General features: G+C 33.9%; 1 pseudogene; it reads right to left on the reverse strand.

Moving 5' to 3' along the window:
* Positions 1 to 1,534: 1,534 nt before the first annotated feature.
* LOC149564156 (uncharacterized) lies at positions 1,535 to 95,492 on the reverse strand (annotated as a pseudogene).
* Positions 95,493 to 144,179: the final 48,687 nt, after the last annotated feature.

Genomic DNA, 144,179 nt, shown 5'->3' on the forward strand with positions numbered 1-144,179 from the left:
GTGAAAAGGAATCATACAGTAATGGTTTAAGTTCCTCCACAAGAATGAAATGGAGCCATATACCAGCTATGCCTAGATATCTTAGATCTATAATAGACAAGATAATAAATTAAGGTAAATAATGTTTTTTATCAGTAAATTGAGGATTTTGTTTAGGCCCTCATCAACAATATAAAAGAAAACTTTACGATAAAAAATTGGTTATCCTAGAAACCCATGCAAAGTTTTCAATACTAACAATTTTTCAATTACCAATACAAAATCGTATTCCAATGCTACACGGTAAGGTTACCCTAGAATCAACCTACTTTAGACAAGAAAGTTAAAACTATAATGCCAGTGAATCCTTCCACTTTAAGGAACCCATGCACACATGTAGCCAAACACAGTCAAAATAACTAACAAACTAAAAAAATCTAAAGAGTTATGCTCTGCACACACAATTGTTGCAACCTTGTAACCATACTCCAACCTGCTCTAGACACTCGGCTCCATTAAGGTCTAGTTCTCAGCATATATGGGTAACTTTATTCCTAGAGGAAGCTGAAAAGCTGAAAAAGGCTCCCCACTTCCAAGAATCCCTTCCTTAAGATACTCTTTAAACTCTCAAGCTATCAATCTTCTTGGCCAGATCATGGAAATAGAGTCAAGCTCCTCATTTTTGGAGCATATGATCGAAACTCCCTACATAGAGTTGCCAACTGAAAACCTCAAACTAGGAATTCAATTGCACCACTAAAGCTTCCTCATACTTAATAGGAAGGAACACATTTTCCACTCCTAGCAATACCCCAATTACAATTCTAAATATTCTCATTCATATTTGCATCTAGAACCCTAGCCTCCAATTGAGTAGAAGCTCTAGTCTAGCACAATCCCACACTACCAAATCCATCTTGTCCAAGGACTAGCTTAACCAAATTTGTGAATGTGTTGATTGGGGATGAAAAAGTATTCATAGATGGTGATTGCAAATAGGACATCCATTATGTGGGGATCAACATTCTAAAAGGGCCAAATCATCAAAGCACAAAAATGTAGCTTGAACATTCTAGAGAAAGAGAGAAGCCTTAACTCCAAAAAAGCCACTCGCACACTCCAAGCTAAAGTAGCCACCTATCACACACACTAAAGAAACTTTAATATAAATGTGACATGAGAAACAAAGCCATTTAGAAACTCTGTAATAATTATGAAATCCTCCAACTTGCCCAAAAGAATTTTTGGATCATTGTAAATTATTGGTGGATGAATATGAGGGAAGAGCAAAAATTAGGGGTATAATTTTTGACATGGGGTAAATAATCTGCCAAGAGATTGGAAGAGAGGAACTCTCATTCATTCAAATTATTAGTGATCCTTGTGGATTTAATCCTCATGAAGAAGGGAAACAAGGTAATTTTCATATTTGTGAAATGATTTACTGCTTTATTAGATTCCCAATTCTAGTGAAGAGAAGTAATTTCTTCAAAAAATTTACCCACAAGACAAGCCTCAAACATGATATCATGTAACTTCCAATCTTATAGCCTAACTATGTTTTCATCTTAAGAACCTCTAACACCACCTGAAGCTCCCCTTCATTGTTAAACCTAGTCCTAAGGAAGAAAGAACTGCCTTTGGCATACTGCATTTAGCACAATAAAACAAAAGCTCCATCAAGACTAACAATGGTTTTGCTGCATCAAAATTTAACTTCAGTAACTCTCCAAAGATAGCCTCCAGGATGTCCCTAATCATTTAATTCAAGAAGACCACAGTTTAGTTTTGTAGAATGTCAAAGAAGCCACTAGAGTTTTACTTAAACAAGAAATTAGAAAACCTTGAGGAAAGATTTTACATGAATGAGTCTAATGATCAGGAAAGGCATGCTTAAATGTCAAATTTAATATCATATGATGAAGACCTCTGACCTATAGATTGTAACAAACACTTCAAGAATGGTTCTAGCAAATGAGCCAATTATGTATGGACTATACTTGACATTTATAGCAACACTAGCATAGTTAAAAATAATGTAAGGAAATGGTGAGATTCTCAAAAGAGCAATAGCTCAGAACTGGTGGAACAAATTTCCTTATCCTGCTATCCTGATTAGTGCAGATTTTTGAGGCCACCTTTCAAACAATTTCTGTGTTAGAAAAGAGATATTGACCATTATAAGATATCTTACAAATTCAATTAGCTGAATTTTATCAACATGGAACCACAAGATGATGGGCATAAATTTACATGTATTTAACTGTGAAAAGTAGACGAAATGAAGTAAGGCATGGACATGCCAATACTAGTTCCTATCATTATTATTAGGAATCCATTGTTGCATCCAAATGTCATTCTAGCTAGCCACATTGAAGGTGTAGAAGCTAGCAAAAAATAGGAAACAAACCAATTGACCCAATAAGCACAAATACAAGTGCTTTCACACTAAAAGTTGCTACTTCCCAATCCAGTATTGGTATAATCACCTACCACATGGAACAACATAAGACTTTAATGAAAATAAGTTTTCTTTTTTAGAGCAAAGAAAGGCAACATCCATGTAATTTTTCTTCCAAAACTAATGCAAGAACAAAATTAATTCTAGTTTGGCTAGTCACAAACAAATCATCATACAACTTAACAAAAGATATCTTGCTCCTCCATCTACTTCTCCAACACTTTCAAATATATACAGACCACATAGAAAATGATAGTGACTCACAATCATTTTTAGCCAAACAGGTAGAAACAACTACAACCATACATGAATGTGCATTTGCATTAACACACATAGAGAAACGTAAATGTTTCCCTCCCTCTAGCTTATTCTCATATTATTTTCCATATAAAACTAAATTATGTCAAGAAAAATTGTCAATTGCAGTGAATAAGTCAAAAACCTATCATAACACGTACTCGAAAAATAATGCCATCTCAATTAAGGTATATGGTATACCAAATTTATCAATGATGAAAAGAAAATGAAAATTAATTTTATATCTCCAAAGAAAAGCACAAGGAGTTAAAACATTTCAAAACCTGGTCAAGTAGAATTGGCATTCCCCAGATGATGAAAGTAGCTACAAGTGGCAACAGAGAAAAGCATAATAAAACCACCTTAATCCTCCAACATATGCAATACTTGTCCTCTTTTTTCAGAACTTGTAACCTCCCAAATTCCTGGGGCTCTAGTTCATCTAAAAAACCTAATTAAACATAATCAATTTTTTCCTAACATGCCACTTGCCTAACATTTTGAATGACTTCCCTCATTGATTCAATGAAATCAATGGACAACTTCTTGTTCTTGTCTTTATTATGAAAAGGCCAATCTAGTTACATGTATCTATACACATAGATCACAAAAGGAAAGGTTAATGAGAATGATTTATATGACCATAATTGTATGTAAAATAGCTTAGTTTAACTTATTTCAATAGATCAAAATGTTATAAAAATAGCACATCATGATCTTACAAGAGAATTTAGAATAATTACACTCAAATTGAATGCCTACTACTATATAGATTTCTTTTTTTGGTTACCACTGCATGTCACCAGTATAACACCCTCCAAAAAGTTCATGTGTGGAACGATGGGGTCTTGATCTAGATATTTTGACATAAAAAACCAAAATATTCAAGTTAATACAATTCAAAGATCTTTGCCACCTTATCACAACTTGTAATTAACAACTTGCTAAAAGAAAAGCCAGGCCAGATGGAATGCTCATATCAAGAAGAACCACAAGAGTCTAAAAGACATTGTGAATTTTTTAATCAAGTAATGTTTCTTACTTGTAAGAAAACCTCAAAAACACAAAAGTTGATAATCTGAAAAGTTCTCCACAATTGTACATTAAATAAATAGCAACACATCTACAAAACAATAAAAAGGAAACTTGACACCAACTTGTATCAAGAATAATAGACGACAAGTTTAATAGCTCCTTTTAATTGTTGAAACTTGACATACATTATTGCCTTCTTTATAGATCTTATCTCAATGTTTTCAATAATCCAAAAAGCCATCTTCCATTTAAACTAAGCTAAAATTTCAAATAATAGTAACTATGATGTGGCTCTCTCACAAATGATACTATTGAGAGGCCTTAGAGAACACAGAAAGTGTTTCTGCACCATGAAACTAACTTCAGGGTTGGATACACAAAACATAATGTAGCTATTTGTGTAAAACAATACATTTCAAATGCTTTAGGAAATTTTAAAGGTGTCTTTGTAACATGAAAGTTGAAAATAATTTACTTAGGTTGGACACCTTAGATAAAATCTCTACAAATTCCTTCATATGATTTTAAATTTTCTTTTGTGCCATCGTGTGAAGTTAGGAATTTAATTTAAATCCATCTTCAATAAACATGAAGATATAAATCCTGGTACATAGCAATTCCTCAATTGAGTTGTATAAATAGAAAGTAAAATCTTGTGTGTTGTGATTAATCTCGAGAACATCAAACCTAGAGTCCCTCTTGCGGATGTACATTCATCATCAAATAAGTGTATCAAAGACGTGCAAATTAGATAGTGATCTTAAGATATATGTTACACCAATGAGAGTCTAACACTCTCTAAGACTGAGAAAACTAATCTTTTCTAGTTACCTTTGAAACTGACACAACACCAAACCCAAAACAAGAAAAAAAGTAGTGCTTGATAAATGAGATTATTATTGAGCTTACAATAATCTTGTATTCCTTTCAAAAGCTTGAATGAAACATCTCTCACTTTTACTATCAACCATTTGTACAAGATTATTGCATGAGAAAATCTGAAAGTGTCAAAACAAGTGGATAAGAAAATACTTAACTAGTAAAACACACAACTTTGAAGTTGATGAATTCCAACAAAATCAAAACTCCATTATCAGTAATTTAGAGAAAAGCAGTTACCAGTCTCTTCTTAGTGACAACAAATTGCACCTGAGCAGCAACCCTTTTGCATGTATCATTTTTGTTGTATTAAAAAATGAGCACAATTTGAGGACAATTAAATGTTTCCATGACAAACCCTAAGGTCAAATTCACAGTTTTTTTACACCTAATGCACACAAAATACTTTAGCTTAGCTTACCTAATAGAGCAAAAACCATAAAAACCTACACAAGAGAAATGAAAAACATGGGATCTTAACAAAAAAGAAAGAAGATTCAAACACTAAATTTTTTGGGAGTTGCAAACACATTTCCCAATTTCCTTGCAAATTCATTTCCCCAAAAAATAAATGTTGTGAAAAACTAAACCATCAACTATGTGAGTGATGCAGATGCAACTAAAATTTTTGGGGTCAAAGCCACCAATTAATATAAGGTTTTAAATCTCCACGAGGTCCACAAGGAATAACATATATATATTTACAACTGTAATTTCAATGCCACAATGGAATATAATGAATCTAACAAGGTTGTGACTACAATAGACCCTAGCAGTTTGAATAATTATATGTGATTGTCTCTGACTTAGATATTATGGAATATGCAAGTACCCTACAAACTGTCTTTGATAGGTATAGAAATGCATCTAATTGCTACAAAAAAAAATGGTACCCTAATAGAACCAAAACATTTACAACACCTTAGAATCACAAGGAAACACAAATGTTGATATGAGAATTGGTAACAATCATCAATGCATTTAGCATTGAGATTAAATATATTTAAAATATACATAATGAATTTCAACTTACTTGAATAAATTTCTAAATTTCCTTGTGCTAGCTGTTTGCTACACTCTCCTAGATTAGGTCAATTTTGTTCTATAGAATAATAATATGTTGAAGATGCATTATTTCTATAGTAGCAAGGTGCTCTGAAGTTTAGGGTTGAGGATAGATCTCATTACTTGCAATCAAAAGAAATGCACCATCCATAATAGCAACACCATTTAGCATGGTAGCCATAAGAATAGCATGACCCTACAATAAAGTAATTCAAAAGATGTAAAAAAATTCATTATTGAAAAGGCATCATTTATTATCTAAGCTGAAAAACTATAATTGACTAAAAAAAATGGCATATCGTAAAAGCTTCATGCGTGCATTTTCAAATCTAGGGACATCACATAAAGGACTATCTTCTTTTTCACTACAATATGCCATGCAATGTGAATGGTATGACATTAGTTATTTACCTTGCTGCAAACCAAAGAGAAATCATCTTTCCACTTTCATAAAACTTTCAATCATCCGTTATGAATAAGAAATATTACTTATCCAAACCATCCTTGTTCACAATGTCCTCTATACATATGCACGAGTGCTTAAAGATTTAGCAAATTTATATAGAACCCAAGTTGGAAACAATAACTTATTAGAACAAAAAGATGTGTCAAGTTTAGCATATGGTCGACTTACCTCAAACAAGCTTCACCCTCAGAGCCAATTGAAGATGAAGATGATAATTTCTATTTCATACAAAATTAAGAAAACTTGTATACTCACGATGTCACATTACATAGAAATTAAAGTTGTATACTACATGGAAAAAAGCTTCACTATAGCACAGGGAGCAACATATTTACATAGAAAGTTTAGAATGAAGAGTATGGATACAAAGATAACACACCAGACAAATGACACAAGAAATTCGGTCTCATGCAAAAAAATGGGAGAAAATGGGAGATTTTGAATAGATTTCAAACATCTATTCAAAGATGATAAATTTTGTTACATGTTTTATGTGCATCTACCTTATGAGACTTATATGCAAGCTATTGAAGAAAGGAGCAAGCATGATGGGGAAGGAAAAAATTAGTTCAAAGGAAATGTATTGCACGAGATGAGGGGAAAATTACAGAAAGAGCAGATTAGAGTAGAAAGTAATTAAAATGAAATTTAAAAGAAATCTAAAATAATTGAAAAATAGTTATTTAGAAATAAATTTTCAGGCATGTGGGTAACAAATTTTTGACGAAAATTTGTAAAATTGGAAAGCAAAGCTCCCACATAAGCTATATGTAGGCCTATCTAACTAACAACCAACTTTTTCTTAGAGTGTTGAGATTGAAGATCAATGTAGGGCACATTTTCTTCATTTCAACTTGGCAATGCCTTATTCTCATATCAATGAACTCACCTTGATCCCTGAAACACATACAATGAATCTTCGCTCAGAAATGTTTTATCAAATTATTCAATTTCATCTAAATATTAGCACCTATTTAGTAATAAAGAGCGACAAATAAAAGTGTTCCTATTTCAGGTCACCACTATATTATGAAGGAAATCATTCTAAACTTTAAAGTGACAATGAAAATCAGCCCTGTAACCTTGTTTTTATGTTTCATTTGACTAAGCTGATAAAAAGGAGAAATGGGCCACTTCAATACTGTATAGGAAAAACTGATAACCAACATTTTATTGACTGAAAAATGTATGAAAAACAAAAAACATTGAAATTTCTTCATGTTTACATAATATTGTCATTTTAAAGCAAATTTTTATCTTTGTACTAAGAGTTGCCTCCGAAAATTTCTATAATATGTGGGTATAAAATGATCAAAAAGAACTTACAAAATGTTTAGTCATGGAGTAAACTGATAATATGTGGATATAAAATGATTGATCAGTTTAGACTACTTCTAAAGGAAAATCAAATGATGAGTTAATCATTCACCTAGATGAAATCAACTACAATGTGTACATACTTTCTTAAACAATTGACAAAGTAATTTGTGAGTCAAATCTATATATGGATTCAATGGAAGTTTTTCTCTTGGTAATTTCTAGGTTAGCTCAAATCTTGTGTTGACTCTACTAAGATATCTAGATCATAAGAACCATTTCTTTCTATTTGAAATTCCATCTCCTTCATAGAATTAGTAGAATAGTCTTCAATATTATTCTTAGTGTAAGATGATTCTTTTTCTCTTATCTGGAAAATAATTGATGAATTATTGGATGTATGATTGTTCTAATCAATGCCCATTTGAATTTGTTTCTTCTTCACACAAGAATTCCAAATCATTTATCCAATCTTACTATCTATTCTACTAGGAAGTAGCTTGACTTTCATGGACCACCTATTTAATTAATATATAAAATGTATTACATTTCACATAAACTTGAATACATGTATGGAATTGAGATTTCAAGAACACTAAAAAAACTACCTATTTTTAGCTGTTGAGGATGCTTTAAAGATGTGGTTTTGCTAAGGAAGGGAGTTGGCACCTCATTTTAGGCATGGTTTAAAGTAGTTCCTACAATTTTTTCCACATTTTTGAAGCTCTAAATAGGAAGAAAACTCTCAAGTTCACACAAGGTTTTCAAAAAATAAATTTTATGTCTGTTAACTGATCAAGGTAAATAAGACTAGAATAGAACAATTGAGAGAAACCTCTCCAATTATGAAAGAAAAAACATTGGTAGTATGAAATTCTATAATATTATTATGCTAAGATTTCTAGATTCTGATTCTATAATATTTATAGATATCAAGATTTTGTTATATTTTTTCTAGCTCCATTTTATTCTTATAATACAGTATGAAACTTCATTTGAGGTATTGATTATTGAGATAATAAATGTTATATAATGTCTCTCACAAAATAGATTAACATAAAACTTCAAAATTTTATTAGAAATTTTTCAAGAAGAATTATGTTTAGGATCAATTATTTTCTTCGGCTTAATCTCAATCAGATGATACATTATAAAATTTGATTCTTTGGCCTTACTCAAACTCACATGATAACATATTATGAAGTATGAGCTAATATTTTTCAAATGTAAGAGTCGTAACATTATAAGAACTAAAAATTAAGTAAAATGTTTGAGACCATTCTATTTTATAACTCGATATTATTCTAATGATAGATTATGGATTCTAAACCTCTTCTCTAATAAATATTAATAAATGTTAAATCCAAGAATCTTAACATACAAAGTGCTAAAAACGAAGTGAAATATTTACCACATAAATGAAATAGCATAAAAGAAGAAATATGAAAACCATAACTATTAATAACCTTATACAGAGACCATACAAAATGGGTGAAATTTATGTTTGACAAAAGATAGTTTTACTTACCAACCAAGCTAGGATGAGCAATTGCTCTCCAACATCCATAGCCAGAGCACCAAAGATCCTTCCTATGGTAGCAACATGACCTAAAACCCATTACAAGATCCCAAGCATAACTATTCTAATGATTTTAGAGAAACTATGTTTTAACAACCCATTAAAACTTATTTAAAGTGAAACAAATGATCTTCTTACTTATATAGCTAGAAGAAGATATGAAGTGGGCATCAAAGAATTGTTGGACTAAAGATAAAAACTTGTGTTAAACAAGTTGGATGTTTATGGTGGGTTCTTTCTCCTCATGTTCAACATGAGTCATAGTAGACATGCATGCAAAATTAACAATATTAGATTTCCACAATCCATTTGTAATGCAAGTTCATTTTGGATTTGAAAGAAAACTTCAAAGATAAGCAATATACAACTTTAGAATGAAGAGTATAGTAGTATACAAAACTTCAAAGATAAGCAGTAAACAAAACTAAGAAAACTTGTAAACTCACGATGTTGCATTACATAGTATTCTTGATAGGAATACTAGAGAATTAATTCATCTCATTTCAATAATTCTTAGGAAAAGAAAATCAAAATAGTACCTAAGGGGCATATTCTAATAGAGATCACTCTGCATGATTTTTAGAATAATATGTTGAATTTTTAATTTTCTAAAATCACAAAATAGTAATTACATGTATACATAATCTATATAACTTTCATTGACATTACTATAGGCACTTGATTATGAAGACAAACCTATAGATTATAAACCAAAAAGCCAAAATAGTTATGATTCGATAGTTTTGTGATTTGAGAGACAAAGAAGCCAAATATTTAGAAAATGACAAGTGAAAATGGAAAAATCTCTATAGTTTTAATACTAGAAGATCTTCACGGATGGGGAGAAAAAATTTCACCATTTAGGGTGTGGTAAATGTAGGGAAAAATTAGACTCGTACCATGCTAGGATTCAAATTAAACAAATTGAAATAAAATGTGAAGGGGCTTACCTCAAAAGTCTTAAGAGATTGTATGCGTTGGGGAAAAAGTTAGAGCTCACGGGCGTCAAAGAATTTTTTTTTGACATGTATCACTTCAATAAGAATAGATGGCACTTGTTTGTACATCTCATTCACCAACATGAGTTCTGCTACGGATGTAGGAAAACCCATGTCATTCAAACTTGTTCATAGAGTTAGGGATTGTGCCTCCAATTTAAAATGTATTACAATGAGATTAGACATCGGTAAAAAATAAATAATAAACCCTTGATTTAAAACTGCTAATAAGCACATCAACCCACATATTGCCTTTGCAGGTATGGATACAAACTCACAATTTTGTCTATAACAAGTTGTTCGGATTGGATAAGTCTGCACTTACCTAGATAGTAGAAAACACATATGCAGCAACAATCTCCATTCCCTCAATGCCTGCTGCGATCAAAACCAAAAAAATGCAAATGAACCTATGTGCATGGAAATATTTTTGTTTTATACATCTAAGCCCCCTGTTGGTCCAAATTTTTTTAACAAAATGGGGCTTAGATGTTAAAAAAAAGAGGAAATTTTTGCCTTCTGCATTCTGACCAACCTAAAAAAATTTAGTTGATGGTTGAAAATTTTGGTAGAAAAATGAGATTAAATGTAGTAGTAAGTGCATTTAGTACAATAGTGCACCTTGATAGGTGTGCATGTGTTCAAGGTGTGCTAGTGCACTTCTTTACTCATAAATCACCTTTATTTTCAATTTCCTCAAAATCTGACACATGGGTTTTCTAGACAGAGAACTAGGTAGGACCTAGACTCTAGGTAGAGCCGTAAAAATGAGTTAGACCTTGGACTAGGGGGTCCCCATTTTTGGAAGAAATGGGCATGCATTGTGAAACCACAACACTTCCAAATGGACTAAAATTTTATCCCAGAGAATTTGGTAGGCTTCCCTACTACAAGAAGTTACAAATTGTACATTTGTTTGATACTATGCATATTGGAAAGAATGCAATAGAGACACTATTGAAAATATTGGATGGAAGGTGTGACAAAAAGAAATTGCCAAAATTTGTAACTTAATATTCATGATTCCAATCATGCAATGAAAAATATGATTGAATCAAATAGCAATGGATACCAGATTAATACAAGTGTTCTTCTTTGGTTATTAATAGAGCAAAAAAGTAATTCCATAAAAGAAGTCATATGAAAAAATCAATTTTCTACATGGTTTGCTACAAATATAAGCAGTCTCATGTATCAAAGAAAAGTAAATTTGGTCCAAGGCTGAAAATGCATGATTGGCATACCTTCATCTAGATAAGTCACAGTCTTTTGTATTTAAAATATATTTTTGAATGTACATTCAATTTTCATTGTATTATGCTAGAAAAGAATGAAATGATTAGTTGACAATTATTTTATCATATGTTACCCCTATCTCTCCTAGACAATTTCAACAATAATATCAAACAAGTGATATATGATCTTGGAAAATACATGAGCTAAGTAGTGATATTTGTTCAATATATCAAACAAGTAATATATTGTATAGTCTCGTATTTATATGTTTATGTATCTTGAATCCCTTGTAGGTGGTTTTCATCTTAAAAAAATCCATAAAGAAGATGTAAAATAAGAAGAAAAGAATTCATCTACTAATGTGTAAAATGCAAAATTGTTTACCTTCAACTTTTTTCAATGCACAAGAACACTACCTCATACACCAAGTTGAGGAGATTGAATTGTGTGGACCTGTACAACCTAGGTTAATATGGATGGTTGAGAGACACTTGAAATTTGTGAAGGGTTTGGTTTGACAAAGAGAATGTCCTGACGGTTCTATGGTTGAGGGATATATGGTAACCAAATGATGGTGTACATTACTTGATATCTTCCTAATCTTGCAAAAAAGACCCATATAGATTGTATTAGGGATCTTGACTCCATTAAAAAATTCAAAGGGGAGTACTTGGTGGGGAATGGTAGATTTAGGAAAGTGAAAGGTAATAAATTATGATATGTTATTGTAGTTAATTAATTCTTAATCTTCAAAATAAATATGTTCTAAGTTATCTATTTATTTTTTTACAGTTGCTAAAGAGTGGGATGCAATACATTTTTTTATTGTAAACAATCAAAGATTGGATTACAGTATGGATTGAATGATGTCAACATTCTAGTCATAGATTCAAATGGGAATCCATGTCTTCATTGGTTATACAAGCTCATTGTAATGGAGATCCCAATGTTACACAAAAAGAAATAGATTTAGTATATAGTTTAAGAGATCTCTAGGTACTTATAAGTTTCTTAATCAACCACATTTTTTTGAACTTGTGATGCAATAATTTATTCATTTTTTACATTATTGTATGTGAAACACCACAAGGATATTTGATACAATGGTTATAAATTTTAAATTAAAAATTTTGATGACACAAAGAGAACTTGTGATTCAAGGATAAGTGCAATCTTCTAGGTGACCAATATTTCATCTAGGGTGGATATAATTTATTGTGACTTTAATCCCTTCAAATTAGTTCTCTTCATTGTCAAATGGTATAGACTAAAAATCAACCAAAATGATCTCAATAGAACTATTATTTAGCATGAGAATGGATTTCCATTGATTAATACAAGGTTGTTTGAGCTAGTTGGGGATGAGCCCTATGTTCTTCCAAGAAAATGTGAGGATATATTTTACTCAGAGGTTCCATATAAATTTGGTTGGTTATTTTTTGTTAGAAATGATCCAAGAGGAAGAACGATAAAGTATAATGTGATGGAAGAAGAAGATACCAAGGAATAGGAAGATGCAGATTATGATCAAGAGTTAGTTGATGATGCAAATGCTATTGCTACTAATCATGATGATGATGACGATGAGGAGAAGGAGGATGATGAAAATGACCAAAACAACCATGACAGTAGTGGAGATGATATCGACGATGATGGTGATCCTGCTAATGAGATGGATGAACAATAATATCAATGAAAAGGGGTTTTGATTATCAATGACAAGAATGAGTTCAATATTGAGTTCTTGATATATCAATGATTAATCTGATTAACTTTTAATGTACCTTTTACTATTTATAATTCACTCACACACACACACACACACACACACACACACACATATGTATGTATCATTAATTTTTTAGCTAACATAAGACAATTGATTTACATATGAAAAAACCCAAAGACCTTTAATGAGAATCTCACATGGTCTCATGGATCATTAGGTATAAGTCAATACACCCCATAGAGATTAATGTCTTTAATCATTTGTAAAAGTCCCTCTCATTGCAAACTATCTCTCTTATTCTGTGGAGTACAAGTACAAGGAAATAGGTATTTGTTAGATTTATCTTCCTCGAGTGAGGAAAATATAGGAATGGAAGAATAAAGTGAAACATTTAGTATGTCTAAATCAAGGAGATCAACTCAGGGTCAAAATATTAGTAAGAAATTCAATAAGCACATGAAATTTTTCCTTTCTCAAGGAGATATAGAAAAATTGGGTCCTTGATGAAACTCCTCCAATAAACAATTTTTTTTTCTTAGAGAGAGGATATATCGCATAGCACCATCCTCATTACATGGTTTGGGCCTATTTCCCATTTATGGCATATAGGTCTCTTACAACAAAGTTTTTGAATTGATGGAGTATGTCGAACCTTGCTATGATTACAGTAGTTGGATTTATATTGTTAGATATAAAAAAAGTATGTGTAGGCATGCACTCGCAGCAAATTAGATACAACAAAAAGTTAGTGAACAAAGTAAAATAGTAGCTATATACATTGACAAAATAAATAGTACATGAAATGCATCAACTAAGAAGTGACCTAATAGCATATTTGAGGTGGTGAGGTAAATCACATATTTATATGTCCAATAAAATCAATACGTAGAGGCAAAGAGCTTCTTATTGATTACAATTTGAATCGTATAGATACAAAAAAAGCCACTATCATGGGAAAGGTGGTACACACTATGCACATTTAAATTTAACTTCAATCAATGAATCCAACACACAAACAATTTAATTTAATTTTTTTTCTAACTTAGAATAATAACACGTGTTTTAACATGTGTCAATAATTTTTTTTTGAAATACAGGGCTATAGTATGGATGAAAAATCATAGGATACACACGATAGCGATGGTTCCCATGGGACTTATTCTTCCTGATAGGTAAAACTAATTATTTTTTTACAAATTAGGTACCTTTAAATATGTCAATGTGTATTTGTTATTATGTTCTACTTATCACTACTATTTTGGATGGATCATGAAAACAGGAAGGAATTTGTAGTCCATGAGGAGCCACATGATAATCAGGATGAATTCATGATCAATTTTACATCAGCCATTGATCCTATGGTTGTAGTGTAAAAGGTGCTTCATTATTTATAAAGAAGGTTAAAACAATTGGGATCAATTTGACCTCAGACTCTTGAAATACAATAGAGTGAGGATGAGTTGATGCATGTAGTTGAGACATATACAATAAGTATTAATGTAGTTTTTAATTATAATAAAAGTTCAATAAATTTTTTTATAGTATACTCTTTTATTTATATCATTAAATAAAATTCATATGTGTTATTTTTACAAAGAATGTCGAAGAGGTTCAAGGGCAATTCCCTACAGGATGATACTTTAGGTGGTTCAATTATATCGCATGTTGGATTATATACTTTTGTTTTTCTCGGACAATATTGTTTTTTATTAGCTCTAACAATATTGATTTATTGTGCTTTAACAATCTCATTTTTTAGCTCCTACCATTGATCCTATGTTCACAACATCACATGCTACTAGAAAAAGACATAAGAGGTAATGCCCACTATAATGTTGAAAACATGTAGCATGGCCACAAATGTAATGTCAATGCCTATTGTTAAGTAGATTTCTCTTTAAATGTCTCTCATTTTTTATGTGTTTTTTTTGCAATTGAAGTATTATTTCCTAGGGGACATTTTGTAATATTGAGTTCATTTTATGTAGGAGGTGATGAGGATATTCATGGGTGTACCCATGTTAGATTTATGAGAACACTAAAGATTTGTGATCAATTTATCGTGAACAATGAAGATGGACTTCCTCTAAGGGTAGCCCAACTTCTAGGTACTTTAAAGATTGATAATTTATTTTACTATACAATCTTATACTCATAACCAAATGCACTAACCTCCCATGCAATTCCTTCCAATAACTACTAATCCCATTATTATTTTGTAGGGAATAATCTATTTTATGAAAAACTTAATGATGAAATATGTTTCTACATATTTGAGCTAGACATATGCATAGGGTATCATATTTTGATTCCATTGCTAGACCATTTTTCCTTTGATCAATTTCTTCAAGTAAATTAAAAGGTAGCTTCAATTCATTTATGAATCTAATATGTTTTTTCTGTTTTTAAAAGGTGGAATTTAAAAACTAAAGAGTTAAAGGATAGATGTGTTGATTCCATGACAACACTTTTTGGACCCCAAATCTTTCAAGGTCTTAGGCTCCTTGAGAAAGTGAGACAAGATTTGAAGTATATCATGTAAAACTATAGGACCCAAATGCAAACCAACTCTTATTATGAATGACCCCCTATATTCCTCTTATTGAGTGGGATTCAAGATATGTGATTCTTGTCTTGTAATTTTGCTTTGCAAAAGTTAATAGCACAGGAGGTAAACATTAACTCTATGCAATTTTTGAGTTTTGATATGTCAACATAGATTCCCAACTATATATATTATAAACTAACGATTTAATAGAAAAAAGATGAGGAAGAGTTTACCAAGTTGTTAAGGACTGCAGAGAAAACACATGGCTTGTACTTTTCATATGATGCAGATTTAACTCTAAAGTAAGGCCATAGTTTTCTCACATTAATTGTTGGATAATAATTTGGGTGCATGCCAATTATTTGAGCATTGCGTTGATATGGTTTTGTTATTAAAAAGTATCGCTATCTTACTTAATGTTTGTAGATTTGGTTGTGTGATTATTTTTGTATCAATGTTCTAGGTCATACTTTGTGATCTATCATCACCATGTGATTTAAATTAGATTACTTGCACTTTGTTATTTTTTATGCATGTAATTAAGTAAGATATTCTTATCTTAAATTTGTAGTTAAAAAATTAGCTAAAGAGTTTATTTATGGATGTGATAGATATTAAATTTGAATTCTAGTATGCGTGAAAGGGAGGAATACAAATTATATAAATAAAATCCATGTCAGTTATATGAATTAACTGAAATCATATACTATGCAAGTTGTATATACTAATTTTTACACTATATATGTGTTTCTTTTATGCAACCTCTAAATTTTTTGTTTACGTTGCCATTGTTATTATATTTCTCATTTCTTGTTTCTCATTTTTGGTTGGTTTCTAATAGCTATAAGACTCAACTTCAAAACAATTTTATATATTTGATATGATATTGATATATATTCTTTGAAAATTAAGAATTAAAATATACCATCATATCAAATTTGTGTAAGAAGTATATTCTCTTCAACCATGAAAACCATAATCACCTCATCTTGAATGCATGTAGAAAATAAGCCCAAGGAGACGAAGCTAAATGTTCATAAAACTTTAGTTCTGTACACAGTGGAAGAGGAGAATCTTAAATATATTAAAGATGGCATTATTGATAAGTTTGGAAGACCTATTCTCAAAGCTTAGATAGGTGGTTGAAAATATACAATTTTGATATTAGGTACTCTAAACTTTGTTTCTTGTTTTTGTACAGAAATATCATATGAATGATGATAAAATTTATAAGATAATTTGATAATAGGCCAAGTTATATGACACTTCAAAAGAATATAATATTGATAAGAAAAAGAATATTTTTACAATTCATATGAAACTATCAAATTTTATGCTTTTAGATTCGATAGTGTGATTATTTTTGCATCAACTTTTCTGATCACACTCTATGATATATCATGAGAATAAGAGAAAGAGAGCATCATGAGAAAGTGATGGATCATAGAATGTGATCCAAAAGATTGATGCAAAAATAATTGGACAATCAAATTCAGAAGCATAAATTTTGATTAATTGATCTTTTACATGATGTAAGTTAGTAATAAACTAGTGGTTGGGGTTCTCTCACATGCCATATGTACACAAATTTGTAATTTATTTGCTCATGCCAGTTATGACACTTGCACACCATGATAAACTAATTCATTGTAATTGTACATGATTTTTACTTGTAACCCAAGGATTTACAACACTAGCAGTCTTTGGAGTAGGTGTAAATCTAGTTTTTTTCTTGACAAGAGCACTTAAGTAGATAAATGCATCAGTTGAAAATAATGTGAGTAAATGGACTACAACATTTTATATGTTTTCTCTTGTTGGAAAATTTCTAGGTGATTTATACATGGGATGCTTTAGGCAATGCACTAGCTTTCTTTGTATTTTTGTTGGGGTAAGTTAAAGCCATTAAATTTAGCTCATTTTTTTCCTTGTGTTTTGGATGATGGTTATAGGATTCCTTGATATATTTTACGCACGCACCTGATGGACTTCATAGGGCATGTGCTTTTTTTCCTACACCTATTGATATCTTTAGTAAGAAAAGCTGCCAAGTCATCCATGCTAGAAAAATATGTAGATTTATGGGCATTTTCTTTACTAAGTATTAGCATTTTCCAAATGAATATTGTCTATGTTAGAAAGATATAATTTGTGGAGCTAGGATATAAAATTTCTTATTTCTAGATTCCCTATCCTGATACATAGATACATAAATAATTATCTCATCATATCATAATAGGTAGTTTTGGTCTATTTAAAATAAGTATTGTTGACAAATTTTATTTGTAGATTCGATTGTGTATGTTTTTTAGCATCAAAGTTTTAGATATATCCTATGATCCATCATCACATCCTTTTTTATTTATTATCATTCTCTCATTTTGATGATGGATCATGGATGTATCTAAGACATTGATGCTAAAAGACATACACAATTGAATCTAGAAACAATATAGAATTTAAGAGTTTCATTACACTGAAATTTGTCAACATTTGGATTAGACTTCAAAATCAATATTGAAGTGCTTTTGTGATTAATAACTAACAAAGAACCATCTCTTGCTCTTATTTTTCCCTTGTCATTAATATTTAAATTGAAGTTATGATTTTTTTGAAACTGTGGATGAGTTAACTTTTTCTTAAATTAATAGAATTGGGCATGTGAATTTTAGTATCACATTCTCATTACAACTTTTTATGCCAAGAAAAATGGTTATTCACAAGGATTAATGATTTTGGATATTTATTTTTATGGTTTCAAATGTACAAACCATTTATCCCAACATCTTTATTTGGAATCTAGTTTCTTCAAATATGACTTAATAATTTTAGCTTCTTCCTTAAGAATGACCAAATTCCCAAAGTATGATCATCATCTTGCCAAACCCATACGATGTTGAGATAATGGGTGTTGCACGCATTGCATAATATTGTTATTTTATTATTTTATTTTTTATTGTGTAATGTTGTACCTATATGGACGTCCAACATGTAAAGATTCCCATGGAATATTCTTGATGAGTTGTATTGTAACATTGTGGAAATATTTCATGTAATTATTTAATATTGGGGAAAAAAGAATTAAATGCCCAATATTAAATGTGGGGTCAGTGGGTTAGGTAGCACATGGTTTTAGCACATGGTTTGTGTAATACCACTTGGTGGTTTTGTGGGACTTGCTACTATATAAGAAGCCACAAGGGTAGTTGTTGTATAGAGTGACAAGGAGAAGACAAAAGGCAAGAGTCGAGCGGGACAAGGCTTGACAGGTTAGCCAAGGGAGTATTTGTGAAGGTTGAAAGCATGGCATGGGATGTGTGGATTCATGCTTGTTCACATAGTTTGCTCGGTTGTGGCTATGGCCATGAAGGCTTCCATGGTTGTATGGCAATGGTATTTTTTGCTGAATAATACATGATGATGGATTCTTTTGGAGGTTGGGTTTTTCCCTCAATGAGGGTTTCTTAGGGTATATCTTGTGTCACAATTTTGTGGGTATGTTGTCTATTATCTTGCATGTGGATTTTAATTCCATGTTTATTCCAGATTTATTATGGGTTATGTGGAAATGGTTATATTCTTTCTTGCCAAGTTTCCTTACAAGTGGTATCAGAGCTATGGTTTTATTATTGTAACCCTAGATTGAATCCATGGGAATGCATGAGAGGATAAAAGGAAAGGGCAAGATATATGAATGATTTATTGCAGATCTGATGACTTTCAATTTGCTGTTATGATGGGATGTTAAAAGATTTAGGCATGTGAAATTGTTGGACAAAAAGATTTTTTCGGATGTTTCATTTAAAATAAGGGTTTTGGGGGGTAGCATATAGAAATGACTTCCTGGGTAAAAATAGACCTCACCATTGGATTCGGGTCAACATTTTCATAAATTTTAATATATAATATGCCCTAGTTTGGCCATGTTCAGAGGAAATGAAAGAGTTTTTTGGTTTCAGCCCATGATGGCCGTCAAATTTAATCCCGTCAAAATTTTCATCACTAAAAAAAAATTAAAAATGAAAAATCGTACTAAAAATGGTAAAAAGACTGTCTTAGTAAAACAGCCATAACTTTCTCTCAGAATATTAAATTTCAGAGTTCTTACAGGCGTTGGAAAGCTAATTCAGAGCACTACAGCATGGTATAGGTTTGGTTCTATAATTTTGAGATTTTTTTAGGTTTTAAGAGCCCTAAATTTAGATGTTATTTATTTTGAGCACGGATTAGGGCATAACTTGGGCATATGGAGTTGGATTTTGGACTTCAAGTAGTCAATGAAAAGCTCTTGGAGAGCTCTACACATTGGTTTAGATTAGGTGCAAGTTTGGCATGATTTATTTGTTGATACATTTATCTAAATAGTTTATGGTATATATTTTAACTATGGTAACTTGTGAGTTTATGGCATTGGAGATTTAAGTATTGATGTCATTGTATACTCAAGTTTGGTCTCATGATGATATGGTTATCAGTGTTTGGTTTGGATATGCATGATGACTTGTTGGATCTACAAGTTGTGCAGTGTTGTAAGCGGTCTATACTTACAGGTTGCATTTATAGCTTGGTTATGGGTTGTCTTTGCCCATTGATCTTTCATTATTGATGCATATTCAGATTGGTGGCTTGGATTTGGGTTGTCTATGCCCTAAGTCACATGATTTTATCTTCATATAGAAGGGATGAGATGTTGTTACTAGGTACAGTCATGGTGGAGGATTGTGGTTGACTATGCTAACAGGTTGGACACCTTGAGAGACAGATGCTCGGTTCACCGATTTGATCATGGTGTCATGAATTTTGGCATGACATGATTGGATATACAGGTAGATCCTTGATGTTCATTAGCTTAGATTTTTCGATTTAGTTATGGTGGTATATCTTCTTGGTTGAGGATCATGGTTATTTGGTTTCTTTTGAGGAGCTCATGATGTGTATTTTGAGTTCTTTGATAGTTTGATGCCTTGGTTGATTCTCATGGTTAGAGGATGGTTATTTTTCATCATGATGTCATGGATAGCTTTGATACACGATTTAGTGGGAGCTTGTGACAGTGATGGGGTGACAGTGCATGATTAGTTCCTAGTTTGGTTTGGATCTTCAAGTAGGAGATGGATGTTATGATGCCATAGGTGACTTGGTACCACAGTTGAGTGGGAGTTTTTGGCATTGATATATTTATTGAGTGTTTGTAGATGTTGGAGGTTTGTCTTAGATCCTGTTGCTGCAGAAGCATCTTTGACATTTGCATGGTGCACTTGTTATCTTCATGGTGTGTGAAGATGGTTAGATATTAAGGACTTATGTAGTTCTTGGTTATCTTCATGGTGTGTGGAGATGGTTCTTCATAGTATGTGGAGATGGTTTTCTTTATGGTGTGTGGAGATGGTTGCATCTTGAGGACTCACAGGGTTCTTGGCAAAGGTGTGGTTTATGCTTTTATTTGGCATGTTATCCTTGGTGTGAGGATGGTTTTATTATTATGTCATGGTATACTCTTGATATGCATTTAGAGTTGTGACATGTTATAGTATGTTCATGTGGAGCATGTTATCTCTTTAGTTGAGATGGTTAGATCATGTTGTCATGTCTATGTTCCTGAGGCCATGGTTGGAACTTTGACATTGATCTTGGTTTAGTTTCTTTGTATTGAGTACACTAATCATAAGTTGGATACTTCATGATACTGCTATGTTGCATTTAGAATTGGCATGGATTGATTGGTTACAGGTGCTCATGGATACTTAGAGACGGTGGTGACACTGATTTCTCTTGGATTAGAGAAGTATTTGTTGGGATGGTTGATGGGTTCAACAGGAAGTCCGAAGGGAAGTCACTTGATATGGACTTGAGAGGAGATTGTTCTTAGATGAGTCTTGGTTGGAGACTTGGGTATCTTGATGAACATTCTCATTCCCCACTCTTGGTCTACTCGACGGTTTGCTACTTGAGAGGTATAGCCCATTGTTTCTCTCAATTGCATTGTATTTATGCTTGTCTTTCATGGATATAGATCTTGAGCTATGGCACATGAGTTAGTTCTAGAGGGTTCATTTGAGAGATGGTTTAGCATTGGTTATCTCCATGTGCATATGTTATTATGTTGGTTGAGTTTGGGAGATGGTTTTATATTGGGCATTTTCCTTGGATTAGGAATGGTTATTCCTTGAGTTTGATCTTCTTGTGAGAGGCTTACATCCATGATTAGTGATATGGTATGGTTTGGGTGTTGTTGAGGCTTCTTGTTGGGGTTTGATGGAGGAGATCATACTTGCACAATTTACATCTAAAGGTGTGTGTGGAAGGACATGATACAAGTTATGATTTGCATGGTTTCTCTAGTCTTGGTTATCTTCCTGGATGTTCATTTTTGCTTACATTGGATTTGAGATTGGTCGGAGATTGTGATCACTAGTTTGTGCTCATATATGTCATGTGAGAGATGACATGGTTATTTCTTTATCTCTTTCCTTTGTTGGTTGTGGAGAATTTGGGAGACTATTGGAGACTTGTTATGAGAGTTGTTCTTGCAGGATATTAGTTTATGTATTGTGGATGTCCTTGATACTACATGGATTCACTTCTTTGAGATGTGTTGAGTGGATTTGTTATAGATTTGACATTATCTTTTCCAGTGGGAGCTTCTTGGTATAAATGTGGTAGGTATTACTCTTGAGGCTTGTGATTGCAAGTTATAGATTGGATATGTCGGTGATATGAGATTCACTTGTTATACTTTTGAGGTATGGATAGTTGGATGGGTTTGGCACTTGTTGTGGGTGCTATTTCAGCTATGGATATTTTGACAACTATGGATACATCTGATTACCTTTGGATCAAGTTTTTTTTGCTTGGAATTTTAGTTGGTACAGGATTTTATGATCTTCTAATGTGACAAGTTGGGTGGTTTTCTCTTTGGATGGCTTCTATGTATGTCCAATGGCAGTGGCATAATAGGAGGTGAGATCATTCATGTTCGAGATGTTGGATACTTTGATTTTGTTGCGGGTACCAGGATGGAGCACTTGGTGTATTTTGATCCATGATGGTGGATGTGCTGGTAGGGATTGTTCCCTTGTTCATTTATGTGGCTACAGATTGACCTTATGCAATGTATACAACAAGTGGGAGATTGTTGAGATAATGGGTGTTGCACACATTGCATAATATTGTTATTTTATTATTTTATTTTTTATTATGTAATGTTGTACCTAGATGGACATGCAACATGTAAAGATTCCCATAGAATATTCTTGATGAGTTGTATTGTAACATTGTGGACATATTTCATGTAATTATTTAATATTGGGGAAAAATAATTAAATGCCCAATATTAAATGTGGGGTCAGTGGGTTAGGTAGCACATGGTTTATGTAATACCACTTGGTGGTTTTGTGGGACTTGCTACTATATAAGCAGCCACAAGGGTAGTTGTTGTATAGAGTGACAAGGAGAAGACAAAAGGAAAGAGTCGAGCGAGACAAGGCTTGACATGTTAGCCAAGGGAGCATTTGTGAAGGTTGAAAGCATGGCATGGGATGTGTGGATTCATGCTTGTTCACATAGTTTGCTCGGTTGTGGCTATGGCCATCAAGGCTTCCATGGTTGTATGGCAATGGTATTTTTTGCTGAATAATACATAATGATGGATGCTTTTGGAGGCTAGGTTTTTCCCTCAATGAGGGTTTCCCAGGGTATATCTTGTGTCACAATTTTGTGGGTATGTTGTCTATTCTCTTGCATGTGGATTTTAATTCCGTGTTTATTTCAGATTTATTATGGGTTATGTGGAAATGGTTATATTCTTTCTTGCCAAGTTTCCTTACATACGATATCTTTGAGAGCAAGTTTAAGCTACTAATTACATAATTTTTCATATTATATTGTTTCCTCTATTGGATTTTCTCAACTCCACAGAAAAGAATGAAGGTGTCACCTCAAAAATCTTTGCAAAGGATACAAAGCTATCTTTTCTTCCATTCTTATCTCCTTGCATTTTGATTATGCAATCTATTTTCTTCAAATTGAAGTTCAAAAGTTTAGTTGCTTCCTCAAGCTTTGTGAATATAATAGAAAATGATTGAATAAATTTAAAGGGCTTCTTACTTTTTTCTATTTTTTTCTCTTCAAGTAGGTGTAATAGATGAACCCATGAGAAAAATAAATGACATCAAATACATTTTAAGCTTGATAACCTATTTGCATGGGTGTTATAAGGGGATGAATTATGACTCATCTTGAAGCTCGCATTGTCAAATTTTTTGCTAACATGGTCATATCCTCTATCTCAAAATGTAAAGACTTGCATTGATGCAGGAGCATCTTGGGTTCGCTTGTAGTCCTGCATGTTTGAGAGGGATTTTGGTTAATGGTTATGGAGCTTGCTTACTCGGCATGGTCTAGAAATTTGGTACCTATTTCAAGTCGTGTAACTAATCTTCTACAATGATTTAGAGGATTAAAGTTTCAAGGATGAAAGAGGGCCTAGATTTATAACTATGGTTCGAAGCTTGAGTTCTAATTCATTTGGAGCTAAGAGATATTGCAATTTTACTAAGACATCAATTTTGGGAATTTAATTGTTGTAGGAGGCTGACTTTGGCATTTAATTTATGTATTTGTATTTAATATGTGTTCTAGGCTGACCTATGGCTTAGATTGGTATAAGTAGGGGCTGTGGGAGAGTCTTTAGGCATTATTCATCTATGAAGGAGAGGTAGAGGAGCTTGGAAGAGCGAATTTTTAGAAGGGCTAGTAGCCATGGCTTGGAAAACAAGGAGATTGCTTGGTGGGCTTGTGAGCACAAGTTGAGATCTTCCTTGGAGGTTTCTACTAGAGTGTGGGTCTAGACTAGCTAGGGTTTGGGATTGGATCTTGAGGAATCTTGCAGAACTATTACTTGCTTTGTATTTGGCCATAACCAGGAAGGCCTTACAACCTGGCACATTGCATGTAATCAGTTATATTTTATGAATATATTATTATGATTTGGTATAAGATCTTTCATTATTGCTCCTTGTCCTTGCATTGTTGCTTCTTATTATTATCTTTCTACTACATGGTTGTATAGCTGGGGGCTAGGACATCTCCTTTGGGGATTCTCCTACCTTGCACTGCATCAGGTGGCATCAGAGCGAAGGTTGTTCTTGAGTGTGTGGACAGATAGCCAAAGTTGAGGCAATTTGCACTAGGACTTGGGTTGAAGAGGTAGATTTTGGTCGTGGATTTGTTGCTTAGGTTTTTCTAATAATTTGGAAGATGCCTCCAAAAAGGTTAGACCCTAAGGAGATTGATGATGTTGTGGAAGAAAGGCTCTTAGAGAAGATTAAAGAAGATTTCAGATTTGAAATAGAGGAGGTTAGGGAAGAGTTTAGATCTCAGATAGCATTGATGAAGAGTAAGATGATTGCTGAAATTGTGAGTGCTTTAGGTGGTGTACCTAGACATGTGGGTACTGAAGGCAGTTATGAGGAAGTTGCACAGAACTTTGAAGTTGCTAGATCTAGTGGTGAGGATAGAACTAATCATGTGGAGAGACCTATTGGAACTAGGGTTGGTTAGTTTGCTAGACCTGGATCTCAGTTGAAGCTGAAGCATAAGATGGAGGTTTCTAATTTCTCAGGTAATTTGAATCCTGAAGACTTGATTGATTGGATTGGTGAATTGGAAGACTACTTTGAGCTTGAGGATATTGAGAATCCACTCAGAGTGAGGTTGGCACAAACAAAGTTGAAGGGACATGCTGCTCTTTGGTGGAAGGAACTACAAAGAGACAGAGAAAAGGAAGGTGAAATGAAAATCACTAGATGGAGGTTAATGGTGACTAAGTTGAAGGCTAAGTTCATTCCTACTGATTATGAACTTGACTTCTTCAAAAGATTTCAGAATTTGAAGCAGAAAGATATGTCTGTGAAGGATTATACAAAGGAGTTCTACAAGTTGACTATTTGGTCTGGTCATAGAGAATTGTCAAAAGAGAAGGTAGCTCGATACATTAATGGTTTGAGATTCAATATTCAAGATGAGGTTGGTATGCTAAATATTTCTTCAGTTGAGAATTCTTATCAATATGCTTTGAGAGCAGAGGAGAAGCTAAAGAGGAAGAATCAAGGTGGTTTCTGAGGGAAGGAGAAGCAGGATAGTTCAGCACAAGCTAAACCAAAAGCAGAAGGTGAACCAAAACCTGTTGAACAAAAAAGAAGGGCAGGTGGAGGTGGATTCAGAGGTAATTTTTTCAAGTGTGGTCAAGAAGGGCATAGATATTTTGAATGTCCAATTGGTAGGATAGCTACAGTTGTGAATGAGGTTGAAGTCCAAGAGAGTTAGCCTGAGCAAGGAGAGAGTTTGTTGGCTCGACGAGTATTGGTTGGTGGGAGGACATTGGATTCTTGTCAGAGGACTAGTTTGTTCAAAACTCATTGTAAGTCTGGTGGTAAATTCTGTAAAGTGATTGTGGATGGTGGTAGTACTGATAACCTTGTTTCTAAAGAGATGGTTCAGAAACTTGGTTTGAAGAGAATGAGGCATCCTTATCCTTATAGGATTGGTTGGTTGCAGGGTGAGCATGCTTTGGAAGTGAGGGAGCAATGCCTTGTTGATTTCTAGATTGGGCAGTATAAGGATCAAGTGTTGTGTGATATTGTGGATATGAACAGTTGTCATGTGTTGCTTGATAGACCTTTGCAGTATGATTGCAGGGCTACACATGATTGTGTCAAGAATGTGTTTACAATTGAAAAAGGTGGTAGGAAGTTTTTCCTAATTCTTTTGCAGAATGAAGACCTTAGTAGGAGGAACTTGAGTATTGGCAGTCAAGTTGAGTTGGAAAATTTTGACAAAGTCAGGGATCAGCATGGAAATCAGACCTGTGGAACACCTATGGTGGATGTGCAGAAGAAAAACAAGGGAAAGAGTGTACAAGTTAAAGACTCAAAGGATATGTATGTGAAGAACCATTTTGGGATTTATGTGTTGAATCCCAAAAGATGTTCTTCTAGTTACTAGAACATCTTTTTGAACCTGGGGTGTTTGATGCAGGAGCAACTTGGGTTCGCTTGCAGTCCTGCATGTTTGAGAGGGATTTTGGTTAATGGTTATGGAGCTTGGTTACTCGGCATGGTCTGGAAATTTGGTTCCTATTTCAAGTGGTGTAACTAATTTTCTATAATGAGTTAGAGGATGAAAATTTTAGGGCTGAAAGAGGGCCTAGATTTCTACCTATGGTTCAGAGCTCGAGTTATAATTCATTTGGAACTAGGAGATATTGCAATTTTACTAAGACATCAATTTTGGGAATTTAATTATTGTAGGAGGCCGACTTTGGAATTTAATTTATGTATTTGTATTTAATTTTTGTTCTAGGCCGACCTGTGGCTTAGATTGGTATAAGTAGGGGTTGTGGGAAATTCTCCAGGAATTATTCATCTATGAAGGAGAGGTAGAGGAGCTTGGAAGAGAAAATTTTGAGAAGGACTAGTAGTTGTGGCTTGGAAAACAAGGAGATTGCTTAGTGGGCTTGCGAGCACAAGTTGAGATCTTCCTTGGAGGTTTCTACCAGAGTGTGGGTCTAGACTAGGTAGGGTTTGGGATTAGATCTTAAGGGATCTAGCAGAACTATTACTTGCTTTGTATTTGGCCGTAACCGAGAAGGCCTTACAGCCCGGCACATTGCATGTAATCAGTTATATTTTATGAATATATTATTATGATTTGGTATTAGATCTTGCATTATTTCTCCTTGTTCTTGCATTGTTGCTTCTTGTTATTATCTTTCTACTGCACGGTTTTATAGCTAGAGGCTAGGACATCTCCTTTGGGGATTCTCCTTCCTTGCACTGCATCATGCATTGTGTTTTGAAAAATTGAACTTCCATAAACTAGGAAATAATGAATTAGGTTCTAGGATGGGGATCTAATAACATGTTCATTATCCTTCTAACATCGTATATATGAAAACCAAGATGGACATTTAATTTATCAATTGTGTATCTTATTGTACATGACCATCAGATTGGGATCTTGAAAATGTAGACAACTAGCCATCAAAAAAAACAAAATAGCCCCTCATGACCATACATCTACCTTAGCACCATCATCATAGCCTTTTCTTGAAATCATCACTAGTGAAACATATGTAGGAGTACAAAAAGTTGTATACTATAGATCATCATGCTTGAGTTGTTGAGTCATTGAACTTAATCCAAAGTCTAAGATATTTAGAATGGGGCTCTAATCTAGACTTAATTTTTACAACTTCAAATTTTTGTAATAAACTTGCTTGCTGTCACAAAAGTCAACTACATTGATAACTTGTTGGAAGTATTTACTTGCTACATCCTCCTTTGTCTTTCCTTTGGAAACTTTTTTGAAGAGTTCTCCTATAATAAATTTCATATCAAAATATATTTTGGTATTTATTTACATGGCTTAAAATAGTTATAAAATATTGGGATGCTTGACTAGTCTAATCTTATTGTATAATTTTTCATTTTTCTTGTAAGTACATTTAAAAGAGTTGTTTATATGACTAGTAGATGGTAAAATTAAGTGTTAAAATTAATAGTGATAATTTTGTTATCATACTCATGATTCATCAAAGACTATGAGGAGCAATGGAGAAGGACATCCAAATAATGAGAAAAATATTAATTTCCCTAGTTATAAAACAAAGTGACAGTGTAAAAAAAACTGAAAATGGTGATAAGTCATTTTCACATGACATCAGTATCACATGAAGTTCAAAGCTAAATGAGAAAATGATTTCAAATAAGGACATGTAAGTGAGTCAAACAAATCCCTATTACACTAAGAGAAGTCAAAAAATAATGGAAAAGATGTTTTGTTCAATACATTGAAAACAATGAATGCATATGATAAAACACAAACTATTTTCTCAGAATCTAATAAGAATTTACCTTTTATAATTGATGCCACTACCTGTTTCTATTAAATCAATGGAACACATGATTTCACTTCTTGGTTTTTGACTTTTCCTTGGTAAAATCTAGCTTGCAAAGCTACTACTAGTTCTTACATTGGGTGTTTTTGAATCCTTCTTTTTGACTCATGAACCATATTTTTTTTTAACTCACTTAGATTTTCCTTTACACAAGCCTACCCTCCAAGATTTTTTGATTTTAATTTGTGGATCACCAAAGCTTTTCTTTTTAACAAAACTAGTTTTTCTTATATGGAGCTAGTGACGATCCTTTTAAATAAACTTCCAGTTGGAGGAGTAGCTATGGGTGAATTATGTTTTGCTAAGTTTGTCAGAATATTCTTGTTACTGAGAACATTTTTCTTAGTCAATGAGCTAAATCATTTTCAAGTTGTTTTCGTTGTAGTATGATAATCCATATTTCCCTCCTTAATTAGGCTTTCCTACTCAATAGGAAAATATCCATTATGCTCTTGAACCTACTTTGCAAACAAGTTGGATTTTGTGTCCAAGGAATTTGTGAATATTCCACCTACAAGGGTCAATGAATCTGAATAATCAATCTCTAGTGGATATCCTTTCCTCCAACATTTGATGGAATTTTCTGAGTGATCACTAGAGTTTGAGGAAAGATAAGTCCATCATGCATGTGGTGGTGTGTAATTTCTACACTTCAACATTTGATTTACTAGAGTGAATGAGTGAAGAGAATTGTGAAAAATTGTAGCTTCCTTTTCCCTATTCATAAGATTTTCCATTTCTTGGCATTCTATAGGATTTCCTACTATTGTGTAAGTCTTCCCCATTTTGAATCCTTCTGATATTTCTATTTAATTTAGGGATCCTAATCTTGTGCTTGGAAAATATTGTCATGACTAGTTAAATCAACAACATTTCTTGTTGAGGAAAACCTAGTGTAAGATTCCATCATTTGCAACTTCACATGGACAATCTACTCCCAAACTAGACTACAGTCCCAATTGATTGAAAGGATTCTTATTAACTGCAACATACTCACTTAAACCCCACTAGCATAGTTTTGTAACCACATTTATTTTCATTGAAGGTGTCCTTTCAATGTCACATTTGTCCATGATACCTAGCCCCTTCTAGAAAGAGAAATCTAATGCATAGGTCCATGTGAGATAGATATTGGAGCTTCTCTAATAGAAAAAAGTAGCCTATACATTACAAGAAACATTTTTTCTAAAATAATTCAACTAGCCATCGCAATTGCAACACTTTGTTATGATGGTTAGCCATCACTTGCATAGCACAGCTATCACAAGAGTTTCATAATAACAAGAACTAGTCCAGATGGATGAATGTCACTTCCATAGTACAACAATCATATAGACATCACAATTTTGATGATAGATTGGAGGTTTAAGACATTGTAATTATGATGACATACTATCACAATTTCAACATCATGAACATGAACTCTTGTCCCTTCCTTCTTTCAAGTTATGACAATTTTATCTATCACTACTATGATGGACACTCTCTTCATCATAATTTGTGATAGAAAAATTTAGATACCCATCAGACAAGAGCCAATTTTTGGTTCTATCACTTGGTCGATGGGTAGCCATTGCAATTTGGGTCCAAATGTAGTAGTGACAATATGGCTAGAGTTCCTTGCTATGCCCTTAATATTGGTGTGTATAGGGTTATGAATAGTCAACTTGTGGCTATCTTAATCCTTAATTAAGTCATGTTATCATTATAATATTATTATATAGGTAGGTAGGTCAGACTAGGTGTTATGTAGGGTTGTGTCTATTCAACATAAGCATAATTAAGTATATAGGATGTTGTGAGTCTTATTTCATCATCATATTATCAAGTGTGTTCTCATTGAAGATATTTGGAGGTTGCCCCCTGAAAGTGGCCTATTACTCTTAGTTATTAACAATTAATTATATAATATTTCATATTATTTCTTCTATTGTGCAAGTTATTTCATTACAAGTGGTATCAGAGCATGGTCTTGGCACCATCGAGGCAAGATTTTTTCTCAACATTGGGGCAATTTTGGGAAGAGCATAACTTTCAAATTTTAGCAAAATTTTCAAAGATTTTTAAAGGGTTTTTGAAGAACATATTAAAGAAGCTATAGTCCAAAATTTATAGGAATTGGAGCAACTTTGAGCTAATGCAAAATTACTATTTCTACATATTTTATTGAGAACTTCATATCTCTCACATCCAACCAAATTGTAGTATAACTTGTATTAGGTTTTTGAATACATATAAGAGGAACCTAAATTTCAAAGCTTATAGAAATTGAAGAAAAAATAAGCAAGATATTGCAAAATTATAAAAAATTCTCTTTCAAGGGAACAAAATTGCTATAAAAGATTTTGGATTTTTTTTCAGAGTAAGGGTATCTTGGCCCTAGTAAGTTACAGTAATAGATAAATAAATAAATCAAAGAATTTACATTTCATTTGTGTGAAATATTGGTTTCCATCATGACAGGACATTTAACAAGAAGCAAAAAATATGCTACCACATTGGGGAAATTCTCTAATCAAGATTGGGAAGCAATAGAAGATAGTAATCCCAATGAGGAACTTAGTAAGTTCAAGGAAGAGGTTAAGAGGGATATGTGTGACCTATGAGGAGGCATATTATATATACAAAGCATGTTAAGAACCTATATGAATGAAACAAGGAAGGGGATCTCAAGTAATCAAGGTGAAACCTTCAAGTCGACTAATAATGACTCAAATTTTATTAATCCTACGGGATCTAGAAATTTTTTCCAAAGGTTGATATGCGCAAATTTGATGGAAAGGATCCTCTAACATGGATAAATCAAATGGAGAAATTTTTTGAAGTACATCAAATCCCATATGGACAAAAGGTCACAATGGCTTCCTTATATCTAGAATCAGATCAATTCATTTGGTATAGTTGGCTTTGTACTCATAGGAGGAAAAAGAGTCTCACTATATCATGGTCAATTTTTATAGAAGAACTCCAAGCACAATATAGAAATCAGTTAAGGATTATATTCAAAAATTCCAAAATCTATCCTTAAGAGTGGATATAATTAGAGAGGAGAACTTTAATGATTTATTCTTGGGTGGTCTCAAGGATCACATTCAACATGAGGTATGCATGTTTTTTCCCAGCTTAGTAAATGAGTCTTTTATATTGGTACACAGAGTAGAGGAGAATTTCTTGATTCCTAGAAAGCAAGGGGCTAATGTGACAAGAGAAAAATGATATTCAACACCTTCTCTTTCTCAACCTATTAGGTTGACTCTACAAAAAGTTGAGGAGAAAAGAGAAATAGGGTTTTGTTTCAATTGTGATAGAAAATATAGTCAAGGACATAAATGTAGTAAAAATAAATTGTTCTCTATTGAAGGTCTAAGTGAGGAAGAAGATGATGAGCCCATATTAGAGGAGGATAGGGAGTTAGGTGAGGAATCACATGATTCTCAATCAATCATTTCTTGTCATGTAGTTTCAAGTTTGAGTGCACCACAAACTCTCAAGGTAGTGGGTTTCTTAAAGAAATAGAGAGTAACAGTGTTGATCAACTCGGGTAGTACTCATAATTTTATCAACGAAAAGTTGGCAACTCTTCTAATTTTTTTTATATATCCAACCCCAGAGTTTAAGTTTTTTATTGTAGATGGTGGCACAGCTAGTTGTTCAGGGATGTTCCATAGCATCAAATTATCCATGGGAGATTATCAACTTTATACCCCAATGTATGTTATATCCATGGGTGCAATGCATATTTTTTTGGGAGTAGAATGGCTTACTACATTGGGAACAATTGAGATGAACTTCCAGGAACTATTCATGCGATTTCAATCAAAAGGAAAGGTAGTGGAGCTAAGGGGGTTGAAGACAAAATCTCCATAGATGGTAAGCTCTCATCGAATAAAAAAGTTTCTTAAGAAAGGTGTAGATGGATTTGTGGCCCAACTATGTTCATTAGAAGTCTCTCAATCTAATTCTCTTACTCATCTAGATTTACAAGCAATAATTGATCATCACTCAGTGATTGTTGGAGATATGCCTAAAGGAATTCCTCCTAAGAGGGATCATGACCATGCCATACAACTAGTTCTAGGGAGCTAGCCACCAAACATCAGGCCTTATAGTTACCCACACATACAAAAAAGTGAGATGGGAAAATATGTTGAGGAAATGCTAGAGGCAAGAATTATCAGGCATACCCAAAGTGCTTACTCCTCACCTGTTGTGATGGTGCATAAGAAGGATGAAACTTGGTGCATGTGTCTAGATTATAGAGTACTCAACAAGTACACCATTAAAGATAAGTTTCCTATTCCAATCATTGATGATCTTCTAGATGAATTAAATGGAGCTATGTATTTTACCAAGTTAGATCTTAGATTGGGTTCTCACCAAATTTGGATTGAGGAGGAAGATATTTGTAAGATAACATTTTGAATTCATGAGGGTCATTTTGAATTTTTGGTGATGCCATTCAATCTTACGAATGCACTATCTACATTCCAAAGTTCGATGAATTTTATTTTTGAGAAGTTCTTGAGAAAGTTTGTGTTAGTGTTTTTTGATGATATAATAATTTATCGAAAGATTTGGGAAGAACATCTGTAGCATGTAGATCAAGCATTACAATTACTTAAAGATCATCTAGTCTATGTTAAGTCATCCAAGTGTTCTTTTGGTCTCAAGGAGGTGGAGTATGTGGAACACATAGTTTCACATGAAGGAGTAAAGATGGACCCTAACAAAATTAAGCCTATCATGAAATGGCCTATTCCAAAAAGCATTAAAAGATGAAGGGTTTCTTGGGATTGACAAGACACTATAGAAGATTTGTGAATAATTATGGTCATATAGAAACACCCCTTACCACTCTATTGAAGAAGGATTCTTTTCATTGGAATGAATCTACTAATGTATCATTTGAGTAATTGAAGAAGGATATGTGTACAACTCTAGTGCTTGCCACTCCAAACTTCACAAAGGAATTCATTGTGGAATATGATTCTTTTGGAAATGGGATAGGAGCAATTCTCATGCAAGAAGGTTGACCAATTTCTTTTAAGAGTCATCAATTAAAAGGTAAAAATCAACTCAAACCTATTTACGAGAATGAAATACTAGCAATCCTTCATGCAGTTAAAAAATGGAGGCCTTATTTAATGGGTTGACACTTCAAGGTTAAGATAGATCATGATAGCATAAAATATTTTTTGGAACAAAGACTATCATCAAAAGAGGAACAAAATGGGTCACTAAGACGTTGGGATATGACTTTGAAATTGTATACAAGAAAGGGAAGTAAAATATTGTGGTAGATGCACTTTCCAAGAAGGATGAAAAGGATGAATCCTTATTGTGTGGAAAAAGCAAAAGAAGAGTGGCAAAATGATGTTGCATAAGTAATCTCATCCAACAAATAAAAAGTGACCCTAGTAGTTTAGACAAGTTTTTTTTAAAGGGGGATATTCTTTGGTATAAAGAGCACTTGTATCTCTATAAGAATAACACTCTTAAACACAAGATTCTCAAAGAGCTACATGAGTCCCCAATTGATGGTCATTTAGGATTTTTGAAGACATATCATCATGTCAAGAAAGATTTTACAAGAAAATTGGGTGGCAGGAACCAAAGAAGAGTGGCAAAATGATGTTGCAAAAAGTAATCTCATCCAGCAAATAAAAAGTGACCCTAGTAGTTTAGATAATTTTCGTTTGAAGGGGGATATTATTTGGTATAAAGATCACTTGTATATCTATAAGAATTCCACTCTTAAACACAAGATTCTCAAAGAACCACATGAGTCCCTAATTGGTGGTCATTTAGGTTTTTTGAAGACATATCATTGTGTCGAGAAAGAATTTTTTTGGGAAGGGCTAAAAGGTCATCAAAAATTTGTTGTAGAATGTTTGATTTGCAAAAGAAATAAAGGGGAAACAATTAAGACACCAGGTCTCTTGCAGCCTTCATCTATTCCTAGCCAATGTTGGGAAGAGGTACCCATGGACTTCATCACAGGGCTTCCCAAATCTAAAGGTTATAATGTTATCATGGTAGTAGTTGATCACCTCACTAAATATGCACATTTCATTGCATTATCACATCCTTTTACAACAATTATTGTGGTAAAATTTTTCTTGGAGAATATCCAAAAGCTACATGGTTCACCTAAGGTTATTGTTGGTGATCATGATCCTATCTTTACTAGTCACTTTTGGAAAAAAAATATTTTCATGTTTGGGTACTCAATTGGCTCATAGTTCTTCATGCCATCCTCAATCAAATGGGTAAACTGGGGTTGTTAATAAATGTTTGGAAGGATATCTATGTTGTTTCACTTTAGAAAAATAATCGCAATGGGTAGATTGGCTGCTTCATGCAGAATGGTGGTACAATAATTCTTTTCATAGCTCATCAAAAATGTCTCCATTTTTGTCACTTTATGGATATCATCCTCCTTCCATCACATCACCATTGAAGGTGTCACCAAGAGTTCATGCAGTAGAGGACCACTTGCTTCATCAACAAGAAGTACTTTCAGGACTCAAGGAGAGTTTAGCTATGGCACAAAATTGAATGAAACAACAAGTAGACCAACATTGTAGTGAAAGAAATTTTTAAGTTCAATACTAGATCTTCTTGAGGTTGTAGCATTATAAAAAAATCTCAATGAAGCAACAAAAAATAATAATAAGTTGTCTCCAAGATATTATGGACCATACCAAATCATGCAAAAATTGGTAGTGTTTCCTACAAGCTTGAGTTGCCACCAACAACAAAGATACATCCAATGTTTCATGTTTCTTATTTGAAGAAGGTAATTGGGTAGAATATTCCTACTCAAACAGTAATACTAGAACTTGATGAAGAAGGAAGAATATTTTTGGAACTAGAGTGCATTCTTCAAACACACATGAAGAAGATGAGGAATAGAACCCTGACCCAATATCTCATCCAATGGAAGAAATTACTAGTTGAAGAGGCCACATGGGAGGATAAAGAGTTCATTCAAAAGAATCCACACTTGGTTAGCATTGAGGACAACGATTCTTTCAAGAGAGGGAGCATGCTACACCCTTAATATTGGTGTATATAGGGTTATGTATAGTCAACTTGTGGCTATCTTAATCCTTAATTAAATCATGTTATCACTATTATATTATTATTTAGGTAGGTAGGTTGCCCTAGGTGTTATGTAGGGTTGTGTCTATTCAACCTAAGCATAATTAGGTATATATAGGACATTGTGAGTCTTATTTCATCATCATATTGTGAAGTGTTTTCTCATTAGAGATATTTGGAGGTTGCCCCTTCGAAGTGGTCTATTACTCTCAGTTATTATCAAGTATTTATATAATATTTCATATTATAAATTCTTATATTGTGCAAGTTATTTCATCACATTCCTAATGTTGAAACTTGGGCTCTTGTACTAGATGTAATGCCCCACTCCGAAACCCAAAATAAATAAACCTAATATGTTACAAAGTTTACTGAACTATTTTTTGTTTCTAAATTTTATACAACAAAAAAGTAACAATGCAAAAGTAATATACACAAACATAACATTTACACATGCAATTACAATATATATTTCATTCCTCAAGGTTTCCTTCACATTGAGTCACGTTTAAGATTTTTATTATTAATTGTTTAAGTATATTGTCTATAATCATAAAAAACATAACATATTGTTAAAATTTTAGTCAATTTGGATACTTTTATCTTGATTATGTGTGTGTTGATTATATGAAAATAATATATATAACTATAGTTATATTTATATTTATTATAATAATATAATAATAATATTATAACTATGTTATAATATTAATCATTAATTATCAAATAGACATGTCTATTCATGGCTTATGCTTATTTATATGAAGAGAGATGCTTTGAGATAGATATACAAAATACAGTGGCAGTGTTTAGTACAATTGTAATGATTGTCCATGAAAAATTACATGATATCAGAACAGATGGAAACGATTTCATGACAATAATATATTCTATTTTGGGCATTGTAGATCATATATATATTGCGATCAATACTATGTATTGCAGATATAATAGTAATCTAGAGCCATTGTGGATTGTTAGTTGAAGGTAAAATCCGAGCCGTGTCATTTCAAATGGGAGATAATGGAGACAATAGATAGATTGTAATTCATCCTTTATTGCTGGCATTGCCCATTTGAAGTGGATGACTGCATTGAAGTTGTTGAAAAACTTACGTGTGAATTAGGAGACTTTGGTGTGTATCTAGTTAAAGTGACTCGAGCGTCCTCCGTATTGAAGGTGAAGATTTTCACGCTATGGATTTGAAGTGTTATAAATTCCAAAATCTGACAGATAATAGTTGCATTCGTTAGTGTCTTATTGGTATATGATTATTGTGGGCACAAAGAATAGATACGACAAATCAAGCACGAGAGCCAAATGAGCAATATGAAAATGTAAAGAATACCTTTCTCTTGACTATGGTAAAAGTGATTCCATGTTGGATCTCTCACAACTCATATCGATGGGAAGCTGAGTCAGATGAATTGATCGTACGTCGATAGGGGAAGAGCTCAAGACTACTCGCGCCATAGGAAAAGTAGCATTGGTCAGCTCTCATACTTCCATACCCCTCGACCCTATGCAAGGCACACTGAATTGGATATCAATTTAGTACGGTGTTAAGTTTGATTATTTAACACTTTTGTGTGCAAGAAATTAAGCTTATTGAATATCAACTTAGTACGGTGTTAAGTTTGACTATTTAACACTTTTGTGGGTAAGAAATTAAAATTAGTGTGATGTTTAAGTGAACTGAACATTGCAAACAGTAATGTGCATTAATTGATATCATTTGTACCAATCACATAAAAGATATATTCTCTCCAAAATGTTGACTCACTTTGGCACGTCGAGAACTTTTCGACAATCACAACTACACAACATCAATCTTCCATGTCATCACCTCAGAACCAGCAATGTTCTCTCGGATTGAAATTTTAGAACAAAGATTGCAAATTTAGGATGGCTAAATTTGGTGTAGGGGTTGCTGCCCTAACCAACCCTATAATCGGTATAATCAAAACTCACGGTATAATTATAACCGTGAGTTTCTGATTATAATAGAACAACTTTTTGCAAATTCTATTGGAAGGCGTGGAGAAGAAGCTCCATGAGCTGCTGGCTGCATTACATTTCCTAGAGACGAATATAAGACACCATTAACATTCTCTGATGGTCACACGGATCTATCTCCCCTCGTTAGCCGACACACAATTTGGTATCAATCAATCAATTGGAAAGCATAAGCCTTAATGGTGATCTTCTAGATTGGATGCGTATAGAAGAGTGTGGGAAGCTGAGGAAAATAGAAGGGTTAGAAGAGTGCAGGTGGTTGGAGATATCGAATCCACAAGCTCGCAGCCGGATGCCTCTCTTACAAAGTCCAGAGGGTTGTAAACTCTAGTACCCAGAGCATCGTGTGACATCTCAGCATTTGAAGCTCTTCTTCAGACTTTAAACAGACAGAAATGGCCAAAGGAATGTGGAATATGTCCAAGTATATACAAGTCAATAGACCACACCATATAAGATGCACTTTATATATAACTGGATAATAATGATGTCAGCTGAGATGAGGGGGTGAGAGGGATCAATCTCCCCTAATCGGTGTTATTTAAATTCAATATTCCTCTCTTGACAAACATGTAATGGTCATCGGCGGTATAGATAATTACTCCAGATAGAGTAAAGTGTGAAGCATTTAAGTTCAATTATATCAATTGGAGACATTAATGAGAGCGAGGTCATAATGTTAATGAGAATATCTCGTTTCTCAAGTTCCATGCGAAGAGGCATATTGGAAGCAGACAATGACGATGGTGTTGAAGGGTTCAATCATAAAATTGAGTTCAATCACTGAATCAAATTGTCTATACATGTTTTGATCTCCATCTTCACGGGATCCTATTATAGAGTTGACATTTTCTGAAATTAATTTGAAAGTAACGAAGTGTACGCAGGTGGTAGTTTGTGGTGTTACCGGAGTTGGAAACTCGAGCCTTCTATGATATATATTGGGAGTACAACACATGCCGTACAGTCTGCATGGATTCAAACTCAGCAAATTGACTATAACACCGGAGAATGCCAATTGTAAGGATCAGACGCGTGGGACAAGACCTCCAAATTATAATAGGTGCCAAGTACATTGTGGTTGAATGCAATATGAGATTGAGAAAGTACTTGGTTCAATAGCAGAAAGGGAATGCAGTTTCGGGCACCGATTGGTAATAAAGTGATTTAGACTCTTGAAAAGAAGACATCATTAACAAAGCTAGATGCTAGATCTGTCACTCAAACCTCATAGGGGGTCTGTGAGTGCAAGAAACCACAACTTAGCAATTATCCCTACCTATGTTATGTACAAGAGATCTCGCCAACTTGATAGACTAAGTGCAAGTCACCCATGCGACATTGTTTTCTAACTTTTCAAAAAAAAATCTAAGTCGTCTCCTTCGTAAGGAAGTGCATTATCGTGGCTGTATAGACGTTGCCGTTTTATTCCACGTAGAAATCTATGAGAAAATCGAGTCTACCCTACACGTTTATGACCCTTGGACCCGTCAATGCTTTGTCCTGCGGTCAATCCTTTTTTCTCACATCAAAACTCTTTCTACGGCTTTGTTCACACCTCGCTTTTAAAAGATTATTTGTAATTCAGTTTCAATAAATAATTGTTAATAAATCTGGTTGACATCCATTTCTGTATAGATTAGAGAAGAAAATTGATACTTTGAGCCATAGTTGTAAGGCACTTATTACACTTCTATATTATGACATCAAAAACTCATCTAAAACTATAGTTTTGAAGGAATTTTTGTAATCAATATGATATCAAAAATGTAAATTACTTTTTTTTTTGCTATTAGTTGATGCTATTTATCGTGACAGTTTTTCTCTTTTTCCTCTCAAAATATTAGAACAAATATTTATTCGTCACTCATTTTTCTTAAGTAGTTTGCTTGCATCATGTAAGGTTTTGTTGACATCATGCATGTATTATTATTGACATGTCTTTTGCACATCATTTTAAAGCTCAAATCCCAGAACCATATGCTTCCACATGTACTTTTGCATGTTAATTTTTTACCCATGCAATTTGAGTTGCTACTGTTAATCTCCTCTCCTCTCTTAGAACTGAAATTTGATTTCAAAACCCAAACTCAAACACCACATGCAAAGACAAACTTGCAAGTTGAAAAGGCGTAGAGAGTTAGATACAAGTCCTCGTTGCAAGACAAGTGTTTAAGCAATGTTGGGACTAGACATGATCATTATCTTCCCATTCTTAGAATTGATTTATTGTGATAGGGCACACTCATCCTGGCAATACAAGGAAGTTGATGCTTGGTACTTGTAACGTGCATAAAAGATGAGCATGTACATATGTATATATCTAGAACTAAACTAGAAAGACAATGACAGGAAGTGGTACATCATGTAGATCCCAACTACTAGGTGACTATGACTCCCTTAACCACATCAGACACATCATCTATAAAAGTAAAATAGACATGCACACCATACACATGCAAGTATGGGGTAAGTACCATAATGAATCATGAGTCAACTCATCAAATTCACATATATAACAATGCATTACACCAAAATATTTGGAAATATTAGGAAACCACCCTCCACAACCGCATTGCAACTTTGTTGTCCTCGACCTCCTCCCTGCCTCCATACCTTCTCAGCCTTGGGAGGGAGCAATCCCCACTCCACCTCTCTCCCCTACTGGAACCAACCCCTATTTGCCTATATTTTGAGCTGGTTGTGAAATCCCAGAATAGTCACTTCCTTCTTTATGAGGATGCTTCTCTTCTGATAGAGCCTAGTGTCATTCCTAACGACTATGCTTGTTTGGGCCCTGAGCACTTGGGTGGTCCCACAAAAATGATGACCCCAAAGTCAAAATGGTTGGGGTCTATTGTTGGATCCAAGAGTCCTGTAGATTTTGGTGCTAAACCCATGTTTTCTTTAGGACCCACTAGACCCCTAATCCCCCTACCTGATTCTTTGGTGGACTCAATTTCCTCAGGGTTGACCCCGTGCTTCATAGGAAAGTTTATCTCTTTCCAACCTATGGTGGTTATGGTCAGAAATGGTTGTTGACAAAGTGGAAGATTATGGACTCTCTTTCGATCTCTATGATGACTGGGGCTCTCTTCCTATTTAGTTTCATGGCTAAAATAGAGAGGGATGTGATCATGGATGGATCTTGGAACTTTTGTAAACATTACTTGATGCTGGAAAAATGGAAATTGAGTTTTAACCTAGAGAATGACCTTTACAAATCCACCCCAATCTAGATCCACTTACCTAGGCTCCCCTTGGAATTCTAGGATGAGTGTGTTTTTAGATGGATTGGCAGCTCCTTTGGGCAATTCATAAAAATGAATTTGATGACTGGTTCAAAGATCAAACTAGGTTTTGCTAGGATTTGTGTGAATATGGGAATAAAAAAACCCCTACCAACCATGGTGGACCTAAAGTTTAAATGGTGAACTTGGTTGCAACTGTTGGTTTATGAGAATGTTGCTCCTTTCTTCCAAAAATGTAACATCTTTGGGCATCTTTTTATGGAATGCCCAAAGAGTGAGAAAATCAATAATAAGGTCTAATCCCTAGGTGTGGAGGTGGTTAAAAGCTCAAAAATAGCTAAAAGGATTGTTGTACCCAAAAGCTAGGAAAACACAAAACTAGGTGGTTCCATCAACACTTTTGTGGGGAGCCTCAGTTGAATGGAATCCCTTGCATGGGTGAGAGTACAAGAACCCCAACAAAAGATATGTTAGTTGTGCAAGGTGAGGAGATGAATGTTGATGCTCATGAAGAGGGGGAGATTATGGACATGTAGACCATGGAACAATTGCATCTAGGTGAGGGTTTTCTAGACAAAGAAATGGTTGTTGAGGGAGTTGGGAGCTACTACAGCCCACCCCTCAACTTGGGGCATGTCCACCACTTTCTAATTGAACCCTTTGGTTTCCCTTCCTAGTATTATGAAAGTCTTTTCCCTTACTTCTTAGGGCCCAAGCCTTGATTTCCTAAACAATGAAGTTGAATGAACAATCTTGAAGAGAAATCTTAGAGGGGGGAATAGGGTAGATTTTGGATCAAGTATGAGGATAGGGAGAGCTCTGACAAGGAATATCCATCAAAAGAAAACAAAAAAGGGTATTGCATAAGAGAAATAAAAAAACCCTGAAGGAAACCTAGAACCACAAAAGATGAAGATCATATCCTAGAATGTGAGAGGGTTGAATATCCCCAGAAAGTAGTATGAAATCAAACAAAAGATCATTGAACTTAACACTGTTATGATCCTTTTACAAGAAGTTAAAATGACTGCACAAGTCTTTTTGAGAGTCACTAATTTGGCTAGGCACTAAATATACCTAAAGTGATGCTAATGGAGCTTCTAATGAAATTGCTACGATGTGGAATCATGATAGGGTTGCGGGCATGGATATTTCCTTCAACACCCATTTCATTGCCACAAATTTCACTACCCAATCTAGCTATTGAACTACTTTTGTTTTATATGCCCCTAACACTCATAATGGCAGCCCTGCTATTTGGAATGAGGATACCATTATGGCTGATTCCATGAGACAAGGAAAATATTTTTGTATGGGAGCCCTTAACACCCTGTGTTCCCCTTCAAAGAAATTTGGGGGATTAGAGCATTTTTTAGAGAGCACGTAGGACTTGAAGGATTTTTTGCAAAGAAAACATCTAATTAATATTGATTTGTAGGGTTTTAATTTTACCTCGTCTAATAATAGACTAGGGAAAAAATTGACTCAAGTTAGACTAGACAGGGTTCTAATCTCCTCTCGATGGGACATTCTCTAGAACACCTCCTTGAAGGTGTGTCTGAGGACCATCTCAGATCATTCAATGCTGCTTCTCTCCTAGACACAAAAGGCTACTAGATGAAGGCCTTTTAGGTATGAGATCATGTGGCACTTGCATAATAAATTCATAGACTATATTCAATAGAGGTGGAAGTTTCTAGTGGAAGGTATGGTCATGTTTTGTATTGCCATAAAACCTAACAAAATCAGAAAGGAGGTGAGAGATAAGAGAAAATCCTTGTTTTGGATTTTATCCATGGAAAAGAAGGCTATTAAAAATAATTTGGAAGCTCTCCAAATGCAACTTGTGCAAAGAAATGCATAGATGGAGCAGCAACAAGATGAGAGGAAGTGTAGAGATGAATTGGAAACTATCGTAAGGAAAGACGAAGTATTTTGGAAACAAAGATCTAGGGTTCAATGGTTGAAGGATGGAGACAAAAAAATAATTTTTTTCATAGATCAGCCTCGAAAAGAAGAAAGAGAAATGCTATCAACAATTTGATGGATGATAATGACCACGAGGTCACTAAAATGGAATAAATAGAGGATAATGTCAATTTATATTTCTAGGGAATAGACAAGCCCCCGACAACCTAGGGTAATAGAAACATACAAAGTGATATCCTAAGGTCATTTCAACCAATTATTAATCATTAGATGAATGAGAAGATGACTTACAAGGTCAAAGAGGAGGAAGTCAAAAATATAATTCCCCTGGTCCTGATGGGTTTCCTCCTGCTTTCTTCCAAGAATTCTAGAGCATTGTCAAGTATGATGTTATCCATGTTGCTCGTGACTTTTTCAGGATGGGAAATTTGTTGAAGTAACTTAAATAAACCATCATTGTTCTCATTCCTAATATAGAGGACCCTCAGAGATTGGAAGACTTTAGACCCATCAACTTTTTTCAAAACTTACAAGGTTCTTGCTAAAATTATGGTGAATCACACCAAGCCTCTCCTAGACAAATTCATTGGCCCCTTTTAGAATGGCTTCATGCCTAGGAGGAAGATTCTTGACATGGTTATTACCATCCATGAGGTAATAAACTCTATGGGAAGGTCTAAGAAACCAAGTATGGCACTTAAACTAGACATTTAATGAGAAAGTTAATAGTGTTATAAAAAATGTTGTTACCTTTATTACTTTCTTTGTGATCATTAATGGAGCCCCTAGAATTTTTTTCACTTCCTTCAAAGGTCTTTGCCAAGGTGACCTCCTATCTCCCTACCTTTTAATTATTGTAATCAAACTACTAAGCAAAAGTTTAGTTTCTTTGACTAACACTGACAAAATCAAGGGCATTAAACCTACCTCCTAATGCCCCCCAACAAATGATACAACACTTTATGGATGATACCTTCTTATTTAGCATCTCCTCCATCAATGAAGCCAAAAAATGGAAATACAACCTGAAACAAGATGCATTGGTCTCTAGTCAATGAATAAATTACCAAAAAAGAAAATTCTTTTTCATTAACATCATTGCCAATTTGAGAGAAAAGGTGGTAGGCATTCTTGGCTTTCAAGAGGCATCTCTCCCTTATACTTATCTTGTTCTACCACTTACAATAAAGGAAGTCTCCAATCAATTTTGGAATGATCTAGTTGAACACTTCCCAAAATGGCTGGCAAGCTAGAAATGAAAAATCATGAGTAATGTTGGGAAACTTTGGCTTCCCTTTGCCTCCTTGTAGGACATCCTAGTGTATTTCCTCTCCATTTTCAAAATCTTGGGTAGGCTCAAAGATACTATTAACAAAATCCAATGAAACTTCTTGTGGTCCAGTACTAAAGAGAAGTCAAGAATGAATTTGATTAGCTATGAGAAAGTTTTTCATCTAGAAGCTCTTGGTGGTTTAAATTTAAGACGAGAATAGGACACTTGAATAAGGCCCTATCAACCATAATCGATTGGAAATTGGTGAGTTCTCATGGTAGTTAGTGTAGCATTGTCAAGGCTAAATATCTTGGAGCATTGTCTCCCCACCAATTCCCTTAGGCACATGTTCTCCCCTAGGGCTCCAAGATTTGGAAAAATGTGGTCAAAAGCAGAAAAATCCTTTAAAAAGGGTGTCATTGGATTATGGGGAATGGTAATTCTATTGACTTCTAGGAGGATCAATGGTTTCATGATAACCCATTCATGCATACTAGGTTCTCACCTCTGTGTGAGAAGTGTACTAGATTGTATGTCCCTTAGATTTGAAACTACATCGCCCCTTAAAGATAATGGGTTACTTTCCAGAACCTTGACCCTATGGAGTTGGGGCTTTTCCAGGTGCTACAGGACCTTCTCCATAGCTACAGGATCCCCCTTGACCCACTTGAGGACTCCTTGGTGTTGAAACTTACACCCTTGGGGGAGTTTATAGTTAAGTCAACTTATCTCTATTGTATGGGGGAGGTGACCTAGGCTGATTGGCAAAAATCCTAGCACCCTTGGATCCTACCAAAGCTAAACTTTTTTTGGTGGAAAAATTTGCATGGGTCGATCCTCACTATTGGTAATCTCCAACGTAGATGGTATTAACTTCCTAACTATTGTGTTTTATGTCTCCAAGATGTGGTATTCATTGCACACGTGCTTATCCATTACCTCTTTACCATAGTTGTGTGAAGGGAAGTACTTGCCCTAGGGGAGTCCAATGGTGTATGGAGAGTGAATCGAAGCAATTTATTCATTGGAATGGTCTAATTGCTCATCCATATCTTAGAAACTTGTGGTTGATTATCCCCCCACATGTTACTTGACATATCTGGAAAGAAAGGAACAATAGGATTTTTAGGGAACAAGCCACTATTATTTTGGGGGTGGTCCAATAGATTATCAAGCTCATAAAATAATGTAGCAGGATCTAGTGTTCAAAGCCCCCATGAACCCCCAAGGTGGACTAGACATGAAATGTGGTTTGACTAGGAACATTGACTTAATCATGGCACAATTTGACAATTCAAAAGTCTTGGCAAGGAAAAAGACGGTGTGGCACCCACCCCCTCTATCATGGTTTAAGCTAAACTTTGATGGTTCATCCATGATGGGTAACACCATAGTGGGAGCTGTACTTTGTAACAACATGGGAAATATGGTGGTCTCCTATACTGGAAACTATAGAGGAGGATCTAAAAATAAAGCTAAAGCTCTGACACTCTTATGGGGGTTGAGAATTGTGAGAGCTTGGGGAATCAATAAGCTAGCCATTGAGGGGGACTCTATGCTTATCATTAAAGAGGGTCAGAGAAACTAGTCAATTAAAATCATAATCAATTAAATCTGAAGGTTGATGGAAGATTACCATGAGATCCACACACAAATATTGGGAAGGGAATGGCATGGTGGATGATCTTGCTAAATTTAGCCATGGTGTCATGCTATTAGTGAAATGGCAAGATGTTAGATTGTTTCGATCATCAATAGAGGTGGTGATGAAAAGGGAGTGTGCTTTCAATAATTTCATATGAATAATCCAAATAGGTGGCAAGCTTTTATTTTTCCATGCGGGTGTGAGGACAAGATACTCCATAAAGGGCTTCTTTGGAAAGATTGTATGGTGATATACATCAATGTTTCAACTGTTGTACATATTGTTTACTACCAAAAAAGGATACATGGAGGAATTTAGCGAGATATAGAGAATGTGCTACAAATAACCAAAATGACAAGTTGTTGAATTCTCGCACAAACTACACCTGACATTGGTCAGTTATGGATGGAAAGAGATAGCTCACACATGTTGTAGAGGGTGGATTTTTGTCTTTTGGGAAACTTTAAAGAGTTATGATGAGTATGCAATACCTTTTGATTTTTATCATTAAGCCTTTTTATATTCGGTAACTACCATACCTGCAATAGGGCTATGTCATCTCAAAAATTAGTGGTCAAACTATGAGAAGGCATGGGTGTTAGTGATCACATTGAATTGGTGAGTGTGGAGGATAGTATCCATAGAAATGAAGTGGTGATGGTCTACTTGCAGGAAGGTAGCCTCTTACAATATATGGAGGGTATGATGAAGCACGACAAGATTGTCTCAATGAAATTTTTCTAGACATGGAAGGATAGAAAGGTAATTGTTAATCGTATGGGATTTGATATTTCCAAGGAAACCACTACAAGGGTTAGAGAATTTACTATGGAAGGAAAGAAATGGTGGAGATAGGCTAAGGTCAATGATGAAGCTAGTTTGCAAAAAAAAATCAAACTCAGGGAGGAATTGATATGAATGTGAAAAGGGTTTTCATGGGAAGCCCTCTCTAAGCCTTGGGATGCCATCTACTATACAATCATGCCATATATCACCTTGGAGGACCACTTTTAGGTAATCTATTATTACCACTTCCCTATTTTGAATCACTTTAGGAATCTTGACAATAATTCCTTCCCATTTATGTTATTGCATTCATTGAAAGATTATATTTATAAGGCTAGGAGGAAACATGAGGATGGTAAAACTTTCTACCTTATCCATCAGAGGATTATAAACAAACTGTATATCTATTACCTATCCCAAAACCCACCTCTTTTAGTTAACCCTCTATCACTATCACCCCTCAAGTCTCCTTGGACCTAGGACTTGGCCCTAGCCATAAGAAGTTCAAGAAAACCCCTTGTCTGAAAGCCAAAATGACCCTAAGGTTAAAATTGGCCTCATAGAGTAAGATTTGAATTCTAAGAAGTGTTTTTACGGAGCACTAAGAGGACTAGTCAATGTCTGTAGTTAGAAAAATTAAATCCCCCTTAGTGAGATTCCACCTCTAAGTCTTCCAATAGTGATGTCAAACTTGCAAGAAAGAAGAGACTGCCTCAGGTCAACAAGCCACCCCCAAGCCCTCTTAGCCCATCCCATATCTCTAGCAACCTAGAGGCTACCTTAGCTAGGAGTGGGGAGGAGGATATCACTTCTCCTAGGAAAGAAACCAACAAAGATACTAGGAAGAAAGAGAAGCACAACCACAATAAGGCTAGACTGGAAAGGCTGGAATAGTCTACGAAGGACCTAACTGACAATCAAACTAGTATCTTTGAGAGATTCAATACTTTGGTGGATTTTTTTACCAAGGTCATTCACTCTATGGCCACAACCTTATACTTCTCATAGGGTAATAAGGAGGAGAAAGACCTGGGAAAATCTACTCAGACCACTCGATCGATCTATGTGTTTCTACCAGAGGACTAGCTAAAGACCATGCTAGATGAACTAATTAAGGTGAAGGGGGAGGATGTAGACATGGATGTTCCTAAGGAAAAAAGGAGGACTAGCAAGGGAAGGAAGAGGGTAGCTAGCCCTAGTTTTGGTATTTTTTTTCTTTGAGGCTTTTTATACTCATTACTATGAACTTGGTACCCAATAAGGGTTTAGTTTTTATGTTTATGTCAATTAATAGAAACATTTTGTTTTAGAGCTGCTAGTCTATTTTACATTTTGTTATGAATATTAGATTAATGACTAATAGTGCCATCAATTATGCTATGGAGATTTATTTATTTTTTGAAGTTTAAAGATGGCCTAGGGTAGATAACTGGGAGGTTACCTTCAGCCAATTCTTCAGCCTTTCTGTTACTTGGTTACTATCTAATACTTCAAAACAATGCATTACTATGAGCATAAAATATTCACCACTAAAGACATATCGATTGACATCATTATGAAAGTGTAAGAATTTTCCTTATGGAAAAATTCACCCAAGATCAAAGAAATTTAACACAAGCACAATTGTGGACCAAAAAAAGAGTATGATCAGTATATCAGAGTATGTCATCATACATTGCTCTATATTGTAAGTAAAAACACACTAGGAGTGCCTGTATATGAAGGCCTCTTAGGAAGCATATCGAATATCTCTAGAAAGAACCAAGAGATAATATAAACATGGCAACTAAGCACATGTCTTATCCACCATTTAGATGAGAGGATAAGAATGATAAGGTGTATCTCAAGTGGAGATGTTGTAGACACCGTGTGCTTAATTAGCGTGCTAACTCCTATATTGTAGACAACATGTGCATAAAAGAGGTGTGAACTCCTGTGTTGTCAACATGACAACTCACAAGAGTATGCATACTCCTAGGTGGCTAATAAATAATAAAAAGATGCATTAACCTAAGTAAACTTATGTAAGTGTAAATAGTGAATACTTATTTACATCAACACCCCCCCAAAGTGCAACTTAGGGGAATACACTTAAGCTCAGAAAAACTAGGATGAAATGCAAGATGGGTCCCAGCTACTAGGCCATGTTTGGTACCCATGTACATAATGAAAATTCAATCTCTCATAAAGTGGAGAAAGAGGGAAAACGTCATGGGAAAAACCCTCCCCCAAAAAGAGAGATGAAAAGAAAAGATGCATGGATGGATGGAGCAATCAAGACCCCACCCCCCTCCCCACGCACAATTATGACATATAATCTAGTATATACAAGAGAGAAATGGGAGAAGAACAAAACACCCTAAGAGGAAAAAGTCCCACCCAAAAAGGACAAAAAGGAGACAAGGTAGTCCCCCCCCCCTGCCCTAAAGGTAGTGTGTCGACTAGTGAGAAATGCTCCAATATAGAAGCTGATCCATGATCATTGAATGATGTTCCTCCCCTTTGGCAGAAAAAAATGGAAGGGTACTTGTGAGATGCTTCCTCTATGTGTGGAAAGAATCTGGATGATGAAAGGTGTCTTTGAAACTTGTTCAAGTGTCCCTGTGTCAATATTGATGGTGGTTTCTTCCAAAACTACTAAGAAGAAGTGCAGATCTCGCAAGGAATGATGTAGAACCTATTTCAAGGAACCAATAGTCTCCTCAAATGATAAAGAGACCTCCGACAATTGTTGTACATAAGTATCCATAATCACATCAGCTTGTAAAGTCTGATCATGTAGAGAATGGACATGAGGATCAAAGTGGGCCCTCGCAACAACTATAGAAGGATCGTCCTCTTTAAAGAGAAGCAGCATATCATCAAAGAAGTACTCCAAATCTATTGTTTGTGACTCCACAAACAACCCTAAAATGTTAGTTAAGAAGTCATCACCAGAGGCTAGAACTGGAAGACAAAGTGTACCCTATTGTGTGAATCTATCACTATAGCAATGGATGAAAATTTTGCCTCAAAAAGAAGACGAACATCATCTAGGATGTCTCCTACATCTTCAATGTGAGACTTCATGAATAGGCCTACAATGGTGGGAAGGAAGTTGTCACATGAAGGTAAAGTAGGAAGACATGAAGGGTCCTGCTAGACTGAAATTGAAGCATCTGTGACTGAAATAGGATCAATAGGAGCAACAAGAGCATCTAGAGGTGTGATCCCATCTGGAGAGGATGTAACTGCAACTAGAGGTAAAAGATCTTTGGGGAATGGAGGAATGTGAGGATCTCCATATGTCTCCCAAAGATGCATCTAATGAACATATAGATCAGTTGCCTTAAGGTCAATAAGTGAATCCAAAACCTCCATATACATATGTAGAAAGAGAACACTACTAATGAAGGAAAAAGTCTCAATATCATATGTAAGTCCTCTCACATATGGTAGTGCATTGTGCTGACTGAGATATTTGATAGCCAATTGACTCCATTCTTGATGGTTTTCTGGTGTCAAGATAATCAAATCTTCCTCTTCCATGATGGACTAATCAATGTAACCCCTAGAGATGCAAGGCAAAGCAAAGAACCCCTCGCCCCCCCACCAATGAATGATTTGGTGCTTTAGAATTGGTGCATGTACAATAGGCCACTTGTCAAAATGAACAAGATGGACTTTTGATTATGTTGGTTACAACTGCCTTCTGAGGCCTAAATCTAGAACTAAGCACTGTAGCACAGATATACAATATTTTAAATAGAAAAACAATGTAGAAAAGTACATAATTCTTAAATTGATATTTCTATCCACACAACCCTATTATCTAAATGCAGATCTAGAAAGTAGATGAAAAATAATGCACTTTCAAAAAAGATAACATAAAAAGGAGTCTAGATGAGCTCATACAAAGCGTTTCAAGTTGCAAAATGCAAGATTGAATAGGTATAGTCACCAAAACATGCATTTTTTTGACAAATCTATGCACCAATACAAAAAAGGAATAGCACCAATGAAGAGTTTAGGAAATTCTACCCAAAAAAAAAGAAACATTGCACTTGAATTGGAGTCTAGGTTCTGGCCTCTCAAAGTTGGGTTGCCAATTCAAAATTGAATCTGGAGAGGGGTCTAGAAGGAAAATTGTGAGCTTAAATTTGATGGTCAAATGACCATTGCTATAGTTAGAAATTGCTTGGGAATGATGGTTAGATGACCATCAAATTCAAATTCAAAAAATGTTGATGTAAGCGAAAAATAGCCCGCCTAGTGACATGGCAGTATGGCTTGGTTGAGTCAGTTGTACAAATATATAAACACAACATGTGGCAGAATAAAAAATGTTGATGTGGCTATATAGTTGATGACATGGCCAAATCCACATGGAGGTCTACATGGAACAAGGTACTGCCTACATGCTGATGTGTCAAAGGTTGGGGTCCACTGATGAGGCACTCAAAACATGTCATGATTTGGATAGGTTTGCATGGCTAAATGCACGGGCACCTATGTGGACAATTTTGTAAATGTTGCATGGCAGATGTTGGAGCTGCTAGGTTTTAAAATAACAGCTAAAAATATAAAACATGATCTTCAAGAAAGTCCTACATTAAATGCTAATGTAGGACAAGCAATCATGGGAGCTACAATCTACTATCATCAATGAAAGGTCAACACTGAGGGCCAGGAATGGACTATCATTCACTGGAATGTACACTATAGGTGATCAAAATTATGTGGGGTTTATCCACATTCATGTGGGGATAAACCTTGTGCTAGTTTAAAAGAAGGCCCGCATGATTTGAAGACCAAATGCGATGGTTGGGAATGTGTTGAGGCATTTTCTAGTGGAATGTTTAGTCCCAGAAATTGAGTTGTCTACCATGTATTGCCAGGCTAGTCGGTGGATTGGGAGGGGCCAAAACTAATGTAGTCTAGTCTAGATTTGGTGAAGCTCGCTAATTTAGCTAGAATTAGTATAGTCCGATGCCAAAAAATATTCCTCTGAATTGTAGGGTTAGGGCATCACTGCTTGGTTTTGCAAAACAAAATTCTCTACCAAAGTTGCAAATTGGGGCCTCCAAGTGTTGATTTGTTAAAAAAAATTGCCTCATGATTGACTTTGGCCTAGGGTAGTCAAATTTATAGCTGATTTGAACCAAATCGATGTTCCAGATCCAATGACAAGGTCCATTTAGGCTCTAGAAACTCCCAATTTTTGTGGTACTCTAGATTTGAGCCGAGATACTAAAGCAAAAATGGTCTTGAACAGCTATGTGAAGAGAGATTCTCCAAGAGCTCTAATACCATGTAAGAATTTTCCTTAGGGAAAAATCCACCCAAGATTGAAGAACTTGAACACAAGCACAACTGTAGACCAAAATAAGAGTATGATCGATATATCAGAGTGCCTGTATATGAGGGCTTCTCAAGAACCACCTAAAATGTCTCTAAAAAGAACCAGGAGATAAGATAAGCATGACAACTAAGCACATGTCTTATCCATCATTCTACACGAGAGGATAAGAATGACAAGGTGTATCTCAAGTGGAGATTTTGTAGACACCATGTGCTTAATTAGTGTGCTAACTCCTATGTTGTAGACACCATGTGCACAAAAGAGGTGTGAAGTCCTCTGTTGTCAACATGACAACTCACAAGAGTATGCATACTCCTAGGTGAATAAATAATTTAAAAAGATGCATTAACCTAAGTAAACTTAAGTATAAATAGTGAATACTTATTTACACCAACATAAAGTAATCGCATTTATTAACTATGACTAATTAAAGAAATATTAACACATAAGTAATCATGATCATTAGACAACACATGAAATATTTATAATATAAAGAAAACTTTGGGTGGGTATTATAATTTATGGGATTGAAGTGATAGTCCACCCCGTTAATGACTTACTAAAGAAAGGAGTAAAAATTGATTAGGTTTCTAAAATCAACAAGTTTTTTGAAAAAATTGAACTAGTCATTTCCAATACCCCAATACTCACAAGTCTTGATTATGAGTTATCTTTGAAAATCTATTCTTTTGCTTCAGAACCCTCCTGTGGAAGAATCATCACACTAAAGAAAGATTAATAGGATGACAGACCCATCACATTCATGAGTTTCCCATTGAAGGATGTTCAATTGAACTATCCCAATGTTAACAAACAATCATTTGTTATGATAAAGGAAGTCAAGAAATTTTATAACTACATGCTTAGGAGTAAAGTATATTCTGTTGTGTTGGATCCTATAGTCAAATCATTGTGGATGTCAAATGATTTAGGTTAAAGAAGACGAAAATTGATGGCCATACTACAAGAGTTTGATTTAGAAATTCAACTAATGAAGCTGGTGAGAGGGAAGGGATTAACCAAGATGACAACTAATAATGAAAAAAAACTTAGTGTTTGAAGTATACAATAATGAAGGAATAAAAATAAATGTTCATTACTAAGATATTGTATTTTGACTCTTGTAAAATTAATAACCTCAATGGATAAATAGTTCCCAATGCAGATTACTAAAAATGAAATGTGAATCGTACGTATTTCAAGATAGGAAACTCTACAAGAAAAAGTATGAGGTAATTTATTTGTAATTTTTAGGACATGAAGAAGCACGAGAATTACTAGAATAATACCATGACAAGTATGACACTAGACATAGATTAGCAAAAGTTGCGACTGGTCATATTTTGAGATCAAGATAATTTTAGCCTACTATTTTCAAAGGCATGTTTGACAATGTATATTCCTATCAAACATTCCATACAAGTGTCAACAAAGAAAGAAACCTAGCTATGCCATTACAACCAATATTTAAGATGTGCCCCTTTATCAAGGGGGGGCTAGATTTAATTGGGCCTATAAATCCACCATCCTCAATAGGACATATGTTTCACCTTGTAGCTACATATTATTGCACATGGTGGACTGAAGCTTGAACTTTCATAAATTGTATAGCAAAAGCGGTCACTAACTTCCTCAAAGAACATATTGTGATTAGGTTTGGAATGTTATTCTTCCTAGTCTATAACAATAGGTCATCTTTTCCTTCAACTTTTCTTACTTAGTGGGCATTGCACAATCAAGTCATAATAAAATTCTCATCCAACTATTATCCTCTAGTGAATGGCATGGCTGAGTCCACCACTAAGAATTTAACTACAGTCATAAAATACTTCTCATAGAGAATCAAAAATATTGACATACGTAACTAAAATATGCATTATTGGTAGACATGATAAGAATAATGAATACTTTGGGAACATTGCTATATCTATTAGTCTATGGCTAAGAACCAATATTCTCACTCAATCTCAAGATTCCAATGTTGAAATTCATGAGAGGATATGCATTGGATGTTGATTGGGTCCAAATCAGGTCAATGAATCTTTTGGAATTGGATGAGAAATGGACATCATCTTTAAAACATATGTCAAAACATCAGACAGTCATAAAACATTGGTTCAACAAGTAGGCCATGATTAAATCTTTCAGAATCTCATACCTTGTTCTTCTCTGGGATAAGGCAAAGGAAAAATCAAGTAGTCATATCAAGTTTCAATGCTTGTGGATTGGTCCTTATCAAATTGTAGAGATTATATGGGAAAATAGTTTTAGGCTAAGTGCTTTACAAGGGAAATTGGACCCATTACCAATTAATGGCCAATTTTTTAAGCATTATGTTGAATCCTAACACAAAAAAATTCTTAAAATGTAAAAAATAAAATGTTGATTGTTTTCTATTAGTTGTGTGTTGTTGGCACCCATGTAGACACCAGTAATGAAACTTTCAATGCAGGGTCTTGAACCTCTTTGAACTAAGTTCAAAGCAGTTCAAAGTGGTTCAATTTGTTGAAGCTAGTTTAAATGTTTTATTCTAAGCCATCCTAGTTCAATGGTTCAAATTTTTAGTGGTTCAATATGCATTTCAAACATGTTTATTGTTTCGATATGGTGCAACAAGTGTATTTAGATGATTATTTCAAGAGTGTGCAAAACCATTGTCAAACCTTTATGTGAAATGATAAAAAGGTTTATAAGTGTAGGTGTGCAATTCAAATTCCTACCTATATTAGATTTCACTAGTTTAGCAAAGTTCAGATTGCTTCAAAAATGATTCACAAGTCAAAGATCATAAGTTCAAAGTTCAAAGATTTACTCATCAATTTAGAGGAATATTTTCATGATTCAAATTGATTCATTCAAGTTTATGCAAGTACAAAAATGTTTAGAATGAGTTGAAAGTTCCAACAGCTTTTCAATTCAACAAGTTTTATGTGGTTCAACAATTCAGTCAAGTTCATTGGTCCAAGAACATGATATGGTTATAGTAAATAAAAGTTGCAAAAAAATAAATTCTAGAAACACAAGAATGAGAATATGCCTAGTAAAAACCATAAATCTATCAAATGGATGGAAGGAAAGGGAAATGCAAGGTTGATGCTAGTAACATTATCATAACAATTATAATTTGTGACAATTTTGTTATAATTCTTTAGAATAACTGAGAAGGGGGAGGTGAATCAGTTAATGATTTCCAATGCAACTTATTCTACAAATCCTTAATGGTGTATAACTGAAATTATCATGCATGCAATTGAACATTAAACAATCATGAAAAGTAAACATGCATCACATCATAACACTAAGAATTTGATAACCCAGAAACCCTCTACGAATAAGAAGGTAAAACTGGAGTGGGGATGATACCCACAAAATAACTGTGCAATTGATTTCAACCACTTCTGATGGTCTGCCCTGTTAAAGGCCTGACCTATTAAAAGCTACATAACATTGTTAAATGTGACCCTATTAGAGGATTTCACCATACTATTAGGAATGGGCTTGGTTAAAGGACTTTGGAACATTCACTTGGAATGTCACCCTATTAAAGGATTTACAATATGGCTATTAAACCAACCTAAGTCCATAGGATTTATTTTAACTGTTACAATTGCTAGAGAATAAAAATAATGGCTTTTGATCTAATACAACTTACAACATATCTTGCAGATTATAGATCACACTTCAGTTCAATCCTTTGCTTGGCTTTAATCATTACATCTCTGATAGCTTGTCATCGCAAGCTTCATCACCTTGAGTCTTCTTACTCATCATACCAATGCAATCATATCTATGGTTACCTATCGAAGCAAAGTATCTATGCCTCTTCCACCTTAGCACCTTCTTTAGCACTTCATGCTTTCATGCTTGACCGACTCTTTGCTTTGTGACCTTATGACTCCTTAAATAGAAATCTAGGATACATTTCCTGCTCAATTTTTCCTCTGCAAATTGAGGGTTTTAATAGATTGGTAGGATACAATGTATCTATCCCATATCTTGCTCTTATCTAGAAACTTCGTCTACAATCCAATTGTATTTGCCAAAAATGTTTTACATAGTGTTTTGTGCCACCAACTCATCATTCTTATCTTCTATTTGATTCATAGAATTCTAGATAACTACCATGTTGGCTCAGATTTGGTGAATCTTTGATTTTCAAAATAATGCAGCAACTCGGCATTATTGATTTACTAATGCTTGGCTTCTTTTGTGTTACTCAGCACTTGTATCTTCACTCGGCACCTATTTCTTGCTCGGCACCTAAAGACTTCTTGGCACTTGAAGATCACTTGGCACTTGATCTTCACTTGGCACCTGAAGATCACTCGGCACACACTAAAATTGAACTTTCTTAGCTTCAACTGATAATTTGTTTGGTACTAACTAGAACTTAGATAATCCTTACATCATGTGTGTTAGTGTGTCCATCCTCTGTATCTTAAAGTATGTCATCAATACACTATTTCATCAATGGCTTAGCTAATCCTTATACTTCATTACAACATCATAACTTCAATCTTTCTCTAGGTACTCTAGTTACATCTTATTGATTTCCACCTCCTTGTCAATCAAGCAACTTATAGTATTTTGGATCACTAAAGCAGTTGTCATTCCTACAAGTAACATGTTTGACATCAATGATAAAAAAATGATTGAAAACATTCTTTACTAGTTCCATTACTCTTCATTCATGAGTTTTTCAATCATTTCCAACAATCTACCTCTTTGGCATTGATGGCAAACCAAGCTGATCAATTGATCAACTTAGTTACCACCAAAATAATATACGTTTTCTGCTACTTTCTGCTTCCTTCTTGACTGCTACATCCTTTATTATTGATCTCATATATCTCCATATCTTTTCATATATAAGTCTCCCTCTTACTCTCTATTGATCAGTTTTCTGCATATATCTCCCTCTTTGACATAAATGTCAAAGATGTAGCATCTTTAACATGCGAAGTATAAGCTTTTTATCTCATGTATTCTCCCTCTGTCACCATGCTTGTGACTGGTTTGGAGTTCCTACTCCTACTGTCATCCTCTACATCATTCTTCTGATATTTCAATAATTTGTTCCTATTGATGCAGGGCAACTTCTTTATTGCTTTAAACTGCTTGAGTTAGGGGCATTACCCCCAACTTGCCTCTAAGATATTCATAAGAATCCTTGGGCAATGGTTTGGTGAAGATATCTATAGTTTTTTCCTTTGTGTGAATGTACTCCATCTTCACTTGTTTGTCTTCTACCAATTCTCTGACATAGTGATACTTGATTGCAATATGCCTGGTTTTTGCATGCATTACTGGATTCTTGGATATGTTTATAGCACTTGTATATCACAATACAATATCATAGGTTTGGTTACCTCTTCTTTCATTCCTTTGAATACATATGTGAGCCACACAATGTTTGTGCAATTGACTGCTACTACCACATATTCTGTTTCTGCAGTGAACTGAGATGTGCATGTTTGTTTCATGCTAGTCTAAGTAACTAGTCTTTTACCTAAAAATAATGCTCCTCCACTTGCTCTTTTCCTATCATCAATGTTGCCTCCCCAATTTGGATTTGTGTATGCATTGAGCTCAAAATTTTCATTCTTTTTAGAATATAGGCCAAAATCATCAGTTCCTTTGAGATACCTCATTATTCTTTTTACTGCTATGAGATGATTCTCTTTATGATTAGCAAAGAATCTAGCCACTATTCCAACTACTAATGCTATGTCTGGTCTGCTATGTACAACATATTGTAGTTTTCCAATCATGGATCTATAAATTTTTTGATTAACTTCAGCTGATACATCATTTTTGGATAGCTTATAACCTATTGCCATTGGTGTGCTGATTGGTTTGGAGTCTTCCAATCCAAACATTTTAAGTGTCTCTTCGATGTACTTTGATTGTGTCATAAATATACCATATTTTAGTTGATGTACTTGCAATCCAACAAAAAAATTGATTTTTCCAAACATAGACATCTCAAACTCATGTTTCATTTTGTTAGCAAAACTTTTGCAAAGCACTTCCTTTCCTCCAAAAACTATGTCATCCACAAAGATTTCAAATACAATAATATCCTTACCTTCTTCTGATTTGATGTACATTTTGATGTTATCATCAATTCTTTCAAATCTTATTTGCACTAGATACTTGTGAAGTCTCTCATACCATGCTCTAGGTGCTTGTTTTAGACCATAGAGTGCTTTATGTAGTTTACAAACCATATCGCTGTTGTTCTCATCAACAAATCCCTCTAGTTGTTCAATATAGACTTCCTCTTCCAATTTACCATTCAGAAAAGTAGACTTTACATTCATCTGATAGACTTTAAAACCTTTATATGTAGCATATGCAAGTAAAGTTCTTACTCCTTCCATTCTTGCAATAGGGGCAAATTTTTCTCCATAGTCTAATCCTTCTTCTTGAGAATAACCCTTACATACTATTCTGGCTTTGTTTCTAGTAATCTCGCCATTCTCATCTAGCTTGTTTTTGAATACCCACTTGGTGCCAATCACATTCTTGTCAACTAGTCTGGGAACCAAACTCCAAGTTTTGTTCTTCTTTATTTGATCAATCTCTTCTTCCATAGCTTTATACCAGTCACCATCTTGCAATGCATCATACACTATTTTAGGTTCAAATTTTCTTAACAAAAATGATTCATTTATTAGTCTATTCCTTGTCATTGGTCTTGCATCTTTGTCACCAATTATCTATTCAGCAGGGTGATGTCTCTTCACATATTTGGATAATCTTGGTTTTGCCCTTGTTTCCATGTTTGATCTTTCAGATTCAGGGTCACTATGCACTTCGTTGTCAGGTAGTTCTTCATCTCTTTCATGTGTACTAACTTCAGAATCAAAATGTGCATTTCCTTCATTCTGCAACTCGGCTCTTGAATGCAGCTCGGCATTTGCTAGTTGTGACTCAGCTGAAATTTTAAATTGTTGTTGAATTCCAATTTGATTGATAACATTCTTGTCAACAAGCTTTCCTTTATAAGAATACACAAAGGTTCTGTAGTCATCCATTCTCTTTGATTTTTCAACTTGGACATCTATATGCTCATCAAAGTTTACGTTTGCACTTTCCACAATTTTTTTAGTGTTAGTATTTAAACACCTATATACTTTATTTCTAGTGGAGTAACCAAGGAATATACCTTCATCACTTTTTGCATCAAATTTTCCATTTCTAGCATCTTTAAGGATAAAGCATTTGCAACCAAATACTTTGAAATTCTTTACATTGGGTGAGTGACCATACCATAATTCAAACGGTGTTGCACTTGTACCTTTCTTGATTTGTACTCAATTCAATGTATGAATAGCCACACTTACAACTTCTCTCTAATATTTTAGAGAAACAGTCTTTTCCATCATTAATGTTCTAGCACAGTCAATCATAGATCTATTTCTTCTCTCAGCAATTCCATTTTGTGGGGGAGTTCTAGGAGCTGATGTTTGTCTCTTGATTCCTTTGTCTTTGAAAAATGTCTCAAATTCATTTAATGTGAATTCGCCACATCTACCTAATCTCAGGCATTTCAAACTCTTTCCTATTTCTTTTTCAACTCTAGCCACATACCACTTAAACATTTGAAAAGCATCAAATTTTTGCTTTAAGAACATAATAGTCATCATCCTGGAATAGTCATCAACAAACAACATTATATATTTATCTCCTTTATAGCTTTGTACTTCTATTGGACCACATAAATTAGTATGGACTAACTCAAGTACTTCTTTAGATTTGTAGTTTTTACTCTTGAAACTTGACTTAGTCATGTTTCTTAGCTGACATTGTTTGCACATGATGTTGTTAGGCTTCTTCAGTTTAGGTAAACCTCTGACTTTCTTCATTTTACTAATGTTGACCAGATTATCAAAGTTGACATGACATAGCCTTCTATTCTATAACCACACGTCATCAAATTTTGCAACAAGACAAGAAGCATTTTCCATATCAAGATAAAATAGATTACTTTTTGTTTGATCTCCCTTTCCTATCAATTTACCATCAGTATCATAGATTTTTGCAGTTTTATTTTGAAATTCTACTTTGCACCCTACATTGCCTAACTTTGAGACACTTAGCAAATTGTAGTTTAGTCCTTCAACATAGTATGCATTATCACATGAAATTTTCTCTGTAAACTTAATGGAGTCTTTTCTTTTTATTTGACATGGAGCATCATTACCAAATCTAACACTATTTCCATCATACTGAGTAAAGTTAACAAACTTACTTTTGTCTCCTGTCATGTGATGTGAGCATCCACTGTCTATGATCCATCTGTCATTCTTGTTCATACATGTTACTAGTTCCATAGGTTCTTCTTCATCAAACTGGTCCTTCATGGCCACATAAACAACTTCATCATCATTATCATCAAAATCCTCTTCAGCAATATAGCACTTCTTGCCTTTGTCTTTGTAATCTCTCTTATCATCTTCTCTTCTATGTTTGTACTTGTTTCCTTCCTTGTGTTCTTTTTTTTGCGTACACCTTGTAGTAGTATGTCCTACTTCATTGCAATTGAAACAAATGATAGGCAACTTACCTTTGAATTTTCCTTTGCCTCTATGAAATCTTCTAGCTAGTAATGCTTCTAATTGTTCCACATCTTCCTCATCAGTGCTATTGTCGCTAGATACATATTTCATCTTTCTTCCCTTCTTTGATTTCACTTGTTTAGCATCTTTCAGTGATAGCTTGGTGTTGAAGAAAAATTCAACATTCTCAGGCCTGTAGTTGTCAAAGTTAGATAACTCAAATGCAGTGAGTCTACCCACTATACCTTCAAAACTTAGATTGTTTCCTGGCACACATCTTAGCTCTTGTATAGTTGATACTCTAATAGCATAGATATGGAGCAAGGTTCTTAAAAAATTACTATTAATAGTATCATCATCTAATTGACCACTCAAACATCTTATTGCACTTACCACTTCCTTTATTCTAGAGGCATACTGAGCAGCATTCTCACTTTCTTCCATTTTCATATCATCAAAATTTCCTCTGAGGCTTTCTCTTTTTGCTCTTTGGGCATTCTAATCTCCTCCATAAATTTCTGATAGGGCTTTCCACATCTTGAACACAGTGTCACATCCTTTGATATCATCGAATTCAACATAGTTGAGTGCAGAAGCAATTTCTAGCATTGTCTGATTGTGTTCCTATTTGTTTTTCAAATCTTCTATAGTAAGAGTACCAGTTGGATCAACATGTTCAGTAACAATTGAATTTCGGGCTTAATCTCCTATAGATCCAAGATGTAGCTTCATCAAGATTTTCCATGCAACAAAGTTGTCTTTGTTGAGCTTGGGAACTTCTCTCTTAGGCATTTTGATCTTTTCTGCTTCTAGTCCCTTTAAGCTAAGTCAATAGCAAAGCTTTGATACCAATTGTTATAATTCTTTAGAATAACTGAGTGGTGGGGGGGGGGGGGGGGGCGCGTGGGGGGGTGAATCAATTATTCAAGGTCCAGTGATATCCAATGCAACTTACTCTACAAATCCTTAATGGTGTATAACTAAAATTATCATGCATGCAATTGAACATTAAACAATCATGAAAAGTAAACATGCATCACATCATACACTAGGTACTTGATAACCTAGAAACCCTCCAAGAATAAGAAGGTACGACTGGAGTGGGGATGATACCCACAAAATAACTGTGCAATTGATTTCAACCACTTCTAATGGTCTTCCTTGTTAAATGCTACAACACATTGTTAAATGTGACCCTGTTAGAGGGTTTCACCATACTGTTAGGAATGGGCCTGGTTAAAGGACTTTGGAACATTCACTTGGAATGTCACCCTGTTAAAGGATTTACAATATGGCTATTAAACCAACCTAAGTCCATAGGATTTATTTTAACTTTTACAATTGCTAGAGAATAACAATAATGGCTTTTGATCTGATACAACTTACAACATATCTTGCAAATTACAAATCACACTTCAGTTCAATCCTTTGCTTGGCTTTAATCACTACATCTCTGATAGTTTGTCATCTCAAGCTTAGTCACCTTGATTCTTCTTACTCATCATACCAATGCAATCATATCTATGGTCACCTATTGAAGCAGAGTATCTATGCTCTCTTCCACCTTAGCACCTTCTTCAGCACTTCATGCTTTCATGCTTGACCATCTCTTTGCTTCGTGACCTTATGACTCCTTAAATAGAAATTTGGGATACCTTTCCTGCTTGATTTTTCCTCTCCAACTTTAGGGTTTCAATAGATTAGGTAGGATACAATGTATCTGTCCCATATCTTGCTGTTATCTAGAAACTTCATCTAGAATCCAATTGTATTTGCCAAAATGTTGTACATAGTGTTTTGTGCCACCAGCTCATCATTATTATCTTCTATCTAATTCATAGAATTCTAGATAACTACCATGTCGGCTAAGATCTAGTGAATCTTTGATTTTCAAAATAATGCAGCAACTCGACATTATTGATTTACTGATGCTCGGCTTCTTTTGTGTTACTCGGCACTTGTATCTAGCTCAGCATCTATATCTTCACTCAGCACCTGTTTCTTGCTCGGCACTTGAAGATCACTCGACACTTGATCTTCACTCGCCACCTAAAGAACACTCAGCACACACTAAAATTAAACTTTCTTGGCTTCAACTAAGAATCAATTCGCTACTAACTAGAACTTAGTTAATCCTTACATCATGTGTCTTAGTGTGTCCATCCTTTGTGTCTTAGAGTATATCATCAATACACTATTTCATCAATGGCTTAGCTGATCCATATACTTCATTTCAACATCATAACTTCAACCTTTCTCTAGGTACTCTAGTTACATCTTATTGATTGCCACCTCCTTGTCAATCAACCAACTTATAGTATTTTGGATCACTAAAGCAATTGTCATTCCTACAAGTAACAAGTTTGACATCAATGACAAAATAATGATTGAAAACATTCGTTACTAGTTCTATTACTCTTCATTCATGAGTTTTTCAATCATTTCCAACAAATTTGATAGACCTTTAAACAATAGTGAATAACTTTTGACTCAAATATTATTTTCAAAATCACTTCGTTGAGAATGTGTATAACTAGGATTTTGACAAAATATCTTGAAATCAGCAAGATCCAATGGTGGGATAAAAAATGCATGCCCCCCGCACTAAGACCTATTTTTCTTGTCAAATTTTTTTAATCCACCCAACATCAAAAATATTTTTATTTTAGGTTAATACATTTATATGTCACATATCCAAGATATCATTTAAAATATTGAAGTATATCCTTTTAAAATTTGCATAAATTATTTATGAAGATATCAGATTAAAAAGATGAGGAATGTTATCGCAAGGATGGGAAAAGATTAAAGAGTCTAATTGGAGATAGTTTCAAGAATCAATTATAATAACTAATAAGCATCATCAAGTGAGGAAGATAAATATGCAAAAGAAACCTAAGAAAAAGGTTTCATTTTCCTAAATTCAAACTGTGTGCTACAAAAGGGAAAGGAATTTTGATTTAAAGGGGCAAATTCATAAGGAAGAGGGAGATTTTGTAATTAGATTTTTCATTTTGGACTTTGAGCCTAATGGAAAACACACACACACACACACACACACACATCAATGTGCTTAAACTTTGATGCAATTCTCACCTTGTAGATTGTTATGTCAATTTCTTAGTGATATTGGTTACTATTCATTTCATATTATCATTCTTTCGTAGTATTTACTTTGGTTTCCTTTGATTTCTTTTTATTTCAAGTTTGAAGAATTCAAAAAAAATTGTGTTTCTTGATTCACCTTAATTTCTACTATGATCTCTGAAAGCATTCTTCCATACCTAATAGTATGTTGAGAGAACCTTAAGTACTTTCTAGTAAAAGTACGCATATGTGTATCTTATTTAAGTGAAAATTCATTGTAAATCACTCATGGGGAGTTGTACCTAGATAAATTTAGAGGGCGCTTACGCTTTTTCAATAGTAAAGTGACCCAACTATTAGCATTGATCTAGTTTTCTTGTCTAGATATTTTAGAGTTAATTTGTATGTACTTCTTTGGAAGAAAATATGTTCACTAAGATGTGTTTTCTTTTAGCTATGTGTTTTCTATAAGTTTGATGTCTTTGTTTTATTTGTTCTATCTCAAGCTTAGGTGTAATCAAAATTCCTTCTTGATGCATAATCAAGAGCATAATCAAGAGCTTCCTATTTGGCTTCAATATTAGGGAAGAGGTATTTCTCTTTTTAAAAACAAATAAAACCAATTTATTTTTTAAGAAAGGAAATACATAAAAATAATTTCTCCTTTCTTTTAATATTAAATAAATATAATTTTTTTAATTCATTTACTTTCTTTCAAAAAAATAGATTTATCTTTTTTATAATAAAATAAATAAATATCTTTTCTTTTAAATTAAATAACTTATTCTCCACTCAAAAAATTTCTTTTAATTTTATTAACTAATGTGCAAATAAATTGCATATAATTAGTTTAACAATTAATAATAATTAAAGCCCATTAATTATGTGCAGCTCTAATTTTATTATCATTGATTAAATATTCATAAATAATCAATATTTAGTCATTAATATTTTAATTTATTCTTTTCCTAACTTTCACATTTAGGCTTTTTAAATCAAGTAAAAAAATATTTAACCAATTTAATATCCCTATTAATTAAATATCCTGATATTATAACTCTTCCTTTTATTTAAATAATACTTAATAATTCTAATGTCATGTGATTGATCTAAATATTATAATTAAACCTTTTAGAAAATTAATAACATACTCAAATTCACATAAGAAAAACCATTCAAGACCCAAACTCAAACAACACGCACAAATAAAACTTGTGTGTTTAAAAGGGGTAGAGAGTCAAATACAAGACCTCATTGTAAGAAAAGTGTTTAGGCTATGGTTGGGATTGGACTTGGTCACTATTTTTCCATTCTTATGATTAAGTTGTTTTGATAGGGCACACTCATCCTAGAATTTCATGGAAGTTGATGTTCGATACCTGTAACCTACATAAAAGATGAGCATGTACATATCAATATATAATTAAACTAGATAGAAAATGATAAGGAGTGGTATATCATGTAGATTCTAACTACCAAGTGGTGACGTAATTCCCTCCCTTAACGACATCAGACACATCAAAAACAAAAGTAAATTAGACACACACACCATACACATGTGATGCAAGAGCATCCTAGGCTTTCCTGTAATCCTACATGTTTGGAGGAATTTTGGTTATGTTTTGAGGAGCATCGGACTTGGATTTTGGTGGAGTTATGTTTTCATGGTTAGGGATGTGTTGGAGACACATTGGGGAACCTTTCCTCATGATTTCATAGAGATTGGATGGATTGAGTTGAAGTTTGAACTATTTTTACCTTACTGCTAGAACTATGTTTTCTTCTAGTTTTTGGGCGCCTATTGTAGACCATATAACTAGTTATCCTTAATGATAAAACAAATATGCACTTTAGGTATACAAGAGGGCCTAGATTGATATCTTTTTTTAAGAACACAAGTCCTAATTCATTATAGGTTGTAAAATATGGCAATTTTGCACAACAATTTCATGTGAATGAATTTTGGGATGGATGCACACTTATCCTTAAGGTATAAGACTTTGCACATTTAAGGGGTTGTAGAGGACCTAAATTTATACCTAAAGTTCAAAGTATGAGTTCTAATTCAATTAGAGCTATGATATATCGTGATTTTACTCAGATATTAATTTTTGGACATTTAATTGCTGTTGCATGCCAACTTGTGGCATTTAATTTGTGTATGGGTATTTAATTTGTGTTATGGGCCAACTTGTAGCTTAGATTAGTATAAGTAGGGATCTTGGGGTGTCTTTTAGTCATTGAGTTGGGATGGAAGGAAGGATAGATGCAAATTTGAAGACTTAGAGATGCAACTTAGAAACTAGAGGATCTCTTGATGGACCTAAGGGTACAAGTGTGGATTCTTCTTGGTGTTCTTATACAATTGTGTATCTGGACTATCTGAGATTGGCTCTATAAGTTGGATCTTGTTGGATCTTGTAGAACTAATTTTGTAAAAAAAATTATATTTTTCCCTAACCCAAAAGGCCTTATAGTTGGGCATATTGCATGTACTCAGTTATATTCTACGAATGAATTATTATAATTTGCTATCAGATCTTGCATTATTGTTTGTTGTTGTTATGTTTCTACTATGTTGTTATATTTTAGGGGGCTAGGACATCTCCTATGGGAATACTCTTACCTTGTATTACATCAGGTGGTATCAAAGTGAAGGTTGTTCCTGAGTGTGTAGACAGATTGTCAAAGTTGTGGCAGTTTGCACTAGGACTTGGGTTGGAGAAGTAGATTTGATTTGATCTTGATCTAGTGGTGGATTTTCTTTCTAGAGTCCTAAATATATTGGTTGTGAGGTGGTAGATCATGGTTTTGACTTGTAATTGTAGATGGCTTAGAAATTGATCAATGGATGCAAAGATGGAAGACTAATCTTGTTGAGGCATGATTGTAGAGATTTTCTAGATTGTAAATCTATGGTCTTGGACTTGTGTAGTTCCTAATTATTCATGTAAGGTAGCAGGTTGTGATCTGACTTGCAAACAATTCAAGGTTTTCACAAGGAGCATGGGAATTATTTTTTGAAGATGGTTTATGAAGATCTTGGGAGATGGGTCCAAGAGGATTGGACCCTGAGATGATTGTGAATATCCATGATGTGGTGGACAATATTTTTTCTAAGATATCTACTCAATTTGAAGCTAGTTTCGCTAATCAAACTAAGAAGGTGGTTGCTTAGTTTGAAACTAGTTCAAATGATTGAGATAAGGATAGGTGGAAGTGGGTTCAGAGGTAATTATTTCAAGTTTGGTTAAGAAGGGAATAGATCTTTTGAATGTATGATTGGGAGGATAACTACTATTGTGAATGAGGTTGCAATCTAGGATAGTCAATCTAAGCAAGGAAAAATTTTGCTAGCTCAGTGAGTATTGGATAGTGAGAGGACATTAGATTCTTTTTAGAGAACTAGTTTGTTTAGGACTTGTTGTAAGTTTGGTAGTAAAGTCTATAAGGTGATTATGGATGGTGGTAGTAGTAATAACCTTGTTGTAGAGAAGATGGTTCAAAAACTTGGTTTGAAGAGAATGAGACATCCTTATCCTTATAAGATTGGCTAATTGCAAGGTGAGCATGCTTTGGAAGTGAGAGAACAATGCCTTTTTGGTTTCTAGATTAGGCAGTATAATGATGAAGTGTTGTGTGATGTTGTGGATATGAATAGTTTTCATGTGTTGCTTGGTAGACCTTGGTAGTATGATTGCAAGGTTGTGCAAGATTGTGTTTGGAATGTGTTTACTATTGAGAAAGGTGATAGGAATTTTTCCCTAATTCCTTTGTAGAATGAAGAGATCATTAGAAGGAATTTGAGTATTGGTAGTGGAGTTGAGTTGAAAATTTCTAAGAAGGTTGGAGATCAGCATGGAAAGTAGACTTATGGAATACCTATGGTGGATGTGAAGAAGAAGAAGAAAAATAAGGGAAAGAGTGTACAAGTCGAAGACTTGGAGGATGTGTATGTGAAGAACTAGTTTGGGATTTAGGTGTTGAATCATAGAAGATTTTTTTCTAGTTACTAGAACATCTTTATGAACCTGGGTTGTCTAATGCAGGAGCATCCTAGGCTTTCTTGCAATCCTACATGTTTGGAGGGATTTTGGTTAAGTTTTGAGGAGCATCAAGCTTGGATTTTGGTGGAGTTATGTTTTCATAGTTAGGTATGTCTTGAAGACACATTGGGGAACCTTTGCTCATGATTTCATAGAGATTGGATGGATTGAGTTGAAGTTTGAACTATTTTTACCTTGCTGTTGGAACTATGTTTTTTTTGGCTTTTGGGTGCTTACTACAGACCATATAACTAATTATTATTAATGAATGAGAAACTACAAAATTTAGATATTGAAGAGGTCCTAGATTAATATGTCTGGTTAAGAGCACAAGTCCTAATTCATTATAGGTTGGGAGATATGGCAATTCTCCTGGAGTATCAACTTTTGGTAGTTTTGTGCGACAGTTTCCTATGCATGACTTTCGAGATGGATGCAAACTTATCCTTAAGGAATAAAACTTTGTGCATTTAAGGAGTTATAGAGGACCTAAATTCTACCTATAGTTTGAAGCATTAGTTCTAATTCAATTGGAGCTAGGAGATATCATGATTTTACTCGAATATCAATTTTTGGATATCTAATTGTTGTTACAGGCTAACTTGTGGCATTTAATTTATGTATGGGTATTTAATTTGTGTTTTAGGATTAATTGTGGCTTAAATTAGTATAATTAGGGGTATTGGGGAGTCTTTTAGTAATTAAGTTGGGATATAAGGAAGGATAGATGCAAATTTGAAGAGCTAGTGCTGTGACTTAGGAACTAGATGATCTCTTGGTGGACCTGAGGGTAAAAGTGTGGATTCTTCTTGGTGTTCTCATCCAGTTGTGTATCTGGACTAGCTGAGATTGGTTTTGTAAGTTGGATCTTATTGGATCTTATAGAACTGATTTTTTAATTTGTTGTTTGTATTTGGCCCTAACTCGAAAGGCCTTATAGCTAGGCATATTGCATGTAATTAGTTATATTCTATGAATGAATTATTGTAATTTCATATCAAATCTTGCATTATTATTTCTTGTTGTTTTGTTTCCACTATGTGGTTATATTTTTGGGGGCTAGGACATCTCCTTTGGGATTATTCCTACCTTGTGTTGCATCAACATGCAAGTATGGGGTAAGTACCATAATGAATCATGAGTCAACTAATCAAATGCTCATGTATAACAATGTATTACTATGAATGTAAAATACTCACCGCTAAAGACATATCACCTAAAATCATTATGTAAGAAATCACATTTATTAACTAAGAGTCAATAAAAAAATATTAACACACAAGTGATCATAATCATCTAACAACATATGAAACATAATCAACTATGTCATCATAAATGAAATTTAACGTCATAAAATAACATCATGCCACATTTCTCTAAAACTAACACTTGTATAAGATATGCATAAAAGAGTTTAACATTTACAATATAAAGAAAACTATTGGTGTGCATTACACTTAGTGGTTTTGATGAGATAGTCCACCCCCTTAATGACTTTGTAAAGAAATTGTATGGAAACTCAGGTGCAGAAATAGCTTTCTACACTAATCTCATAAGGAAAGTATGATGAAAATCCTATTAAAATCTTCTACACTTATAGATTCAATATCATGTAAACAACGATATTGCAGCCAACCATGCATACAGAATGTAGACAGAGAAAGGAACACATAACACAAGGATTTTTCGATGGGCAAAAACCTTTTGGTAAAACAACCCCACCCCTTCAAAACCTGCACAATGTATTAGCTTCAACATGAGGTTACAATACACTTGCAATGCAAGTTCAAAACCAACAACAGAAGACTCTAGAAGCTACTTGCAGTACCAACAATACACCTTTTTTGCATCACATCTCTTCACAACCCTAAAAATGCTTATAACATGCACTTCACTTTAGGGCTACTTCCAAAGGTAAACTATATTGGGATAGAGTGTACAACACTCAAATATCTTAGTTGCCACATGTCTTGACCTGTCATTGAATCTTCCTAACATAGCTCTTACGTGTCATAGGAATTCGTCATAACCATTTTAGTCATGATCTCCTTACACACAATTCAAGATGTTGACACATCAACATTATTTGCAAGAAATACAATTTACAAAACAAATAATAAGAATAGGAATTATACAAGGTTGATACACCTTATTCCTAACATTCTCCCACTTGTCAAACATCTTATAAGAGCAATAGGAACATAACAAGAACTAACCGCTATAGGCCGAAAGGCCCATAGACTCCGAACACCATCTGAACTTATCAGTGACCACTGGTTTCATTAATGCATCTACAACATTCTTCACAGTATCTACCTTTTCAAAATTTACCTTTCCATCTTCCACCATATCTCTCACAAAGTGATATTGCACATCAATGTGCTTCATTCTGGCATGGAAAGTTGGATTCTTTACAAGGAAAATAGCACTCTGACTGTCACACCAAATAGTAATCTATTCTACATCAACACCAACATCAGAACACAATCTCTTAAGCCAAATGGCCTCCTTACAAGCATGAGTAGCAGCCATGTACTCAGCTTTTGTAGTGGACAAAGCAACCACAGGTTGTCGCTTGTTCATCCAACTGATGGCACCACCAAACATAGTGAACACATAAGCACTGGTGGATCTCCTGCGATCAATATCACCTGCCCAATCTAAATCCACAAACCCATGAATACAAACTAAATTTGAAAATTTGGAAGAGTTACCATGATAACATATGGAGTAATCTAATGTACCCCTCAAATATCTAAATACTCGCTTAACTACATCCCAATGTATCCATCCACGATTAGCCATAAATTGACTCAGGACTCCCACTACTTGGGCAATGTCTAGTCTAGTACAGACCATAGCATACATAAGACTGCCAACTACACTAGCATAAGGTACTCTACTCATGCCCTCCACCTCACTAGGAGATTTTGGACAATCATCTACAGATAACTTGTTTCCCACAGGAATAGGAACACATACTAGTCTACAATCTACCATGCTGAACCTGTCCAACACAGACTTCACACACTTACTCTGACTCAACCAAAGTTTTCTGTTAGACCTGTCTCTACTGATTTCCATACCCAAGATGTACTTAGCTGCCCCAAGATCTTTCATCTAAAACTGTGCTAACAACTGAGTTTTAAAATCAGAAATCATACCCTTACCCTTCCCAAATAGAAACATATCATCAACATATAATGCAACAATAAGAAGGCGATCATTTTCAATTCTGAAATAAGCACAATGATCTGATTTCAATCTTATAAATCCAATTGACAACACAAAGGCATCAAACTTAAGGTACCACATCCTAGGAGATTGCTTCAAACCATATAGAAATTTCTTTAATCTGCAAACTAAGGATTCTTTACCTTTAACAATGTAGTGCTCAGGCTATGACATATAAATCTCTTCCTCCAAATCACCATGAAGGAAAGTAGTTTTCACATCCATTTGTTCTATCTCTAAATCATATGATGCAGCAAGAGATAACAGAAATCTAATGGATGTCAAATTTTCAATAGGAGAGAATATTTCACCATAATCTATTCCCTCTACCTATGAATACCCCTTTACAACCAATCTAGCTTTGTACCTTTCAACACTGCCATCTGCATAAAATTTCTTCTTGAACACCCATTTATAGCCAACAGATTTTCTCCCTTTAGGCAAAGGTACAAGGTCCCATGTTTTGTTTTTCTCTAAAGAAGCCATCTCATCATCCATAGCCTCAATCCAGGAACCTGCATCTTCCATGCCCAAAGCCTCTTTCATAGATCTAGGCTCATCAGTGTTAGTAATCTAAGCAAAAACACAACTAGAATCTAACATAGAATAACCAAACCTTTCTGGTTGCTTTCTTTCTCTCATGGATCTCCTCAAGGGTTGAGGTTGAGGTTGTTCTTCCTCTTCTTCTAAACTATCAGAGCTGCAAGAGCTCTCCTCATCATTAGACCCAACATGGTCTCTCTGTTCAGTCTTCTCAGGGGTAGGAGGCAACTGAACAACATCTTTTTCCTTTTCTTTTTCATCTGGTTGTAGCATAATAGGAGAAGAGGTTAGCTCTCTAAAAATAACATTTCTACTATACAACACCTTACTAGTCACAGGATCCCAAAGCTTGTATCCTTTCACACCAGCACTGTACCCAATGAAAATACATTTAACAACTTTGTTTTCCAACATTGATCTTTTCTCCATTGGAACATATGCATAAGCTTCACAACCAAAAACACGAAGATGTCTAATTGAAGGCTTCTTACTAGACCACACCTCTATGGGTGTCTTACCAACAAGGGCTGATGTAGGAGATCTGTTAACCAGATAGCAAGTAGTGGCCATAGCTTCAGCCAAAAACCTTTGTTCTAAACCAACTCCACTAAGCATACTCCTAGCCTCCTCCATTAGTGTCCTATTCATTCTCTCTGCAACTCCATTTTTTTGTGGGGTATACGGAGTTGTCTTATGCCTCTCGATACCTTGTTCTTTACAGAACTATTCAAACTTTGCTGAGCAAAACTCACCACCATTGTCAGTTCTCACACACTTAATCTTCTTACTAGTTTGATTCTCTACAAGGGCTTTAAATTCCTTGAATTGACTAAAGACTTGTGTCTTACTTTTAAGGAAGTAAATACATGTCCTTCTACTGTAATCATCTATGAAAGATACAAAAAATACAAACTTGGAGATTGAAGGAAATTTTACAGGACCAAATACATCAGAATGAATAAGATCCAAAACATCAGAAGATTTGTGAGAACTAGAGAAAAATTGAAAACTATTTTGTTTACCATATACACAGTGTCCACAGAAGGAAAAATTGAGATTGCAATCATTTAACCCATCAACGAGATTTTTATTTTTCAAGGTTTCGAGACCCTTCTCACCAATGTGACTAATCTCAAATGCCACAACATTGTCTTTTTTGTAGGAAGCTTTCCTTCCAAAGTGTTTGCACCCTTAGGTACACTTGTTGCACTACCATCAGAACCACTAACCACAATCTTCTTTACTTCTCGTTCAGATGGTGGGGATGACATGATAGCTGCTCTCTTCTTTGAAATAGAAGAACTATTACACTAAGAAATGTGTGCATCAAGCTAAAAAAAAGTACCTCTCTTAGTACCCTTAGCAAGCACCATAGCTCCTCTCATCATCTTACATCCATCTTTAGAAAAAACAACTTGCACACCTACATCATTCAGCATACTTATAGATAATAGGTTTCGTGCCAAACCAGGAATGTGCATAACTCCATTGATTCCCTTTACTCATCCATCAAGAAATTTGATAGTGACCCTTCTGCGTCCAACTATCTTTAGGTGAGAATCATCACCCAAGTACACCTTTCCACCATCAAACTCTTCATATCTTGAGAACCAGTTTCGATGAGAGGTCGTGTGAAAAGATGCACCCGATTCAACCAACCACACATCATCAGATGCATGGGCTGCCAAAGCTACGATGAATGCATCACCATCTACTTGAGATTTTTCAGAACCAGAATCTGAGGCTTTCTTCTTCTTCTTAGGCTCTTTACAGTCTTTATGAAAGTGCCCATTCTTATTACAGTTCCAACATTTTTCCTTGGACCTATTTTAAGTGTTTGATTTCCCACCTACCCTTATTGTCAGACTTATTGTCATTTTTCTTCCCTCTTTCTGTGGATCTCCCATGAATAGCAAGGGCTTCTTTTTTTGAAACAGAAGCCTTTCTCTGATAGCAAAAAAGACACCACATCATCCATTTTGAAGGTGACTAATGTGCTTCTGAGAGCCATCACAAGATGGTCCCATGAATCTGGTAAAGAACACAATAGTGTGTAGCAACGATCCTCCTCCGCTAACTTAACACCAGCTAATGTCAACTGTGTAGCCAAAAGATTAAATGCATTCAAATGATCCATTAAGGATCCACCTTCCTCCATTCACAAAGAATACAAATTCTTCCTCAGGAACAACTTGTTCACCAAAGATTTGGCCTGATACATGGCCCCAATTCTCTCCCACAAATTATATGCAGTTTTCTCATCTAGAACATTCAGAAGGACTGCATCGGTTAAATAGAGTCTTATGAGACCCTTAGCTTTGTGGTTTTTGATATCCCAATTTGCTTGAGCTATAGTTTTTGGTCTTGTAGCACTTGTAGTCACTTCCCATAGGTCATGATCTTCTAACATGTCTTCCATCTTGAGTTTCCACAACTCAAAATTAGTGCCATTAAATTTCTCCACCTCCATTCTTCCATATGATGAACTCGCCATCTCAATCTACAAATAAGATTCAGGATGCTCTGCACAAGACTCCCACTCAACTTGAGATTAGCTCAAAAAACCCTACCCAACAACTAGGATCAAAAGTTGATCAAGCTCTGATACCACTTGTAAGGAAACTCAGGTGCGGAAATAGCTTCCTACACTAATCTCATAAGGAAAGTATGATGCAAATCCGATTAAAATCTTCTACACTTACAGATTCAATATCATGTAAACAACAATATTGCAGCCAACCATGCATACAGAACATAGACAGAGAAAGGAACACATAAAACAAGGATTTTTCGGTGGGGAAAAAACCTTTTGGTAAAACAACCCCACCCCTTCAGAACCTACACAATGTATTATCTTCAACACGAGGTTACAATACACTTGCAATGCAAGTTCAACATCAACAACAAAAGACTCCAGTAGCTACTTGCAGTACCAACAATACACCTTTTTTGCATCACATCTCTTCGCAACCCTAAAAATGCTTATAACATGCGCTTCACTTTAGGGCTACTTCCAAAGGTAGACCATATTAGGGTTTTACCATTCTCTGAGAAAATATGAACCCCAAAAAATTTTGGGGTAGAGTGTATAGCATTCAAATATCTTAGTTGCCACATGTCTTCACCTATCATTGAATCTTCCTAACATAGCCCTTACGTGTCATAGGAATCTGTCATAACCATTTTAGTCATGATCTCCTTACACACAATTCAAGATGTTGACACATCAACATTATTTGCAAGAAATAAAATTTACAAAACAAATAATAAGAATAGGAATTATACAAGGGTGAGACACCTTATTCCTAACAAAAATGAGTAAAAATTAATTGAGTTCTTAAAGTCAGGAAGTTTTTCAAAGATATCAAAGTGGTCATTTCTAATGCCCTAGTACTCACAAATCTTGATTATGAGTTATCTTTTAAAATCTACCCTTTTGCTTCAAAAAACTCATGACCAGGAATCATCACACAAAAGAAAGATAAAGAAGCTGAGAGACCCATTACATTCATGAGTTTTCAACTGAAGAATGTTTAATTGAACTATCCTAGACTTCACAAACAATCATTCATCGTAATAAAGGAAGTCAACGAATTTAACAACTACATACTCATGACTAAAGTATATTCTATTGTGTTGGATCTTGTAGTCAAATCATTGTTGATGCAAAATAAGTTAGGTGAAAGAAGAGGAAAATGGATGGCCATACTACAAGTATTTGATTTATAAATTCAACCAATGAAGTTGGTGAGAGGAAAGGCATTAACCAAGATGATAGCTGATAATGAAAAACATATCTGATGCAGGAGCATCCTGGGTGTAAGACCAATGCCAAAAAAAATTTCTTTTTAGTCATTTCTATTTTATTAAGGACTAGTAGACAAGGTGGTTACTATTTACAAGAACTTGCTATTTTTAGTAAGTTTGTCATATGAGATCAAAATGTTCTCATTTTCTACTAGAAGGTTCATTTTAAAGTTACAAGCCTACCATAAAAACCTCATTGCTCCAGCTTAAGTATCGAAGAAGTTATTGTGGATTTTTAGTAGAAAAATCTTCAAGCTCACTGGAGGCATTAGAGTGTCTAGATGAGGTCTAAAAACTTGATGAAAGGATGCTTGCATCATTTTGATCCTATAGATCATGACCTAGCATTTCTGAAAAGTGGTTATAATAGCCAACTGAAGCAATAGTTTGAGAGTTATGGCCTTCCACACTTGGGCTGCCCAAAATATTTAAAATAATTGTCAAAGATGTATTTGACTGACTCTATATGTGTTGTTAGGGTCTATTAGCCCTAGGTATTAAGTTTCATTGTCTAGAACCTTCTTGGGTGGCATAAAACTGCCTATTTAAGAATGGCCCGAACATTGTCTAGGATAGCTCTAGGTGATAGTTTGCAACTTGTCTTGTAGATTATTGTAATGAAGGTGCCCATGTGGGTTAGCATATTGTATTTATGAATTCTATAAATACCACATTTGTGGCACACATAAGAAGTCTGCAATTTTTTCTTTCATTTTTTTTTGTTTCTTTGTTTCTATTATGAGTTTATGGTATTAAGGGGAGCACCCTTCATCAAGTGGTATCGGAGCTAGAGTTCTTGAGTGTGTGGATAGATCACTAACTATGAGATAGTTCATACCAGGACTGTAGTTTGGGTTGAATGTGTAGACAGATCACCAATTGTGAGGCATTTTACACTAAGGTTTCAGTAGAAGAACGAGAATACCTCCATAAAGAGAGTGTGGCAGAAGAGTTGTAGGTGTTACACCTAAGGGTTTTAGAGCCCTCCAAAGAAAAATGCAAGCATTTGAAGAACAAATTCATAGAGGAATAAATCTTAGTATAAGAGATGAAAGTGAGGATGAGGATGACGTAGAAGAGAATGCCAAAGTAGAGGTAGTTCCAAACCCAGAGGAAGAGAGGCATTCTAGGGCCATCTCAAAGATTGGAAAAATACCTAAGTTTGAACTTCTCACATTTTAAGGAAATCTTAATGAAGACGAGCCGATCGATTGGATCAATGAACTAAAAGAGTACTTTAAGTATGAATATATTGATGATCCTAATATGGTCAAGTTTTTGAAGGAAAAACTGAAAGGACATGTGAAGATCTGGTGGTAAGAGGTTCAATTGGAGTGGAATAGAAAGGGAAATGGCAAAATCACTAGATGGGATTAGATGATAGGTAAACTAAAGTGATAATTAATTCTCATGGATTATGAGCTTGATCTATTGAAGAAAATGCAAGGGTTGAAGCAAGTAGGAAAATATATTCAAGAGTACACCAAAGAGTTATACCAAGTTCATCAGAATCAACCATGCAAAAGTTGACAAGGACAAAGTCACTTGTTACCTTAATGGGTTAAGACCAAGTATTTGGGATCAGCTGAGTCTAGTTTGAATGAACTGTATTGAGGAGGTATACTAGTTTTCCCTAAGAGTTGGGAGAAACTAAGCAAGAAGTTTGACAACAAGAATAGTGGAAGAGGTTGAGGTGGAAGATATGGCGTACGATCTTATGGAGCTCATAATGATGATTAAAAGAATAGGGATAAGGCTTGAATTAGTAGCCAAAACTAGAGGGGAAATAATTCCAATCATTTCCATGACCAAAAAAATAGAGATTAGAGAAGAAGAGGCAAAGGATAAGGATATAAAAGAGGAGGCTTCGGTAGGAAATGTTTTCACTATAGAGAAGAAAGGCATAGAGAATTTGAATGTACCCAGTGCCAAGGAAGGATAGATCAAAGAATAGAAGGCCAGGCTAGACTTGCACATGTTGATGAAGATGCTAGATCATCAAATTCTAAAGGTGCTAAAAGAAGAGAAGTCTTAGTTAATAGAAGAGTCCTACTGAGTGGTTAGAATGAACCTGATCAAAGAAGGAGCTTATTTTGCACAAGGTGTAGATGTGAAGATAAGTGTTGTGATGTGATCATTGATGGTGGAAGTATTGATAATCTAGTGCCAGAAATGATGGTCACCAAGTTGAAGATGAAGAGGCAAAAACACTTGTGTCCATACTGTATTGCTTAGGTGCAAGATGACCACAAGGTCATGGTTAGTGAGCACTGCTCAATGAAGTTCAAGATTGGAGGCTACCAAGATGATGTACTTTATGATATCATACCTATGGACATATGTCATATATTGTTGGGCAGGCCATGGTAGTTTGACAAGCATGTTGTACACAATGGGTTAGCAAATACATGCACTTTGACCAAGGATGGAGAGAAACATAAGTTGAATCCATTGAAGGAGAAATAAGAAAAGGTATGTAGTGCTACCAAAATATGTTTTGTTGATGGAAAAGAGTTTCTCAAAGGTATGAAGCATGAACATATGTATTTTTCTATAATTTCAAAAGATAGTAAAGAAGAAGAAGAAGAGGTGGTGCCAGTAGAAGTTGCAAATATGTTGGGGGAGTTTTCTAATATTGTATTAGATAATGTACCTAATAGATTTCCCCTAATGAGGAAGATCAATCACCAAATGGATTTGGTTCTAGGAGCCAATTTTATAAATAAGGAAGCACATAGAATGACACTAGTAGAAAGTGAAGAGTTGTATAGACAAGTTCATGAGTTATTGCAGAAGGGGTTGATTTGAGAGAGTCTAAGTCCATGTGTTGTACCAATAGTATTAGTACCAAAGAAGAATGGAGAATGGAGAATGGAGAATGTGCACATATTCTTGTGCTATCAACAAGATCACAATCAAGTATAATTTTCATTGCTAAGGATGGATGATATTATGGACTATTTGAGTGGAGATGAGTATTTCGCAAAGATAGATCTAAAGAGTGGGTACCATTAGATTCATATCAAAGAAGGAGATGAATGGAAGACTACTTTCAAGAAAAAAGGATTGTACAAGTGGTTAGTCATGCCTTTTGGACTAACCAATGCACCAAGCACTTTCATGAGGCTCATGAATTAGGTATAGAAGCAATTTCTAGGTAATTTTTTTATTATTTACCTAGATGATATTTTGATTTTTAGTAATACATTAGATGAGCATTTGATCCATGTTTGCAAGGTGATAAGTTGAGGGAAGAAAAGTTGTTGATGAACCTAAAGAAGTGTAGTTTTGTAAAGGAGTTGGTGTACCTAGGATTTGTAGTCTTAGAAGAAGGTCTAAAAATGGACCCAAAGAAAGTGAGGCTATCCTTGAATGGCCTATTCCAAGGAGTGTGATAGAGGTAAGATCTTTTCATGGACTGGCTAATTTTTATAGAAAGTTCATAAGAGGTTTTAACAGTATTTCTAGATGCTTAACTGAAACAATGAGATGGGATAGGAAAGAGTTTAAGTGAATTGTAGGAGTAGATAAGAGTTTTAATTTTTTGAAACAAAAAGTTACGAAGCAGCATATTTTAGCACTTCCTAATTTTAACAAGGTGTTTCAAGTAGACTGTGATACTAGTGGTACTACAGTAGGAGCTATTATGAGCCAAGAAGTTAAACTTGTTAATTATTTTAGTGAGAAGTTGAATCATTCAAAAAGAAAATATTATGTTTATGATCAAGAATTTTATGGTATAGTTCAAGCATTGAAGAACTGGAGACACTATCTTCTTCCCAAAGAGTTTGTTTTGTATACTAGTCATCAAGTTTTGCAATATTTGAATAGTCAAGGAAAATTGAACCAAAGGCATTTGAAGTGGGTTTATTTTTTGTAAAGTTATACATTTTTTTCAAACACAAGAGTGGGAAATCTACCGAAGTTTTAGATGCTCTTAGTAGGAGACAATTTTTTTGTTATTACAATAGGAAAGGTAAACTTCTAGGGGGGTAGGGTGGGTGAATCATTAACTTAAACTTGGACCAATAAAAACTTTCACCACAGATTCATCTCATACATTTACTAATTAAATTAAAATATCATGTAAAGCATGTACATTTAAAACATGTAAGCAAGTAAACATTCACACACATATAACACTAGATATGATTACCCAGAAACCCTCCAATGAGAAGGTAAAACTAGAGTGGGGATGACACCCACAAATATTTACTACTATAGTAATAAAGTGTATCCAATGAAAGTTACAATGTTTTGAACATGAAACATGATCTACCTTGTGAAAGGCTTACAAAGACTATTAGGTCTCACCTTGTTAAAGGATTTCAACACCCTGTTAGAAGTGTGCCTTGCTAAAGGACTTCAACTCACAATTAAGAAAGAATTTTGTTAGAGGATTTCAATATAGTCTACTAGGACTACTCTATTAAGAGATTTGACTAATTCACCTCCTAGAATGATTCAACAATGATCTTGCAGTTAGCACTTGATTTCTTGAAAATAGATCACCTCTAAACTAATGTATTCTCTATCCATCTTGATGAGATGTCTCTTTTTTTTATGTTCTTCCCTTCCTCTATTCTCCTTTAATTGATTTTGTAATGCAACCTCAAATCATAACTTCTTAGCCACCATGAATGCTCTATTTGTGCATGCAAACTTCTCTCTTACTCCTTCTTTACACTCTAGAGAGTTTAGGGTTTTTCATCCTTAAGAAGACTTAGGTGACGTAGGGTTAGGTATGAATCAATGGATGTGATTCATCTAGTTTGTTGCTTAAACCTTCCCTTTTTCTGATTGGCTTCATGTAATTGCACTGGCAATCCAACATAAGGTTCGTCCTTATCTCTAGAATATTGTAATTCATCCTTAAATTGACTCAAACATGGTTTACATAGTTGTTTGTGCCATTACAAAAGACTATTAAAAAATTGTCTCACTTGGCATATACTATCTTCTATACTATGACTCAGCATCTTTATCACTTGGCATGCACTACTTGCTCGGCTCCTAGATGACTTAGCATACATTGTCTGCTCGACACTTGAGTGACTTGGCACATTAGTGGCTCATCACTCACTATGCACTCGACATGCTCTATAATATATATGTTGTGCTCAACATATACTTCTTGTTTGGCATGAACTAAGTAAATGACTTAAGTGTGTGGACACTCAATTGTCAAAACCAATCTAAGATCAACAATCTCCCCCTTTGACATGAGTGTCAAAAACATTTGAATTTACATTAATATCCTTAATTTTATGAGCGTAACATATCTCTAACTCGGCTTATATACAAAACTTCAAAATTTCAAAATTTTGTAATAGCTTGTATATCTCAAAATTCTAACTCCCCCTGTATTGATAGGTCTATTCTATATCCAAAATTTTATGCTATTGCTAAGTAAATATTTCTCAACTGATAGATACTCTTTGACATCATGTTGTTTTGTGCTTTCTCTAACTTAGCTTAATCTATCTTTTCTCTATCCCTTTTCTTACTCTCCCTCTTGATTCTCTTATCTTTATTTCTCCCCCTTTGCTTACTCTCCCATTTCTCACTCTCCTTATATCTCCCCCAAAATTCTCTCTTTTTTCTCTCCTCCTTTATCTTACTCTCTCCATTTTTGACACTTATGTCAATGGGCTATACACTGATAGTATGTTTATCTAGAATATATTTATGGACACCTAGGATAATCTTGAGAGCGGTATCCCAATTCTCACATGCTACATCCAAAGACTTTATTTGGATAGCAAGCTTGGTAACAAGGTGCACTAGGTCATCTAATGTTGAAAGATTTGGGTCTTTCTTCACGACAGTTTCAGCATAACCTAGTTACTTGTGCAAAATTTTCGTATGAGGTGTTAATGTTGTTTGGATGCTAATCAATTTAGCTCTTATATTGGCTTCATCTACTAACAATACAACTAACTAACTCTAGGTTTGTAGCAATGATCTAAAGTTCTTTTCACTCTGAGCTGGTGTCATAGGTAGTTTTGCATCTGATGAACTAAGCTAACTTTCCAAGCTCAAAATGTGACTTCTAGCCTCTTGTGTGAAGAGTCTTGGATTGCATAATTTTGTGTACAATGAGAAGATATTTCCAAGTACCTTCTTCACACTTTCTACTTTTTTTTGCCAATGCAACTTGTGTTAGAGCTACATCACCTGATATCTTTTCATTTACTTCTCTCTAAAATTTCTTTTCTACACCATTCAAATGATTTAGCATTTGTATCTAGGTCTACATCACTAACCTTCTCCATTATGTTTATCAATTGTTCATGTTGGTGTTTTGAAACAACACAGTTCCAAATTACCTCGATGAGAACAAGATACATCTAGGTGTAGCTACTTCTCATCCTTAACATATCCTTTTAGACACCAGTCCAACTATAAGGCTAGACCCATCTTCTACTTTAGGATCTAAAAAACCTAGGTAGGTGTACCTCAAATTAACTTATATGGTATCAGTGCTAAACATATTCTTCAATTTATTAATAGTAGATGAAACCCTTATTTCTCTTATTGACTCATGCAATAACATAGATCTACAATAGTGAAATGCAAGAAAATGTAGTTCATTAGATGAGTGAGGGCATTCTATTTGGGCTCTTCAAACATAAAATATAAAGATTATTTGAATTTGATTTGATTTTATGTGGGTGGGAAAAGTGGATGAAAACCAAATATAGACAACAAACTCATGATCATGTAGCTAATTAGTGCCTTATTCATTAGGCAATTCACAAATCTCTCTCATGCATTTTGGATATCTAAGACACATATCCTATGCCAAGACTCCAGATCTATCCATTTACCTTGTAAATTAGATATGAATGTTCAATCTAAATCACATTCTTACCTGATATCCTCCTCAATAAACCTATAACCCTATTGATTTTTCTAAAGCATTTACATAATTCCTTGAATTATAAGAAACAATGAAATATGTAGCCTTAAGGGACTACAACTATGACCTAGGTTCTTTGTTCAAAGATCATATTAAATTACACATCACTAATAATGGAGACAAGATTTAAAATAGAACTCAATACATAGTGTTCTTTGTATTGATTTGCTTGAAATAATACATGAAAATGCATGTAATTGGCTCACAAAACACCAAATAAACCAAATGGTACAATATACATATGTTTTCATACAAGAGAGAAAATGGTGGAAATGAGAAACTAATGGGATGGGAAGGGGTATCATAGCCAAAGCATAGCTTCATGGTCTAGAACCAACTCATCCTAGATAATTTTCATTCAAAATTCATCAATTCTAGAAACAATTTTTTCTTCAATTTCCAAGTCCTAACTTTTTCCCAACTTTTTCCAACTTACAATGGTCTCACAGTGAAAAACTACAACCCTCACAATGAATGAGAGAAAGAAAGATATAGAAGAGAATGAATTCTTAGATCTATTGTACAGTTGACATGTGTCCACTTGGAAAACATCTCCTAGAAGTGACAAAAGATCTCTCTAATCTCTCTCTATAATTGGTAAATCAAATCCTCTTTCATTTGGCCTCCCAAAAGCATAAAATATCTCAGATACCTAATGGAACAATAACTTCTTTTGATGCTAGATCTCAAATCAAGGAAAAGGTTTAAAAAATAGTTAAAATGACCTCTAGAGGCAAGAAAACTTTTTCAAAATTCATTTAGGCTTCAAAAAACTTCACTATTTTCCCTCCAACTAATTTTGATGATCAATGATGAATTATGCCAATTCTACTGAGAATGCCCTAGAAAATACAAATCTTCTTATAGACTAAACTGCTGAACATCAATCAAATTCTAATGCAATATTCAAGAAATTCATCTCCTCTCAGTTCCAACAGTATATTGGAGTACATATTTTGTGGAAAAAATGCCCCATGGTAGCCATTTGAAATTTGAGGCCTAGGATTATGAATTAGACAGTTTAAATGAATGGAATTGAAAAATTTAAAGATTTTCTATAGTCAAAACTATAGGAAAACCAACATTTAAAGAAAATCTTTACTTGTGGAGATTTAAATACTTAAAAACCCATAAAATAAAATAATTAATTTTTAACAAGATCTCCTTATATCTCCCTCCACCATTCACACAACACCACTTGTCATTCTATGATTTGCTAATGACCTTGGATAGGCCCCACAATGTCTACAACCTCTCACTAGATTTATGGATTTTTTGGCAGGTCTCCATGTCGCTTGACTGTGGAACCTCCTTTTTTCTAGTGGTAACATGGTGACCACTGAAATCTTCAACTTTTCTAGCACTTCAATATCTATGCCAGTCAAAATTAACTTCTTGGTCACTTCCAGCTATCCTAACCATCCAAGTTGGGCCCACCACATAAGGTTGAGGCTTCAAAAGCCTTTGTCTTGTGGACATCAAGCAATGTGTGTGTTTTAGTATATAAAGATTCAAAAAGATTAATCCCTGCCCAATAAGGGACTATGTTTTTTAACCATTTTATCTCTACTCATCTTGTGTCCTATAGTCTTCACTTGAATGTTCCTCCTCTGCCCATATTGTTGGCTTCTCTGGCTCTATTTTCTACCTATTAATCTCTTCAGATCATGAGAGCCCCTTTTATTGCCACAACCTCCTCTTAACACCGAATCAATTTCTATGTGCTAGAGATTAAACAATGAATTTCCTTGTGCTTCAAAGGCCTACTCACACATTGGATTGAGGAATTTAAGTTAAAACCCAAGAATTTCTCGCTTGTCTTTGCTCCTCTGAAAATAGGCATATGAGAATTTTCAATTGCAAAAAATGGTTTAGTGTCTAAATATTTAGCTGTAGTAGTTGAATTGTACATCCAATCTAAAGAAGGATGACATATTCCTTTTTCAAGTGAGAATCCTAATAATGCTGCCAATAATGAAAAGAGTGACCCACTACTATATAATTTCCAATTCAAATCCTCCTTTGACTAGGGTAACAAGGATGCAATGTCACTTCCTGATTTCCTTTTAGATGCCCATCTAGGTTGGGCAGTTAGTAATTAGGAAAGGACAAGGGATGAAATTGCTCCATTGATGTGCTTGGTCCATAGTGAGGTTTTCTTTATCATCTCTGGTGTTGGGATAAAGTGGAATTGGATTAAATTTTTATCCATGGTTGATTTGGAACTTCTCCCAATTGGGAGCATCAACTTGAAGCATTGTATTGATACATCAAGCTTTCTTAAAATCAAGATCAATGACACTATTACTATTAGACTTCATTTTGGATACCATTGTGTTGTTAATTACTGGAGAAGAAAAGTTGAGGCTTAGATAAAAATTTTGATCTACACTTTCATTGTCTAGTTGATTTGCATGAAACCTCTCTCCTTTATTAGGTTCTACAAAAAATTCATTGATGTAAATGCTAGGATCAAAATTTTTAACTACCTCTTTTCCATTGCACTTAATAGTTGCCCAGTCAGATGCCTTTTTGCCAAGGAATTTCCCCATTTTGGCTTCCCATCAGCCTACCTTGTGGAGGGTGACACCTCCATACCTCAAACTTCCTCAAGAGAAACTAGTGTCATGTTCCCTAAATTCATTCTATTTAACTACTCCACTTGAACAAAATTTGTCATTAGATTGATAGCTCAATTTAATAGGCCTTCTTGGCTCAGCTGTAGAAGATTCACAAGTTCAAGGTATTCCTCTTCAGTCCTACTTACTATTGTTTAACTCTAGGATGTACTCATTCTCACATATGACCCATAATGTTATGATATGCTGAAGCCAATAGTGCGTTCATCCTTATATGTTTTCATAAGGAAAAAATCAAACATCTCACATGACCTTACAAATGCTATTTAAAATTGGTCCATATTTAAAATAATTCAGAGGCCAAAATAGCTTGATGAAACTAGTCAGGCCCTAAGTGGGTCCAGTTAAAAAAATTTTATTTCCAAACAACTCACATCTTAGAGTGGCCTACTACACATCTTGCACCAATTTGAAAACAAATACAACCATTGGAAATAATTTCAAAACTCATTTTTACCTCTTTTTGCAACTTGTCCACTTTGTGCTAGGAAATCCTTTGATAGGCTTTAAAAAATGATTTAAAAAAACCTAACCATGCTCTAAAATCAAACATATTGATTCTTTGTTTTACATTCTTACACCATGTCAAATCTCATCTCATGAAAAGTTCTCAGTCAAAAGATATTGACCATCAAAGATGCTATTTCAGAATTGCCTACAAGAAAACATGTCAGAAAAACATAATTTGCATTCAGATTTGGCTCTAAAAATTGGGTAAACTAACACTTGGGGAAACAAAAAACTAGGGCATTGGTTCACTATCACAAGGACAATATGAATCTAAAATTAAGGCTTATGATGAATAATAGGATGAAAATGGCGAGCAGTCAAAGTGAGCTACTTAGAATTTTCATCTTGCAAATAATGGTAAAAAAGCATTTTTTGCAAATGAAATAGATCTAGGAAAGTGTGCAAACAGATTCATCAAGGTTTGCAAACTGACACACTTAAAGTATTATCAGAGTAGAATGCAATGATATAATCCATTTGATCTCAACTATCATGAATTCTAAGTTATGACATCACAAATAGGGGTACCTATCAATCTGCATGTGCTAACACCAATAAAAAGTTACAAATTGCATTAAAAATCACATTCAAAAACTAATCAAATAGATTTTTCATAAGCTCATAATTGGAACATAGTAAGTCTCTAACCTATAAAATGCAACGCAAAATGAATTTTATCATTTTAGTCAACTAGGTCAAAGTTATAACAAGTTAAGTCAAAGTTATAACAAGTCAAATAGGGCTTCCCAGAATTTAGAACAAATTGCTTTAGCATGACATCAGTAAATGAACAACTTTGAGGGATTCAAAACCTAGTCAAGTGGATTCAAAATGACTCAAAATATGAAAAATAGGTGCTCTATTATGGACACTAAACACTCCCAAAGTAGAAAGTCATGAAATATTACTAGGTGCGATATATTGAATTGCAAACAAGGCCTCCTATTGCCATTTGACACTCGACCAAAAATGCAGATTTGATGACTACTCAAAATGGGACTTTATAGAATGACTAGAGCTAATTAGTGTCTTATCCATTAGGCAATTCAAAAATCTCTCTCATGCATTTTGGATATCTAAGACATATAACCTATGCCAAGACTCTAGATCTATTCATTTACCTTGTAAATTGGATATCAATGTTTAATCTATATCTCATTCAAGTACCTAATATCCTCCCCAATAAACCTACAACCCTATTAATTTTCCTAAAGCATTTAGATAATTCCTTGAATTATAAGCAATTATGAAACAACATATAGCCTTAAGGGACTACAACTATGACCTAGGCTCTTTGTTCAAAGATCATAAAACATTACACATCACTAAGAATGGAGACAACATTTAAAATGAAACTAAACACCTATTGTTATTTGTATTGATTTCCCTCAAATAATACATGAAAATGCATGAAATTGACTCAAAAAATACCAAATAAACCAAACTATACAATATACATATGTTGTCATACAAGAGAGAAAATGGTGGAAATGAGAAATTGATGGGATGCAAAAGGGGTTATCATAGCCAAAGCATAGCATAAGGTCTAGAACTAGCTCATCCCAGATACTTTCCATTCAAAATTCATCAATTCTAGAAACCATTTCTACTTCAATTTCCAACTCCTAACTTTTTCCCAACTTTTTCTAACCTACAATAGTCTCACAATGAAAAACTAGAACCCTTACGATGGATGAGAGAAAGAAAGATATAGAAAAGAATGAATTCCTAGATTTGTTGTGCATATGACATGTGTTCACTTGGAAAACTTCTCCTAGAAGTGAGAAAAAATATCTCTAATCTCTCCCTTCAACTAGTAAATTAAATCCTCTATCATTTGGTCTCCCAAAAGCATAAAATATCTCGAATACTTGATGGAACAATAATTGTTTTGATGCCAAATCTCAAATCAAGGAAAAGGTATAAAAAAATTTGTAATGACATTTAGAGGTAAGAAATTTTTTTAAGAATTCATTTAGGCTTCAACAAACTTCAATATTTTTCCTCCAACTAATTTTGATGCTCAATGATAAATTTTGTGCATTCTACTAAGAATGCCCTAGAAAATACAAATCTGCTTATAGACTAAACTATTGAATAGCAATGCAAATTTTGACTACATATTTGGAAAATTCATCTCCTCCCAGTTCCAATAGTATACTGGAGTGCACATTTTAGCCAAAAAATTCCCCCTAGTATCATTTTTAAATTTCAAGCCCAAGATTATGAACTAGACAATTTAAATGAATGGAATTGAAAAAATTTAAACATTGTCTATAGGTAGAACTATAAGAAAACCACCATTTAAAGAAAATCTTTACTTTTGGAGATTTGAATGCTTGAAAACCCAGGAAATAAAATAATTAATTTTTTACAATATCTCCTTATATCTCCCTCCACCATTCACACGGTGCCACTTTTCATTCTATGATTTGTCTATGGCCTTGGGCTGGCCCTACAACATCTACAGCTTCTCATCATATTTTTGGATTTTTCAAGTCACCATGTCACTTGTCGATGGAACCTTCCATTTTTTGGTGGTGACATGGCAACCACCAGAATCTTCAAATTTTCCAGCACTTCAATATCTTTGCTAGTCAAAATTAACTTCTTGCTCACTTCCAGCTATCCTAGTCATCTAGTTCAAACCCACCACACATGATTGAGCCTTCAAAAGCCTTTGTCTTGTGGACATTAATCAATGTGAGTGTTTTAGTATATAAATGTTGAAAAAGATTAATTGCCACCCAATGTGGGACTATTTTTTTAAATCATTTTATCTTTGCTCATCTTGTGCACTATTGTTCTTACTTGAAGGTTCCTCCTCTACCCATGTCATTTGCTTCTCTAGCTTTGTTTGTTCCCTGATAATCTCTTTAGATTGTGAGATGCCCTTTTTATTGTCATGGCCTCGTCTTTATGCTAAATTGGTTGCTATGTGGTAGAGATTAAATAATTAATTTCCTTGTACTTCAAATGCCTAGTGTGTCACTCATTTGATCAAGGAATTTAAGTTAAAACTCAAGAATTACTCACTCATCTTTACTCCTCCGAGAATGGGCATATGAGAATTTTCATTCACAAAAAATGGTTTGGTGTCTGAATGTTTAGTTGCAATAGTTGAATCATTCATCCAATCTGAAAAAGGATGACATATTCCAATTTGGAGTGAGAATCTTGATAATGAAAAGAGTGACCCATTGTGATATAATTTCTAATTCCAATTCTCCTTTGACCAAGGTAAAAAGGATGCAATGTCACTTCCTAATTTCCTTTCAGATCCCCATCTAGGTTGGGTGGTCTATAATTAGGAAATGACAAGGGATGAAACTGCTCCATTGATGTGCTTGGTCCATAGTGAGATCTGCTTATCATCTCTAGCTTTGGGATAAAGTGGTATTGGCTTAAATTATAATCCATTGCTGATTTGGAACTTTTCCCAATTGGGAGCATCAACTTGAATCATTGTATTGGTACATCGAGATTTCTTACAATTAGGATCAATGAAACTGTTACTATTAGACTTCATTTTGGATACCACTATATTGTTAATTACTAGAGAAGAAAAGCCAAGGCTAAGATCCAGATTGTGATCTACACTTTCATTTTCTCATTGATTTGTATGAAACCTCTCTCCATTATTAGGTTCTCTAAGAAATTCATTGATGTAAATGTTGGGATTAAAATTTGTAACTGCCACTTTTACATTGCATTTAATAGCTGCCCAGTCATATGCCTTTTTTCCAGCAACTTGTCCCATTTTGGCTTCCCATCAACCTACCTTGTGGAGGGTTACATCTCTATACTTCAAACTTCCTCGAGCAAAACCAATGCCATGTTCCCTAAATTCATTCTATTTAAATACTCTTCTTGAAAAACATCAATCATTAGATTGATAGCTCAATTTAATAGACCTTCTTGGCTCAGTTGTAGAAGATTCACAAGTTCAAGGCATTCCTCTTTAGTCTTGCTTCATATTGTTTAAATCTAGGATATACTGATTCTCACATATGACCTACAATGTTATGATGTTTTGAAGTTGGTAGTGCTTTAATCCTTACATGTTTTCATAAGGAAACAATCAAACATCTCAGATGACCTTACAAATGCCACTTAAAACTAATCCATATTTAAAATAATTCGGTGGCCATAATAGCTTGATGAAATTAGTCAAGCCCCATGTGGGTCCAACTAAAAAAAAATTGTTTTGAAAGTGACATCTTAGATTGGCCTACTACACATCTCGCACTAATTTGAAAATAAATTCAACCATTTGAAACAATTTCAAAACTCATTTTCACCTCTTTCTACAACATGTCAACTTTGTGCCTAGAAATCATTTGATCAGAAACTAACAAGGCTCTAGAATCAAACATACTGATTCTTTATTCCACATTATTGTACCATGTCAAATCTCATCTCATGATGAGCTCTCAGTCAAAAGATATTGACCATCAAAGCTGCTCTTTCAGAACTGTCTACAAGAAAACATGTCAGAAAAACATAATTTGCATTCGGATTTGGCTCTGAAAACTGGGTAAACTAAAACTTGGAAAAATAAAAACTAGAGAATTGGTTCATTTTCATGAGGGCAATATGAATCCAATTAAGTCTCATCATGAATAATAGGAGGAAAATGGTGAGCGATCAATGTGAGCTGCTCAGAATTTGCATCTTAGAAATAATGGCAAAAAAGAATTCTTTACAAATGAAATCAACCTTTAAAAGTATGCAAATGGATTCATCAAAGTTCAAAAACTAACACACTTAGAGAATTTGTAGAGTAGAACATAGTGGTACAATCCATTTGATCTCAACTATCATGGATTCTAAGCTATGACATCATGAATAGGGGTACTAATCAATCTGCATGTGCTGACAGTAGTAAAAAGTTGCAAATTGCATTTGTAATTGCATTCAAAAACTAATCAAATAGATTTTTCATAAGCTCAAATTTGGAACCTAGTAATTCCCTGACCTCAAAAATACAATACAATAAGGAAACTAGGTCAAAGTTATAATAAGTCAAATAGGGCTTCCAAGAATTCAAAACAAATTACAATAGCATGACATCAATAAATGACCAACTTTGAGGGATTCAAAACCTAGTCAAAATGATTCAAAATCACTTGAAATATGAAACATAGGTTCTCTATTATGGACACTAAACACTCCCAAATTGGAAATTCATAAAACATTATATTCAATTGCAAACAAGGCCTCCTGTTATTGTTTGACACTTAAGCAAAAATGCAGATTTGATCATCGCTCAAAATGGGACTTCACAGAATGACTCAGAATGGTAGTTTATCTTTATGGGATGCATAGACATAATAAATGCATGGTGTTAGAAAAATTAAACACCTCATGGGCCTCAAATGTATAGTTAGGTACATATGCACTAAAAGTGCTTATAGGGCTTGATTTTCTCAATGGTACACAAAATTAGGGCTTCAATTTTGAGTCCCAATAGTGGCTCTATCTGGGGATGCATGTCCCTTGAGTGCATGGTAAGAATTTAGATCTTTGGAAGAAATGGACCACACACTTGATAGAAAAAACTTTTCTTGAACTTTATTGAAAGCAAGAAGCAACTACTCCTACTATGAACAAACGATGGCCCCAGGCCACTGCACTTCAAAAAAAACTTTTACCTCTATCATAAATTGGATTTTCATTTGAACTTTCATGAGGTAAGATAGAAATATTTCTTCTATCAATTTCACCAATTAGATTATCATTATGAATCAACTCACTTGGCAGAACTAAATCTACACCTTCACTTTCATAATGCATATAAAAATTAGATTCAATTCTCAACAACTTGCTCATTATGAAAAATCTTATCCACATGCTCACAAATATCAGACTCAAACTAAACTTCTCTTCAATGAATGAATCATTCATGCTATCAACTTTGAATATGAAGGCTTCATACTCAAATTGGGGAAAAAGATCACACATACCTTGAAATTATGTATCCTTATGCATAATCGGATGGTATTCAAATGATCAGTCAAATTTTTAGTCACAAATGTCATCAATGTCAAAGTCTAAAACTAATCCAAAATCCTCCAATGGTTCTTTGAAATCAGAAAATGGATTAGTCATCATACTAGAGTATTCACCATAAAACTCATTACAAGGTGCACGCTGATTTTCAATAACAACTTCGTAAAACACCTTGTTATCAACATCATAAGATGCAACATCATCATCATAATCACTATCATATCTAAAAGAAGAAAAAACTAATCTCTTAAAGTAGTAAGACAATGTGTCATCATTAAGATCATCCTCAACTAAATTTGAACATTCCATGTGCTCTTCAAACAACGGATTGATAATTCCATGCAAAGCTCTTTTTAAGACATTATAACAAGTGATGTGTTGATCAACATAAAACTCTTCACCATACAATGGATTTGTGAAAACTTTGAAATCATTTCTAACATCACTTTCATGGACACTTTATACATGTGAAGAAGGAAAATCAAAATCATCACAAGTAGACACACCATTAACTCAATCAATGAAACATGTAGAATATGAGGCAATATTATTGCATTGTCTTCATTAAGGTGATTCAAATGTCTTGCAAACCAATCATCTTTCATTTTATCCATAGGCGTTGATGCATTAATCTTAGGATCATTTATATACTATTGGTTTCTACTTCATATATCTTTAAGACTTTCATCTACACAATTAGGTAATTTATCCTTATAAGTATTCTCTTTGTCTTCATATTGTGTGAACAACTCTTCTTCACAACTTTCAACCTCAAGCTGATTTACATAACTCTAAAATGGAACTTCATTTTTAGATTTAGAAAAAGAACTCATACCTTTACTTGCATAAGAGAACTCACATTTTTCATTTCTTTCTTCTTCCCAATTTTCATTAGATTCACATGAAGATGATCATGTACTATCACTATCTTCCTCTTGACTCGAGCAACAACTCTCATCATTTTCTTCACATGATGCTTCTTCATAATATGTTAGATCAGCAACTTTACTTTCATCACTTGAAACATAACTTTCATCTTCTTCATCCTCACACTGAGATGAACATCTTTCAACTTCAAAGCTAACCACATTCTCAATACAATAAGATCCATCAATAGGAGAAGGAATGACTGAATTTATATCTTGTATATATAACTCATCAAGTGAACTAACTATGTCATCTACTATTGTGACATCACAAACATGTGCACTATATTCAACAAGAATAGACTTAGCTCCTTCTTGCAATAAAGAGACCTCATGTTTAGATGTTTTTGATTCTAAATTTTCAACAAAAGTATTTACAACAATAGTAATACCTATTTGCTAATCTGAAATCAAACACTCTTTAAGACATTGATTTTTCTTTTGAACCTCATCTTGCCAACAAACATTCCTAGAGAAGTGACTACTAGTTAAGCCATACTTTATGTTATTTTCAATCTCTATTGCTATTGTGAATGCCTGATGCAAAGTATTAGGTTCTTTATCTCTTAATAGATAACTCATCTTTTAATCAAATGCATCGAGATAAATTACTAAACACACTTGATCATTTGGCTTGCAATTTTCAGGAATTTCATTTAAAACTTTTGAAAATTTAATATTAAATTCAGGAACTAATTCATCATTCCTGATTTGGATTTTCAAGAACTTATCAAAATAGTCAGAGATGCTTAATCTTTCCTGAACTTCTTTACGAAGGCTAAAACTAATTCATCCCAAGATGAAATAGAACATGACGACAGAAAGAAAAACCAATCTCTAGCATTACCTTCTAAAGTTTGAACAAACAACTTCATATGAACATCTTCATGAGCAGTTTCAAAATCACCAATCAAATCACTAAACATCTAAACATGATGACTGGCTAAAATTTCATGGTTCCCACTAAATTTAGGCAAATACTTTCTAAGATCATATAGGTTCTGGGAAACCATGAATACCATCAAAAATTAATGACATGTATCTCTTGGTAGAAAAAGATCTACAAATTTTATCCATGGACTGCATACTAGGTAAGGAAAATTTGACATTTCTCGTAAACTTAAAACTCATTCCCCATAATTACTTTCAAATTTTGTAACTTGCAGCAGATCTGAAATTATTTCTACCAATTCAAAACTTTGAACATACTTCAAAATTCAAAAAACTTTTGCTGAATCTATTTCTCACAAAGCATGTTGAAATGTACCAAACCAATCTCCTACTTAGTTCTAAAAATACCACTTGATGGAGAAACTTTTGTAAAGATTACTTTCATATTAATGAAAACACATGAAAGTGGAAAATACCTTTTAATGTTGATGCTTGCAAACTACTTCAATGCTGCAAATAACATCAGATTCAAATTTCATCTAGATTTAGTAACTTTTGCAACACATCCCACATAACTCTATAACCCATTATCAAAAATCTTGAGATAAATTCTTCAAATCTGCATTCCAACTATTATTTCCTTCAAAATACCTTCACATTCATGATGCACTAGTACAGAGATATAACTTTGAGTCACCACTCACTTAGTGAGAAAAGAAATGCCTAACTTGCAAAACATAATAAGTTGGTCTAGAATTTACAATAGGTATTTGTAAAATTTTATACAACAACTTGGGAATTTCATAATCTTGACAAAGTGAAAGAACTTTACATTAACATTGAATTCTGATAGCAAACTTTCAAAAGTTTTAAATGACCTCAAATGTAACAATCATTTCAGATCTTTCAAAACTTCTACTATCAGGAATAAGGCATAATTGGGAGACATGAATCTTTAGCAGAGAAATGGAATAGACCTGGGAAAGTGTGTAAATGCATTCATCAAGGTTTATATACTAACACACTTAAATTATTTTTAAATTAAAAAGCAATGGTACAATCCATTTGATCACAACTATCACAGATTCTGAGTTATGACATCACGAACATGGGTATCAATCAATCTACATGTGCTAACATCGGTAAAAGGTTACAAATTACATTTGGAATCGCATTTGAAAGCTAATCAAACGGATTCATCATAAGCTCAAAGTTGAAACATAGTAATTCTTTGACCTCTAAAATGCAACGCAAAAGGAATTTTATCATTTTGGTCAACTAGGTCAAAGTTATAACAAGTAAAACAAAGCTTCCTAGAATTCTAAACAAATTACATCAGCATGACATCAATAAATGACCAAATTTGAGGGATTCAAAACCTAGAAAAACTGATTTGAAATGACTCAAAATCTAAAACGTAGTTGCTCTATTATGGACACTAAACATTCCCAAAGAATAAAGACATGAAACATTACTAGGTGTGAGATATTCAATGGCAAACAAGGCCTCTTGTCATTATTTGACACTTGAGCAAAAATGTAGATTTGATCATTGCTCAAAACAAGACTTCACAAAATGACTCAAAATGGAAGTTTATCTATAAGGGATGCATAGACATTCTAAATGCATGGTGTTAGAAACATTAATCACCTCATGGGCCTCAAATGCATAGTCAGGTACACATACATTAAAAGTGCTTATAGGGCTTGATTTTCTCAATAGTACTCAAAATTAGGGCTTTAATTTTGGGTCCCAATATTTCACTTAGTGGCTTGGTCTCATATGGTGTTGGTAGAATAAATGCATCTAAAAATATTTCACTGATATCCTACAATGCTTGTTTCTGCCTGTGCTCCCTTCTAAGCATTTCTTGATGCTTCTTTCTTGCTAGGGCTTGTTGCGAAATACCCATTTGCTCTATAGTCATTTTGTCATAGTCATAGTTGGGTAACACAATCTCTTCATCAAGGCTTACATCTCCATATTATATCACTTCTTTAGCCTTTGATGAGCTTGGACTTGGTACTAAGATCTACAATGGAGTTGCATCTATGCTCATCTTCTAAAGAGTTTGACTTGAAGGTTTACCAGATATTGGTAAGGTTACCAAGGCTTGAATAGCTACTTGCTCTTTCACCTTTGGAGTTAACTCGGTCTCTTCAAGCTTGTCCTTTTTTTCCACAATGCCTTGTGATGCACTTTGTGCTTGTGATGTAGATGCAAATAAGTCTATCTGACATGTTTGGCTTTGTTTTTTAGTAGTGGCTTGTGTTTCAACTTTATCCTTTTCAATTGTATCAACCTTTTTAGATGTAGTTTCTGGTCTGTTGTCTAAAGGTTGTACATGAGTGACTTGAGGGGTGAGAGGAGGTAGTTCTTGTGTATTCACCTCTTCCCTAGTTGTTTTAGGCACATCCATATTTACTAATACAAAATTATCACAAAGTTTTTCCTATAGTGTGGACTGATCAAGTATCTTCTTGAAATTTTCCTCTATAAGGGGATTGATGTTCTAAGCTATGACATCAAAAACATCCTTCACTATTACTATTTTATTATTTTCACTTGTTACATGCTAGGGGCTACATTAGGCAATTGTGTGTCTTGCACACTTTGTTCTTCTTGTTGCTCTACTTTAGCTATTGCCTTGTCATCTATGTGCATTTCAGTTCCTCCCTCAATAGTGTCATTATTTTTATTATCTCCTTCATCATCCTTGACCTCTATGGGTTCTTGTTCACCTTTCTTGATTGTAGTCAACCCATATGTAAGGTTCCACATCTATGTGGAATTCTTAACAACATCTTCAATATTGTTTTGAAAAAAGCTAAAGGCTCTGTATCTAGGTGTAAATTATTGAAATCTGATTGAAAAAGAGATTGTTAAGAAGAATATTGTTGAAGAAGACTATGTGTTTCAATCATTGTTTTGTCACTGATGTCAAACCTACTATTTTCTGTTAAGAAAATTGCTTATAAGATTCAAGTACTATCACTTAGTTGATTGATGGAGAGGATTTGATCAATAAGATGTAACAAAAGAACATAGAGGAAAGGTTGAGTTATAATTATGTATTAAAGTACAAGAATCAATTAAGACAATGATGACATGATGTAGTGATGATCTACTTAAAGTTACAAAATGGTTGGCTAAACTTAGAAGGTTTAGAAGAAAAAGTTTAAAAGAGTTTGTCTTCCAAGCTTGACCAAGTGGATATTAGGTGTTGAGAAAATTTAGTGCAAGCCAATTGGAAAGTTAATTAGAGCCAAGTGAAAGAAAATTCTAATGGATACTGAGCAAGACAGTTGATGTCAAGTAAAGTTTAGTTGATGCCAAGCACCAGTAAACTTTAGTTTATGCCAAGTGATTTTATAGTTGATGTCAAGTGATGGAGTATGTGTCGAGCATCAGAAGGTTGATAATGTCGAGCTGCTACATTATGAAAAAGATCAAAGATTCACCAAATCTAAGCCAACAAGTTTGTTTTCTTTGAACTTGTGAACCAAGAGGAAGATAAGTTTGATGAGTTGGTGGCACAAAATTTGATGTAAACCATTTTTAGGAAAATTCAAATGGATTCTAGGAGAAGTTTCTAGAATAGATAAGATATGGGGTAGATACATTATATCCTACCTAATCCATCCAAAACCCTAATTTGGATAATGGATAATGAATAGGAAAAATATTCTAATCTCCTACTTATAGGAATGTCTAGTCATGAAGCAAAAAGGTTGGAAAGGTTGGTGTCATGTACAAAAACCTATGGAGGAGAAGGAATTAAGGGTTTTTCTTCATCAAGTATCCCAATAGAAGAGTCTACAATGGCATGATAAGCAAGAAGGCTTAAGGAGATGAATGCATGAAGGGTGAACAAGTTGTTAGAGCTAGAAAGAATGAAAGCCAAGTAGAATTTAGGACTGAACAAAGATCTGTAATCTACAAGTGAAGTTGTAAGTCGTATTAGATCAAAGCTCTATTGTTACTCTCTAACAATTGTATCAATCTAGGGTAAATAATGTGGACTAAGGTTGACCTAACAGTCATTGGAAAATCCTTTAACAAAGTGGTATTCCAAGTGAATGGCCTAAAGTCCTCTAACAAGGCTTACTTTTAATAGGGTGATTGAAATCCCTTAATTGAGTCACATTTAATACTATGTATTGTAACCTTTAATAGGGTTGGCCTTTCACATGACATCACTTCAGAAGAGTGAAAAGGAGTAGCATGTTACTAGTTGTTTTTTCCAAATTGGGTTTCCACATAAATCATTGTGTAAAGTGTACTGATAAATTTTTTGTGTTTTATGCTTTAGATTTCTACAAATTGATTTGACAGTAACATACAAATTTTAGTAAATACAAAATGGATGCATGCATGGGTATAAATGTTTTATGGGTTCATTGAATTGTGAAAAAAAAGTTTTATTTGTGCATCTGGACCTTGAATAAATAATTCGCCCCTGCTCCCCCGCCCCCAAAATTATTCTAAAGTAATCCCAAAAATTGGTATCAGAGCCATCTAATTAAGAGGACTAGTTTTAAGGTACTAGAAGCACAAAGATCAATATTTCTAAAAGAGAAGTACCCAAGCTCAAAAGAGATAACTTTCCTACATGAAAATTTTTGATGAAGCCACACCTTAGAGGATGTGGAGATCATGCACAATCTACCATCACAGTGGCACATGTTGATCTAGTTAGAGCCCTAACTGCGAAAGATATGAAGAAGAAAAAGGAACATAATTAGGCAATGTTAGAGATTGCCTCTACTCTAAGCTATGTCAAATTTGATGATATCAAAAGTTACAACACTACAAAGAAGATGTGGGATGCCCTGACCACCATCTATTGAGGAGACAAAAATGTTCAACAAGCCAAATCTAAGAGCCTTAGAGGTAAGTTTTATGATATGAGAATGGAAGAAGGTGAAAATATTGCTCAATATGTTGCTAAAATAAAAGAAGTTGTTAGTGCAATAAGAGGAGCTACTGGTCATATAGATGATGATATTGTGTTAAGTAAAGTCTTAAGAACATAATTTTCTATTTAGGTTATTAGAGTTTTTGTAATCTGAGAGTTGAGATGTATTCTAGGAAATGATCTAACCCTTAAAGGTCTAGTAGGTAGACTCGCTACTTTTGAGCTATCTAACTTTGAAAAATATAAACTAGAGATCTTGAGTGTACTTTCAAAGCTAAGTTGTTATTCGAGGATTCTAATGAGGTGAAGCAAAAGAAGAAGAAAAGAAAGATAAAGTATGCAACTAGTGATAGTGATATAGATGGGGAAGATATTGAACAATTGGAAGCACTATTGGCAAGAAGATTTCATAGAGGTAAAGGCAAGTTCAAAGGCAAGTTACCCATCATTTGTTTCAATTGCAATGAAGTTGGTAATACTGCTGCAAGATGTCCATAGAAGAAGAACTATAGAGAAGGAAACAAACACCAAAATAGAAGAGAAGATGACAAAAAATATTACAAAGATAGGAAAGAAGTCATGCTACACTATTGATGAACATGATTTTGATGAACATGATGATGAAGTGGTCTATGTTGCAATGAAGGATGAATCTTATGAAGATGAGACAATTGAACTTGTGACTTGTGTGAACAAGAATGATAGATGGATCATTGATAGTGGATGTTCACATCACATGACTGGAGACAAAAGTAAGTTCATTACCTTAACTTGTTATGATGGCAATAGTGTAAGATTTGGTAATGACACACCATGTTTGATAAAATTAAAAGGCTCTATCAAACTCATTGACAAGATTTCATGTGGAAATGCTTACTATGTTGAAGGACTAAATCATAACTTGTTAAGTGTGTCACAATTGAATAATTTGGGATGCAAGGTTGAATTTGGAAACAAAACTGCCAAGATATATGACACAAATGGGAACTGATTGGAAAAGGTGATCAAACTAGAAGTAATCTATTCTATCTAGATACAGAGGATGCTACTTGTGTTGTTGCAAAACTTGATGATATATGGCTTTGGCACAAGAGATTGTGTGATGGTAATTTTGATAACTTGGTTAGTATTAGTAACTTGAAGAGAGTTAGAGGATTGCCTAAGTTGAAAAAACCTAATACTATAGTGTGCAAACAATGTCAACTAGGTAAAATGTCAAAGTCAAGCTTTAAGAGCAAAGCTTATACCTCTAAAAAAATACTCGAGATTTTTCATACTAACTTATGTGGACCAATTGAAGTGCAAATCTATAGAGGAGATAAGTGCATAAATTTATTTGAGGATGATTACTCAAGGATGATGATAGTCATATTTCTAAAATAGAAATTTGATGCTTTTCAAATGTTTAAGTGGTATTTGGCAAGAGTTGAGAAAGAGATAGGTAAGAGTCTAAAATTATTGAGATCGAATAGAGCAGAATTCACTTCAAATGAGATTGAGATGTTCTGTAATGATAGATGCATCAAAAGACAGACATCTACCACTAGGACCCCTCCACAAAATGTAATTGCTAAAAGGAGAAATAGGCCTATAATGGACTGTTCCAAAACACTTATGATGGAGAAGAATGTTCCTCTAAAATACTGGAAAGAAGCTATAAGTACTACTGTATATACCTTGAACCATGTGCAAGTCAAGAAAGGTACTCATTCAACACCTTTTGAATTGTTGTATGGATATCCACCTAATGTAAAATACTTTAAGGTATTTACAAGTAAATGTTACATTCTTAAAGATGATAGGAATAGAAAGTTTGATGCAAAGAGTGAAGAAGGTATATTCCTTGGATACTCCACAAGAAGCAAAGCTTATAAGTGTTTAAATACTAACACTAACAAAATTGTGAAAAGTGCAAATGTGAATTTTGATGAATTTATAGAAGTACATCTAGCTAAGCCTATGATAGAACTAGAAGAATACAAATCATTTGTATACTTTTATGAAAGAATGCATGTTGAAGAAGGCATTGCAAATCAAGTTGCAAATCAACAAAAAAAATTTAGTAACTATCGAGTCACATCTTTTGAATGTTGATTTGCATTAAAAAACTAAGCTACATTTAGATGTCAAGTTGCAAAATGAAGAAGATGCACATTCTAATTCTAAAATCAGTACAAATGAAAGAGATGTTAAGATACTTGATAGAAATGTACACAATGACTCTAAAGTTGAAAGACAAAGTGTAGAAACAAGAGCTGAGCCAAGATTGTCTAATGTCAAAAGATGTCATCCTACTGATCAAATCATTGGAAACAAAGATGCTAGGTGAATGACAAGAAATAGATTGAGAAATGAATCATGTTTCTTAAGCATAAAGGAGCCCAGAATAGCAAAAGAAGTATTAGAAGATGATGACAGGTATAAGGCCATGGAAGAAGAGATTCAATAGATAAAAGAACAAAACATGGAGTCTAGTTCCTAGACCAGAAGACAAAAATGTGGTTGGCACCAAGTGGGTATTCAAAAACAAGCTAGATGAGAATGGTGAAGTGACAAGAAACAAAGCAGGATTAGTTTGCAAGGGATATGCACAAGAAGAAGGAATTGACTATGGGGAGACATTTTCTTCTATTGCAAGAATGGAAGGAGTAAGAACTCTACTTGCTTATGCTGCATACAAAGGTTTTAAAGTTTATTAGATGGATGTTAAATCTGCATTTTTGAATGGCATACTAGAAGAGGAAGTCTATGTAGAATAACTAAAAGGATTTGTTGATGATAACAACAAGAACATAGTATGTAGACTATACAAAGCCCTATATGGATTGAAGCAAGCACCAAGAGCATGGTATGAGAGACTTCATACTTATCTTATGAAGATTAGATTTGAAAGGATTGATGATAACATCAATCTATACATAAAGGCAAATGAAGGCAAACAAATTTTGCTATCTGAAATATTTGTTGATGATATCATATTTGGAGAACAAGATGCTTTATGTAAGGACTTTGCAAATCAAATGAAGCAAGAATTTGAAATGCCTATGTTTGGAGAAATCAAATCTTTTGTGAGATTGAAAGTATATCAGATGAAGTATGGTATGTACATCACTCAATCAAATTATGTCAAGGAGATATTGAAGACATTTGGACTAGAGGATTCCAAACTAGTAAGTACACCTATGGTAACAAGACACAAGTTGTCAAAGAATGATGATTCAACTAAGGTGAATCAAACATTGTAGAGGTCTATGATTGGAAAATTGTAATATGTAGTACATAGCAGACCTGATATTGCATTATCTATAGGGATAGTTGTATGATTATTTGCTAATCCTAGGGAGAATCACTTAATGACTATGAAGAGGATAATGAGATATTTGAAAGGAACACAAGAGTTTGGTCTATACTACAAGAAGAATGAAAGGTTTGACTTGAGAACCTACATTGATGCTAACTAGGCTGGAAAGATTGATGACATAAAGAACACCAGTGGAGGAGCATTTTTCTTAGGCAAGAGACTAGTTAGATGGATAAGCAATAAATAGAGTTGTACTTCTCAATCTATTGCTGAATTAGAAAATGTTGTTGCTACTATAAATTGCACAAATATTGTATGGATCAAATAGCTACTCAAAGGAATGAAGGAAGAAATCATAGAACTAGTTATACTTTAGTGTAATAATACAAGTGCTATCAATTTATCAAAGAATCTAGTGATGTACATAAAGACAAAACAAATTGCAATCAAGTATCATTATGTAAGAGAATTAATTCAAGACAAAGAAGTGAAGATGGAATATGTTAATTCAAAGGAGCAAATTGTTGATATCTTCACAAAACCATTACCTAAGAATGCTCGTGAGTATCTAAGAGGTAAACTAGGGGTGATACCCCTATCAAAGGCTATGTAAATAAATAGAAGAAGTGCCCTACATCAAACAAACTAATGTTCATATAATACAAATTGATGTAGTGGATCTTACTTTAGGACCTGCCTAAAGTAATCACATAGCTAAAAATTCAAATTAGTCACAAGCAAGGTGACAAAGGGAGAAACTAAGGAAACTACAAGGCTTATATCTACATGTTTTAAGGATGACAAGTTTTTGGTATAGCTCTTTGGAATTGTTGTCAAAGAGGGAGAAAGTACATTAAATTGATCATCATTAGAAGAAGAGTTTTACTGATCAAATGTACGAGATAAATGGGAGAAAGTCCTAAACTGATATATTGATCAGAAAGGGAGAAAGATATCAAGAATCAAGTCAAAACTAAGAGGGAGACATTGATCAAAGAGCTAGAAAGATCACATTAGAAGGAGAAATCCTAATCTACCTAGTAAGAGGGAGATACAAGAAGGAACTCAAAGGGAGTTTTAAGAAAGAGTTTTGTAACCTAACCAGAAGATTGAAGTTGTTGATAGAGGAATACAAGTTCTTTCTTTGGTATTGCCTTACTATTTTAACCTAGTTAGATTAGTTGAACAAGATGTTCATCATTTGATTGACTTGGTTGATTAGTTTGGTTTGTCATCAATGCCAAAAAGGGAGATTGTTGAAATTTGATTGAAAAAGAGATTGTTAAGAAGGACATTTTTTAAGAAGACTATGTGTTTCAATCATTGTTTTGTCGTTAATGTAAAACCTGCTACAATTGCTTCTAAAATTCAAGTACTGTCACTTAGTTGATTGATGGGGAGGATTTGATTAATAAGATGTAACAAAAGCACCTAGAGGAAAGGTTGAGTTATGATTATGTAATGAAGTACAAGAATCAGTTAAGACAGTGATGACATGATGTATTGATGATCTACTTAAGATTACAAAATGGTTGGCTACACTTAGAAAGTTTAGAAGAAAATGTTAAACAAAGTTTGTCTACCAAGCTTGACTGAGTGGATAGTAGGCGTTGTGCAAAGTTAGTGCAAGTCAAGCAGAATGTCAGTTAGAGCCGAGTGAAAGAAAATTCTAGTGGGTGTTGAGCGAGACAATTGATGCCAAGTAAACTTTAGTTGATGCTGAGTGAATTTACAGTTGATGTCGAGTGATGCAGTATGTGTCGAGCATTAGAAGATTGATAATGTTGAGCTACTATATTATGACAAAGATCAAAGATTCACCAAATCTAAGCTAACAAGTTTGTTTTCTTGGAACTTCTAAATTGGGAGGAACATAAGGTTGATGAGCTGGTGGCACAGAATTTGATATAAACCTTTTTTAGGTAAATTCAAATGGATTCTAGGAGAATTTTCTAGAAATAGATAAGATATGAAGTAGATACATTGTATCCTACCTAATCCATCTAAAACCCTAATTTGGATGATGGATAGTGAGCAGGAAAAATATTCTAATTTCCTATTTATAGGAATTTCTGGTCATGAAGCAAAAAGGTTGGAAAAGTTTGTGTCATGTGTGAAAACCTAAGGAGGAGAAGGAATTAAGGGTTTTGCTTCATCAAGTGACCCAAGAGAAGAGTTTGCAATGGCATGTTAAGAAAGAAGTCTTAAGCAGATGAATGCTTGAAGGGTGGACAAGTTGTTAAAGCTACAAAGAATGAAAGCCAAGAAAATTTGAGGATTGAACAGAGATCTATAATCTACAAGTGAAGTTGTAAATTGTATCAGATCAAAGCTCTACTGTTACTCTCTAACAATAGTATTAGTCTAGGGTAAATAATTTAGATTAAGGGTTACCTAATAGTCATTGGAAAATCTTTTAATAGGGTGGCATTTCAATTGAATGGCCTATAGTCCTCTAACGAGGCTCACTTTTAACAGGGTGATTGAAATCCCTTAACCAGGTCACATTTAATATTGTGTATTGTAACCTTGAATAGGGTTGGCCTTTTGTAGGGCATCACTTTAGAAGAGTGAAAAGGAGTAGCATGTTAGTAGTGGTTTTCCCAAATTAGGTTTCCATGTAAATCATTGTGTCAAGTGTGTTGATGAATGTGTTGTGTTGTGAGGCCTCACCTTATCTATCATAGTATAGATAACATATTTGCATTATGACACTTCTAATTTGATGTTTTGATATACTTTCAAGACTATAGGGTTATGTTATCCTAATATCTACAATTTTGATGATCTGCACTTATGTCTACACATTAAGACCTAAATAAAACAATTAATGATTTCATTCATGTACTAACCTTTTTCAATTTCTTTGATAGAAGCTGAATGGAAAAAAATGCTTGTAATCAAATGTCTACGTGGGGTATGTTACTTACTTTTGATATTTGAGATTTGGATATTTTGACATTATTCAAGCCTTAGTAGGACAATGGCTTATTTTATCTATTAATTTCAACATTCACAGTAGTGTTTTGCATCTATGATATGTACTATGAACCTGATATTGTGAATGGAATGATTGAACACATATGGATGCAACTTTATGACATGATAGAATTAGATTATGATGGTTTATGATTTAATGAGATATGTAGATAAATATTAATTTGATAATGAGTATTATGATTTAATGTGATATGCAGATAAATGTTAATTTGATAATGATTATTATGATCTAATGTGATATGCAGATAAATGTTGATTTGATTATGATGGTTTATGATATGCAGATCTTGATATTTTAACATTTTGGATGACTTATTTGAAATGATTAGGAAAGGAAATTTAATTGAAGTATGTTAATAAGATTAAATAACATTTGAAATTATATGCATTCATGATATATATTTATGTGACCTCCTTGGACTAATGATGCTTGAGTTTAATGTGTAGGAAGTGAAAGCATGAAATTTTTTGGGGGAAACAAGTTCCAAACCTATGTGAACTTAGTTTAAGAAAGGTGAATATTTGGAAGATTTAAAAGCCTCATTGTGAAGTATTTTGTTTTGTAAATGTAAGTTTCTTGTATACGGAAATGTTTAATCATAAAGATGCATTAGGGACATGTCATAGTGATATGGAATGTGCTTTTATGTGTCACTTGACACTAGTGGATTTTGTGTGTAATGACATGTCATTTAAGGTTTTGGTCAAGATGGCATTTTACCCTAAGACTAATTACCTTGTTAATGAATAAATAAACCCACTTGAAAAGGGGTGAGATGGGTCACAATCAAAGGAAATTTGAATTTAGACATGACTAGGGTTTTGAGGGGGTCATTAGGTGGTTCCAAAGCATCTTTTTATGTGAAAATGAGCTACCCATGTGATAGTATAACATGTTAGGGACGTAATTTTGACCAAGATAGTGACTAGATAGCCTAGGGGGGCCTTTTACCGATGCGTTCTTCCGCAAATTCAAAATTTGTGTTGTCACATGTTTTCTCTTCCATGTTCCCACTAAGTCAAATATAGAAAATTTAGAGGGAGACAAGTTTGTAAGAGGGAGTGGCTTAGTGTCTTTTCTAAAATAGATACTGGGGAGGACTTAATAGAGAGTTTTGAACAAACTAGTGGGGTGTTCACCTACTCTCTCCAACGATTCCTCATGATCTGCAACAACTACAACAACAAATACCACACGCCTTAGTGAATGTTAGATAGTCAACAAGGCTAAGTAGATGTCCAAAAAGATTGTATCCTTCCTTGTATTCTATTTTACTTACTGATGCTAGTGAAGCTAAATGTTATGATGAAGTTGTGCAAGTGGATGCTAAGATTTAGCGAGAGTCTGCAATGAAAGAGGAAATGGACTCTTTGCTGAAAAATAAGACTTGAGATTTATACAAGTTGCCTACAAGTAAAAAGGCTTTAGAGAATAAATGGTTTTACAGGTTGAAAGAAGAGGATGGAGGTAAGAAAAAAATTATATCTAGGTTAGTTGTAAAAGGATTTCACAGAAAAAAAGCATTGATTTTGATGAGATATTCCCTCCTATTGTTAAAATGACTTCTATTCGCATTGTTTTAAGTATTGTGGCTATTGAAGATTTGCATTTGGAGTAGTTTGATGTTAAAAAAACATTCCTTCATGGTGATTTAGATGAAGAGATATATATGGCATAGCCATAGGGATTTGAGGTCAAAAGTAAGAACTTAGTGTACAAATTGAAGAAAGTTTATATGGCTTGAAGCAAGCACCTCAATGGTATCTAAAATTTAATAGGTTTATGCATGAGCATGGATATAGTAGGTGTCATTTAAATCATTGTATCTATTTTAAGAGGTTGGATGATGACATCTACATTATTTTAGGTTTATATGTTGATGATATGCTTGTAGTTGGGTCTAACATGGATCACATTAAGGGGTTAAAATGCTAGTTAGCACATGTACTTGCTATGAAGGGTTTGGGGATAGAAAAACCAAATCAATGCAATGAAGATTTGTAGAGATAGGAAGAATAGGAAATTGACTTTATCTTAGGCTGATTATATTGAGAAGGTTTTGTAATGTTTCTCTATGAAGAATGCTAAAGCTGTCTGCACACCTTTACCTGATCATTTGAAGTTGACTAAGGAGATGTGTCCCAAGACACAAGAAGAGGAGGATAAGATGTCTAAGGTACCTTATGCTTTAGCTATAGGAAGCTTCATGTATGTTATGGTATGTATTAGGCCAAATATTGCACATGCAGTGGGAGTTCTTAGCAAGTATATGAGTCATCCAAGAATTAAGCATTGGAATGGAGTTAAATCGATTCTCAGATATTTGAGAGGAACGTCTAGTAAGTTTTTACATTTTGGGGGCTCTACTACTAATTTACAGGTATATGTTGACTCGTATTTGGTAGTAGATATTGATACCATGTAAAGTACTATAAGCTATTTATTTACTATTGGTAGGGTAGCTATGAGTTGGGTTTTTAGGTTATAGAAGGTAAATGCTTTATCCACTATAGGGGTAGAGTAATTGTTTCTATAGAGACAGTTTAGGAAATGATATGGCTTCAGTTATTCATAGAAGAATTGGGACACCCTTAGAAGGATAATTATTTGTTTACAAATAGTCAGAGTTCCATTCATCTTACAAAGAATTCAGCTCTACTTTTAAAGACAAAACACATGTATTTACAATATCATTGTGCATTCGGTCAATTTTGGATGATGGATAGTTGAAGCTAGAGAAGATACATACAGATGATAATCTAGTAGATATGTTTATCAAGGTAGTAACAAGGGAGAAGTTGAACTCCTCTTTAGTTTTAGTTGGTCTTCTAGACTCAATAGAATAAAAGAATAGTAGTCCAAGGTGGTTTAATATTCCAATGGTAGCTTTAGGTTTAGCAGTGCTATGATCAATCTCCAAGTGGGAGGTTATTATTATGGAGTATGATCAGTCTCCAAGTGGGAGATTGTTGTGATGGGGACCCTAATCAATCTCAGAGGTTTTTTTGGCATGATTTCCCTCTAGATTATTTCTATGGGGGTTTGGGGGCAGTACCCTAAAGATGAGGTCAAGGGGCAGCACCCCTATAGGGTCTTGGGGTAGTGCCCCAGGTGTGCTCCCTATCATAGTACAAGTTGAGGTCAAGGAGTAATGTGCCATAGGGGTTTTTGAGGGCAATGCCCCCAAAGACAAAAATGATCTTATATTATAAAAGGCATCAGCTACTATTTTTTTGTTATTCTAGCCCTAATTTTGTTAACGAAAAAAAATCTTGTATAAAAATTCTTAGGGTTAGGGAATTTCATAATGTGTGATGCAAAAATTGGTTCTTACAGTGGTATTGAGCTATAAGGGATTACAGATTGTAATCAAGTTGTAATCTCTAGATAATAATAATGTTGGACTTGTTGCTTGTGGAAATAGCCTAGGGATTGGGTGAACAATGTTAAATCTTGATTTCTTGTGTTCTCTTATGTCTGATCTAATATTTTTTGATATTGGTTATATTTGAATGTAACTATTATTTCTATCTGAGGTTAATCCTAACATTTCGTATACAACATCCAAAAACTTAACTTCTTTGTACAATGTTTAGCTTCCTTCACATAGTTCACATTCTCATTCACAATATCTTAATCTTTATATCAAAATAGGGTTTGGGATCTACCTTTTTTCTTCTTTGCCTAATTGGTTTTTCATTTCTCATTAGGATCGATGATCCATGTCAAAATGTATAACAACCTCTATAAAAAATTCTACAACCATTAAATGTCATGTTCATGTCAACTCGAAATGGTTTACCTCAAAGTTTGTATCATTCTAGACATTTATGTTCTCACTGTATTACTTGGCACTCAATATCTCTAATGCTTGATCATAATTGTTTTTTCTATTTTTTCTTGACCTTAACTATACTCAATTTCTCCTATATTACTTGGCATCTATGTGCTTTATATGCTAGACATTCACTCTACTATTTTTCTTGTATTAAAAGTACTCGATGACCAAAGAATTTCTTGTCTCCTATAGATCTTATAAGCTTATACATGATTATTTACAACTCTTTACATGACTCAACCAATATAGAGTAACTCGGTCATACTAATGACTGATTGACTCTATCTTATATATGACTTAGTGTTTAACACTAATTGAAAAAAAAACTAAGAGATACCAACAATCCCCCCCTTTGACATTTGCAGCAAAAACACTTTGTCATGATTACAAATTTACAATACAAAAATAAAAGTACTTCACCTAAGCCTATGAATCAATTCTTATAGAGCCCCAAAAATTTCTTTTACAATATTATATACAATACATACTTTACATGACTCAAATAATCTGATTATAGCTTTTTCATACTTCTTTTTCTACCATTCTAAGTTATGTATCTTTTTTTTATGTCTATCCCCTTGTAACTCATCATTCCATTTCATTTCCCCTTACATAAATCCTTTGTCCCCCTTCATCTTTCTTATTTCATTCCCCCTTATTTTTGACACTCATGGCTATTGTTCAAGTTGAGTCAGTGGAATCAAACCATATTTATCAATGAATGGTTTATGCATTTGATTGATCATGGAAAGAGCATGATCCCATGTGGTTCCTATTGATTCAAAAACATGAATCTTTAACTTTAGATTGGCTTCCAAGTCAATTAACCTATTAGCAATTGAAGGATTATGATTTGATGAACTAGATCCTTTATTGAAGTTAGTTCTCATTTCATAACTCCAAATGAGGTTTCAACATTGATTGAATAGAGATAAGTTTGGCCCTCATTCTTCTATCTAATGTTTATAGCTTGGTCAAGCTCCCTTGTGCAAACAATAATATGTTATAATGTGTTAAGCTAAATTCAACTAACTAAAAGATAGAACTAGCTAATTGCTTTACATCAACTTGAATCCTCTTAATGTTTTCTTGAAATTCATTTTTAAAACTTGGCACATCACAAAGTATATTGTACAGATCTTGTACCTTCTTTACAAGTTCTTATAAATTCCTTTACAAGTTTCTACAATTCTACTCTTCTGACTGTAATGATAGTAGAAACTTTTTCTAATACTCTCTTTTCAAATTTATTTTCAAACCAAGCCATAAGTTTTTCATTTGCCTCAATGTCCTCAGTGTTGAATTTTTTAACAATTTACACTAACTGAGAGATAATGGGGCCATATACATCAATGTCCTTAATATCAAATGCATCAACAAATATGCCCTTGATATCATGCAACACCTATTTATGTTATTATTCTCACCTCATCTCTTCTTGTCTTTTATTTCTTGCTAAAATATCTTGTAAGATTATAGTTTTCTCAAAAGTGAAATTGGCTAGATCCCATTTTGGCATTTTAATTAATTCATCCAAAGTAACAATAGTATCTAGAGAATTATCATTTTTCTTCTTTCCTTTTCCTTTCTTTAAAGTGTTTTTGCGCAGTACCACTAGAGTAAGAGTTTGTGATGGGATGTCACCACTCAATCTTTCTTGTACTTCAGTGTAGGATTTTTTTAGTACTGAATATTCGTACCTTTTTTAATTTTATAAATTTTTTGCTAGTAATTTGGCTAATAATTTAAGATTTAATGCAACCTAAATCACCACATTTTTATTAAATTTAGTTCCCAAATATTTAAAATTGCTCAATAATTTATTTTATTAAAAAATTTAAACTCAAAGATTCCCCACAATATTTGATACATGATTAGATTTGATTCACCTAAATATTATATATTATTAAAGAAATTAAGATAAATCACCAATAATTATCATAATTATTTGTTACTTTAGGGATATATTACCAATATTTAGTTTTCACTATTGATTTGAAATATAACATAATTATCCTCATAATTTCCATGAGATAGAACATGGTCATTTTTTATTTGTAATATTCCATAAAAATTAGCGAACTTTCTATTATTATTGAGATTCACCAATATTTTCTACTCAAGAATTTTAATTCTAAAATAATCGCCAATGTAAATAATATTTAAAATTTTTAAAAAAATTGAGAGAGTCACTGATAAACATAATTTGGTTTTCCAAAATAATGAAAGATTCACCAATAATTTATATGTTTTTCTGGAGGGGAGTTTCTTAAAGTTTACCCTACAATTTCAGTGCTTGGAACAACAATAGTAGCACTCAACACTATATTCTATTTTTCTTTCCACTCCCTTTATCTCCCTTATCCTAAGGTCTAGAGACACGCGGTCCTATTTGACATGTAGTAGATTGGTCTACATTTGAGTCTTTTTCTTACTCCTTTTGTTGTCCCTCCTTTTATAGTCTGTTAGCATCTATTACCATAGCGTTTTTTTTTGTGAGGCATGTTGTTGTTGATCCATATACTTTATTTGTATATTAAAATCAACAATTTGGACTTCTATTTCTCCTTCCTTTAGATAGTCCCTTATTTTTTGAAATACAAGAGTGTCAGGTGTACTATTATGAATGGGTGATACATTACCTTGCGAGCTCGACATACCTCAAATTTCTTCATCACATTGACCATCCTCAATGGTTATAGTATTTACTTCCTTCTCCTATTCAACTCCTCTTGTAGTTAATCCAAAAATGCTCTTCCATAATAATTCATTCTATTGTACAACACCCTCAATTTTATTCTGTAAAATCATGAATGTTTTGAATTTTGGAACAAATTGATTCCCATACTTCTTCAAAAATTTTACCTTTTTCTTAGTTTACAATTTAGGCATAATATTGGCCAATGTGTCATCTCTTATTTGCTTCTTAACTTTTGTTGCATATTGCCACTTTCTATCAAGTCTACTATACAGATCATTTGGAAACTTCTTTTCCAATTCTATAGGTGCATGCTTCTTATTGGCCACCATTTTTATCATGGCTTCCTCTACCATGGATTTATTGTCATTTCTCAATGTATCATACTTTCCATATCTAAATACTGATAGGACTGTAGATTTTCTAATGTTGGCACATACCTCATCAATAGTTCTTGGCTTTGTAAGTGCATTGATTCAGTGATGACCAAGTTCATCAAACTCGCTCCTCTCTACATCTTCCTCTTCAAATGGTCTTCTCCTCTTTGTCTGGCCTATAGTGATTAACACTTTTCTCTTATGTGCATTTTTGCTACTAGGTTTTGTGATCTTAAAGTTCTTCCTTTCTTGACTGGTGGCTAAACACTTGTTGTTGTTGCTACCTTGATCCTTGGTCTTTGTCGCACAAGAGGAGAGAGAGACTTGGATAACATCTTCTTTTCAACATTCCTCACCTTAGGCCTTTTTTTTTTCTCTATTTTAGCCTTCTTTATTGGTGGGGTGACCAATGCTAGGGATTTTCCCTATTTCTCTACACTCTCTTCCTCTTTTTCAACATCACTATCATTTTATTTATCTTCTCCAAGACCTTGTGTAATCATCAAAGGTTCTTTTCCTTTGGAATTTATGTCTAGTTTACCTTCTAGGTCTTCAATCATCTTCTTTCTCTTCATATCACTAGAAGAAATATTGATATCAATAGTTATTCTATATTTTTATTCTTCAAATTTTGCAAAGGGCTTGGCCTTTGCATCAATTTATTCCTTGAGTAGTGCAGTGATGGATGCACTCAAATCATTACTCTCAATTTCATATCCAAAAGGTTTAAGCTAGGATATCCTCAACTTAACTATCTATACAAATGTCTTATCAATATCAACTAAGATATATATATATATATATATATATATATATATATATATATATATATATATATATATATATATATATATATATATATATATATATATATATATATATATATATATATATATATATATATATATATATATATATATATATATAATGTCTCTCTACTAAGGATGAAGGAATCCTTAATCTCTTTCTCATCTTCAATTTGAACTCTCCAAAATATTCATCTAGAATATCTTCAAAATTTTCTCCCAACTATGTTATATACTCACTAATCTTCCTTGTGATAGGCTTATCTTGTTCCCACACAACATTCCTAATAGCAAGAAAATAATTCTAAGTGTAAAAGAAAATGCACATAATCAATTATCCAAACTTAGACATTAAATTCTTCACTTTCTTGGTTGATGTCAAGTTCTCTTCTAGTTGCAACTATTGTAACTCAGAAAGATCATATTCATGGTCCTTCACTATAATATTCCACACCTTATCAACTACCATACATGGCACACTAATCAGTCAGCTTGACTTATATAACTTATGAGATTTTACTCTCATAGAAAATTTGATCAATGGATCAGTGATGTTAGAAATAAACATGCCACATCCATTCCACTCAGTTTTGGTATTTTCCTCAACAAGTTCTTTGTTTTGACATTGCATTGTCTTCCTTTTGTCAAATGTTGGGTAACCAATAACAATGTGAATTATCTTCTTTGTAATATTAACTGGTCCACTTTCTAGCCACAACTCCATATCATGAACTCTTCTCATAATAACTTTAATCCATTCGATTTTGAAATTCTCAAAAAATCTAGGTCATGAGTTAACCCTTTCACCTCAACAATTTAAAACTCATTCTTTAATATTCCTTCATCACAAAAAAATTCATATGCCACATGAATCTCATAGACTCCAACTCTACCAATTTTTTACATGTAACAACTCCTTACATTGTGAATCATAATGACTTTAGGTCATATCAATGATAATGCACACATTGAAACTTCTTTCATGGAAATCTTAGAAATAGCACGAAACTTAGGTGGAGGTCAAGTGTCACTCTTTACCAATCAAACATTTATTACCTCTTCTCCTTGATTCTTCATTACAGATGACGAAGATACAATATTCTTGTGTTTAGGGTTTTGAAGCTTTGTTTTCTAAATAACTCAGTATAATTGAAAATCAACACTCAATCACTCTTCACCTACTAATTCTCTCAAATCACTCTGTGTTCTCAAAATATGAATGTTTCAAGGTGTGTAAAATACCTTAAAATTATCAATATATACATCAATTCATTCAAGTTAGGGTCTCCATTAATATTGCATATCCTCTATTAGGTGAAATCTAGTTGTCTAGGTTATTATTGAACTTTTGAATTCAAACTCCATTAAATAGCTCAGTCCATTCCATCTACCTCAGATATTATTTTGAAATTTTGGGGTACAAGTCTATATTACAATGTTTGATCAATATAGATAATTTTACTAATGTTTGACACCCAATGAGTAAATGATTCTTTCACATTATTCTGTCCATAGATTTCTTCTATTGTATATTTTCTCATGCTGATATGAAATTTTACATATTTTATGTTATGAATTGATGTAAGATAAATCAATAAGTATAAAATTCCTTACATACCTTTCTTGATTAGTTTGAGGTGGTCTGATCACCTTCTCCATTAGATTGGGTGATCTAGATTTCATTTGTTCTACTACTTTCACCTGCCACCTTTTTCTTCCAAGTTTGATTGATCCCCCCCCCCCTTTTTTTTAAGCATATACATTTCCTTTACCCTTGATGTATTCATTATTTAGTACTGGTACTTGGGCCCTATAGTTCTTAGTCACATATCCATCTTTGTGATGCTTAGAAAAAACTCTCTAAGGTGCATTGACTTATCTTTTTTTTAACCAACTAGGTTTTTCCTGTTATCTACATTCATATACTCTATGTCCAAACACTTGAAAATTGTAACAATATCCCTCAAATCTAGATGCAATAGGTGTGTTGTTCATCTTTGATCTACACTCATGTGTTTGTCATCCTGGCTTCTTGCAATAAAAACAATAAACATTAAACTTTAGTTTAAGGTTTTGCATATCATTCTTGTCTCTATAAATATTTGCAGTATGTCCAAGTTTACCACAAATATTTCATTCCTTAGCCCTCCACTCTTGGATGCTTCTTCTTTTTCAATCAATGATTTTTTCTTTATATTTCCTAGTTCAAAAGTGATGCTAGATGACCTAGGTGATCTCATTAGTTATTCAAAGTATCTTAATCCTTCTCTGGGACTTTTTATTCTTTCTAGAAGTTCTTTCTCGGATCTTAACTCATTCCTTAGTAGGTCACTCTATGATCTCATATTTTCTATCTCCATGTCTTTCCTATTAAACTCTTGATTTTTAAGCATTAGTTGATTCATCGTGTCTAGCTGAGTGTTTGTAATATTTTTCACATGAGATGACTTTTCTTCAAGTTTTATAGCCATTTTTTTTTTGTCTTCCTCAACAAAAACTTTGTCTTCTTCAACTTTCTTCTTTTGTTTGGTCACTTCACATAGTATTACTGACTGGATTTCATGTTCTCTTTTCAATCTTCTATATTCTTCATCCAAGTTATTGTTCTTCTCCAATAGATTTGCAATGGCTACATCATTTTTACTACAATTTCCATTGTCAAACAATCGTTTGTATCAACTTCTTCATAAAGTGTATCATTCTATTGAATGGACATATCCTTTCTCTTTCTTAGGGATTTCCTCAGTTCCTCTCTTGCAAATTCAATTTGATGTATTATGAGCTAGATGTCAAACACTTGATTTTCAATAACCTTTCCCAATTCGTAAGCCTCCATCTCCAAGATTAAACTCATAAATTGTTAGACTTATTTCAAGAGAACCAATGCTCTCATACCAATTGTTGGAAGTTTAATTAGGAAATTGAGATACTAAGAGGGGGGTGAATTAGGATCTATAAAAAATTTATCCTTTCAAATAAATTTATTGTTTTCACCATATTAACCATCTCATATATAGCTTATGCATAACATAACTTGAAATAACATATGCTGAAATTGATATATCTATCAATCACATCCATGAAATTTAAACACATAACTTTAAAGATTTCAGTAACCCAAAAACCCTACAAGGTGAAGGTAAAACCAAGGTGGGGTTGAAACCCACAAATATTGACTAGTGAAGTAACAAATTTAACCTATTAGGGTTATAATTTTGATCACTTCTGATGATCTACCCTATGAGGGATCTACACTATTGAAAGCTTTAAGACTAATACATCTTACCTTGATTAAAGGATTTTAATCTTAAAATGAAGTAAGGACTCTATTAGTAGATTTACAAAGCTTTGTTAAAATGACCTTGTTAAGAGATTTTCCCTAATTCAGTAACCAATCCTTCACTCTACACTTGTAACTACTTATTATAGATTTCCTCCTTCCAATTTTTGATCTAAGCTCTAATCTGGTATATCTTTAACCTATCATTCACTACTTCATTAGGTTACTAACTCTTTTCTTCAAAACTTCCATATGTAGTATCCAAAAACTTAACTCCTTTGCAAAATACTTAGCTTCCTTTACATGCTTCATATTCTCATTAACAATATCCTACTCTTTATACCAAAATAGGGTTTGGATCTTCCTATTTAAAGATATCTGTAGAATTTTGTAGACGCTTCCTTTTTGGCCTCTTTGGCCGATTGGTTGTTCATTCCTCATAGAGATTAATGATACATGTCCAAATGCATAACAAACTTTGTAACAAGTTCTATGAATATTAACTGTCATTTTCACATCGAATTGAAATGGTTTACCTCAAAGTTTGCATCATTTAAGACATTTAAATGTTCTCTCTGTGTTACTTGGCACTCACTACCTTTGATACTCAATCATAATTATTCTTTGAATTTTTACTCAACCTTAACTTTACTCATTTCCTTCTATATAACTCAGCATCTATGTGTTCTTTCTACTTGACATTCACTCTAGTCAACTTGTATTGAAAGTAGTCAATGACCAGAGACTTCCTTGGCTCCTATAGAGCTTGAATTATACATGATTATTTACAAGTCTTTACATAAGTTAGCCTATATAGATTAACTTTGTCATAGTGATGATCAACTGACTATACCTTATATATGCAGATTAACTTGGTCATAGTGATGATCGATTAACTTTGCCTTATATATGACTAAGTGTTTGACACTAATAGATAAAAAAATTGAGATATACTAACAACAAGAACCTAAATATTAGGAGACACAGAACCCTAAAAAAAAGGAGAAACATAAACCTAGGTATAAAGAAATGCATAATGCTAAAACTTAAGAAAAATGGAAAAATAGGGCTAAGGAGATACATGAGCCTAAGACTTGGGAGAAACCAAAATAGAGAATAGAAGGAGAAATAACCACTATTGGTCGATGTTATCCCAAGTTTATATCAATTGAATTTAATCCTATAGGGTTAGCTTCTCCAAGGAATCCAAAACATTCAACTAGGTTGAAAAAGGGAACTATGAATGTTGAAAAAATAATTGAGGATAATCCTATTTAGGATGAAACAAGAAAATTACAAGAGGCAATAGTAGTTCATGAATAACATAATCTTACCACTAAGAAATTCAATGATATGATAGGAGTCACACAAGAACCTCCTATTAAAGAACATATTATTGAGAAATAACATTCTACATAAGAAACGAAGGAACCTACTCAAGAACCTATAAATGTAGTGAAAAATCCTCTAACAAAACCATAAGAACTATCTTAGGATAAAGTAAATGTGTTTCATGACTAGGACATTGATAAAAAAGATGAAAATTTACATGGTAATCATGAATAGTCCAACTCCATTCCTATTTCCCTAGTTCCTAAGCATTTAAAAAGAATTGAAGTACCTAGTAATGATAGTTCCAGTTCTGAAGAAGCAAATATAGAAGAGGAATTTGAGACACAAATTTCTTCAAAATAGAAAAATGATGAAGAATAAGTATGCGATGAAGAATATTTCAGAGAAGAAAGGGAAAAGAGATTTTAGAAGAAGAACATGTTGTAAAGATTCTAGTAAAAAGATTTTCACTAAAGAAGAGATGCAATCAAGGGAAGCGCTATTGCTCTCTTGGAAGGACAAAGAACTTGAAGAAGAGAAGTGAATGAGAGAAGAATTTTATGCTGAAATTATTGATAGAGAGCATCAACTTCAGCAATAATTGGTCAATTTAGAATCTAAAAATAAACTAAAAGAAGAATAGTTGAACATGATGCAATAGGATATAGCCCAAATTAAACAAGGAGTTGTAGAAGTAAAAGTGAGATATGAAGATTAGATAGAAAGTTTACAACAAAAACTACAAGCTCTTAGGACATAGATTGATCAACAACCATCAACTTCCATAGCCCCACCTCGATATATTTCTCTTATTGAGAAAAGATATAACAAGCAAATGATAAAATTCCAACAATAGTTGGAGAATGTAATTAAATAAAGAGATGAAGCTGAAAGTAGGGAACAATGGGTAGTAGCAATTGCTTTGCATTTAAATTGTTTAAAGAATCCTTCAAGAAGATATGTTTTTTTCCTTAGGGAGAAATTTTTACTATCGAAAATTAATTAGATCTATTTGAAAAGGAAACTAGATTATGAAGATGATTTTGTGTTCATGGCTAACTACATTGCTAGAGTTCCTATGGTTTGCAATTCTATGTGTGAATTCTATTTGCATGTTTTCTTGTTGCATCATCATGTTTGGTCTTTTCTCAATCTGTACATTAGAGATGTGTAGTTGATAACATTCATTTCTTTTATGAGAAATCGAAAAGAGTCGGATGATAGGAATGACAAGTTTCTAGAAATGCAAGCAAGGATGGGTCTTCCTATGAGAAATGAATATCCAAAAAAGAATCCTTTTAGAGAAGACTTTAATGAAATTGCATAGATTGGTGACATTGTTGAGGTATATAGACAAAATCTACAAGAAGTTGTTATATAATATAGAGATGAAGATAACTGTCTAACATCGTAAGCTCATAGTGGTACTAGGGAAAGATGAATCTATTCCCCTTAGAATTAGAAAAAAGAGAGATGATGACTCCTCACAATTTTATTTTGTCACAAACAAGAGCAAGGGAGATTTTCAATATTATTGAACTACAAGGAGCTAGGTGGATTAGAATGTGAGTGAACCTCCCTTATTTATTCATCATGTTCCTGAATTTAATTCACCCAATTGATTTGATGGTGATAAACTTAGAGATTAGAGAACTGATATTGTTATAACAAATAGGTATCAGCATGCCAGAGCTTATCTTAAATCTATAGTATTAGGGAAATGTGTCTAAGCATTATTATGGAAGAGGAGAATAGGAACTTGCCAGATTTTCCATGATGAGGACATCGTCTAGTTTAGGAATGGGAGAAATGATGAGCACTAATCAATATATCTTTTACTTTGGCTTTTAATGATCGAAAAGAAAAATTTTGAATGTTAATATCTATAATTGATAGGACTTATATGAATTTATACTTACGATATTGATATTTTAAGTTAATTTTGAACTAATGCAATAATGTTGATATTTGAATAGTAACACATGTTTTTCCATATTTATTACAAAATTAATCATGTAAATATATGTCATTATTGTGCATATTTTATGTTTCATCATTTATGAGTTGTTTACAGATTCAAAGACAATTTTTTTTAACATTTAACAAACTTTGTGGAAATGAAATTCACTTAATTGGAGAATGAGTTCCAAAACTGAAGGAAGCATTTGGATTAATTCAAGAAGAGTCCTCATATTTAATGCATTGTTCATATGTGTCTTCAAGTCTTTTTTTAACACTTACTCCACCTGTTTCTTCCATTTCATTATTGTAAATGATAGAATGTCCATTTTTATCCATTTTTTAGTCTTTGATCTTGAACATTCAGATTAGGAGTTTTTGAATTTTAAATAAGGAATATTCACTATAAGTATTCCATTGATATTAGGGGGCAACTTTAGTAGTTTGTTTTTTTAGCAATAAGAAGTTGGTGCAGCACTAGAATTTGTAACTTAACTTAGATATCGAGGTATGGGTAGCGAAGTTGGAAAATGGTGTATCCAGATAAGTTTAGACTATATCTAAGCTCACTTGTAATTTGGAGCTTATCTAAACTAGTTACAAAGGAATTAAGAGTTAATGTTATTACAAAGAAACATCAGTATTAGGAAGTATTAAGTAGCCTATGTTCTATGTTTCATTATGTATTCAATGAGCTGTTATTTATTTTTTACTTCAAGATTGGAGCCTGGATAATTGAAGAAGCTATATGGATCTTGTTCATGTGTTCTGAATTCATTTACAATTGGAAATATCATGCACATAATTGGATCTAGATGTTGAGATAGTATCTAAGGTTGTGTTCCTTGAAATTTATCAATCCCAAATTAAATACCATAGGAATTATTTCAATTCTTTGTAATGTTAAATGGGTTAAAGTAGGAATAGTGCTTACATTTGTACAATTGCTAGAGTGACAACTATAGTTGTGAATTGAATATGAAATGTTAGATGGGTTAATTGGATTCAATTGTCATTCTAAACTTGTTGACTTGAAAAACTATTTTTCTTTGTTAACATGGTTAATTAGAGAGTTTTCAATCAAGTATTGCTTCAAATAGATTAATTTTGATAATTCTGGGGGATTTTTAGTATTATTCTTAAATTGTAGAAAGCAAAGGGAAATGTTCATAAATCCATTCTAGAGTCAAAATTTAGAATAAATCAAATCTTTAGAATTTCAGTTAGAGTTAGACTAGAACAAGAGAGCTCTAGATTGCTCTAGATATATCCAAAACATCAAGTTAGTCACTATTCTTAGTGCACAAGCTCATTGAGTCTTGCCAAATGGTCCTTATAGCAGATAGCCTTGTACATACCCTGGTTGATATTGAAAGTTAAACCGAATGATGCAATTGAAAAAGAAACAATGTTGCACATCAATCATGCTATCCAAGAGCTAAGATCTTGTATGTTGTCCCTTCAATGCTAAGTAATTTAGTTGGAAAACCACTTCAATTTTTAAGCCATTTTATCTAATTACCGAAAATTGTATCCTTTATCATTGCCTTCCTAGACCTATGCCATGTTGCACTAGTATATCTTAAGATTCATTACATACTAACACTAACAATTATATTACTATATCATATGCATCTCATATACCATATTTATGAAGTTATAGGACCATCTGATCAATCCTTTGTTGTAAATGACCAAAATTGTCCAATTGTACTTTGTGTATCCTTCTAAGACTTGGGCCTTTTTTTTTTTTTTTGATGAATAGTCCCTTTCACTTAATTGATTCTCCAAAACTTATAATCATTACTAGCATCTATGCTATTGAAATATATTTCAATGAATTACAACACATATACGGTCTCATAGCATACACTTGCCAACATAAGATACTATATACTATCAAGAGAACAACCATCTAGATCAAAGGTTTTGACAACAGTGCCAAAATCATCTCAACACAAACAAATAACATAAATGTTGTAATAGAAATTTTATGTGAAATAATTGCCTAAATCCAACCAAAGGTAATGATGTAAATGCTCTTTTAAGTTCTATAAGTATTTGCACATAACACAATAATAACATTGAAAATAATTGACCATTCAACTTTGCTGTAATGAAACTTATAGATCGTGTATTGATAAGTACACTTTTAATAGATCTAATTTACCTCCTTTATAAATAATAGTAAATTTAACTATATTTTCTTTAAAAAGGTACTAAAATAAGAGCATTCAATCACAATCAAACACAAACAAAAATGTGTGTGTCTATATATATATATAACATCTCATTTCTTGTCAGATCTACACCACCTACCGATTTTCTCCAATATGTAGATCACAACATGGCTTGTGTTGTATGTGGCAAAACTTTCATTTTGATCAACCGACCCTAAAAATCTCACGTCCAAATTAGCCAATTTATGAATTTGTTAATGCGGTTAACTAAGATAGAACAAGACCCAGATATAAAATCTTCTAAGATTTGAGACCTATTCATTGCATATTGTTAAACAATTTATCTCCAATGGGACTCGTTTTCTAGATCGAATAACTGTCATTTTGGTCAGCTCAACCCATATAATTTTGTAACCCTAGAAATTCCACGTTCAAATGTGGCGGTTTTCTTAAATTTCATCGGTTCTTGCTATGCTTATGTGGAAGGACTAGGGTCAATTCCTTCCTACACTTGTTTAGGTCAATCCACCATGATGCACCAATAGAAATGAGTGACAACCTTTTCCTTTCTTAAATAATTAACTGCTGCCTTCTTTGAACAGCCAAATATCTCCTGTCATGTCGAAAATGGCAACATTGGCTCTCAAATTAATGCTGCGATCAAGATGTTTGAACCGTAGTTAATAGAGGATGTCAGCGATTGTGATATTTCAACTAATACTTCTTTCATTATGGAGGTGGCCTCATGACAGGCTGTTGATGATGAAATGAAAGGAACTTGGACAAGTTTAGGGATGTGGATTCATTTGTTTATTTGATTGACGAGGGGTTTTAGATGGTTATATTGGTGTATAGCTATTCAATACAAAATACAGGTCATTCGCTAAAAGTCAAGGTTTGAAAATCTATTTCTGCTTAATTGGCTCACGACATGATTCCCTAATCATCCTTATGATGTTATGTTCTTGCACTAATTTGAAGTGTTATTTATTTATTTTTATTTTTATTTTTTGGATTTTAGGTCTATTTTGATTATAGGGATATAAATTATATTATAAGTTAATGTTATGGTCAATGGGTCCTTAGTCTATTCGTGAAGTTGAATGACTCACAACGAGTCCACTCGGGATTGTGACTCAATTGATTTTGACAACGTGTATGTCTCTCAATCCTTGGTACTTTGGCTCTAACAGGAAGAGGTTTCAAGAAGAGTGGGCATGTATTGGGTCTCTAATTCTTCCTCGTGGTGGCCTTCGCTGGTTTGTGGCTCATAGGCTTCATGCCTCGTTGAGTTGCCTCGAAGGAACCTTCCATATAAAAAAAGTTATATGTGAAAATAGCTTATTTAATTATATATTTTGATTACTTTTATCTACAATTCTATAATTTGAACTTTTATATCTAATTGTACCCAAAACACTCTCAATTAAATTCATGAGTATGGACTTGAGTTAGGTGTCCTTTAAGGACATAGATTTAAATCTATGCTTTTTTAAATTCTTGTTACGCATACCTTGCTTGAGTTAGGTGTCCTTTAAGGACATATATTTAAATCTATGCTTTTTATATTCTTGTTATACATACCTTGGTAAGATTGTTAGTCATTATAAGATATTTTCATCCATGTTAAATTGATTTGTGTATTTGGTGGTTGTATTTAATAAAGCTCATTCACTTATTTAACAATTATCTAGGATTGAACATAGATATTTATGAGAGAAACATGAAAATAATTAGAATGTTAATATGTATGAAAACATCATTCTAGTTCTATCACACACTAGTTGAATGCCTTCAATCTGCTCATGCTAAGGATTTAATTGAGAAGAGCATCATAGTGACCATTCAATTTTAATTTCTAAAAGCTATTGGTCAGAATTATTTGTCTCTATAATGAAGTGAATGATTTAATTAAGTCATTTCATATTATTTTTTTATTGTGTGTATTGATCAAAGAATTCAATTTTAATTTCTAAAAGCTATTGATCAGCATTATTTGTCTTTATAATGAAGTGAATGATTCAATTAAGTCATCTCATATTGATTTTCTATTATGTATATTGATCAAAGAATTCAATTTTAATTTCTAAAAGCTATTGGTCAGCATTATATATCTCTATAATGAAGTGAATGATTTAATTAAGTCATCTCATATTAATTTTTTATTATGTATATTGACCAAAGACCTACATTAAAGATTAAGTAGAAATACAAACATAGATCTAATTGATAGCCCAAAAAGTCATTATAATGAGAACAATCAATTTATTACATAAGAAATCTTCATTTTGGTAAATATTAAAAACTTCATTATTAGTATATTGATTCCTGACATCTAGGACATCACTTTTGCATTGTTATTTAATGAACTATCAAATATTTTAATTTACTTTTTATTTTTATTTTAGTACTAATGTCAACTACCTATAGCTTATAATTAAGAATTAATAAATTATTATTTTTATAACTGTAAAACATTTGCTCTCTATCTATGGATTGTGGAAATTTTCTTTCTCTTAGTGTAAAATTTTTGAAAATATTCAAAATAAACTCCTATGTAATCTACTATACTACAAACTTGAAATCCTACAAGTAGCTTTATTATTTGGATGTGGACATAATTGAGTAGCATCACACTAAATTTTGACAAATTATAATTGAGTAGCATAATAACACTTTTTAAATGATAAATTGCAACTAATAATAAATTTGGAGAGACTATAAGTATGATTGATATTAGGTAATGAAGGAACAAACTTATTTGTAAAAAATTTAAACATTAATTAGCAATAAGGGTGGAATTAAAGATTTTCATTAAATAAACTTTTTAAATGAAAAATAATAATGTCAAATTGATCATAAGATAATATTTTGATTAGTTTAAATTGATGTATGAGTTGTCTAATTGATGAAAATAAGTTTTAAATGAGATGGAGTCATTTGATCAAGATTAAGTTTACTAATGAGGCAAGAAATTTAATAATAAAATAAAAATGAGAATTAGCTCTCATCGCATTTAAACATAGAATATTATTTAATAAATAGATACATGAAAATAAATGCATATATAATTATTAATTAATGAATGATTTAAAAAAAGTAACAAACAATTCCTTTATAGAGCTTTGATTGATCATTGAAAGATCTCAAATTAATTCTCTTTACTATACACATTCATCATTGACTTCTTTATTTAATGTACACTTCAGTTTTAAATTTGGATGGTTTTTTGATTGAACTTTGGATTGCATATTTAGTTTAAGCCTTAGTTCACATGCTTTTTAAAAAATATATGTTTGTATATCTTTTCATTGATAATTCTCCAATATATAAAAATTAATGAGAAAGTATTTAAACTCGCACTGCTACTAAGGTATGTTGATTATCTTCCTTCAAGAAAATTTTCTAACAAAAATGGATTGTCAAATTTTGGGATGAAAATCATGTCACATATGTTTTCATTGAGCTAAGGGTTCGTTTGGCTATGGGAATATAAAAATGGGAATAGGAATACTTATTCTTGAATAGAAAATGGGGTTACATATTCCTATTCCTGTTTGGTTCACCCAGAAATTGATGCGGAATTCACAGACTCAAAAATTTATGTTTTCTAAAATTAAAAAAATTGGAATAGGAATATCTATCCGTATTCCACCTATTTAGGTGGAATAGAAAATCCTCATTTTGGGCCAAAATTGGAATACGTATTCCAATTTTATTCCTATTCCAATTCTGATTTGGTGCATCCAAATAGAGAATTCAAAATTTTAAGAATATACATATGCCTATTCCACTTGTATTCGCATTGCCAAATGGGCCCTAAGTGTGATGAAATGGTGGAATCAACTTCCACTTATTAGATTAACGTTTCAAATGTTTTTTTTTATTTGTAGAAATTTATTCTTCCAATCCTCACACCATTGGACAATGTTTTATGAAATGAAAATTCTAGGATTATAGTGGAGTCCATTTGAATGTATGTAGGTTTATTTATATTCTACTATAGTCACCTAAATTTAACCATATACATTTGATTAAATTTATCTATATAATTTTTCTCTCCCCAATCTTATATATAATTGTTTAATAAATTAATTTTTATTTGCCTACTTTCTTCTATGTGAACTAATTTAATCTATTTCTCTAGTTATTGATATCATGTGTCCTTTTATCAATTTAAATTAATGAGCTCCCATAAAATATTTAATTAAATCTCATTTTTCTATTTTACATGCTTCCAATTCACTTACATTCTCCTATTCTCCCACTAGCATCCTAATGATTCATATTATCCAAATCCTTATTCCTAATTATGTGCATAGCCATCATCTAGATGAATACAGAGAATGCCTAATCATATGAAAAATGACCAATCTACTTGCCCTCTTAGCCTTAAAGGCTACCCACTTTTGTTAGGGTAGCCACATGGAGACTTTCCACATTTGTCACCTACAAGGAATTTTAAAACCTATCATTACTCATCATCATGTTATTTGAATTCTGAGGATTGTAAATTCTCTTATGGGAAATATTCCTAGCACTCCAAAGCCTCCTCTTCCAAGAACATTTGTCTTCTAATGCCCTTGCTTTTTTACACTTGTGAGCTTGTAATGAGATGCTAGGAGAAAATATTTCTCCACCACTCATCTTCTTCCTTTAATATGAGTTTCATTCCATCTCCCTCTAATAAATCTCAAATATTCTGCAATAATTTCCACAATATATACCATACAAATAAAATAGCAAAGTAAGAACAATGTATATTAAACATGTACACATGCAACACTTTGACACATATTTTTTATATGGAAACCCTTTGTTAGAGGGGAAGATCATGGTGGAGATTAGTACCCACAATATCTTATTTCTTTAATAAATTTCCCTATTGGGATCATTACATCTACCAGGTAAAGGGTCAACCTAGTTAAGGATTTTTGGCCTTGTTAGGAAAGTACAATTTAAAGATCTATTAGGATCTACCTACTTAAGGTATTTTAGAACACTTCTTGAGAGTCACATTGTTAAAAGATTTTTATCTTCAAACATATAAGTATCATGCACACTCAGTTAAGAATAACCTTATTGGAGGACTTCTGTTGTCAACCTATTAGAATTAACATGTAGTTGTTGATTTAAAATTTGCACTCGGTGCATGATAGATCTAATAAGCTCTTGATTTTTGTTTTCCTCTAGATTGGTTATAAAACAAGAAGATTCTTCCATAATATAAGAAAATGTACCAACTCTTACCATGCATAGTAATTTAAATCATTTTTATACCATCTTAAGGTTGTGGAATACTCTAAACATACTATCCTTATTCAGCTTCAAAACAATATCAAAAATATGTAAGTTGGTGTAATTTCCTTAAGTTTTGTACCTTGATGTTGACACATTCATACCTAAGAACTTTTACTTTATAAAATATATCATACTCTTTACTAGTTTACTAAATCTTAACAACTGTATGATGTTGTTTAACCATTCTTCATATTGTGACATGCAGTCTTCATGAAATCTTTACTTCTATAGACATTATGGCGTATATATATATATATATATATATATATATATATATATATAATTAAATGTTTGTAATAGACATATCATATAAACCAATTAACATAATTCCTTAAATATATAACCATAAATCCAATTTATTGTAACTAGACATATTTTCCCATTACACACTATACTAAACCATTGTTTCTATCTAATCAATATGATCACTAATATAACTAATCTATGAAATGTAGATCATTGAGTTTCTAGAAATGAAAATATATGAATGATTATCTGACCAATATAACCCATCCAATCCTATCATGCATCATCACCACACCAACAATCTCTCCCTTTGGTGCTGATGGCAACATTCGGGGAAAATTTTATTAAATGTCCAAAATTGAAAATTGACCAAGAATTGAGTTCATGTAAGTCTCCCTTAGGTGATCACTATGTATGTCACCTTTAGATGGTTATCATATTGTACATACTACTCCCCTTTACATGTAATTCCCAATATAAGATTTTCCTTATACTATTTCACAAAATATCTCCTCACACCATTTCACAAAAAAAATCCTTATACTGCTCACCATTTGATAACAATGAAAAAGGTGTACAAAACTTGTTAGTTTTGATTTTAGGAGGATTAATGCAAATGTAATGGCACTATTTGTAATTTCTATGTTTTTCAAATGTAGAAATCTCTCTTGCATATATATATTGAGAATGAGGGAAGGAGACACGTGTCCCTTCATGGACATGTCAATTCACTATTATTAGATCAATATAATAATAATAGATTATGAAACTATATATATCTAATATTAATTTCTCATAATAGTGTTTTAGATCTCTCTCTCTCTCTCTCTCTCTCTCTCTCTCTCTCTCTCTATATATATATATATATATATATATATATATATATATATATATATATATATATCTTCAATAGTTAAGTCTCATAGGATTTATCAAATATCAGATACAAAATATCAACAATATCTCTTAGCTCAGGAGGATAAACATGATATGATATTACTTCAACATAATGTAAAGAATTATATATTTAAGAATATCATTTATCGTAATATATATTCACTATTATATATCATCTCATGTTATTAGGACTAATGACCTCCTAACTATCAAGCCACGTGACACTAACCAAGAACTCATAGTAATGGCCTCCTAAATGTCAACTTCCAAGATATTCACCAAGTACTCAAAATATTCACAAGGTATGTGCACATCTCACACACATGATGTGTGGGATATAAGATGGGATAAACTCCAACTTATCCCTAATAACACTCTTTTTTATAGCTACATGTAAAATATTTACACATCTAGATCAACAGAGAACATAAAAGCCATATGCAGCAAATCAATAATGCAATTATTTCACTTTGAATGTGTAAAGGAACAACATACCCATTTGTGAGGCCTTCCTAGTTGTGACCATATACAAGTAAAATTTTAAAATAAGATATAAAGTTCATATCTTTTATCTTTCTCTCTCTTAGATGATCCTTTCCTAAAACTAACCAAACTCCATATATAGCTAGCTAAGCCAAAAGTTGTTAGTCAAGAGTTTAATTACATTATAGGCCTTGTCTTCAAAGAGTAAACCATAATCCAATAATTGGAAAACATAGGATCATGAAAACTTAGGAATAAGTCCAAGCACAATATAGGAGTCTCTTCCCAATCATGCAAGAATCCATGTCATCAAAGGAAATTGTGCCAAGAGTAACAACACACCTCACTAGATGAAAACTACAAAAAATAGAGATTTGAAAGAGAACGACATAGAACACAAAGAACATGAAAAATCATATTATGCACACTTAGGATAAGTATATAGAATAGTTACTTCACATTGTATATCAAGTGTACACATTATGAGACCAAAATGAGGAACAATTACTTCGTGAGCAACAAATAGGTACAAAAATCAAGAAATGTTTTTGTGTTGATGCTAGATTTCTCAAGACCCAAGATGCTCTTGTATAAAACACTTGGGGTTAATAAAGGATTGATGTCCATATCATTCATTCCTAATATTTTTATGTGAATCATAAAGATCCAACTCATCTTGTGTGAATGGGCTTGGCAGAATCAGTAAGGAAAGGAGACCCTATTGAGCTTGACTCTAGTCCAACTTTGTGAAATAACTTGAGAGGTATAGAATAAGTGGGAGCTTTTGGGTGCAAGTGAAATAACTTAAGTTTTAACATTATTTTACTTATTCCATGAGGTGGAGATGGAAAAATGTTTCTATTTTTTCCTTAAGGTGCATCTAGGCATGTTGATCGAGGTGGAAGACATTGTTAGGTGGGGAGCTTTGCTTGGGAAACACATTTGTTAAAATATGACACATGAGTCCTAATATAAGCTCAATGAGAATATAAATATCATGTGGACAAAAAGGGTAAAAGCTCATTTGATTTTTATTTTCAATGTAAATAAAAACCATAAAAACATGGCCTATTGATCATTCATAAACTATCTTAAACTAGTCTTTCTTTCTACTGAACCAAGTAATCCATGTAGTCTTTTCTTTTGGTACTTTTTCTTAATCTTTTATATAAAATCTTCTAAATTATGTCATCATTCTTAGGATAATCTAGGTTATCATTTAATTTCTCATTTTCTTCAAAGTACTAAAAGATGTCTACAATATTGAAGATAGGTGAAATATCCATGTCTCCAAGTAATTCAACTACAAAAGTATTTCCACTATCAAAGTTTCTTGGTACCTTACAAGGACAAAACTTCCTTTTCCTTAGCTTACTATTTGTACCAATAGGAAATATGTTCTTCTTTGAATGAATCATTACTTTAACTCCTACCTCAAAAGATTTATTCCTTCTCCCTTTTTCTTCTCTCTATTTATATCCAAGATTAGTATATTTATATATTGTTTCTCACTTCATCATGTGAAGTCTTTATGAAATTTGGAAATTCTTCAGCTTTAGAAATTTTATTTCTCTTAGAAGCAAAATATCTTATTTAGTAGTCCATTTAGGATTTAAGCCATTAACAATCTCAAAAGGTGTCTTCTTAGTGCTTCTTTTCACAAAATTGTTGTGTCAACTCTACTTGTGCTAGAATCCTATCCCAATTCACAAGCTTATCTTTGACTAAACATCTCAACAAGGTACACAAACTCCTATTTACAACCTTAATTTGTCCATGTATTTATGAATTAAATGTAGAATTAAACCTCAACTATGTATTCATGTTCTTCCAAAGTTCCCTCAAGAAATAACTAGTAAACTTATTGTCTTAGTCTAAAACAATAGTCTTAGGAGAATAGTGCAATCTGAATATCTAATTGAAGAATAATTCAGCAACATGTATTGCATCAAATGTCTTCTTACTACTGGGAACTATAATTGGAACAATTTTTGTGTTGGCATTCATGTCAAAACTTACTGGTGAGGCAGTTTCTAACTAAGTAGAGTGTCATATCATTTGATTGATGAAGAGGATTTGAATAAGAAGAGATAACCAAAAGACCTAGTGGAAAGGTTGAATTATGTAGAACTAAAATAGGCACTTCATTAGTTGGCACATGGAGAAGATAATGTGTTGTTTAATAATTACATTAATGATGCAAGATCATCCTAGGTTTCTTTGTAATCTTGCACTTTTGTTCATTTTTCCAATAGCTACTAAGTTCTTAGTTGGTGTTGAGTGATTCCTTTGGGTGCCAAGTGATTCCTTTGGGTGCCGAGTGATCCTTTGGGTGTCGAGTCCTCCATGGTTGTTGAATATTGGAGGATGTTGAGTTCATAGTTTCTGCTACATGATTCATGTGGATGCAGAGTTCATGTGGATGTCAAGTGCTAGTTTTGAAAAGCTTTCATTTGCCAAGTTATCTGTGTCTGGTTCCTGTTTGGGCTAACTTTTCTTGCATTTAATTTCAGTATATGTAGTTAATATCTAATGTGAGCCAACTTGTGGTTGAACATGTATTTAATGTAAGGGGTTATTAGTTGATCAAGTCGACTTGTGGCCTTTCTATATTCTAGAATCTTCTATAAGCCATTCTGGCAAGTATTTAAGGAAGTCTAGGATTGAGTTTTAGGGAGAGAGGGAAATAAGAAGAGAAGGAAGATGATTGCGAAGAAGTGATATGTGTCTAGAAGTGTGAATTTGATGTTGGATCTTTGATCTGGAATATAATTTGTATCTAATCGTAACCCAAAAGGTCTTACAGCTAGGCATGTATGTTGATCATTTGATGAATCTATAAGAAATATTTTGTTCTTCCCCCTCATTGGTATTGTCCTTGTGTATTGTTTCCACTATGTTAACTCTTGTAAGGCGGATTGGATAGTTTGGGTGTACCTTTAGCCCTAGTTTTATTTATCCCTCCCTGCATCGGGTAGTATTAGAGTGTGAGGTTCATAATTGTGGTGATTGGATCATGTACAACCCTGAGTGAATTGGGTTGTAGGGTTGCAGATCTATAGATTTGACCTATAACTTACCGAGGGTTACGATCTTGTAGGAACCTAATTTGTAAAGATGGTTTGAGGTAGAGGAAATGTTGATAATGCAATATTAGATACATTGAGACAAATTACAGCCAGATTAGATGTTGTGGAGATAGCCCAAAGGAGAGGAGCACATCTTGATGATGTAAGTGGTGATGAAGCAATAGCACCAAACCCTAATCCAAAACTAGAAGAAGACCAAGATGAAGCAAGGTTGTTGAGAGTGTTATCTAGACAAAATTCCAAGCCTACTATAGAAGTTGTTTCTTATGATGGAAAGTTGGATACCAATTTTTTGTTGCATTGGATCTTAGTTATGAAGAAGTTTTTTGAGTATGAAAACACTCATGATGATAGGAAGGTGAAGATTGTTGTCACTAGTTTGAAAGGTCATGCATCACTATGATGGGAGAATTTGCAAACTAATAGACAAAGGAGAGGAAAGGAGAAGATCAAAACTTTTCCAAAGATGGTGAACAAGGTAAAGAAAAAATTCCTTCCTATTGATTACCAAGTTAGCTTGTTGACAAAGATGTAAAATTTGTGACAAAAGGACATAACTATGAAAGAGTATACTGAGGAATTCTATAGATTGGACATCGGATCTGGACATGTGGATGATGATGTTGGGAAAATTGCAAGGTACATAAATGGATTGAGATTTGGAATACAAGATGAAATAAGTTATATGAAGTTGGAAAGTGTAGAAGAAGCATATCAATATGCCTTGAAAGCTGAGGAGATCTTGAAAAAGAAGCATGAACAAAGACAAAGAGGTAGAGGTGGTAGATTATAGAGAGGTAGAGCTAGATCTTATGGAGAAGGTGGTAGATCTAATAGTTTTGTGCAAGAAAAAGGAAAATATGAATGGAAGAATGATGATAAAGACAAGATTGAGTGGAAAGGTGATAGTTCATACTGAGGAGGTACTAGATCTTATCGAGAAAGAGGTAGTTCTTTTCATAGAGGTGGTTTTCATGGTAATTGTTTCAAATGTGGTAAAGAAGGGCATAGATCTTTTGAATGTAGATCTGCTAAAGGTGGGCAGTGTTGGTATTAGATGGTTTTGACATTTGAGTGTCAATACACTTAACCACTTTCTACATTGAAGCTGAGTACACTATGTATGTCGAGCCATAGTGTGTGCCGAGTTAGATTTCCAACAATTACTGAGTGACTTTAGGTGTCGAGCAGTATATATGTGCTGAGTGATATATAGGTGTCGAGTCACAGTTAATGCCGAGCAATCTAGAACTATACAAATGTCGAGAAACCTAGAATCTTACATGTGCTGAGCATGATAGAGTGAAATAGGTGTCGAGCAAACTAGGATAGTACATGTATCAAGCACCAGTAGTCTAGTATGTGTTGAGTAACATAGAATTAGCATATGAGTTTGTGCCCTCACAAACTCAAATGTAAACCATTTTTTGAGCCAACATAGAAGGATTTTGAAGGAGAAAAAGGATAAGGATGAATCTTTTACATTTTCTATGCAATTTGCATGCAACCAATAAGAAAAATGTAAGGAATGAGTGGGAACTTAAGATTCAATATGGATCGTAGATCCATACCTAACACTAAGTCTTCACAATCTTTAAAAGGAGGTCAAAATCCCCATTGCATATGTGGATGAGAATAGTGTATGGGAAAACTATAGTGAAATTAAGTGTGAAATGAGAAAGACTTAGAGGAACAGAGTAATAACTACATATCTAGTTGATCATAACTATACAAGGGACGCAATCAGATATCAAATCTCAGAGGATCAAGGTTAGAAGGAGTAGATCAAGTGCCTGATATCAATAATTGAAGATTGTAAGAAATCAAGTTTAAAATTCCTAATACTTTCTAGCCATTGTATTAGATAAGTGAAAATCCTATGTTGATAGATTAGCTTTACAAATGCTTTGTAGATCCTTTGAAGAGGTGACTAAATCCTTTAATAGGGTGATGCTTCATGTAAAGTGTTTGTAAATACTTTAACCAAGTCACTATTGACATAGTGTAAAGCCTTTAACAGGGTAGGCCTTTCACAAGGCAGACTATCAGAAGTGGTCAAACATTTATTGCTATAGTGATTTTTGTGGGTATCATCCCCACCCCAGTTTTACCTTCTTATTCCTGGAGGGTTTTTGGGTTAACAAATCTGGTGTCATGTGTTTACTTGCATGTGTTTACTTTATGGTTATTTTATGTATTTGTATGCTTGAAATTTACTTTTAGTTATTTGATTTAAAGGATTAGAAAAGGATAAAAGTGTGTTACTTTTGATTCACCCCCTCCCCCTCTTAGAAGTACTCTTTCCATTTTGAACATTCCAACAGGAAAAATAATAGAAATGTTGTGATTCAAGGAGACATTGAAAGTCCTACAAGTGGACCTAAGGTTGGAGAAAATTTGATGGTGAGAAGAACCTTATGTAATAAGGGAACTGATGAGGAACCTATCCTTAGAAAAAATCTTTTCAAGACGAGATGTAAGGTGGCTAGAAAATGCTACAAGATGATCATTGATAGTGGAAGTTCAACAAATTTGGAATCAGAAGAGCTAGTTAAAAAATTTCAATTGTACAGGCTAAAGCATCCTAAACCCTATCATGTTACATGGATCAAAAATGAGCATAAGATATTGGTAAGTGAGCAATGCCTTGTGAAGTTCAGAATTGGATGTTACTTTGATGAAGTTTTGTGTAATATTATGCCTATGGATTGTTGTCATATTTTATTGGGTAGACCTTGGAAATATGATAGATATGTTGTGCATGATGAAAGATTGAATCAATATACTCTTTGGGTGAATGGGAAGAAACAAATATTGTTGCTTTTGATTGAAATTCTAGATGAAGTCAGTTGTACTACAAGATAAAAAGTACAAAGCTCTATCACCTTTCAGGCTGACTTATTAGAATGACTGAATTTGAGTATATCTATCTAAAAATCTATTTTTTTTAAACATATGATCTAGATAAATTCATTCTAGCTAAGTTATATATGGTCTCACACTTTTTCATTTGAAAATGTCTATTCAATGCATGTTTTATACTAGTTTGTATCCAATTACTAAAGAAATAAAATTATTTTAGAAAACTAGTGTTTCAATAACTCTAACTATTTTTATGAATTTTTTTTAATAATGTGTAACGGGCATATGCACCGAGTTGTGGTGCCAAAAAGGTGACAAGGAAATTTTATTTTCCTATTTTAAAAAGCGCGCACGCACTATAGCGCATACGCGCTTTAAAAAAATAAAAAGTATATATGATGGGCTGCAAACCCGCAGCCCATCATTTTCATTAGCATTTTCTTCTACTCCTACAGCGAGCAGCGCGTACGCGAGTTGAAAACTCAACATTTGCACCACCATTTGCCAAAATGCCTCCTCGTCAATGAAATCCAAGACCACAAGCGCACCCACAATGATGTCGTAAGTGATATGAACCTAACTTTGCATTGTTTGATATATTTTTCATATTGTTTTGTAAGTTTTTTATATTCTTTTGTAGGGGTTTTACAAATTTCATTTAGATTTGTTCATTTATTTGAATTTCAATTGATTTTTTATCAGGAAATGTTCATAATCAACCAGAAAATCCACAAGAACATCAAAACCCTCAAGAACCCCAAAACCAAAAGCCTCCTCAAGAAGAAGAACAAATTCCACAACCCGAACCAATTGCAAGACCTCCACCAGGCACACAAGAAAATATAAGAAATGAAATAGAGAGAGGCAAAACTCAATTAGAAGGAATCATTGCTCAGTTGAAAGAATTCGGACAAACCAATCCAATGAGGGCTCAATTGGCATCATCCCTTGTGTCCATTAACACTCAGATAGCCTCAGTTAGTGGTCAGTTAGATATTTGGCGGGCTAAGAGGGATGAACAGAAAAGATTTTATGCAAATAAATTGTCATATGAAGATTTTAGAAAAAAGGAAATACCAAAAGGTAGTATATGTGCATTATTTAGAAAACTCGGTGAGAAAAATACTGTTAGAGAGGGTACTAAACGATTCCCCATCCATTGGTGCATACATGATGCTATTAGAAATAATTTTTGGGATAGATGGTGGATGGTTTTTGATGCCCCTCCTTGCAACAATCATGAGGTCCCCATGTATTTTTTGAAGAAATTATATTGTGAGTTTGTCCTTGGGGAGATCCCCAATTATTTTGATATGTTAGACTCCGAGGGTAGAGGTGGGGGGTCATCATTTGAGAGGCCCAGAGCACGTCGTGACCCTAATGTAGTTAGGGCACCCATGGTCCATCCACAACGTGAGCATGTGATTATTCCTTCAGTTGTGAAGGAACATGTAGAGGCCAGCACTCTAGGGACCATTAATGCTTTGACACAGACCCTCATCCATTCCACGAGCCCATTAGTTGAGGGGAAGCCTTCTATACGTCATGGTCACATGTGCACTTCATACGGATCCCTATGCACATTTGACACTCATGTCGGAGATGGTGCAGATGATGGGCTTCTCACCAATCAGTTCCTAAATGAGACATTTGGCATTGACACACAGGTAAATTACTAATTTGATCACATTTCATACGTATAGTGAATGATTAATTAATTAGGATTTATTGACATTGTTCAAAATTTAGGGCCAAAGTGTTCCTGGGCCTAGCAGCGATCCTCCAGGCCCATTTTTTGTCCCTTCGACGAGTCCTGAGGTATGTATCAATTTAATCATTTTAATTAATACATAAATTTATTATGTAATCATATTAAGGATTGACCAAAAAAAATATGCATGTGCATCAGTTCTCCACAGGACCCTCAACCTTTACCACAGACGCAGAGCAGAGACATCATACGAGCTTCACACAGGTATAGTTGTTTCATGTTAATTTAATTCATTTGATTATATTTATTCCATGTTTCATGTTAGATATAACGTTTATTGTATGACATGTAGCTCATGATGTCGGACACACCTCCTCATCTGCGACAGTCTATTGATAGTGGAGTGGCCGCAGTTGTGGCTAGCTCATAGCCACTGACGGAGGTATGAAAGAATTTTCTTCATTTTAGTTGTTGTTTATAATAGTTAAAATCAAAATTTCTAATGTTATTTATAAGTGATTATATTTATTGAATTTTTGTAGGGTCTTGTCACGCCTGATCATCCACGAGCATTTGAGGTGGACTTACAGAGTGACTATTTGTTGGCGGTAAGAAAATAATTGATTTTGTGAGTACATATATTTGATTTCAATGTATAATAAATATTGATTCATATCTACTTTATTTGTATCAGTTGGACCTGGAGAAGAGCCTCAACAAGAGGTCAAGTGAGCATGTCAGGAGGGCCCCATCATATCCACTGTCTCCCTCCATACGACGGCAGAGGACATTGAGAGACTTGTTTCCTTCCCCTTGTGGGAAGGAAAAGATGTAGTTGAGATATTTGATACATATATAGAGAGACTTGTTTCCTTCCCCATGTATATATATATGGGCATCTGAGAGACATATTCGATACACATTTGATGTGCATATGACATTCTATATTTGATGTATGACATTATTGGTTAATATATGATATGTTTGTTCATATACGACATTATTGGTTATCATAATATATTATGTGTTTGTTAATGTATATGACATTATTGGTTATCATTTTATATTATATGATTGTTCATGTATGACGTTAAATTAGATATGTTCGTGTATGACATTAAATTAGATATGTGCATGTATGAAATTAAATTCAATTGCTAGAGAGTTGCCATTATGTCTACCAACTAGTAGATGTTCTTTTTTGCTTTATTAGTATTTCTCAAAAACTGCAAAGAAGTTGTTTCTGGTGAATAGTTGTAAACAATTGTGATCATCGACTTCATATACTCATGGCTTTGGCTGCGAACACTTGTAACTTTGGCTATAAGCATCCATGGCTTTGGCTATGTGCACTAGTGGCTTTGGCTGTGAGCATTTATGGCTTTGGTTGTAGGCACAATATAGCCTTGGCTGTAGGTTGTCTTTCTTGCTGCATGTCGAAGTTACCTTCAAGAATATCATTAGTCTAAGATCATTACAATTAAAATACTATGACATAATACCTTGGAAATAATAGTCTTTAACCCATTACTTTATTTGTTAAAACATCATGTAGTATCTACTGTAGTTCTTCTACTCAAATATGTTTTCAAAAATACTTAGTATGGCAAAGAAATGTCTATGGAAAGCTTGTCAAATAGGATATTGAAGAACTAAATGTGGATAGTCATTAGTACCCATCAATAAGAACATAGACATCTTTCTCAAGCAAGCCATATGACATTAGCAAGTAATTTATAAATTTCCTTTGCAAATAACTAGAAGATGCTATGAATCTTAATACAGAGTTAATCACGAACTCATTATTCCATCCAAGAAGCATATATCACCCTAAGCCAATTAACCAACAAGATAAAAATTAATTCAATTTCAACAAAATTTTGAGTATAACAAGCATCTTAGGGATTCTTACAAGAATTAACATGATGTTCACAAGAGCATTACAAGTTCTTGTAATGCTATTTCACATATTGTAATCATATTCAATTTTGAATGGCCATTTGTGTTACAAGCATAAATGTTCTTTAAGGTCTTTTAATTCTAGACATGAATTTTATTATGAAGTTTTTTTATGACAACCCACTCAATGCATATATTGTTGTTCCACATTATGCTAATTTGACTTTCATTGGTTGATTTGGGTCTAGACATGACGTTATTCACTACTTTTTTTATATATTTTTTTTTGTAGTGAAGTTCTGGCTTGAATGAATGTATTAATCATCGAAGTTGTGAACCTTGGTGGAGATCCTTACAAATATATTTTCAAATTGGACCTCAAATAGTTTTCTCAGTCACCCCTTGTACACAGATACTGAAATTGTAGTTAATTACAAAATTAATACTGAATTAACACAAGTTTAATTGAGAAGTATTATGTACCTCAATAGGCTAGATTATTATTGACTGGGAAGCTTTATCTTAGAGTAGTTGGTTTCCTAAATCTTTAGCGCAATGACAGTCTTATGGAATGTGGAATTAGGTCTGCTAGCTAAGGAACGTTCTTTAAAAGGTAGAGGAAACTCAAGACTCACATGTCTCCAATCAATATAAATTTTTAAATTGCTTCTCTAATTTTTTCTATTTATGATCTTCTTAAAACTTAACTTTCTAAATGCATTGATGGGGAAATAAAGATCTTCTAGGAACTATAGACTAATCATGTTTAATACTTACAATTCTCTATTTTTATCTAATAATTTAAAAAAGATTGTACAAGTGTTTTCAAAGAGCAACACTTGTCACTAACATCATAAGAAGGAATATCCAAGGAGTCTTACCACTGATCCCCCACCACCAAATTCAAGAGAAAACAAAATTCCACTACTAAAGAGATAGTAACAATGATCATCCCTAGTCTCTCCCTTATCACAAAATGATTACCATCAAAATTTGCATTTCCAATTACGTCATGTGCGTTGAAGCGATAGTAACATTTTCACTCTCTTACCTAATGTCTCCCATTTCTGAAACTCCTGGGGAAGGGCAAGGCCATCTTCTCAATACTTCAAAATACAACGAGTTCCATTTTTTCACATATTGATAATCATTGACTTAAAGTATAGTCGAAGTATTGACAGCCCATAGATATGCCCCGTCAAAGATTGCAGCCCTGTGGCATTTAGTGAGAGAGATTTGGCAGTTGGCAACTTTGTACTGGCCAACACTACAAGTTTCAGCATCACCCAAGATGGCATTGTAGAATGAAAATAGAATGTGATCTCCAAAAAGAGAGAGAGTTTATTCTAGGTCTCTGCAACATAGTCCTGTAGGAATTGGAATCTCATCCATATCTCGCACGAGCTCCGAGATATGTCTCGTCAAAGATCGCAGCCCTGTGGCATTTAGTGACCCTTAGGGACATTCTGGTTCGGTGTGCCTGAGAATGTTCAAGCATTGAAGGGGACAAGCCAATGTTGGGGATAGGATTTACCTGACCACCCGGAGCTAATGGAGCAGACAGTTTGATCCCACGATGAAAGATGAGAGAGATTTGGCAGTTGGCAACTTTGTACTGGGCAACACTGCAAGTTTCACCATCACCTGAGATGTCGTTGTAGAATGAAAATGGAATGCGATCTCCAAAAAGAGAGAGAGGTTATTGTAGGTCTCTACAACAAGGTCCATTAGGAACTAGAATTGCATCCATACCTCGTACGAGCTTCGAGATATGCCCCATCAAAGATCGTAGCCCTATGGCATTTAGTGACCCTTAAGGACATTCTAGTTCAGCGTGCCTGAGAATGTTTGAGCACTGAAGGGGATAGGAAGAGGTTGAGGATAAAGTTTACCCTGCCACCCGGAGCTAATGGAGCAGACAGTTTGATCCCACGATGAAAGATGAGAGAGATTTGGCAGTTGGCAACTTTGTACTAGCCAACATTGCAAGTTTCAGCATCACACAAGATGGCATTGTAAAATGAAAACGGAATGTGATCTCCAAAAAGTGAGAGAGGTTATTGTAGGTCTTCACAACACGGTCTTATAGGAACTAGAATCGCATCCATACCTCCCACAAGCTCTGAGATATGCCCTGTCAAAGATCCCAACCCTATGGCATTTAGTGACCCTTGGGGACATTTTGGATTGGCGTGCCTAAGAATGTTTGAGCACTAAAGGGGATAGGAAAAGGTTGGGGATAAGGTTTACCCAACCATGCAGAGCTAACAGAGCAGACAATTTGATCCCACGAGGAAAGGTGAGAGAGATTTGGCAGTTGGCAACTTTGTACTGGCCAACACTACAAGTTTCAGCATCACCCAAGATGGCGTTGTAAAATGAAAATGGAATGTGATTTCCAAAAAGTGAGAGAGGTTATTGTAGGTCTCTGCAACACGGTCCTATAGCAACTAGAATCGCATCCATACCTCGCACAAGCTTTGAGATATGCCCCATCAAAGATCGCAACCCTATGGCATTTAGTGACCCTTAGGGACATTCTTGTCCAGTGTGCCTGAGAACGTTCGAGCACTGAAGGGGACAGGAAGAGCCTCGAGATAGGGTTTACTTGGCCACCCGGAGCTAATGGAGTAGACAGTTTGATCCCACGAGGAAAGGTGAGAGAGATTTGGTAGTTGGCAACTTTGTACTGGCCAACACTACAAGTTTCAGCATCACCCAAGATGGCGTTGTAAAATGAAAATGGAATGTGATCTCCAAAAAGTGAGAGAGGTTATTGTAGGTCTCTGCAACATGGTCCTATAGGAACTAGAATCGCATCCATACCTTGCACAAGCTTCAAGATATGCCCCATCAAATATCACAGCCCTATGGCATTTAGTGACCCTTAGGGACATTCTGGTTCAGTGTGCCTGAGAACGTTTGAGCACTAAAGGGGATAGGAAGACGTTGGGGATAGGGTTTACCCGGCCACCCAGAGCTAATGGAGTAGATATTTTGATCCCACGAGGAAAGGTGAGAGAGATTCAGCAGTTGGCAACTTTGTACTGGCCAACACTACAAGTTTCAGCATCACCCAAGATGGCATTGTAAAATGAAAATGAAATGTGATTTCCAAAAATCGAGAGAGGTTATTGTAGGTCTCTGTAACATAGTCCTATAAGAACTAGAATTACATCAATATCTCACACGAGCTTCGAGATATGCCCCATCAAAGATCACAGCCCTATGGCATTTAGTGACCCTTAGGGACATTCTGGTTCAGTGTGCCTGAGAACGTTCGAGCACTGAAGGGGATATGAAGAGGTTGGAGATAGTGTTTACCCGACCACTCGGAGCTAATGGAGCAGACAGTTTGATCCCACGAGGAAAGGTGAGAGAGTTTTGGGAGTTAGCAACTTTGTACTGGCCAACAGTACAGGTTTCAGCATCACCCAAGATGGCATTGTAAAATAAAAATGGAATGTGATCTCAAAAAAGTGAGAGAGGTTATGGTAGGTCTCTACAACTGGTCCTATAGGAACTAGAATCGCATCCATACCTCACACGATCTTCGAGATATGCCTCATCAAAGATCGCAGCCCTATGGCATTTAGTGGCCCTTAGGGACATTCTGGTTCAGTGTGCCTGAGAATGTTCGAGCACTGAAGGGGATAGGAAAAGGTTGGGGATAGGGTTTACCCAGCCAGCCGAAGCTAATGGAGCAGACAGTTTGATCCCACGATGAAAGATGAGAGAGATTTGGCAGTTGGCAACTTTGTACTAGCCCATACTACAAGTTTCAGCATCACCCGAGATGGCATTGAAGAATGAAAATGGAATGTGATCTCCAAAAAGTGAGAGAGGTTATTGTAGGTCTCCACAACATGGTCCTGTAGGAACTAGAATTGCATCCATACCTCACACGAGCTCTGAGATATGCCCCGTCAAAGATCGCAGCCCTATGGCATTTAGTGACCCTTAGGGACATTCCGGATTGGCGTGTGATGCAGAGCCCTCTGTATTTATCTTCAAGGAATCTTAGTTCAACTCAAGGGATTCAAAATAGGCTGGTACACCCTCAAGGAACCAAGAACATCTCAAATATTACAACAAAGAACCCTGACATTATACACCACTAAAGACAAAATCTTCTCTCACACAATCAGATTGCTATGTCTGATTCCATTGTTCATAACTTCTGTTCTAAACGTCTTCTTGAAAAAAATTTTGGATTAATTGTTCCAAATTAGTAATTCTAAAACATATCCAAATCTGAGACCAATCCAATAAGTATATTATGAATTATGTATTCTGAACCGAGACCCATATTTTCTATCTTAAACCAGAATCAAAACTGGTAACCCTGCCTAGGGCATCACATAACGTTCACAAAATAAATTCAAATAACCTCAAACCAATTCCAAATCATCCAATTGTGAGTCTAGTTTCTAAATCTGTAAGCCATTAATTTATCCAATACATAAATCAATCTATAAGCACAAATCTTGGCCTGCAACACCATTGAAGGCATTTAAAAACCAATTTTCACTCAAATCTTCATAACTTTCACAAATCTATATAAAAACAACCCAAACCAAAACTAAATGAAATTTAATTCATGTATCTTTCCAATGAATATTTTTAGAGATCTTGAGTCTCCAAAATATGTCCGTATCACACACTGTAACATGACTGTATTCAGCGAATCTCAAATCTGCAAACATCCACTTTCACCAAAATACCCATAACTTATTCATTTCTTCATAAAATTGAACCAAACAAAAAGCATGAAAAGAAATATTCATCATAATATATATCTATTACTATATTACATGGTTTCCAGGCTGTACATAGCCGTACAAGACCTGGAACCGACACTAAAACTGAAAACCAATCAAAATAACAACTCAGAATATTATCAAATTTGTTTCAAAATGTATCTATTCCTTTCATTCATGCTTTGGTTCGACCTTACATACATTTTTATAGATTTTTTAGTTGGTTATAACTTCCAAACCACCCTTTAAACCAACCCATTACATTCCTTTAACCCTTTTGCATTTTTGACAACATTTTATGCACTTTATGCATTTTTACATTACAACTTTCATACAAACCCAACCTAGACCAACATTATGACTCAAATGAATTTAGATGGATGTCAATAGATCCATTCACCAATTAAATAAACATTTTTACATTATTTATCATATTAAGACCTCCTTTGACAACTTATTACAAATGGCTTCTCTAGCTTTTATATCTTTGTCTTCTTGAAATTTAATGTGCTCCTGCACCAGCGTGCCTGAGAAAGTTCGAGCACTGAAGGGGATAGGACAAGGTTGGGGATAGGGTTTACATGGCCACCCGAAGCTAACGGAGTAGATAGTTTGATCCCACGACGAAAGCTGAGAGAGATTTGGCAGTTGGCAACTTTGTACTGGCGCACACTACAAGTTTCAGCATCACCCGAGATGGCGTTGTAAAAGAAAAATGGAGTGTGATCTCCAAAAAGTGAGAGAGGTTATTGTAGGCCTTCGCAATATGGTCCTGTAGGAACTATAATTGCATCCATACCTTGCACAAGCTCCGAGATATGCCCCGTCAAAGATCACAGCCCTATGGCATTTAGTGACCCTTGGGGACATTCCGGATTGGCGTGCCTGAGAACGTTCAAGCACTGAAGGGGATAGGACAAGGTTGGAGATAGGGTTTACCCAGCCACTCGAAGCTAACAGAGTAGACAGTTCGATCCCACGATGAAAGGTGAGAGAGATTTGGTAGTTGGCAACTTTGTACTGGCCCACACTGCAAGTTTCAGCATCACCCAAGATGGCATTGTAAAACAAAAATGGAGTGTGATATCCAAAAAGTGAGAGAGGTTATTGTAGGTCTCCAAAACATGGTCCTGTAGGAACTAGAATTACATCCATACCTCGCACGAGCTCCGAGATATGCCTCATCAAAGATTGCAGCCCTATGGCATTTAGTGACCCTTGGGGACATTCTGGATTGGCGTGCCTGAGAATGTTCGAGCACTGAAGGGGATAGGACGAGGTTGGGGATAGGGTTTACCTGACCATGTAGAGCTAACAGAGTAGACAGTTCGATCCCACGAGGAAAGGTGAGAGAGATTTGGCAGTTGGCAACTTTGTACTAGACGACATTGCAAGTTTCAACATCACCCGAGATGGCATCGTAAAATGAGAACGGAGTGTGATCTCCAAAAATTGAGAGAGGTTATTGTAGGTCTCCAAAAAGAGTGTTTAAAAATGCAAAAATAGTAGGGGGTCCTTTGTATGGTTTGGGAGTTTGACCATTAAAACTAGAAATTGTCCTAGTAGTAAGTGTTGGTAACAGTTTTGAAATTTGATTGTTGAGTGTTGAGAAACCTCAAGTTTTGGATTTTTCTTGTTGGTTTGAGTCTATAGTAACCATTTCCATCTAAAAAGTTGAGTTTTGAAACCATTTAAGAAGTCTTTACATAGTTTTCCCTAAAATTTGAGTGCATAAAAAGGGGTATGTGATTGCTCCCAAGGTGGATTTAGTGTTTTCTCCAAAAAAGAGTTTCATTTTATGTTTGAAGTCATCTAATATAACCAAAATGATGGTTTTTGAACCATTTTGGGGTTCTAGAGACGTTGCAAAGTAAGATATCTAGAAAGCCCTAGGGTAAAGGGGCTAGAAAGGAGGGTTTTGTAAAACCCATTCTAAAGTTGATCATGAGACAAAAAAAATAGAAGAATCCTTGCATTTGAGTCGTGTCTTAAGACTTTTTTGGGCCATGGGAGTTCCAAAAGTCAAGGGATTTTGAGTTGCTTTGTAAATGGCCTCAAACTAGGCCTAGTTGGCAGACTGAAATAGCCAGTTTTGAGTGATATTTTACAAAACAAGTGTAGTTGGTTTTGGAGTATATTTTAGAGTGAGGAAAAGGGTATTTTAATCA

The sequence above is a fragment of the Cupressus sempervirens genome, chromosome 4 (assembly GCF_028749045.1).
Source record: "Cupressus sempervirens isolate cs-2001-9-10 chromosome 4, ASM2874904v1, whole genome shotgun sequence".
Taxonomy (NCBI): Eukaryota; Viridiplantae; Streptophyta; class Pinopsida; order Cupressales; family Cupressaceae; genus Cupressus; species Cupressus sempervirens.